Source organism: Leptodactylus fuscus, chromosome 6 (genome assembly GCF_031893055.1).
Source record: "Leptodactylus fuscus isolate aLepFus1 chromosome 6, aLepFus1.hap2, whole genome shotgun sequence".
NCBI classification, from domain to species: domain Eukaryota; kingdom Metazoa; phylum Chordata; class Amphibia; order Anura; family Leptodactylidae; genus Leptodactylus; species Leptodactylus fuscus.
The window spans coordinates 122,758,815-122,885,250 of NC_134270.1; the positions used below are offsets into that span (position 1 = coordinate 122,758,815).

Consider the following 126,436-nt stretch of genomic DNA (forward strand, 5'->3'; position numbering starts at 1 on the left):
GTAATTCACCCCCATTGTTTTAGCCATCTTGACTAAGGAGGCCGACTAAACTATTACAGCTAATATCAAGTGTGACTAGACTGAATTTCTCCAACATCCATTAACACCCACTCATAAAGAGAACGCTAATCCGGACTTGGAATCCTACAATTCTTCAGTTTCTTAAGCTTCACTGTTCTACCTCACCCAGCTTGTGCCAGCTAACCATGAGAACGTCTGTTAGGGCCAGTAGAGAGTAGACGTGCCCAGACAGGACATGAATCTCGCTCAGTTTATGCACACCCCTGGGTGGAAGAGGCTTCGAAATATGCTGAATACTTCACTAAGTGATATAGTGGCAGCTCTATTCATCTGCATTTACTTCTAGAGGAAAACACATCTTGTTTGCTTAAGGTAGCATGGGGAAAAAAAATGGTGCCACATTGGTTTATGTGGTAGTTTTCCCCACTTAAAGGGAGTGTGGAGGTGTTTCTACAGTTTCCAGATATACCTCCGTTCAGCTTTGGCGCCCCATTTTCATGTAAATTATGCTTTTTATAGTAAAAATGCAAATGAGGGGAAAGTGCTTTGCTCAGGAATCTAGAGCGGAGACTGAAGCCCAGGTCAGCTAAGACATACCCAAAACACACTTCCCTTCTTTGACTAAAATGGGCACAAGCTGAAGTACCCAACAGTCCATCTTTTAATGTGGATTTTTTTTTTTTCTTTAAGAAAATAAAGGTCATCTGTTTTTCATGCGTGTGAACATTGGCAGACGACTGATGTGCCTAAAATTCCACTGGTCCACTATTTCAGCTACATGGAAATATTACCCAAAAGCCATTTGTAGATTTCTAAGATGTCACCAACATCTTTACAGCAGTAGTTTCCTGCCAAGCACTTGCCACTAATAGCTTCTGTCCTAGGGTCCTGTCAGTAGTCTGCAGCCTGGCTTTTACCTTAACTATGGCTGTTAGCTCTGTGAGCCAGGGATAAGTTCAGTGACCAGGGCCCCTGCAGTGTGATTGAGAAGTTGTGGGAAATATTGGGCTCTGGAAATACTGGTTGGCCTAACTCTGACCCTAGGCACCATCTCAAGCCCTATTCACATCTACATTTGGGTTTCCATTTGGGGAATCCACTTGGGGACCCCCAAATGAAAACCTATCCGCATAAAAAAAGCGGTTACCTAAGGAAACCCACGGATCCACACTAAACATGCAGAGAGAAAAGTGCTGCTTGTAGGAATTCTCTCCATATGTTTCATGCAGAAACCGAACGGAGTCCACACAGACCCCATTATAGTCTATAGGTTCCGCATGTTTCCTTAGGTAACCACTTTTTTTTTTATGCAGATAAGTTTCTGTCCAGGGGGGTCCCTGAATGGAAACCTGAACGTAGATGTGAATAGAGCCATAGTCACCCAGTCTACATTATATAAACATCTACTTAGTATATTGTACAGAAACATATCCAAGTTGATCTGCTGTACGATGAGCACACTGTACCATACCAAGGTGACCTGGAGGCCCGCCAGAATATTCATCTGCGGGAAAGACTGAACCTACATGCAAAAAATAGATCAACCTCTGACAGCAAATGAATGTCACATGCCCACAAGTATCTATTATCAGCCAGAATTCTGGGCTCATCTCACCTACAAGGCCTCTTAGTGTAAAGAGGGCCTTTCACCACCTCCACCAATTCCAACTCATTGCATCCTTCAATAGATGCTGCTCCACTGAGCTATCTCATGGGCAGTCCCTGCTTTTCTGCACCTGCCCAGAACTGCCCACCTGACAGTAGAGCATAAGTGTGCTGAAAATTATTGCTTGGAAACAGTGGGGGCTAGAGAAAAAAAAACTGCGCCAGAATCAGTGGATCAGCACTTATTGAAGTATGCAATGGATTTATTTTTCCCAGAGATTTACCAAGATCTTTAGGATAGGTCATCAATTGATGATCAGCAGGGGACCAACACACAGGACCTCGCAGATTAGCTTTTTGAAGCTGCTGTGAGACTCTAAGTTTCTTAAGTCATGTGACATTACATATAATCAGTCACATGGCCTGTTCACAGTTCAGTCCCATTCAAGTGAATGGGCTAGGATGAAATATCAAGCACAGCTGCTATACAAATATACACCTTGGTAAGTAATAAAGGGGCAACAACCTCTTTATCTTTATCGCCCACTGATTCTTGGTTGTTGAGCCCTCACTGATCTTAAACTGATGACCCATCTAAGGATAAGTCATTTGTTATTAAGCCTGTCCCAGACTAACCTCACATTCACATGACCAAGTTTCTGTGTGTGTTGGCTGGATTTACCAGTCTAAAAAATATGATGGGAAAGGGACTCCTAGCCACATAGATAACTATATAACAAGGAGTCCCTGCCTCTCAGTGACACACTTTCCTGTACTAATCACTATGGGCATTATGTTGCAGGGACTCCTGGCAGCATAGATAACTATACAGCTAGTTCCAGCATACTGTTCCAACACCCAGACTGAGTTTCACAGCCGAAACTCTGAAGTGTGAATGTGGGGTTACGTTCTTAAATGATTGTATTGACGTGGTATATAATATCCTCCATCCATGTACTGTATATTATTCTGATCCAATCTTATTTCCATAATTACGATAAACCTCAGGGAATAAGGTGGTGGGGTCCATGGGCACAATAATGTTTATACCACCTGCTGGCGATTTAGAGACCACACAAATTTTGAGAAACATTTCTACCCTAATTGTTTCTGTATGGATGTTTTTCGTCATCTGCATATTATAAAAATAAATGAAATACATTCCATATTTGACTAATTTTGGAAGCTTTATGCAGTTGGTCTTGTGCAGTCTGCTCACTATAATGAGAATGATGAACTTAGTCAATGTATTCCGACAGCAAGCATAGGGTTAACAATTGAATCCAGGCTGCCCCCAGGTATAGGGCAAAGGGTCTCAGAGCTGGAGAAGATAAAGAGCAGAGACCCTGGAATGTCTGGCCATAGATAGCGGCTGTACTTAGCAGTATAGGATGTGTGTGGGTAGCAGACAGCTGCAGGGAAGATTGATGGCTATCTCACCAGCTCTGCAGATAAAACCATATTACTAATACATTTTATCATTCTGAATAAATAAACAGCTCTATGGCATCATTTATCGGGCAGACAGATGTCAATGCCATACACACAAACAATACAGCACATTATAGAAATATTGTTACTGCAAGGTTGAGAAACAAAGCAGCGGCATCTGCCATCAGTCCAGAGAAGTAATGTGCAGAAGCCTCCATCACATCACCACCCATTCCCATTTGCAGGGTGTTCCTGTCTGGATCAATGAAGTGAGGGACACTCCTCATTCATCTCCTAGGATTGAGCATCTGAGAAGAACAGGACTCTCACTCAGGATATTGGTGAATGTAGGGGCGTGGGCAATGGTCAGCACCTCAGACAACACTTAGGGTGAATTCACACTGAGTAAACGCTAGCTTATTCTGAACGTAAAACACGTTCAGAATAAGCGGCGTCTAAAGCAGCTCCATTCATTTCTATGGGAGCGGGGATACGAGCGCTCCCCATAGAAATGAATGGGCTGCTTCTTTCACTCCGTGCAGTCCCATTGAAGTGAATGGGGAGTGCCGGCGTGTACGCTCCGGCATGAGCAGAGCTTGCCGTATACGCCGGCACTCCCCATTCACTTCAATGGGACTGCACGGAGTGAAAGAAGCAGCCCATTCATTTCTATGGGGAGCGCTCGTATCCCCGCTCCCATAGAAATGAATGGAGCTGCTTTAGACGCCGCTTATTCTGAACGTGTTTTACGTTCAGAATAAGCTAGCGTTTACTCAGTGTGAATTCACCCTTATGCCCTATCTTATAGATAAATGGCTACTGTCAGGCAACCCCTTCAAGGTGGCCATACATATTAGATCAATGTCAACTGAAATGATACATTTGGCGAAGGAGTGGAACCATTTATTTGCTGGTGGTGCAGTGACACTTTCTCCATAGACCTGTAATTGGGGTAGAATCAGCGCCGCACCTCTAATGAGGGGAGGGGGGCAGCAGCCCGGGCGATTTTTTTTTTTAAACTATTTTTTCTTTGAACCAGCGCAAGAGAGCTGCCGCTCTCCTTGCGCTGTTTCATACGTCATCTTGCCGCCTACGCTGATAAGTAGACATCTGACTGCTGAGAGAAGAGGATCGCGGAGGCAGCGGGAGCAGTAGAGAGATCAGTAAGTATAATAACTTTTTTTTGTTTTACCTGCTGGAGATACTCCAGCAGGTAGCGGCCTATTTACCAACCTCCCCGGACCTGCTCACTGCCACCCCCGCTTCCCCTTGTACTATAGGCCACGGAGGCTGGCAGTGAATAGGCCCGGGGCAGGCTGCGACCCCACTGCTGAAGGGTCCACTGTAGCCCCTGCAATCTCTATTATGCCCCACAGTCTATTGTGCTACTGTGGGGCATAATATAGTTGCAGGAGCCGCTGTGGAATATAAATATATGTAGGGGTTGGGTGCGTGGAGAAGAGAGGAGTCAAAGATGTCTATGTTTCAAGCTTTACAGAGTCAAGTCACAGCTGAAAGAAGTGGTCATTGTAGTCTAAAGGGAAGAGACGGGAAATGTGGGGAGACGTCTCCTCTGAGTATTACTGCTTTGTATTTATTATAATGTCCCCCCCCCTGCTGTCTGAGGCGTACAATCAAAAGATGAACAACCCCCCACTCCCTCCCCCCCGATGCAATCCGGGGTAGGGGTGCGTGTGTGTGGGGCATCTTTCGATCGTCCGCCTCAGGCAGCAGAGAGGTTAGGTTCACCACTGGATAGAATGGTCAGATATACTGTACTTCAACATGCTTGTTCTTACAGGAGATAGAGGTGTCTGGGGGTAGATTACACCCCTCTCCCTTTTGGTCATAGATCTTTCCACTTCCTTTCTTTACATCCCTCTGAACCATTTATCCATATTGACTTAGATACTTGTTGGGTGCTGAGGTCATGTAGTTTTAGTTATATTCTCAGATCCTATTGGTCCCATTTCTTCCCTATTGCTATGCCCATAATTTGGGGGGGAATTTTACATTCTTTCTACACCAGAAAAATGTCATAAATGGGAATAGTTGGTAAACTGGTGTGAGTTAAATTGTAAGGCACCAGCGAGTATGTTGGAAAATATAGATAATTATTAATTATGGATGACAGTTTATAGATCAGCCTTTATGTTCAGAGGATGCACCCGATGAGAGAGTGTTCTATAGGGAAATCTGGGTATGTAATTCACATCTCTCAGTCTCATTACATGAGGTCAGATTGGTCGCATATATGATTGTAAAATTACTCAATTTCTGGAATAATTTGTTTATCTATGGAAATAAGTTCCCCTCCACCCTAATAAAGGGTTAAAGCTGCTCAAGTTCTAGGACTGGGATACATTTGCAAAGCCATCAATTTCTTGTCAATTCCCTGTAGCCCAAGCAGAGAAACGCATGTAAAGTGAGTAATTCTGTCCCTTGACTTCCTGAATGAGTGGCTGAAAATCCATTAGGAACACAGGAGATACAATGACCTTGAGGCTCATTCCAGCAGATAATACTGAGCTAATCAGATGAAATCAATAAACTGACACTGCCCCCCCATTCTTCATGGGGAGGGGGACAGATTCTACTGTCTTGTGCACAAGTGGTCTGTGCTGCAGGGTCCCCTACAGTTACTAGAGGTAACAAGGTTCACTACAGGGTTAGAGACAAAGAGGCAGGTTTATCAAGGCTAGCCCCTTACCCCATACCGTCTTACAGAGTTTCTGGATGTCATAGAAGGGGCATTTCAACCTAATGGATCTTTCCTCTATGAATGATTATGTAGAGTTGTTACAGAGGGTCTCACTCTGATGGATCTGGTGTCCGCTAACACTAGCCAAAAACCAGTCTCCCCATTACCCAATCACACTCCGATTGAAATGTCAAGCAGAAGTATGGGAGGGGGAGGGAGGGGGAGGAAGAGGGAGAGGGAGGAAGGGGTGGGGTGGGGGTAAGGTCATTTATTTCCCCATCAAAAGCCTATTACTTCTATAACCCCAAGGAGTAGTTCAATGCTAGTATTCAGGCTTTGGTCAATAGCCCAACTTCCCATGTAACAGGAGAATACATTGAGCTTCTTATCAAAGTTCACAAATTCTGGATTAAGGGTGCATTCACACTACGGATACGGTGACTGATTCTGAACATTAAAATACGTTCAGAATCAGCGCGTATAAAGCAGATCCCATTCATTTCAATGGGAGCCGACATACGAGCGCTCCCCATTGAAATGAATGGGCTGCTTTTTTCTCTACGAGCGCTCCCATTGAAGTGAATGGGAAGCGCTCGCGTGTACGGCTCGCTCGGCTCATTCCGAGCCGTACACGCGAGCGCTTCCCATTCACTTCAATGGGAGCGCTCGTAGAGAAAAAAGCAGCCCATTCATTTCAATGGGGAGCACTCGTATGCCGGCTCCCATTGAAATTAATGGGATCTGCTTTATACATGCTGATTCTGAACGTCTTTTAACGTTCAGAATCAGTCACCGTATCCGTAGTGTGAATGCACCCTAAAGGAGTTTTTCCATGGAAGCAAGGTCTCCCCTATCCATAGTGTAGACCATGGATCCTCAAACTGTGGCCCACTGAGGACATTTATCTGGCCTGCCGCATGTGGCCAGCAAACTGTCACCTAGATCACTCACTAACGGAGAATCTGATTCCCTGATAATGAGCAGATTGCTGCTTTCAGTTGTATGTGCAATTGCACATACAACCGAAAGCTATCAGTGTAGGCCGCATAACCACGGCCTACACTGACTGCAGTGAGTAACCTCTGCCACGACGCAGGGGCGATGACATCATCGCGCCTGCAGTCTGAAGGAGGAGGACGTGCGGCGGCTCTTCATGGGTAAGCATAATAGAGTGTGTGATTGTGTGTGTGTTGTACTGAGGAGCATATAATACAGTGGGGGGGCTACTGAGGAGCATATAATACAATGGGTGCAGATAATACTGTGTGTGGGGAAGCATACTGAGGAGCAGATAATACTGCGTGTGTGAGGGGGGCATACTCTGGAGCAGATAATACTGTGTGTGGGGGGAGGCGTACTGTGGAGCATATTATACCGTGGGGGGGTACTGTGGAGCATATTATACTGTGTGTGGGGGGGGGCGTACTGTCAAGCATATTATACTGTGTGTGGGGGGGGCGTACTGTCGAGCATATTATACTGTGGGGGGGGCGTACTGTCGAGCATTTTATACTGTGTGTGTGTGTGTGGGGGGGTCCTGCTGTGGAGCATATAATCTTAATTTTTTTTTTAAACTATATTTTGGCCCTCCAGTGATTTGAGGGACAGTGAACTGGCCCCCTGTTTGAAAAGTTTGAGGACCCCTGGTGTAGAAGATAACTTGTAGATCAGTGTGTGTGAATGGGCCCATGGTCGGGCAGCATACTTACCACTTTTGTGTTAATAAGAATAGTCCAACAATGGAAAACCATCTGAGCCACTTGGTGAGTAAAAGGAGATACAACATGGTAACCAGTGATGACAATCACTTCTTCCTGAGAAAATTGAGAGGTGATCTGATGGACTTCTACAGGCTAGTCAATGAGTATTCTCAGCTTTTCCCTTGCTGACAAATTTTGTTTGTTCCACTTGACTCTACCTTCTTCAGACCCATGATGATACTACCTGGAAAGCTTCTGAAAACAATCCAATAGGTATAAATTGATCAGTCTCCAAGTACCTAAAACACACAATAGGCTCCTAAAAGCCTGTGTGATATAGGAGATTAATTTTCTCCCTTGAATTATCTTGGTGAGGGGGTTGTAGGATCACACATAGTCATGCCATCGCTAAATATGACAGTCTTTCGAGTGTAGACACTTCATGGTTTTATTACACATGTCTAGGGAATGCAGTTGGGCCGCGTTTGTTTTTGTAATAAGAGAAGGTGGATCCCTATACACAGCCATGTGCAAAAACTGAGCACCATTTATACCTGGAGAAAAAACAAACAAGACATACTGTACATTGTCTATGTGAAGAATAATCTACTTACTATGGTAAGTCAGTGTTTGATAGTATATTTACACAGCAGTACAAGTAGAAGATATTCTATAGTAAGAACTGAATGTAGCAACTTCAATTGTCTAAAACTTCATTGACATACAATGCTATCAGATCAGCAAGATTTCAAGATGTCTGCACAGCATGTCCTCTCCAGCCACAGACAAATCGCCAAGCCTACTGATTTTGATGGGCCCAGTGGATACTAACGTATATAATATGGTTTGCATCTCAACCCTCCCCTACATTTGATGTAGATGCAACGGCAAGGCTGAATTTTTAGGCCTGATCCTTTTCTTCTCAGGGGAGATAAGCCACCAAAGGTATCCGGCAGCAGTTTTCTCCACTTATGCCACTGAACATTCACACATGCTCAGCTGAGCCAAGCAGGTATAGAGAAGTTTGTAAGAATGCCGGTCGACTGACCAAGATTTTGACCAGCAGCTACTGAAGGTGTAAGAGCACCATGACCAAGGAACAAAGACATTTAGGACATGTCAACACTGGTACACCACCTGGACAAGAAGGAATCCCGAAATTGAAATCAAAACAGAGCCCCCCCCCCCATTACGGTTCTGCAATTTGCCACAAAAGGGCCTAGCATTTGTTTTCACCTCTACAATTTTTTCATGCTCTTGGACCAATTCCTTGCTGGTACTTACAGCTCCTTTCTAGAGAGGAGTCCCATACAGCTTCTTGTCACCCAGTAGCAATGGAAATTGGACCATTAGGATTAAGTGCCTTCTTACTGAAGGACCTTAAAGCAGGAACATGGCCTGACGATTTAGTCTGCTAGGCCATACTGGTCTGTCAGAACCTCTAGCAAGGACCCCCACTGTTACCCAAGAATGGGAGTAAGATTATCTCTCACTAGCTCATCATTTAATAGGCATTATTCCAGCACATACAGAGTTTTTCCACCTTTCCTGAAAAATTGGTACGGTTGAGCTTTCAGCCACTTCACTGGCAACAGGCAGCAGAGATACCCTCTTTTTCAGGACCACCAAAAACCCCACAGATCATACCTCAATCTCTAAAACATACATGACTGAACATGCCATTGTACAGTAAATGATTTGTATGCCTGAGCTTTTCAGTATTCCTCTAGAACATGGCTCTCTAGACAATGACTTCAGCTTAGTTACATTGTGTATAGTTAGTTTACAGTAGCCTGAACTAAACCTCCTGCATCTCAATACATTTGTACTTAAAGGGATTCTACCACTAAAACACTTTTTTTTCTAGTTACCACGTCGGAATAGCCTTTAAAAAGGCTATTCATCTCTTACCTGTGGAAGTGCTCTCCGCCACGCCGTTCGTTCAAAATACCGGTTTGTACCGGTATGCTAATGAGTTCTCTCGCAGCGATGGGGGCGTCCCCATCGCAGGAGCAGCGATGGGGGCGTCCCCATTGCAGCTCGAAAACTCACCGCAGCGCCGCCTCTCCGGTCTTCGGTGTCCTCCCCTTGCCTCTTCAGCGTCTGTCGGACGCCTGCGCAGTATGCTCTCTGTTCGGCGAAGATTGCCGAACGTACTGCCCATGCGCGAAAGTGCGGTGCCCGCAGTATGTTCGGCAATCTTCGTCGAACAGAGCGTACTGCGCAGGCGTCCGACAGTACGCTGAAGAAGCAAGGGGAGGACACCGAAGACCGGAGAGGCGGCGCTGCGGTGAGTTTTCGAGCTGCAATGGGGACGCCCCCATCGCTGCTCCTGCGATGGGGACGCCCCCATCGCTGCGAGAGAACTCATTAGCATACCGGTACAAACCGGTATTTTGAACGAACGGCGCGGCGGAGAGCACTTCCACAGGTAAGAGACGAATAGCCTTTTTAAAGGCTATTCCGACGTGGTAACTAGAAAAAAAAAGTGTTTTAGTGGTAGAATCCCTTTAAAGGGGTTGTTCCATCACAAGGATCCTATCTATACTGCTTGTTAATGTGGATGTAAGACTTTTCCTAAATACATTGCTTCAGCAAAACTGCTTTGTTTGTCCACTATCTTACTTTATTCAATTCATTGTTGACACAGCCCTGACTTAGCTGCTCAAAAGTCAAGTGATGTATCTGCTGCTCTCAGGGGGGAGGGAGGAGGGGCTAAGTGCACGGGAGCGAGACTGTGTATCTAGCTATTCCTGTGTCTACACCACGTGACCTAGCTCCCTGCACTCAGATACAGATAGAGGAGCTGCTTTCATTTCTGAACTCGTCTTCTGTTCTCCCAGTTATCAGGCTAGCTAATTCAGTTGTGTTCATTATGGCAGAGACAGGCAGTCTCTGTATGTAACACAGAATGGAGCTGTTCCTGCCTGTACTTCATAGTCCAATATTGTGCATATAGTGTTTAAGGACCTTTGATGACATCACAGGCCCTTTAGCCGCCCCATAGGATCACGCTATGAGGTGGGCGGAGCTACATGCTAATTTGGGGGCGGAGGTAAACGGCAGGTTGCCTGTGAAACCCCACCCACCAAATGACGCAAGAAACCAGGAAGAAAAAAAGATTTTACAGCACTGAAGACTGGTAAGTATGCGACGTGGGAATACCCCTTTAAGTTTTGCTTATTCAAGGTTGTGTACTTCACAGGGAAGTATAAGTCCCATTTTCTACTCATCATCGTGAACTCATTGCAATGTGTTGCTGAGACGGTGGTAAGAGCCACTGCCTTGGAACCATTTTACATCCCTTTAACGCGGTATACGGCTTACATGATGCATTGTCTCTTAATGAAGAGATCCCCTAACATTACACTGTCAGAAGCCATTGGAATAGGGGGAGGGGGTTACGTTTTAGGTTTGATACCAGGTTGACAATCAGCACTGTATCAACAAGTCGAAGGAGGATCTTCGACTACTGATGCATATGCAATGAGATACATAAGCTAGTCTGACATTATGGTGGCCAAGGGGGATAATACATAAGAGGAACAAGCCAATATTACTCTGTATATAGGACACAAAATATTAGTGTCTAGACTGAAGAGCGGCTTAAATCTGTGGCTTCTCTCTCTCTCTCTCTATATATATATATATATATATATATATATATATATATATATATATATATATACACACACAGGCCCCATAGTAGCTGTAGGGCCTGCCTCTGGTAAATATTTGGTTAGATTTCTAATCCGTCATATCAGATTTTTCTGCAGATGCTATGTACAGCAAATATTTTCCTCCCAGTAAGGCAACCACCATCTGTATTATATGATAGTGTTTTCATTGGCAGCTCAAAAATATGTTAATATAACAAGTTGTATGAGGCAATTGTGCAATACTTAGGTAATGACAGTATCAAGATGGCAAGCCCGGCCTAGAAAAACAGCACAACGCAAAAGAAACTCGAAGTAGTTCCTTTATAGAGAATACAAAAATGTATTATGCTACATGTAAGAGCTCACTGTTATTGTATATGGTGCCACACTGGACAGGTGACTGATAACCCATACGACAACACAAGAGTTGATAAACTATGTTCATTGGTTATTGTAGTATAGACATTGTACTCAAATAGTATAGAAGTTACAATTTAAAAAACTTTTTTTTTTTTTTTTTTTAAACTGTTTACCTTAGGAACACCAAAAATAATGGCAGCCCACCCGTAGTATACAGTTAGATCCAGAAATATTTGGACAGTGACAAAAGTTGTTGTACACGATGGTCAAAAAGGTCAAGTGCCAAACTGCTGTTTTTTCACAGTTTTGCCTCTGATAAAAGTTTGAGTAAAAAGCGATCAAAGCAAAAGCAATTCCCCAAAATGGAGTAACTAAAAAGTACACCCGACCGCGCCCAAAGAAAAAAAAAAAGGAAGGTTCGGAAGAAGGAGTCAGACAAAAATCGAAATATGCTGTTGTCAGGAAGTGGTTAACGACCACGCCATAGCAGTTCATTCTGTTCCCATTTGGATGTTAATTCTGTAGTGTTAGATGTTTAGTTTGTTATTAGACTGTTCGTATTATAGGAATCCACAGCTTAGTAGACAAGCTGCCGCCATCTTGCTTGTGCATGTTATGTGGTGGTCGCACTTGCACGGCTGTCCACCCTTTGGGTTTCCGTCCTAACCCCTGGAAAAACTACATAGGAGACGACTTGCCGGTGGTCAGTTTAAAAACCCATATCTGAAGGATCCTAGTTCTTTTTACCTAAAGAGAAAAGGCAAATAAATGCTGTTGAAAAACAAAAGCGTCAAGTGTTGTGCTTTTCCTGTTATTCCTTGACTGTGAACCCACAACATGCTGTCAAATGAGCTCTCATGGAAGTAACAAAGACCATTAGCTAGGAAAAAAAGAAATAAAAAAATCCAGATAGCAGAAGCGTTAGGAGTGGTCCTCTATTTGCACAGTTATACATTTTCTAATATTAGTGGCTCATCATTAGAAGTCCTTAATATTAGATCTATGAGAGTGCAACACCTGGGACCCCTGAAAATCATCTGCTCCTGGACTGCCCAGATCATAGTAATGTTCAATGCAGAGATGCATTTGCAATTTACAAGGTACTGCAGTGCTGCCCCACTAAGGCCCTGAAGATTGGCCAACATCATCAGAAAGTGGACAACCCCTTTAAAGTAAGTTGCAAAATTCTGCTAAGTGGGGAGATGAATTTGAGTTATTTATCTTGGAAATAACTTTAAAGTATACCTCCAGTTATGAACAACTTTTCATAAATGAATAGTACAGATTAATATAGGAAACTTTGCAATCCATTTTAAAGAAATAGGTTCTTCACATTAGTCCATTAAGAGGGGAATGGGGATGCAATACCAAGGATTTGCAGAGGGTTTATTCTAACACTGCTAGTTTGTAGATGAGAAGCTACTAGTACATAGAATAAGACAATCCTACTCCACCCCTCCCTGCTCCTTAAAGTTGTATGTGTGAGGCCCAGTTCACTTCTGCGTTTCGTATTCCGTTTGGGGAATCTGCTTGGGGATTCCCCTGAACAAAACACTGAACGCATTAAAGAGTGGTTAGCCAAGAAGCCACATAGACCCCATAGACTATAATGGGATCCGTGTGGTTTCCACACAAATCGTGCAGAGAGAAAAGTACTGCAAGCAACACTTATCTCTGCATGATTCAGGCAGACACCAAGAGGAATCCACACAGGGAGGGGTTGAGTAGGGGTCAGTGTGGTTTCTTAGCCAGCTGCTTTTTAATGCATTCGGTATTCCGTTCGGGGGTTCCCAAGCAGACTCCCCAAACTGAATACCAAACGCAGATGTGAACCAGGCCTCAGGCTAAATATGGAGACTAGAGATGAGCGAACAGTGTTCTATCGAACTCATGTTCGATCGGATATTAGGCTGTTCGGCATGTTCGAATCGAATCGAACACCGCGTGGTAAAGTGCGCCATTACTCGATTCCCCTCCCACCTTCCCTGGCGCCTTTTTTGCTCCAATAACAGCGCAGGGTAGGTGGGACAGGAACTACGACACCGGTGACGTTGAAAAAAGTAGGCAAAACCCATTGGCTGCCGAAAACATGTGACCTCTAATTTAAAAGAACAGCGCCGCCCAGCTTCGCGTCATTCTGAGCTTGCAATTCACCGAGGACGGAGGTTTCCGTCCAGTTAGCTAGGGGTTAGATTCTGGGTAGGCAGGGACAGGCTAGGATAGGAAGGAGAAGACAACCAACAGCTCTTATAAGAGCTAAATTCCAGGGAGAAGCTTGTCAGTGTAACGTGGCACTGACGGGCTCAATCGCCGCAACCCAGCTTTCCCAGGATCCTGAATGGAATACACTGTCAGTGTATTCCCGTATACCCGATATATACCCCCGATACCCGTTCCAACGGTGTGCCCCCCCACCTTCACCCCAGAAATACCCTGCAAGTCCCCTAGCAATAGAATTGGGGCTATATACACCCACTATTTTTGCTACTGCCATATAGTGCCATTGTCTCACTGGGAATTCAAAGAATATATTGGGCTTACATATAACTTCAATTCCAGGGAGAAGCTTGTCAGTGTAACGTGGCACTGACGGGCTCAATCGCCGCAACCCAGCTTTCCCAGGATCCTGAATGGAACACACTGACAGTGTATTCCCGTATACCCCATATATACACCCCAAATCCCCGTTCCAACGGTGTGCCCCCCCACCTTCACCTCAGAAATACCCTGCAAGTCCCCTAGCAATAGAATTGGGGCTATATACACCCACAATTTTTGCTACTGGTATACAGTGCCATTGTCTCACTGGGAATTCAAAGAATATATGGGGGTTATGTGCACCCACAATTTTTAATACTGCTATACAGTGCCATTGTCTGACTGGGAATTCAAAGAATATATGGGGGTTATGTGCACCCACAATTTTTAATACTGGTATATAGTGCCATTGTCTGACTGGGAATTCAAAGAATATATGGGGGTTACGTGCACCCACAATTTTTAATACTGGTATACAGTGCCATTGTCTGACTGGGAATTCAAAGAATATATGGGGGTTATGTGCACCCACAATTTTTAATACTGGTATACAGTGCCATTGTCTGACTGGGAATTCAAAGAATATATTGGGGTGACGTGCACCCACAATTTTTGCTACTGCTATACAGTTCCATTGTCTCACTGGGAATTCAAAGAATATATGGGGGTTATGTGCACCCACAATTTTTAATACTGGTATACAGTGCCATTGTCTGACTGGGAATTCAAAGAATATATGGGGGTTATGTGCACCCACAATTTTTAATACTGGTATATAGTGCCATTGTCTGACTGGGAATTCAAAGAATATATGGGGGTTATGTGCACCCACAATTTTTAATACTGCTATACAGTTCCTTTGTCTCACTGGGAATTCAAAGAATATATGGGGGTTATGTGCACCCACAATTTTTACTACTGGTATACAGTGCCATTGTCTGACTGGGAATTCAAAGAATATATTGGGGTGACGTGCACCCACAATTTTTGCTACTGCTATACAGTTCCATTGTCTGACTGGGAATTCAAAGAATATATGGGGGTTACGTGCACCCACAATTTTTAATACTGGTATACAGTGCCATTGTCTGACTGGGAATTCAAAGAATATATGGGGGTTACGTGCACCCACAATTTTTAATACTGCTATACAGTTCCTTTGTCTCACTGGGAATTCAAAGAATATATGGGGGTTATGTGCACCCACAATTTTTAATACTGGTATACAGTGCCATTGTCTGACTGGGAATTCAAAGAATATATGGGGGTTACGTGCACCCACAATTTTTAATACTGCTATACAGTTCCTTTGTCTCACTGGGAATTCAAAGAATATATGGGGGTTATGTGCACCCACAATTTTTAATACTGGTATACAGTGCCATTGTCTGACTGGGAATTCAAAGAATATATGGGGGTTATGTGCACCCACAATTTTTAATACTGGTATACAGTGCCATTGTCTGACTGGGAATTCAAAGAATATATGGGGGTTATGTGCACCCACAATTTTTACTACTGGTATACAGTGCCATTGTCTAACTGGGAATTCAAAGAATATATTGGGGTGACGTGCACCCACAATTTTTGCTACTGCTATACAGTTCCATTGTCTCACTGGGAATTCAAAGAATATATGGGGGTTATGTGCACCCACAATTTTTAATACTGGTATACAGTGCCATTGTCTGACTGGGAATTCAAAGAATATATGGGGGTTATGTGCACCCACAATTTTTAATACTGGTATATAGTGCCATTGTCTGACTGGGAATTCAAAGAATATATGGGGGTTACATGCACCCACAATTTTTAATACTGCTATACAGTGCCATTGTCTGACTGGGAATTCAAAGAATATATGGGGGTTACGTGCACCCACAATTTTTAATACTGGTATACAGTGCCATTGTCTGACTGGGAATTCAAAGAATATATGGGGGTTATGTGCACCCACAATTTTTAATACTGGTATACAGTGCCATTGTTTGACTGGGAATTCAAAGAATATATGGGGGTTACGTGCACCCACAATTTTTAATACTGCTATACAGTTCCTTTGTCTCACTGGGAATTCAAAGAATATATGGGGGTTATGTGCACCCACAATTTTTAATACTGGTATACAGTGCCATTGTCTGACTGGGAATTCAAAGAATATATGGGGGTTACGTGCACCCACAATTTTTAATACTGCTATACAGTTCCTTTGTCTCACTGGGAATTCAAAGAATATATGGGGGTTATGTGCACCCACAATTTTTACTACTGGTATACAGTGCCATTGTCTGACTGGGAATTCAAAGAATATATTGGGGTGACGTGCACCCACAATTTTTGCTACTGCTATACAGTTCCATTGTCTGACTGGGAATTCAAAGAATATATGGGGGTTACGTGCACCCACAATTTTTAATACTGGTATACAGTGCCATTGTCTGACTGGGAATTCAAAGAATATATGGGGGTTACGTGCACCCACAATTTTTAATACTGCTATACAGTTCCTTTGTCTCACTGGGAATTCAAAGAATATATGGGGGTTATGTGCACCCACAATTTTTAATACTGGTATACAGTGCCATTGTCTGACTGGGAATTCAAAGAATATATGGGGGTTACGTGCACCCACAATTTTTAATACTGCTATACAGTTCCTTTGTCTCACTGGGAATTCAAAGAATATATGGGGGTTATGTGCACCCACAATTTTTAATACTGGTATACAGTGCCATTGTCTGACTGGGAATTCAAAGAATATATGGGGGTTACGTGCACCCACAATTTTTAATACTGCTATACAGTTCCTTTGTCTCACTGGGAATTCAAAGAATATATGGGGGTTATGTGCACCCACAATTTTTACTACTGGTATACAGTGCCATTGTCTGACTGGGAATTCAAAGAATATATTGGGGTGACGTGCACCCACAATTTTTGCTACTGCTATACAGTTCCATTGTCTGACTGGGAATACAAAGAATATATGGGGGTTACGTGCACCCACAATTTTTAATACTGGTATACAGTGCCATTGTCTGACTGGGAATTCAAAGAATATATGGGGGTTATGTGCACCCACAATTTTTAATACTGGTATACAGTGCCATTGTTTGACTGGGAATTCAAAGAATATATGGGGGTTACGTGCACCCACAATTTTTAATACTGCTATACAGTTCCTTTGTCTCACTGGGAATTCAAAGAATATATGGGGGTTATGTGCACCCACAATTTTTAATACTGGTATACAGTGCCATTGTCTGACTGGGAATTCAAAGAATATATGGGGGTTACGTGCACCCACAATTTTTAATACTGCTATACAGTTCCTTTGTCTCACTGGGAATTCAAAGAATATATGGGGGTTATGTGCACCCACAATTTTTACTACTGGTATACAGTGCCATTGTCTGACTGGGAATTCAAAGAATATATTGGGGTGACGTGCACCCACAATTTTTGCTACTGCTATACAGTTCCATTGTCTGACTGGGAATTCAAAGAATATATGGGGGTTACGTGCACCCACAATTTTTAATACTGGTATACAGTGCCATTGTCTGACTGGGAATTCAAAGAATATATGGGGGTTACGTGCACCCACAATTTTTAATACTGCTATACAGTTTCTTTGTCTCACTGGGAATTCAAAGAATATATGGGGGTTATGTGCACCCACAATTTTTAATACTGGTATACAGTGCCATTGTCTGACTGGGAATTCAAAGAATATATGGGGGTTACGTGCACCCACAATTTTTAATACTGCTATACAGTTCCTTTGTCTCACTGGGAATTCAAAGAATATATGGGGGTTATGTGCACCCACAATTTTTAATACTGGTATACAGTGCCATTGTCTGACTGGGAATTCAAAGAATATATGGGGGTTATGTGCACCCACAATTTTTAATACTGGTATACAGTGCCATTGTCTGACTGGGAATTCAAAGAATATATGGGGGTTATGTGCACCCACAATTTTTACTACTGGTATACAGTGCCATTGTCTAACTGGGAATTCAAAGAATATATTGGGGTGACGTGCACCCACAATTTTTGCTACTGCTATACAGTTCCATTGTCTCACTGGGAATTCAAAGAATATATGGGGGTTATGTGCACCCACAATTTTTAATACTGGTATACAGTGCCATTGTCTGACTGGGAATTCAAAGAATATATGGGGGTTATGTGCACCCACAATTTTTAATACTGGTATATAGTGCCATTGTCTGACTGGGAATTCAAAGAATATATGGGGGTTATGTGCACCCACAATTTTTAATACTGCTATACAGTGCCATTGTCTGACTGGGAATTCAAAGAATATATGGGGGTTACGTGCACCCACAATTTTTAATACTGGTATACAGTGCCATTGTCTGACTGGGAATTCAAAGAATATATGGGGGTTATGTGCACCCACAATTTTTAATACTGGTATACAGTGCCATTGTTTGACTGGGAATTCAAAGAATATATGGGGGTTACGTGCACCCACAATTTTTAATACTGCTATACAGTTCCTTTGTCTCACTGGGAATTCAAAGAATATATGGGGGTTATGTGCACCCACAATTTTTAATACTGGTATACAGTGCCATTGTCTGACTGGGAATTCAAAGAATATATGGGGGTTATGTGCACCCACAATTTTTAATACTGGTATATAGTGCCATTGTCTGACTGGGAATTCAAAGAATATATGGGGGTTACGTGCACCCACAATTTTTAATACTGCTATACAGTGCCATTGTCTGACTGGGAATTCAAAGAATATATGGGGGTTATGTGCACCCACAATTTTTAATACTGGTATACAGTGCCATTGTCTGACTGGGAATTCAAAGAATATATGGGGGTTATGTGCACCCACAATTTTTACTACTGGTATACAGTGCCATTGTCTAACTGGGAATTCAAAGAATATATTGGGGTGACGTGCACCCACAATTTTTGCTACTGCTATACAGTTCCATTGTCTCACTGGGAATTCAAAGAATATATGGGGGTTATGTGCACCCACAATTTTTAATACTGGTATACAGTGCCATTGTCTGACTGGGAATTCAAAGAATATATGGGGGTTATGTGCACCCACAATTTTTAATACTGGTATATAGTGCCATTGTCTGACTGGGAATTCAAAGAATATATGGGGGTTACGTGCACCCACAATTTTTAATACTGCTATACAGTGCCATTGTCTGACTGGGAATTCAAAGAATATATGGGGGTTACGTGCACCCACAATTTTTAATACTGGTATACAGTGCCATTGTCTGACTGGGAATTCAAAGAATATATGGGGGTTATGTGCACCCACAATTTTTAATACTGGTATACAGTGCCATTGTTTGACTGGGAATTCAAAGAATATATGGGGGTTACGTGCACCCACAATTTTTAATACTGCTATACAGTTCCTTTGTCTCACTGGGAATTCAAAGAATATATGGGGGTTATGTGCACCCACAATTTTTAATACTGGTATACAGTGCCATTGTCTGACTGGGAATTCAAAGAATATATGGGGGTTATGTGCACCCACAATTTTTAATACTGGTATACAGTGCCATTGTCTGACTGGGAATTCAAAGAATATATGGGGGTTACGTGCACCCACAATTTTTAATACTGCTATACAGTGCCATTGTCTGACTGGGAATTCAAAGAATATATGGGGGTTATGTGCACCCACAATTTTTAATACTGGTATACAGTGCCATTGTCTGACTGGGAATTCAAAGAATATATGGGGGTTACGTGCACCCACAATTTTTACTACTGGTATACAGTGCCATTGTCTGACTGGGAATTCAAAGAATATATGGGGGTTACGTGCACCCACAATTTTTAATACTGCTATACAGTGCCATTGTCTGACTGGGAATTCAAAGAATATATGGGGGTTATGTGCACCCACAATTTTTACTACTGGTATACAGTGCCATTGTCTGACTGGGAATTCAAAGAATATATTGGGGTGACGTGCACCCACAATTTTTGCTACTGCTATACAGTTCCATTGTCTGACTGGGAATTCAAAGAATATATGGGGGTTATGTGCACCCACAATTTTTAATACTGCTATACAGTGCCATTGTCTGACTGGGAATTCAAAGAATATATGGGGGTTATGTGCACCCACAATTTTTACTACTGGTATACAGTGCCATTGTCTGACTGGGAATTCAAAGAATATATTGGGGTGACGTGCACCCACAATTTTTGCTACTGCTATACAGTTCCATTGTCTGACTGGGAATTCAAAGAATATATGGGGGTTATGTGCACCCACAATTTTTAATACTGCTATACAGTGCCATTGTCTGACTGGGAATTCAAAGAATATATGGGGGTTATGTGCACCCACAATTTTTACTACTGGTATACAGTGCCATTGTCTGACTGGGAATTCAAAGAATATATGGGGGTTATGTGCACCCACAATTTTTAATACTGGTATACAGTGCCATTGTCTCACTGGGAATTCCACAAATAATTTGGGGATTCATTCACCCTACATCTCAGGCTCTTGCCATATTCACCCAGGTTGTCAGTGCTGCACCAGCTCGTTCCCAGACAGCTCGGCCCGAAAAACGCGTTACCTATATAGAGGATTTGGACAATGAAGACAACATGTTCTAAATCTAATGTCTGCACCTTCTCCAGAATTAAAATAAAGGCAGCGTTTAACTTTCAAATAGCACTGCACAAAGGAAGAGCTTATCAGCTTGTCTCATGACATGCTACTGAAAAGTTTCATTTGTGTATCTTAATGTAAATATAGTTGTATAAGCTTTTTGGGTTTTAGGCACTGCCAAGTTATTTATTACCACCCACTCCCTTATAATGATGATGACGCCAAAGTCACTGTGGGTGTTCAGAGCTCACAGCTTTGGGTGACATTTGTCTTGCTCTCTGTCGGTACCAGCTGTCTTTTTGGATACCGTAAAGTTATGTTGACTTTATTAACAGCTATAGAAGCTTTAGCCAGGTTGTGACGGTGTGTAACCCTAACAACACTAAGTGGGATACACATTAATAGTCAGTCTATGTACGCTAAACGTATCACTGAAGTAATTTTTTTTCCCTCTCCCCTAATATAAGAAAGGAACAGACATTAGACCTAGACCGGGGTTCGAGGCTTGAAAAAATCCAGTATTATTTGTTCTTCATGATGTGAAATATGTGTTGAAAAGCAACCCAAGATGAAGTCAGCCATGTGTGCCAGTGTGTTACTTGGCATGCCTTTGCTGGCCCCAACTGTAAGGGTCACTCTCCATTTCCTCCATTTTCCACTCCCCTTCACACCATTTGTGGTGAAGCAATGGGATGCACTGAAGTGCACCCTCTAGCCTCGTGTGGGATAGGGACATCAGATGCCACTCCAACCCCCTCGTCTTCCTCCGCCAGCCAACGGTGCGAAGATGAGAGGAGTGTGCTCTGAATGTTTTCTGCCTAGCAGAGGCTAGTTCTCACTTACGAAAATGGCCCCACTTTGACCTGTATATCAGGCACAATGGTGTAGGTTTCAAAGAAACATGGCACCAACAAGTTGGAAAACGTGGGCCATGCGTGGACCGTGTTTGAGTCTGGCAAGCTCCAGATCTGCTACCAGGTTCCAGCCATTATCACAGGCGCAAAAATGCCAGGCCCCAGGTGTAGCAGGGAAAAAAAAATGCCATCTCAGCCAGGATGGCATCCCTGACCTCGGAGGCACTGTGCTGTCTGTCCCCCAAGCTGATCAGTTTCAGCACGGCCTACTGACATCTCCCCATGCCAGTGTTACAGTGTTTTCCGCTAGTAGCTGGGGTGGAGGTTGCAGCTTCGTAGGGTTTCAGTCTACTCCTGCCATGAATTTTGGCCTGGGAGAGGAGATAGGCCACCCCAGTTTGCACCCGGGGAACAGACTCCACCACATTCACCCTGCCTGTCATTAAAGATAAGCACTGCAGCATCCCTGACCACAGGCGCTTGTCCATGTGTCGGTGGTCAAGTGGACCTTGCAGCAAAGCGCAGAGCTCTGGGCCCGACTGATGTTATGGGACACATGCAGGCGCAAGGCAGAGACAGCACACCAAGAGAAGTAGTAACGGCTAGGCCCAGCATAGGGAGGTGCCCCAGCTGCCATCTGCTGACGGAAGGCCTGGGTCTCCAGAAGCATAAACAAACACCAACATCTCCAGGGCCAGCAGTTTATCGATGAGGCTGTTACAGGCTTGGGCATGGGGGTGGGTTGTATTGTACTTCTGCCTGCAATGAAAAGCTTGGGAAATGTGGAGTGGCTGGGAAGAGGCGCATGATGGTGCAGGCCAAAAGGGCGCATGAGGGTGAACTCCCCAATGTGTCAGAGATAGGTGTGTAGGTGTCCTTGCATCATATACTTGCACCATATTTGGCTTTGGAAGTTAATTTTGTGCCAAAAAGTGGTTAAGACAGCGATCCCTCAGCTACTCCCGTTACACTGTCTATTGAAGTTACCATCTGTGGAAGTGGACCACCATTTCTAAGATCCCAAAGGAAGCAGGCAAGAGATGTGCAGTTCAGAAAAAAAGATGAGAAAATAAGTTTAGGCTGTAGAGCACAGAGGGATCGGAGAGGACAGAGCTGGTGTCGGCCAGGTATTCCCACAACATGCGCCTATACTTGTCCCTCCTGGTGACACTAGGCCCCTGAGTGGCAGTAATTTGTCCAGGGGGGCCATTAACGTGTTCCAGACCTAGGAATAAGTCTTCCAACAGGGTAGAGTTTTGCATGCCTTTGCTTCTACCCACTGTTTTTGCTGCTTAGCTTCCCTCCACATCTACTCTGCTTTCACCCCTAAACATCACCCCAGTTTATGCCTTTGCTTCTACCCAGGTTTTTTGTTGATTTAGCTTCCCTCTACATCTACACTGCTTTAGCCCCTAGACATCACCCCTGTCCATGTGGGGTCGGTGGCCTCGTCATCCACCAACTCCTCTTCCAATTGCGCACTGCCCCCTTACTGCAAACCGCACATGACCACAGCTTGCCTTGATGGCAACTGTGTCTCATGATCCCCACTTAGGTCCAGACAAGTCGGTGGCGGGTCCAAAACCCCAAAATTGGAAGGAAATGGCAGATGCTGCAGTATTTCTAACACCTGTTCCTGGTGCTCGGGCCTGGTCTGTGTTGTACCCTGCACCCTGCTTAACGCATCTGCCATATCCGAAGTTGTGCTGAGCGCATGCTAATGTTTCGTGTCCAGTGCAATGGATGGGATGGGATTTCACATAAGTCTGCCACCCATGGCCACTCATGGTTGAGCAACTGAGGGAGTTGACTTTGACGAACCCGAGGGTTTTGGAGTTGGAACTACATCAAAGGTCTGTGCTGCTCACACACTCTGCTCAACACATGATATGTTTAGTGCCAGCAGTGTGGAGACGTCGCACAACAGCCGTTGTTCCAGCAGGTACAGGCGTTGTAGGAGTGCATAGAGGCTAGCAGCGGCAACTATACACTTTAAAAACTATCCGCACAAGCGCCACACTTTCACCAGTAGCTCAGGAACATTGGGGTACCTTTTTCAAAAGATTAGCAGCAATGAGTTAAAAACGTGGCCCAGGCATGGAATATGTTGCAGGCTGCCAAGCTACAGAGCCAATCCCAGGTTACGGCCATTATCACACATGACAACATGCCTGGGCCCAGGTGCAGTGGCAAAAACCACATTGCCGTCTCATCGAGGATGGCATGACTCACTTTGTAGGCAGTGTGCTGTCTGGCCCCCAAGCTGATGAGCTTCAGCACGGCCCGCTGACGTCTCCCCACACCAGTGTTGCAGCGTTTCCAGCTCGTAGCTGGGGTCAATTTAACAGCGGAGGAGGGTGGTGTTTCAGCCCTCCTCCCAGGAATGTTGTGTGGGGAGACAAGTCAGGCCACCACATTTTGCGACCCGGTCCACGCCTCAACTACATTCAACCACTGTGCCCAAATTGAAAGGTAGCGTCCCTGTCCGCATGCACTTGTCCATTCGTAACTGGTCACATGGAACTTTAGGGCTAAGCGCTGAATTTAGGGACCGCCTCATGTTTGGGGGAAAGTGCTGGTGTGGACGGCACAGTGCGGTGGCGCAGTAGACACTCTGCCCAAAAAGGGCAGAGTGTCCCCCAGCCGGGATTCCAACATCTCCTGGGCCAGATTTCTTGAGATGAGGCCGTTGAAGCCTTGGGCATGTGGGTGGGTTGCGCTGTACTTTAGCATGAAATGAAAGGCTTGGGAGATGGGGAGTTGCTGGGAAGAGGCGCATGATGGCGCGGGCAAAAGGAGAAATGGCAGGAAAAGGTGAGGATAAGGGTGAACTCCCCAAAGTGTCAGAGGCAGATGTGGAGGTGTCCTGGCTCCTGGTCTGGACTGCAGCGCCAGCCCTGTCAACAGTGGAAGAGGCAGTGGCCGCCAGGCCAAACGACGATTATCCTGCGCTTGCTCTCACCCACTGAGCCCAGGGCTTGCCTTCCAAATGATGGCACCCGCAAGAGGTGGTGAGATTCCTCTCCGCAGATCTCCAAACCATCTTGGACTTGCAAATTGCACTAAATTTGTCATGTAACTGACATGTATATGATGAGTCTATCCATTGTCTGTTCATTTTGGTGAAAGTCAGCCTGTCAGCTGACAGACAGCTGTGCTTGTCAGTGATGATGTCACCGGCTGCTTGTACCCCCAGTTTTTGCTGCTTAGCTTGCCTCCACATCCACACTGCTTTTGCCCCTACACATCACCCCTATCCATGCCTGTGCCTCTAGCCATAAGTCTGCCACCCATGGAAACTCATGGTGCAGAAAGTGAGGGAGCTGACTCTGAGGAACCCTTGGGTTTTGTAGCTGGTACTCCATCAAAGGTCTCTGCTGCTCACACACCCTGCTGAACATACGGTATCTAGGGTTAGAGCGTGTGGTGACCTCGCACAACAGTAGGTGCTTCAGGCAGATGTAGGCCTTGCTGGAGTGTATTGCGGCTAGCTCCAGGTACTGTAGACTTGGGAAAGTGGGTGTCCAAGTGCCGCACTTTCACCCTTAGCTCAGCTAATTTGGGGTATGTTTTTAAAAATCATTGCACCACTACATTGAACATGTGGGCCAGGCATGGAACGTGTTGGAGGCTGGCAAGCTCCAGAGCCCTCCAACAAGCTAAAAAACCTGGCCCCAGGGGCAGCGGGGATAAACAAATTGCCATCTCATCCAGGATGGCATCCCTGACCTCAGAGGCAGTGTGCTGTCCGTCTCCCAAGCTGATGAGCTTCAGCCCAGCCTGCTGACGTCTCCCCACACCAGTGTTGCAGCGTTTTCAGCTCGTAGCTGGGGTAAATCTAACAGCGGAGGAGGAGGAGGGTGGTGTTTCAGCCCTCCTCCCAGGAATGTTTTGTGGGGAAACAAGTCAGGAAAATTCTTGAAACGGGAGAGTTTTGCATCTTTGCCCTTGCTGCCTATGGACATCCCTTTGCCTCTAGCCACCATTTTCCCTGCTTTGCTTGCCTCCAAATCCACACTGCTTTTGCCCCTAGACATCACCCCAGTCCATGCCTTAGCTTGTACCCCCAGTTTTTCCTGCTTAGCTTGCCTCCACATCCACACTGCTTTTGCCCCTAGACATCACCCCAGTCCATGCCTTAGCTTGTACCCCCAGTTTTTCCTGCTTAGCTTGCCTCCACATCCACACTGCTTTTGCCCCTAGACATCACCCCAGTCCATGCCTTAGCTTGTATCCCCAGTTTTTCCTGCTTAGCTTGCCTCCACATCCACACTGCTTTTGCCCCTAGACATCACCCCAGTCCATGCCTTAGCTTGTACCCCCAGTTTTTCCTGCTTAGCTTGCCTCCACATCCACACTGCTTTTGCCCCTAGACATCATCCCTATCCATGCCTCTTCCCCTAGCCATAACTCTGCCACCCCTGGAAACTCATGGTGCAGAAACTTTGGTTGCTGACTTTGAGGAACCCTTGGGTTTTGTAGATGGAACTCCATCAAAGGTCTGTGCAGCTCACACACCCTGCTCAAGATATGGTATTGTAGGGTTTCAGCGTGTGTGAATGACGGACAACAGCCTGTGTTTGGACAGATGTAGGCCTTGCTAGAGTGTTTTTAGGCTAGCAGCGACTCCTGTGCACTTGCAAAAGTGGGCGCACAAGCGCCGCATTTTCAACAGTAGCTTCGGTACATTTGGGTATGTTTTTAAAAAACTTTGCACCACTAGGTTAGACGTGGGCCAAACATGGAACGTGTTGGAGGCTGGCAAGCTCCAGAGCCGCTACCAGGTTCCAGCCATTATCACAGGCGTAAAAATGCCAGGCCCCAGGTGTAGCAGGGAAAAAAAAATGCCATCTCAGCCAGGATGGCATCCCTGACCTCGGAGGCACTGTGCTGTCTGTCCCCCAAGCTGATGAGCTTCAGCACCGCCTGCTGACGTCTCCCCACACCAGTGTTTTAGCGTTTGCCGCTAGTAGCTGTGGTGGAGGTTGCAGCGTCGTAGGGTTTCAGTCTACTCCTGCCATGAATTTTGGCCTGGGAGAGGAGATAGGCCACCCCAGTTTGCACCCGGGGAACAGACTCCACCACATTCACCCTGCCTGTCATTAAAGATAAGCACTGCAGCATCCCTGACCACAGGCGCTTGTCCAAGTGTCGGTGGTCAAGTGGACCTTGCAGCAAAGCGCGGAACTAAGGGCCCACCTGATGTTGAGTGACACGTGCTGGTGCAAGGCGGGGACGCCACACCGGGAGAAGTTGAGACGGCTAGGGACGGCATAGTGAGGTGCCACAGTTGCCATCAGCTCCGGGAAGGCGGGAGTTTCAACAAGCCGGAACGCCAACCTCTCCTGGGCCAGCAGTTTAGCGATGTTGGCGTTCTAGGCTTGCGTGGGTGGGTGGTTAGCGGTGTATTTCTGCCGGCGCTCCAATGTCTGAGAGATGGTGGGTTGTTGTAAAGAAGCGCCTGATGGTGCCTTTGATGGTGCAGGAGAAGGAGATAAGACAGAAACAGGGGAGGATGAGGGAGAAGTCAACAAAGTGGCGGAGGCAGATGAAGTGATGTCCTGGCTCGTCCTCTGGAGTGCATCGCCAGCACTGTGAGCAGAGGCAGTGGCATGAACGGCGGGCGACGTTTGTCCTGCCGTTGCTGCCTGCCACTGATTCCATTGCTTGGATTCCAAATGACGGTGCATTGAAGTGGTGGACAGGTTGCTCTTCTCAGGGCCCCTACTCGATTTCGAGAGGCAAATTGTGTAGACGACACTATCTGTCCTCGGCGCATTCCTTGAAAAAACTCTACACCTTCAAGAAACGTGCCCTCGATGGGGGAGTTTTTCTGGGCTGGGTACAAAAGGGAACATCTTCGGACATTCCGGGTCTGGCCTGGCTTCGGCAAAGCAGCTGACCTCTGCCTCTGGACATGTCTCTGCCTCTAGCTACCCTTTTTGGTGCTGCACCTGCCTCAACATCCACACTACTTTCCCAGCTTGACATCTGCCTTGTCCAGGTGGGGTCGGTGTCCTCGTCGTCCACCACCTCCTCTTCCAACTCCTGTCTCGCCTCCTCCTCCTGCACAATGCGCATGTCAACTGGCTGCCCTGACAGCAACTGCGTCTCATCGTCGTCGATGAGGGTGGGTTGATGGTCATCCGCCACCAAATCGACCGGAGATGGAATGGAGGAGACTCTAGTGTTTGAGCATCTGGACACAGATACTCGTCTGTTAGGTCCGTGGAATCGCGAAATGGAGGGGCAGGTTGCGGTACAGTCAAAGGAAGGGAGAACAGCTCTGGGGAGCAGGGACAGTTGGGGTTATTGTTCTGAGAAGATTGGGAATTTTGGGTGGAAGGAGGACAAGACTGTTGGGTAAGAGGAGGTAGAGGCTGACTGGCTGGTGGACAATGTGCTTTAAGCGTTATCCGACAGCCATTGCAAGACCTGTTCCTGGTTCTCGGGCCTACTAATCTTTGTACCATTCAGCCTAGTTAATGTGGAACTTTTGTGCAAAGCGCAGAACTTAGGGCCCGCCTGATGTTAAGGGACACACGCTGGTACAAGGCTCAACTCACCCTAAGTGCCAAAAACACTGCTGGTGCAAGGCTCTACTCATGCCAAGGGCCTCAATCTCTGCTGGTAGCTCAGCTTAAGGTCATGTAACTTTGTTTGGAAGGGCTCATGTTAAGGGCTAGAAAAGTGAATTTTGGAAGGTCTTACCACATCACACACACACACACACACACACACACACACACACACACACTCAAAATGACAGTTAAGGGTGAGGGCTTTTGGAATTCCCATTGCCTATTCCATTTGTGGTTGTCATGGGGAACGTGATTTAAAGGGGTGGTTGTTACTGTTTGTTGAGCTTAAATTGGGGTTTGTGTCCATCCATTTGGGGAGTAAAGAAGGTTTCCAGGTATTTTCCCACTTTGATAGAGGTTTTTTTGAATGTGGAAAGTGTGTAGTTGTTAGGCAGTGATGTTGGGGTAATAGAGGGTCTTTGGTGTGTTAGATGCCCCCAGGCATGCTTCCCCTGCTGTCCCAGTGTCATTCCAGAGGTGTTGGCATCATTTCCTGGGGTGTCATAGTGGACTTGGTGACCCTCCAGACACGGATTTGGGTTTCCCCCTTAACGAGTATCTGTTCCCCATAGACTATAATGGGGTTCGAAACCCGTTCGAACACACGAACATTGAGCGGCTGTTCGAATCGAATTTCGAACCTCGAACATTTTAGTGTTCGCTCATCTCTAATGGAGACTAATCTAAAGTAAACAAGCAGTCATATTAAAAGATAAACAGCGGGAGAACTGCTTAAGTGGAAACAAACTTCAAGTTTCTTATTTTCACCTGCACTATTCATTTCATTAACAAAAAACAAAACAAAAAAAAAAAAAAAAAAAAACACCCTCTCACCAAGTATTCTACCAACACTCATTTTGTATCCTCTTTGACCCTGACATGAACTCCAACCAGGGCTTATTACTGTGGACCAGCCAGCTCTGACTGTGTAAACCCTTTTTGACCCATTCCTAGTAAAAATATACTGTATTTGTAAACTTTTTGTATGGCATGTAACTACTTAAAACTTACATTTTGTTGTAAGGGTTTTAAGGGGCAATATTCCTTAGACCCTCACTACCATTGACCTGGATGATAGACATTCAGATAGTAGTTTTCTTCTTACAAAAGCCATTAAAAACCAAGACACACTCATGAATGTAGATCTCTTCTCTCCGCAAACACACAGCATGCCCATATAAAGTAAAAAGAAACAGATTTATAAATAGAATATTTTTGTGGTTAAAAAAACAAAACAAAAACCCACAACATGTGGATGAGCAAATGCTCTAAAAATAAATTATATGAAGAAAAATACTGAGCCTAGAAGAGGAGAGGTCACCTGCATTCAGCCATCTTCAATACTAGAAGAGATGTGCACTGTATACTTAAACCTCTCAAACAGCTGTTGGTATAGTAGGTTGCATCACAAGAGCGCAGCAAAGGGGCTCCATCTTGTTGTATTGGAAAGGTCAATCTTGTTAAACCTTGATGCTTCTTCCATTTCACTTTGTTTTAATAGACTTCTCAGCTTCTCTGTCTGAAACAAAGGCATATGGTCACACAAGTGACCGTAAGACATGCGCACTACTTATAAGATAAAATAAATATGCACTGACAAATACCTGCATCCTTCCCTTCAGTCAGTCGTTACCTCTGTTGCCCTGTCTGTATACAGAGTGGCTGCAGTGGTGATGTCAAGTTGATGATTCCGCTGCAACCAAATACCACTCACCTGTATACAGGACTCCAGTCCCAAACACCAGGATGGGACTTAGGTTGGTCTTACACGGTCGTAATGATTTTACGCTCCGCAAGTTGCTGATCAGCAACATAGACATCGCAGATACCCGTAAACTGCCGCACTCGCCCATAGAGTTCTATGGGCGAGTCCGTGCAGTGCTGCAATTCACAGCCATTACGGACATGTTGTATAAATTGCGGACCACGGTTGCGGCCCGGCCACACCACGGATAAAATATCCGGTGGTGTAAGAGGCTGCATTGAATATAATGTGTCCGCAATTGAAAACCCTCAATTGCAGACCATTTTACATTACGCCTGTGTAAGACCAGCCTTATGGAAACAGACAAGCCAAGCCGCTCTATGCCATTTCTGTAACTTCCCTACAGGGGAATAGTTAATTTGTGCAGTTTCAAGACTTCAAAGTTACAAAGACAGGACTACTAGAAGTACTAGACTGTTTACAGAGCTCCTGCTCACCTATATGGGGTTATGGAAAGGTCATAAGGGCCAGTACACATCTACGTTCAGTATTCCGTTGAGGGAGTCCGCTTGGGGACCCCCCGAATGGAATACTGAACGCATTAAAAAGTGGTTAGCTAAGAAAGCACATGGACCCCATAGACTATAATGGGTTCTGAGTGTTTTCCGCACAAATCATAAAGAGAAAAGTGGTTTTCTCTGCACCTGATTTGTGCAGACACAGTGTGGAAAACGGTGGGGTCCGTGTGCTTTCTTAGCCAAGCGCTTTTTAATGCTTTTGGGATACCATTTGGGGGATCCCCAGACTCCCCGAACAGAATACCGAACATAGATGTGAACCAGGCCAAAGACAGCATTGCTCACCTGTTTCTGTAAGGCCAACACTGGTGATCAGGACTTGTGAGCAGGCATCTCCATCTCAGCAGAAGATTACAGGGATGGTTAAGGACTCGTTCACACAGGGCAAGAGGGGGCAGATTTTGGTGCTGTATCCTCCTCAAAATCCGCCCCCTCACAATAGAGGTCTATGCAGAGCACTAGCATTCTTTTTTCTGCTAGCGGTTTGTTCCCACTAGCGGAAAAAAGCAGCGAGCTGCCCTTTCTTCAGGCGGATTCCACGGCCGATTCAACCCCCTCGCGGCATCCTCCGGAGTAGGCCCAAATGAATGGGTCTAGTCCGGAGTGGGAAGGCACGGCCAACAGAAGCTGCAGCAGGCGCCTTTTGATCCTATTCTGATGTGGCTTCCCGCGTCAAAATTAGGACCAAAATAAGCAGTCCCTAGCCCTGTGTGAACAGGTCCTAAAACCCATTAACGCTGAGGAAGCCAAATGTTAGAATAGCAGGTATGTTATTCCTAAGCCAGCAAAGCACTATTTTTCCTGTCTGCTATACTGAAGGGATGTTTTGGGCCCCACAGCATTTTTATTATTGATGACCAATCCAAAAGGATACGTCACCAGTATCTGATCAATGCAGAGTCGAGGTGCTGGACCCCCTACCAATAAGCTGATCTGGCTGCCAGAAGCTATAGCGACGGACAAAGCTAGAAGAAGCACTGATCCTATTCAAGTAATAGGCCCAGAACTTCACTTGTAGTATCAGGTCAGTGGTTATATGGTTGCACCACTGCAGCTGGTAACACACTGTACCCAACCAGTCCTCTCCCAAGCTGCCGCCAAACTGTGCAGGACACCAGAAGACACCCACCAGTAGTAAAGAAGCTGCATCCAGCACACATTATCTATAGCTTCCAATACTCAGAGGCAGTTAAGTCTCCTGATCAGAGTCAGACTACAGTGATTAGATACAGAAGACCTATTGTGTGGATAAGGTCATCAGTATGAAAACTGTGGGAGGTCCTGAACACACCTTTAGGTCAAGGATACCATTGGCTGCAGTAGCAGTGCAGAATCTGGTAATTAACCAAACCCTAACCACACACCTCATGTATCCCTAGCCTTAAGTATGTTTTGTGGACCATCCAATTCCAAGGTAAAGGAATTCTACCATATTAGGTTAGGTCACATGGGACACGAGTCCACACCAAAGAAAATCTGTAGTGTATACCGTATATCCCATACATACCCTTCTCTGTCATTAGGATATGGGACACATACGTATATTTTTTTTTAATACACAGATTTTTATTTTTTTAAAATGTATTTACCTGTAAAGCACCATCATATTCTGCAGCGCTTCACAGACAGTGTCAGTCACTGTCCCATATAGGGCTCACTCTTCATTCCCTATCAGTATGTCTTTGGAGTGTGGGAGGAAACCAGAGTACTCAGAGGAAACTCACACAGACACAGGGAGAACTTACTAACTCCTTGCAGATGTTGCCCATAATTAGATTTAAAGGGATTCTACCACTAAAACACATTTTTTTCTAGTTACCACGTCGGAATAGCCTTTAAAAAGGCTATTCCTCTCTTACCTGTGGAAGTGCTCTCCGCCGCACGGTTCGTTCAAAATACCGGTTTGTACCGGTATGCTAATGAGTTCTCTTGCAGCGATGGGGGCGTCCCCATCGCAGTAGCAGCGATGGGGGCGTCCCCATTGCAGCTCGAAAACCGACCGCAGCGCCGCCTCTCTGGTCTTCTGTATCCTCCCCTTGCTTCTTCAGCGTACTGTCGGACGCCTGCGCAGTACGCTCTGCCGCACTATGGCTGGGACCGCAATTTCGCACATGCGCAGTACGTTCTGCAACCTTCGCCGAACAGAGCGTACTGCGCAGGCGTCCGACAGTACGCTGAAGAGGCAAGGGGAGGATACAGAAGACCAGAGAGGCGGCGCTGCGGTCGGTTTTCGAGCTGCAATGGGGACGCCCCCATCGCTGCTACTGCGATGGGGACGCCCCCATCGCTGCGAGAGAACTCATTAGCATACCGGTACAAACCGGTATTTTGAACGAACCGTGCGGCGGAGAGCACTTCCACAGGTAAGAGATGAATAGCCTTTTTAAAGGCTATTCCGACGTGGTAACTAGAAAAAAAAAAATGTGTTTTAGTGGTAGAATCCCTTTAAACAAGACTGTGGCCCAGATTTTCTGTTGTGGTTGTAACCAGGGGTTGAGTTCAATCTTTTTAACAGGTTTTGTGGGGGTGGTGTGGGTGAAGGTTGTACAATTGTTGTAATATAGTTGTTCCGCAATAGTACATCTGCAGGTGTCCAACAGTCAGGCGCCCGCCCGCCCCCCCAGATCAGCTGTTTCAAGACAGTGGCCATGGGTTACATTAACATGCAGGGAGCCACATTGCTCACCCTATGTACAATAGGAACCGCTGTATTAGCTAACCCACCACGGCATGGCGGCTCCTAGCGCCTTAACATTTCAGATAACCATGTTGTCTGGGAACAGCTGAACTGCAGGGGTCCTGACTGTTGGACTCCTACTGATGTAATGTTGATCAATAATAGAAAGGAGAATAAACCCTTTAATATGCAATATAGTGGCCCCATCAGGATCTGTCCCTCATACAGTGGCCCCATAGTGTCACCTCAGTACTTACCTCTCCGCTCCGGGAACATTGCTTTGATATGTCATGTACGATTGCAGAATGGAGCATGCGGGGCTGGGGAACAGAGAGGTAAGTACCGCATTGAAACTTACCCCTTACACCCCATAGCAAGTCAGCAGCAGCTCTAGCAGTAACTGGAGCAGGTCAGGGCTCCTAATTTTACCAGATCAGCTGCAGCCCCCACCACCCCCAGTTAGGACAAGGCTCAGGTGTGTAAGTGTGCTAGCTTTTGCACATATGGTTGAGTTAAAGGCATGACCTGAAAGCACCAAGACTATTATAAAGTCATGGCCAACTAAAATGTGGTGTATAGGTAGCTGTGACGTAGCTTTAGACTGTCTAGTGTATACACATTACCAGCCATTGTGAGAAGTCTGGCGCATTGTCAGACCGCCTGTATAAGGTTACAGAGTGAACCTGGGCCAATGTCCTCCATGTGCAGGGCTCAGCCTGGCCGCTCTATGACTGGGCCTGTCTTATTAGCTGTCTGACTGGCTGGCCACATAATGACTAACCTCTGACTCACCAGCTCATTGCTCCTTACCTGCCCAGGTGAAACCATAACGTCACCCTAAGGCGGAGCCCACATAACAAGTATCTAGGCGGCCGAAGCCTCCTATAGGCTCAGCTTGATTTAAATGACATGAATGATAGCCAATCGGATTCTACCCTGTGAACTTATAACCAATCATAAGTCAGAAAAGAAGAAGAGCGTAAACGTCAACCAATGAGATCCAGTGTGGGCGGGCAGATCCTGGAAGGTGGTGGAATGATTGATGTATGTACCGTCCAATAACATAACAGGAAGGTGCGGTAGGTGGGCGGGGACAGAAGAGGGGCGGCTCCTCATTGGCTGGGAGGGGGTGTCGCTGTCAGCTAGCGCTGTGTTGGGGTTAGTTGTTGGAGCGCTCGGGCTTGGGTGAGTCCGGAGTACAGTGCGAGGACACAGGCGCTTCTTCCAGCGACTTTCAACGCAGGGTAATAACCGCAACCATTTTCTGTGTGCACTGCGGCTTGTTCCTTTGTGTGTTGCCCTTGGGGAGGGAGGTGACTGTGTGCATGTGCGTTACCTGTGCGGACGAGTCTGGGAGGACACTGGCCATTACACCCTGCACTAGGCTTCTGTAAGTGGCTTCTTCACCTATGGGCTGGAAATTGAGGTTTTCCAGCTGTTTTGGAGCACTACAACTCCCAGCATACCCTTACAACAGGTTAGAGTTATGGCATGCTGGGAGTTGTAGTTATCCCCGACCTGCACAGCCATTCTCAGGTTATTCTGGGTGTGTACAGGATGTATGTACAGTATATATGTAATGTGTGTGTGTGTATGTATATATATATATATATATATATATATCACACGATTATAATATCTCTTATGGATCTTATATTATTACATGGCCATATATTTTTTAATGAATGGGCGTGGTTACTATGCATATTTAATGCAGAATATGGCTATAATGTGTGTTTGTACTATAATTGTGGCAGACATGTATGGTGCTAGGATTCATGCCCTAACCTAAGAGTTGTTAGCCATGATCATTGACATAATGCATATCCTCCAGCCATGTATATTGTATATAGGTGACATGCAGATATAGCAGAGCTGACTTTGTTATTCCATTATATAAAGCTGTATTGTTAATGGGCTGTTTAGTTGTCCTTCCTTTCTATGTAAAGCTTTAGGATCTCTGTGTGCTGTGCTGCTCACCCCAAATCTTCTGTTCATCTGTTTATTCTTTTACAAGTGCCCTTTGCCCTCCCGTAACAATCTGTGACCTTCATTGTAAATGTCTGGAGCCTTATTAGTCTGTGTTTTGTGCACTTGTGTAAAATCATTATGGCAAGAGTGCAGCTTCTGACAAACTCGGCTCTGCTACCTCTGTAGTCTCCTCCTTGCTCTCCTACATTGTAGCATGTCTCATTTCTTTGTATGACCTCATTGTGGGCTGGCATTGCTTCCTTTGTGATCACTCTTTACCTGTGATCCCATAATTCCTGTATTATATGGTATTTGGGGGGTGTTGTATGTTTTGCTGTATGTATCATATGTTATTTCCGTATATATTGTATCCATGTGATGACAGGCAGCAGATCTATTATTTCCACTCCTGGCTGTCACAATATTGGTTTTCAGGCCCCATCCCGGAGGCTGTTCTGTCAATATAGGGTGTACACTGTACACCCCCTCCGCCGGCAGGAACACAGCGCATCCCCTTTTTGTGCTCTGAACTTTGCACATTGTGTTTGGGCAGGGCCTCCGCCCACATACCCACTGCCACTAATGGGAATATTCTGTAAAGTAACCAGCTTTTATTTGCTGATCGAGCAGGACAATGGCTGTTTGTGTGGGGGGGAGATTCTGCCTTTGTCATCAGTCGGAGCATGATCTAGGCTGCTGGATGGCTTGGGGCAGTGTTTTGTTTGTGTGTGATGGATATATGTGTTAGTATATGAGGGCAGGCATCAATTACCGACATAGTGGGTCTGTTCATTGAAGATTTGGAATAATAATGGAGTCTGAATTTGTTAAAGGGGTTGTTAAATGTGGCTAATCCCCATTCAGAAGAAGGGTGGTCCAGCAGATCCGCTGCAGAGACCCCCAGGTAGCCAGACATGTTCCCTTCCCATATGTTCCCATATGTGCCATTATATGTTGCTTGTTTAACTGAATAAGTAATCATATACTGTATGGCTATTACAAGTCCTCTGACTAATACACTGTCTACCAATAAGTATTTGGCACCTGTGGTCTGAGGGGCAATTACAGCCTCAACCCTCCGGGGCATGCTTTCCACAAGTCCTTGTATGACGGCTAGTGGTATTTTATTCCATTCGGCTTGGAGAACTTCTTTCACCGATTTTGGGCAGCTGCTGCTGCACCCCTTAGTTCGGTGATCCAACTCGTCCCAGAGGTACTCAATAGGGTTCAAGTCTGGCCAGTCCAGTCGGTTAACCTGATTGTCACTGTACCAAGCCATGGTAGACCTCGCTACATGACAGCTGGCATTGTCATCCTGGAAGTAACATTGGTCCAACCCATAGAACCGCCATAATGTAGGAAGCACACTGTTGTCTAAAATAGTGCAATAGGCGTCGCGTTCAGTTTACTATGCACAAGGGTCCATGCCAGGAGAAACACCCCTAGACCATAACTCCACCTCCACAGAACTTCACTTATTGGTAGACAGTATAGAAGAGAGTCCTAAGCAAAGAATCCCCCTCCCCCCATTCCAAATTATAGGAAACATTTTAAAAGAAAAACAAATACAGCTTTTATAGAATAAATCATCCAGTGGCAGTCTATTGGTTTTTGTTTTGTTTGTTTGTTTGTTTTTTACAGGAGTTCCCCTTTAAATGAACCTTGGTTTGCCAACTTCAGTAAGATTACCAAGTACAACCAGCACAGGGTACAGCAATAACCAATAGCAATAGGTTTGGTAGTAGCCTGTATTCTGCTAACAGATGTGTTGGCGTATTAGGCGAGCAAGTCTCTACCAAAGTGGTTGTTAGCAGGAAATTTTGTTTAAGAAAAGTGGCATAATGGGTTAAAAAGTAAAGAAGCATCACTCTGCTTTTTGGGCACCCTTCTGTTCTCTGCTCTGCTCCCATCCCTTTAGACACAGAGGAAATACTACTCAGTGGGGTGGGTGTTTTTTAGGGAAGCGGAGACCAGTGGGCGCCTGGTAAGTTTTGGAACCTACTTTGAGCTCTTTGCCAGAATGTTTTTTTTCTTGCTGGACAACTTCTTTTATTCTTAAATCTCTAAAGAGGTCACTGAAGGTGAACTTCCATTTTGGAAACTTGATAACAGAGTCTGCAGTACAGTCTGGACAAGCATCAATACATGGTAATGCGTTACATAGCTCCCTTTTTCATATAAAGATATATGGACATCATATGGGGACACCCATATGTGAATAAAGCTGCTTAGTAACAGAAGGTTCAACTTTGATGGACCCATCCTATATGGCCAGCCATAGCATTCCCTAGTTCATAATCAGTGGTTTTAGGGTCCATTCACACAGAGGAAAATGGTGAGGAATTTGGTGTGGAATTTCAGCAGTGAAAAAAAGCCTCCCATTGACTTCAGTGGGTTCCTTTTTCTGCTGAAGTCAATGGGAGGCTTTTTTTTCAGCACTGAAATTCCACACCTAATTCCTCACCATGTTCCTCCGTGTGAATGGACCCTTAAGATGCTGATACATCTTTGGTAGCTGTTTCCTCCAGCTCCCCCACACCCTATAAAAGCTTGGCTAAACCAAGTGTTGTTAGTGGGAGGAATATGGTGCACCTATGGAGGTGACTTATCTCCACCTTGAATTTCAGTACTAGGCCCTTTTATTTTGTGTTTGATCTTTCCTGCCTGTCTCATGTGTAGGCCCCCATACACATTAAATTTTGTTCAAATCTAATGAAATATAGGGTTGTTTAGAAGCCAAACTTGGATTACTGGCTTCATTTTCATGGTGATGGCCCCTGTAAGACATTTTGAGGAGTCCCTCCTCCCTTCCCAACTGATCACACTCTTGTATTTTGGGGGATCTTACTCTTTTAGGAATGTAAATTGTAGGACTAGGGTTCTGTATAATTGCTGAGCTCCTCATGGGGTCCTGCCTGAACTCCTCTGTGTACAGCTGTTCCTCTAGTGCTAGAACAGAGAACGCAGTGGTTGCTTACAAATAGGGAACACGTGTGGCGCTCGGTTAATGAGGTCATTAGATTTGCTTTTTATTTTTATTTCCTCCCCCCTCCGTAATGTCTCAAATATGGGACTTGTCACCACAACTTGTAGTGTTTTCCTTGATTCTAAATATGGCGCAGCAGGGGTTAACACTGCTGGGCTTTCCATATCTCATCCATGTGAGAAATTTCAGGGTTACTCCCTAGTTTAGTCATGGGAAGGTTTCTCACTACAAAGAGTAATCAGACAAGGGCAGGGTCTGGGGCGAGGCCGAGACGCTACCAGGTTATAGCAATGCTATAGGAAGCTGAAGGCAGCTGGGCGTTGCTGGCTTGAGGAAGGCTTGCCCTGGGTGACTAGCCCGTAATCTCGCTCACTGCCTTACCTGGAAGGAGAAGCTGAGTAAACACTTTGAGCAGAGTTTCTGTTGACGCTGAAGTCTGATTTGCTAGAAGCCAGATGTTTCCATCCTTCTCCTGCACGTTGACCTTGCACACCTTGCTTGGTCCAATGTAGTGAATCCCCTGATACTAGCCTAAAATATTTGAAGGTTTCCTCTGTGAATATAGATGAGTGTCCAATGATAATCTGAGTGATCCCTGTCACTGTGACTACCATTCAGAAAGTGAAGCATTACACCAAAGTGTACCATTTTGTGTCTGATAGTTCCTATTGTCTAGTCATAAGGTGTGTACTATAGGTAATGTTTTATGGCTGATAGCATCTGCACTCCAGGTGTGGAGAGTCCTCTCAGTAGTGTGTATGGAAAGGGGTTGTCCAGAGCAGACAGACTCTTTAAGAACTGAGCACTTGGAGAGATTTCCCTTATAATACCCCGGAGACTTGCTGTGCGGACACTGTGGCCTGTCGGTATTCCAGAGGATCACAGTGATATTTTGCAAACTAATATTTGTCGTAAAATCGCTCCATTACTGTAACCCACAGTATTTCGCTGTTAAGCTTGAAAGGATTAGAAGTGCGCCCTTTAATTCCTTTTGCCCTTTCATCTACTGCATGGATCGGTTGGGTAAAGGCATGCTAAGGACTATTCCGGTTACAAGAAGTTATCTGTATCCTGTTGATAGGGAATAGCTTGTCAATTGGTGGGGGATTGATCATTGGGACCCCCACCGATCACAGTGGGGTGTTTGGCACTCAAATTTAGTGACTAGTCTGAAATAGGCACGTTTCCAAGTTGCTGCTACATTCGAAACATCCCAGATCTAGTGATCGGTGAGGGTCCCCCTACCGATCAGTATGTTTTCACAGAATACATTAAACCCCAACTTCTGGCTGCAATCCTCTAGAAACATTGTCTTCCAGTCTGATAGACTGAGCTGCAATACCGTTGACAGCCTATATACCAGTGGGGTCATCATTACTGGAGGAAAACAGCCATGTCTGTCCCATAAACAGCATTTATATTGGCACAATGGTCACCCATGCACTTCAGGGGGCCCCTATTCCTATCGCTGGTCGGTGGAATTACAGTTTTATGGAAAAACCATATTACTGAAATCTGATTAAATTTCTATTCAGTGATTTTGATCAGTTACTGGCAGAAGTGGGTGACAACCAAAATGGCGCCTTTACATCTCCCACAGGCTTTTGGCTGGCAAGCCTCCCCCAGTCTTCTCACTTTTTATAGCTACGTAATTGTTATGTTGACGCCATAAAAGTTAGGTGACACTCCTTATGTAATGTCAGCCATATTGGTGCCACCCAGCTTTCCCATTAGCCATATGTTGGAGCAGCTACCGTGGCAGCATTGGAGACTCGTGTGTCATAAACCATATTGCCTCCCTATTGTTTTGCTGTTATTAGCCGGCCCATCCGTATACGCACAACCTCCAGTTTTGGCAGCCGCAGCCTCCCCAGGCAGTTGCAGTACATTTGCGCTGGCTATTTTTGGCACGGCCGTCCTGCCAGTTGGAATCTTTTTGTTTTGCTTTTCAAACAAATGGAAATTCTTTTCCTGGCAGCTTCTGCTGCGTCTGAAATCTGATTTCATTGTGTTCGGTGCGATGCACTTCCTCGGTTTTAACCCTTAGTGTATCCAAGCTCTCATTATGCTGTGATCACATACATTGCAAATGGGCAAAGTTATCACATTGGCATCTAAGCCACATTCAGGGCACCAGTAAACCTTATCGTGTCTATTATGCTGCTTTCTTGTGAAACAAGATGGATGGAAGAAGTTATAGCTCTCCTCCCCCACCTTGTATTTGTCTTGAGATTTATGGTAGTCAGGTTAAAAGGCTAGAATTCTTTTGCTAAGCTTCTGTCAGCAGTTCGACACAGTGGCCAGAAGAAGTTGCCAGTGGATATTTTCAGCCATAAGTGTGGGAATTTCCTAATTTCGGAGTCATTCTTGTATGGGTCCCCAAAAAGGCTTTATTGTGTAAGGCTGAGGCCCCATGTTGCGGAAACGCAGCTTTTTTGTTGCAGATTTAGTTGTTTTTTTGAGTAAAAGTCAAAAGTAGATTGAGCAAAAGGTAGAAGTATAAGCACTTTGGCTCAAAAAAGTGCAACAAAATCTGCAACAAGAAAAAGCTGCGTTTCCGCAACGTGAGGCCTTAGCCTAAAGGTCCTAATAATGCATTCACACGATGTATTTTGGCTCATAATCTGGCACGTCTACGCCGCGTGAGCTTTTGCAAGCCGTATACGCTCCCATTGATTTAAATGGGAGCCGGGATGGTATACGCGGTGCTATTTTGCGGCTGTGATTTTGTGGCTGCAAAATCACGGCTGCAAAGTAGCGCCGCGTACACGATCCCGGCTCAAGCCTCAGGTCTTCATACATGTACTAGTTCAATACTTTTTAGTTGAAAACGATGTAAAGTGTGACTGATATGACTTGAGTTGCATTATTGTCTCGCTTTGGATGTGACCAGAGCAGAGTACAAACTTGGGAGTAGTCTGTACTCTGTAGTTGGACATGTGAACACAACCGTGCCTCTGCGTGACTGTTTTCTGAGCGCTCATAATACAGCAGGATCACTTTAGCTATGGTTGTGAGTAGAGCGTCCAGCTCTCGTAGCATGCTGGGAGTTGTGGTTAGGTGATTGCCTGAGAGTCGCAGTATGAAGATCTATAGTTCAGATTCTGTTCTGCTGCTGGTCACCCTAAAATCTAAGGACGATGACATGAGCGCCGATTCCGTTGGCTTCTGATCTGGACAAGACAGGTTTGCCTTGCAAATTATATCAGGAACTAATCAAATGATGTCAGGTGCAGGTGTGTTTGTATAGGGCAGGCGGCAGCAGATGTCGTCCCTGGCGCTCTTACCCAGGATTCTCACCCACTCCTCCGATGGCACTCTTTGGTTAGTGACATAATATGGCATCCGTAGGAGTGAAACTTCACATGACAAAAGCAGTGATGTGTTCTCCAAGATGACATCACATGGTCACCATCGCTTTGAGCCACCTTACAGACTTCTGCTATTGTCCTAATCATCTGAATGGGCCTTCCCGAAATCTGTGTCCTTGCTGCAGGAATGGCGTCATTCAGATACATGGAACAGGTTTTCAGTTGCAGGAAATCTGCCCCATGTGAATTCTCCTTTAAAGGGAGCCCAGAATACTAAAGAGACCAGCAATGGTGAGGTAGACTGTGAAAAAAACTTTTAGGTTGAGACTCTCTAATTTTTTTTTCTTCAGATTTTGATAGAATTTTGTATTCTTTTTAGCCAAAGCCAGGAATGGATTTAACCGAAAGGTGCAGTGTTATGCTGAGTTCACACTGAGTTTCTTGGACTGGATTTTGACGTGGAAGCCGCCTCAGAATACTCCTCCAAAAAACGCCTCCCACTGCACCAGCATCCAGTCGCAGCATTACGCTCCGGATTAGGCGTCAAATTCCAGTCCAAAAAACTGAGTGTGAATTTAGCATTAGGATTTCCTTTTGAAAGCAGGTCTTGCTTTGGCTCAGAAAATCGTAGCAAGAAACATTAGGATGAGGCCACACATTGTGGAAACGCAGCCTTTTGGCCTTTGCAGAAGAAAAAACTGCTGCGGAAATACAGATTTATTATGCATAGTAGAATATTTTTATGCAAATCAGGATTTTGTGTTCCACCGTCACTACTTTCATGAATAGTGGGTGTGGTGAGGGGCAAGAAATGTGGTGTAAATGAGGCAGGAAATATATGGCAGCTCTGAGCAGGCGTACATTTTCCACCAGGTTCATGGCCCGGCAGAAGTTGTGCCTCAGGCGTGCGTCTTGTCCTAGAAGAGGCACACCCTCTGCTGAATCAGGTTATAAAGATTAACGCCAGTCTTCGTAAATTTGGCGCAATTTTTGAAAATGCAGTAGGTTAATTTTTCCCATAGGCTTGTGTGGGTGTGGGGGAAGCAAAAATACAAAATGCAGAGGAAAAGTCATGCAAAATGTAAACTTTTTTTTTTTTTTTCTCCTAGCTACAATTTCAATTTTTTTGTATTCCACATTATTAGCTGCTGTTCACTACTTAGACTTAATGGATTTCATAGAAAAGTACATAATATACCTGTAGGGGGGCAAACCTACAAAGGGACATCCAGATTATATTGAGTATATTGAGTCACATGCTGGTTACAGAGTAGATAGCAGAAAGGAGTTGTACATTCTTTGTGTGTGTTTGTGCTATTTCTGTCAAGTTTCCATTTTAGCAAAAACTCTAGAATGTTTCATTATTTGTCGTGATCTGTACCCAGTTGGGAGCCGTTGACCCGCTCTGTAGTCACCGCAGAACTTTAGCGCTGCAATTCTTGTATGTTTTTAGGCGTTTTTGCTGCTCGTAGCCCCTGTGGCTGTATAGTGACTGCACCCATTGCTCACATTGTTTTGCTTTCTTGTAAACTGGAGGGGGGTGGGAGGCAGAAGGCCCCCACATCAACCTGTTTTCAGACTGCATTCACATTCCTCACATTCTGACAACAGGGGCCCGGCCTCCCTTTACCCTGGAGTGTCAACAAGCAAAACTGCCCAGCCCAGCCTGGAGCTTGTATGTCCATGCTGATCTAGGTATGGGGTAATGGGCATGCTGTATTTGGTATTCACTGTTAAGGCGGCCAGGGATGGCAAAATGTGCCCGCAACCTGTTTTTCAGCTATTTTTCCACATTGTTGCATGTATGGAAAGATCTACATATCCATTACAGATTTTGTTGCTGTGTATCATTGCTTATGTAGCGGAGTATACAATATTTAACATGCTTTGCGTTGCAGTTCCTTGCCTTTTTCAAGATCTCTGCATATAGGCAGTGAACTGAATCGTCCCTAGATCCAAGTGAAACCAGTTCACATCCCATTATTGTATTATTACTGATACACTGTGACAAGTCCTGCACTTGAACTTTTCGTTACACAGTGCTTTAGCGAGTTGGGGGCACAATGGATGCGCTTCCTTGCTGTGGCCTGTGCCGCTTTTCCAGAAACTGCACCAGACTTGTCTTGGCTGTTTCTGGAATTATAGTATAGTCCCATTTCCTGAATGGCGTTTAACAACAATACCATACACTGGCCATAGATCGGAGTGGCGCTGTTTTTAGAAGCCTTTGACATGGCAATATTGGGTTAATGGGCAGCATTATTTTTCATGTGCCAAGTCCTGCATACTGCACTCGCAGCATTTGTTGTGACTTGTGCCATTGACCAGTTGGTACGCCGCTGCCCTCTACAGCTTTCAGCAGATGACCACAGCGCAGGCTGTATGGCAACCTTCTACTTTAATGCTATCAATACGTCTGTGACTGACAAATTGTCTTTTAAATTGCGCATATTGACCTGTGGATGTAATTGCCGTCAATACCTGGCAGCGGCTGATAGGAGTATATAGATTTTTGGGCTCTGCCGTCTCCACCTACTTGTGTTTTTAAGCTTCGAAAGTGACAATTAATAGATTCTGGGAGGTGGCGGTGTCTCCGTGAAAATGATGGGAAACTGCATATTCATCAGAATGCCTGTGTGTAAACGCGTCTAACCGGAGAGGTCACATTTTCAGGCTTGTTACTTCAAGTAAGTCTCAAGCTGGCAGCAAGTCAGACTATATAATATACATATAATATGCACTGTACTACATCTGCAGAAAATCCCTATTCTGTTTTTTTATGTAACCCCCACAAAAAGGTTTTAATGTATTTAACTATTTGTTTCGAGAAAAGCTAATCATTCTGTCCACTATGAGAGCATGTTCACACGGGGTTTTTTTTTCAGGCGGATTTTGACATGGAAATCGCCTCCCATTCATTTCAGTGGGAGTCTCATTTATCCGGGCCTAATCAGGAGTGGGATCCCGTTGTGGCTAGCCATGCGAAAAAGCCACACGGCGGAAACCTTTTCCGCCATGTGAACTTACTCTTAAAGGAGTTGCCCCATCACGATGCCTTCTAGGTTTTATGGACATCATGGAGGAGAACACCTCTAGCCAAACACTTTAATGCTAAAGATGTTGCCTAACAACTTTCCCAGACTACTGAATGGCAGCCCAGTGTGGTTATGTACAGATACTGTTTGGAAGCCCATGCTTGTAGTCGTATTATTGTTCTTTATTTATAGAGCACCATTAATTCTATAGCACTGTACATTTGAGTGTTACGTACAATACACAATGGGCTTACAATCTATGAGGAAAGGGGTATAGAGACATTAGGTGAGGGTAGAAGTTGCTCAGACGGTGGTGTGTTGACAATTGTAGGTTGTAGGCCTTCCTGAAGAGGTGAGTCTTCAAGGTCTTCTTGAAGATTGCGATAGTGGGTGATAGTCCTATGCATCGGAGAAGTCTTGGAGACAGTTGTGTGAAGAGTGGATAAGAGCAGGGAGGTTTTGAGAGGATTGGAGGTTACGTGTGGGCAGGTAGCGTCAGATTAAGCCAGAACTTTATGGAAGGGGCAGGTTATAGTGGATAGCTTTGTGTTTCGGCTTTAGCTAGTCAATGGTCGATAAGTACCTAGTGAAGGGATTGGCAGATGCTGCCAAAAACAGAAGGGGGATTAAGCAAATGGCAGAGTTTAGGGTAGACTGTAGGGGGCCAGAGCACTTGCTGGGAGGATATTTTTGGTGTAGGTATAAGTTATATGACGCACATACACATATATGGGCCCATAATGTATCTCTCTTATTCTCCCCCAGAAGCAATACTTCCAAGGGTAAAATATGGGCCATATGGCATCGCCAAGCTCCAGCTTTACAGAGTACAGTAGCGACTCTCTCTGCCATCATACAGGTTCCTTGCATTGAGCAGATCTGTGGAGAAACTCATTGCAGAATCGACTTCAGGTCTTATTGATGCAGATTTCAAATCCCTGATGGAAAAATCTGTAAATCGGCAATACAGACTGTATACTAAAATAAATAGGGCGTACTTCACTCCAATTTTTATGTGGGATATTCTAAAAAAAAAAAAGTGTGTGAATGTACACAACAGTGAATTGTTAAGGGCCTTCTTTTTCACATAGACAATTCCTATGTGAAACATGCATAGGGTTGTGCTATAGTGAATAATCTATTTTGGGATGTTGTCAATGACCACAAAATGACTTTGACATAGTAAAGTTTATGACAGCCTGTCATATATCCCACAGCTCAGCACCCCCAAGCTTATATTATTGCCTTGTAATGAATAATGTATACTTTGCCCAACACAAATGACTTATTAGGGCGCTTGACCCGCCGTGCAGTAGGAAGCTCTCGTGGCTGCTGCCCTCCGCTTAGTGCAGGCGCGGTGGCTGGTTCAGGGTTACATAATGCATTTACTAGCTGTATATAAGCAGTGGTTGTCAGATGCATTGTGTGCTAATGGATTAGGAATGGTAGAAAGGTCTAGTGAGGCTCTCCATCTCTATAAGAGCAGAAAGCAAAGCACCAGCGTCCAATTAAATAGTCGTCCTATGCTGAAGCCTGTAATTCTTCTGCGGATCCGAGGCCATTATCCAGATTTATGTACATTTCTCACCACGTACTTTGCTGCTGGGCGGAGTTGTTCTAGCGTGTCTGTGCTGAATACTTGCTTGATATTTTAGTGCTGAGCTAGTGCATGTCTGTATGGTCTCCATTTCTCTCCCTGACATATTCCAGACCGACTTGGTGAGAGAATGGCTCCTTGTATTGAAATCTCTTTATATAGCTCTTCTTAGGACAGCGGTGAGCTCTTGCAGCATTTTAAGACGGGGGTCCCAGCTCATGTTGGCGTCATCCAAGTCCATTGTCCCTCCATTCACCTCAAACAAATATTGACCAGCTAGAATTGTGGGAACCAGGTCGAGGGATGAAAAAGCGCAGGTCTTCGTGTTGGTTTGCCCACCTGTGATGGCCCTCTTTGTTGTTTGCCCCTTCCTTTTTTTCTGCTAATGTACACCCATTGCTGGCTTTAGATTTTAATGGGGCTCAGTATTTATGCAGCATAGATGACATATCATGATATTGACCCTTGGTTTTTACCTGTCTTATTTTTTTATCTCCATCTCACAATATGAAAGGGTTCGCAAACCCTAAAATTAATAATCTGCCCTTCTTGTCTAGTCTGTTGCAAAGTGTCAGCTTTTCATTTTTTGACATTTAAGCTCGAAGAATTTCAACCAGCTTACATGATACATCATTGCACCAAGCTGGTCGTCGGTTTTGCAGCAACTTCAATATAGATTGTGAGCCCCATATAGGGATCGCAATCTACATTTTTTTTCCCTATCAGTTTCTTTGTAGAATGGGAGGAAATCCACGCAAACACGGGGAGAACATACAAACTCCTTGCCGATGTTGTTCCTGGCGGGATTCAAACCCAGGACTCCAGTGCTGCAAGGCTCTAGCGCTAACCACTGAGCCAATGTGTTGCCCCCACTTCAAGTATTTTTGTCTGGTAATATGGGGTGTGCTATGTGAAGCTTTATCGGAGAGATTGGTTGTTAGGTTGTGTATCTCTAGCATCCACATTGTTAGGCATGGTTCAGATGTTTAGCTTAAATTTGGATTGGCACCTTGTAGGTGAAGAATAGGAAATAGCAGATTGTCAGCTGTCTAGTTATTCCACTTGTCCATATTCCTACGTTTGTATTATGGCAGCAATATCGCTGCAATTCTACTAAAACCAAACGCACTCTATGGAGATTCATGTTCTGTGGTCTGTGTCCTGTGGCCACTTCACACTTGTACTACAGGAAGTATTGCAGAATATTAGCATGATGTCACAACCATGAAGGGAGATTACTATATTGCCATGCAGAGTCTGCAGCGTAAAAATAAAATCATTATTCTTAACTAAATTATACAATTATTGATATTGTATAATAACACACACATATATATATATATATATATATATATATATATATATATATATTTGCATAGAAACTCAATCACTGACTTTTGCGTGAATTGGAGCAGCTTCTGTCGGGCCACCACTGTCAGTCCTTTTCCTAAATTCCCCCCTCCCCCCATCAGTATGTCTTTAGAGTGTGGGAGGAAACCCATGCAAACACGGGGAGAACATACAAACTCCTTGCAGATGTTGTCCTTGGCAAGATTTGATCTCAGGACTCCAGCTCTGCAACCCTGTGGTGCTAACCACTGAGCCACCCACCGTTCTGCCTTCTGTCAGCCATTTTTGAAAGAGTTGGAGTCAGGCTGCGAAAAAAATCAAAGTAAGTGTTTTGGCCTGCTAACTCTACAGCCTTGTTGCCATTGACCCCAAACGGTGGCTCTCCAGCTGTTATGAAACTCCATGTCCCTTCCTGTGGCGGTCAGGGAATATTGGAGTTTTACAATAGCTGAGAGCCACAGGTTAGGAAGCACTGCTCTAGATCTATCAATATATATTAAATATATATAGTTTTTTCTCCCCTCTACTGGTTGTCTTGGTATTGATTCAGTACATGGGTTTCTCCAGACCTGAAAACTTGAACACCGTTTTGATTGTCCTAGGGACACATTACAGCATGGCACGATTTGTTAACCTGTTCCCTCCCAAGGGGTCCATAAACAGATTAGAACCATCACTCTAATTAAAATATCTTGCAACCGCATGGGCACAATTTCCACTTGCTCTTGGTTTATACCCAAACATCTGCAGCTTAGCATCTGTTTTAGCCGCACTCCACTGCCTTAATCTCTTGCAGCAGGGAAGGAGGTGATTGTACTGTAATTGCTGTTCAGTGGGATGGAAGAATGGCTCGTGTGACCTTATGAGACCTGAACGTACACAGGACCTTATAGGAAAGCACCATAACCCCTATACAGATGGTAGATGATGGCTTATTTGATCAAATGGTATCTCAACTAATACAAAGTGCTTGCAGCAAATGGTCCAGAATGTTTGTCGTGATTGTTTTAGATATTTTTCACTAAGCTGTTGTTGACTTCAGCTTCGAATGGGCTTGCCTCCTCCAAAAATGTCACCGATTTCTGGACAACCATTTTAACCTGGTCATATACTCTGTGATCAGGATAAAGCAGTTGGTGTACCGAGCTGATCAATGGAGCAGTTAGTGTTGTCTTTTGGGTTGGTCCCTTGTTAGAGAGACTATCTCGTTGCGTTGTATCGGGTTAGATCAACAGCAGTTCTTCCAACAACCCCAATACGGGGAAGTACAAAAATACAGAGGTATGACCGGCTAGGCACCCCTTATTGGTAAAGGTTTGCCCAAGAAGAACACTGCGCTCGACTCGATGAATGATGGTTTGTTTCTTTATTGAAGACCCGTATAGACACTGGTTTGTTCCTTTATTGAGGACCCGTATTGACACTATATAGTGTCTATATGTGTCTTCAATAAAGGAACAAACCATCATTCATGGGGTTGAGCGCGGTGTTCTTTTTGAGCAAACCTTTACCAATAAGGGGCGCCTAGCCGGTCATACCTCTATATATTCTGTGATGGTCAGTTCTCCAGTAAAGGGCACCAGTAGCTCTTCCAGCTGGTTTAGATACTCTTGGCTACCATTTTTGGATGAATACCTATGGATCCCAGCAGAGACAAGTAAATCAAGCCCTGTTAGCCACTTCTTGTAGAGCTTATTGGTATGCGTTTATTAGAATAGATTCAGTCTGTTGGAGTTTCCCTTTAATCCTTTTATTACATGTTCGTTATAACCTGCGCAGTAGCCTAGATTGTTGGGTATAGTTTTAGTTTGACTTGACCTGGGCGGGTCAGCTCCCTTCTGTATCAGAGAGTCACAGGGCCTTTCCTATGTCGAATGATCACATTTACCCAGGAACGATCCATCATGCCATAATCTAATTCCTGTGGTGTTTCTCTTTAAGCCTGGTTGGCTGATCTGCATTTTATTCGTGGCTTCTCTGCCTTGAAATGAAACCTATCAAGAAGAATAAGTCGATTCCTAAAAGCCTGGAGGCAGCAAGCCGCCCCAATTCTTGCGAATTCACACCGAGCACTACAATACATTTGTAGAGTCAGTTCTCTGCTTCATGAAATGCCTTATCTTAAGGATACAGGGAATTTCTGTGCACATTCTGAGTCATCCTGTTCTTGCTTTGCTTTCCTTTATTGTCTAAGGACAAAAAAGCCCCAGAGCTTGCTCAGCCACATATACAATGGTAGCCCTGCACATTGACCCGTGTCTTCCCCACTGCTTTTTATAGCTAGCTAATTGCTATGAAATCTCAATGCTGACTTGTGGAAGATCGCATGTAAAGATAGCTTCAATGGACATGTCTTATTCCCCTGCCTCTCTATATAGAGCCTATTATCTACCTTCAAGTATCTCCAGTTGACCATATTCAGCATAAGCCCTTGTAACTTTTTTTTTTTTTTTACAAAGAATTTTATATAGGCAGAAAATGTCAAAAGGTTTAGTGACATAATTAAAACTAGTATGGTGATGTCACTTAAAGGGCGGGACCCATTGACTATATAGGGGTCTATCGTTTTGAAATTGGCAAAAGACTATGACTTTTTTCCTTTGGCGATTTTTTTCAGGCAGAGTCTCTGGTGCAAACGTGAACAAAGCCTTAGTGGTCACAGTCTTCTGTCTGGATTACTTACCAATAAATGTGACCGTGAACAGTCTGGGACTAGTTCGAAACCAAGCCATAGTTTCCTTAAAGGGATTCTACCACTAAAACACTTTTTTTTCTAGTTACCACGTCGGAATAGCCTTTAAAAAGGCTATTCGTCTCTTACCTGTGGAAGTGCTCTCTGCCGCGCCGTTCGTTCAAAATACCGGTTTGTACCGGTATGCTAATTAGTTCTCTCGCAGCGATGGGGGCGTCCCCATCGCAGGAGCAGCGATGGGGGCGTCCCCATTGCAGCTCGAAAACTCACCGCAGCGCCGCCTCTCCTGTCTTCGGTGTCCTCCACTTGCTTCTTCAGCGTACTGTCGGACGCCTGCGCAGTACGCTCTGTTCGACGAAGATTGCCGAACGTACTGCGCATGCGCGAAATTGCGATCCCAGCCATAGTGCGGGCACCGAACTTTCGCGCATGCGCAGTACGTTCGGCAATCTTCGCCGAACAGAGAGCATACTGCGCAGGCGTCCGACAGACGCTGAAGAAGCAAGGGGAGGATACAGAAGACCAGAGAGGCGGCGCTGCGGTGAGTTTTCGAGCTGCAATGGGGACGCCCCCATCGCTGCTCCTGCGATGGGGACGCCCCCATCGCTGCGAGAGAACTCATTAGCATACCGGTACAAACCGGTATTTTGAACGAACGGCGCGGCGGAGAGCACTTCCACAGGTAAGAGACGAATAGCCTTTTTAAAGGCTATTCCGACGTGGTAACTAGAAAAAAAAGTGTTTTAGTGGTAGAATCCCTTTAATGTGGACAGGCAGAGACTCTACATATGTGAGGAAATAACGTGGACAACAATTGTCACAAATAAGATGATTAGAGAAAATCTTCAGAACTGAAAATTTTTGAATTGTGTTAACATTTTTAACTTTCTACAAATTTAAATATGGTTATATTTATTGGAAATCACTTTAAGGAGACCCTCAGCCAATGGACTGTGAGTCTGTGAGGTATCACTGAGGTGGTAAGCATCCTCCTATAGGTTTCCTTAGATGATGTTCTTGCCTAACCACGGTGCCATCCCTGCCAGTATCTATGTTCTTCAATAGTTAATTCTGTTCTTCTTCACTGGGACTCAATTACATAGTGTAGTTCATGAATAGACAAAATGCTACAGACTGCTGGAGCCGGGCTAGATCTAGATTTGCTGACTATGACAAAGCTCAGAGTATTGGAACCAGGTAGTCGACGAATAAAGGGCTCTAAGATGTGCACGGTCCTGGGGTTTCGATTATGAATGCGTTTTCCAGAGTGAGTTCAATGGTTCCTTACGACTCTGCTGCTATTGCCTACAGCATGACGAGTCACCGGTATGCCAAAAATATGCCAGCTGGGGACATGTGAGCTACGTAAATATTTGTTTAACTTCCACAGCCTTTAATGTTCTAAACTATTGATGATGGTAATTAAATGTGGATACACGCCTCGTGGTCAACATGCAATTCCTGATGATGTCTGAGTTAGTGTGCATCCGTAAGAAGAGCTGCTGTTACACAGGGAAGTCCTAAGAATAGCAACAAAAGTGTTCCTTGTCCTGAAGGGCCTAGCATGTTCATGCATTTATTACATTTGAACTTCAGTGGGTAATACTACTTTTTTCTTGTGGGGGTGCTACAGGCAAATTGAACACTTGCTCTCAGATTCCACCATAGATAAGAGTTGTTCTCATTTCTAATAAAGCTTATCAAACTGGGAAAATCCTCCAGGGAGTCTTTATTGAATTTTGTATACTATCTATGGTGGGGAAGGTAGCTCGGTAGCAACAATGGTGCGCACCCAACTAGACAGAGACACAACATCTGTAGCAAACACGATTATTTAGAAAAACAACAAAATAAATAAACCTTCACATCAGACACAAAAATGAGTAAAAAAATAAAATACAGCCTTAACTCGAGGCAAAAGAACGTGAACCAAAACCCTGCTCGTCTGAACACTAACTTAAACAATATGAAGCTAACTATATGTGTGACTTACTTACCCAGGCGCCTCCTCACGCTCCCAGGATCTGCCCTGAAGTTCAGGCCCAGTAACTAGCCCAGGACCCACCCCTGGGGCTGGTGCCTATTCAAGACCCGTACTGGACCACACGTATGTCAGAAACCTGGGGCTGATATACCAGGATTCCAACACTGTCTGTCACCTTCTCACACTATTAAAAAAATAATAATTGCTCACCTTACAACAGACAGTGGTAGAGGTTTAAAATTTCTTTCCTGTCTGCTCCATCACCCGTATCTGAGGATTTCTGTCCAGTTGTTATCTGCACAATGGTAAGGTAATACCAATGTTTGGCATTGGCTTAGCCCTTGTTGACATTACTTGATGGGCGTGTGATTTCGGAAGTGATACCTTGCAGGAATTTACTCCCTCACATTGAGCTTGTATAAATGTGCCTTCCCTACTTCTGAAAAGCTAAAAGTTATGAAATGTTACTTGTTACCTCCACGCAACAATGTCAGACATTTTAGGTTTATAGCGCCTGGTCGTTGCAACCATTTTGTGGAAGTACATATTGCATTGTCTGTACTGTTGAAGGAGGTGAAACAAACCAGCAACAAGATAGATATCATCTAAGAATGTCCATTGGGTAGAATGAAGACCCAAACAAGACACACAATGTCCTGGAGAAACTCTGCTTACAGTTCTCATGTGGCCAGTGGGCTTAGCAAATAGATTGTTGTTCATTGCCTAGAAAGGAAACGGTCATGTCCTTTTTAGAAGAGGGATTACCCTCGTCCAAGAGGAGGATCTCCTAAGCTGCAGCATCTCATGGTACTTTGATCTTTCAGTGAATTTAAGGACTTAAAACCCCATAAAGTGAGTGAGTTAGCTTTTCATTGTAACCAAGTCTGTGCTGCCAAACAATGTCACTTCCTGCCTCTCTCAGGAAGGATCATTCTCATTTCCATCTGTCTCTCCACAGGAACTTTATCCTATTGTAGGCTGTTAACTCTTTAACCATCCCATAACCTCCCCTTGACCCACTAGCAAAATAAAGAACATTTCTGTCTCTGGTATAAGTAAGAGTGGGCTTACCATAGAGGACACCATGCCTCCATTATGGGGTCCATCGTCTTTGCTACTCTACTGATGTCTTGTAATGCTTGCAATGAAAGGGGTGAGGAATTGGCTCAAGGGTCATGGCAAATGTTGAGGGGGTTAACACGCCTCTCTGCCTTGGGCGGCAAACACCTTTATCCTAATGGATGGTCCATATTGATCTTTATTTTGGACCCCCCTCTAGTGTATGTGTGCCACTATATGAGGTCAGATACACTAGGTCATATGTTCCCTAAAAAAGATATCTTGGTTTTGATATTGGGCTTGACTATTGACCTTTAGACGTTGGTCAAACACCATTGTAGACATTAAAGGGACATTAAAGGGATTAAAGGGATTCTACCATTAAAACACATTTTTTTTCTCATTGACACGTAGGAATAGCCTTAAGAAAGGCTATTCTTCTCCTACCTTTAGATGTCTTCTCCACGCCGCCATTCCGTATAAATCCTGGTTTTCAACGGTATGCTAATTTGTTCTCTCGCAGCACTGTGGGCGTTCCCAATGCTACGAGAGAACTCTCCAGCGATGCCTCCATCTTCTTCAGGAATGTCCTCTTCACGCGTCTTCTTCCGGCGCAGGTGGAAGTAAGCGGCGATTTTCTTGTGGCCTGTGGGCATGCGCAGTCGGCTCTACCCGAGGCCTACAAGTTTGGTTAAAGAATCCCTTTAACCAAACAGGAGATATAGTGATTGTTAAAATATGTACAACTGAACGTAACCCTGATCTCCTTAGGGTGGGTCATCCTATGAAATTCTAGTGCCACAAAGTAGTAAACGTGTTTAAAAGGGATCTCTGCTACAAGAGCGTACATCCTATGGTCTTACCTTGTAGCCTTTTCAAATTTTTATCTAGAAGTCTTAAGAGCCATCATCCTTATCTATCACTTCTTAAAGTTGTTTTCATATCAAAACTCTAGTCCCCTATTGACAGGAGATGGTGCCGGTGATTCTTGTGATTGGCACGGTTTCTGTGGATGAATTCAGTCTTCCTGGAGTGGATACCCTAACATTGGGTAACATTCCTGTAGCTTGCACCTCTCACAGTGCCATATCTCCCCTACCACAGCATGACAGTTTAGACTATCTGCAGCCGCATCTCCCTCCTCTCTGTTTTCTACTTACTAGGCTTTTCCTGTGAACAGAAATAAAAGTTTTACAGCTACTGAATGACTCTGGCTGATGGAAACCCAATTCCCCAATGTATAAGACATGCATGTAGTACTTTCTGTTACTGGCTGAATCGACCGTCTTCTTGTCATATATGTCTGCCTTTATAATGTCACACTATCTTGAAAAGGCATGGAATATAGACTGATCATGCCGCATCTCTCCCCATGTAAAGCTTTGCTAATTGATGGACTTGACACTGGGAAGGATTCTGGAGGTTAAATTGCAGATTTTTCTTTTTTGAAAGACTATTTTGGTGGTTGTTAAAGAACATGTCCTGGATAATAGCATGTCTTCTCCCACCATGCCCTGCAGATAGGCTCATTCTGTTCCCATTAAGTAGATAATTGTAACAAGCAGCAGTGAGTAGCGGCAGTCGGGGCCTGTTAATCAGAATTAGCTTGACATCTTTGGGGTTTTCAGAATTACAGCTCATGTCTGGGCTGTCACATATTCGCACACTTACCGGAGCTGTCAGCGGTGCTGGGGGACTTGCTTCATTGCAGTGTTGGTAACTCATCAACTGCTCAAGTTGAGAAGACCAATTTGTCTTTTTAGCGAAGTGGAGGAGGGGCAGTGCAGACGAAGTGATGGAAGAATCTGGAACCCGGAGAGCCAAAGCTATGATTTTAATGACTAACCAAATAGTTTTTCTTTTTAAGTTGCCAGAATTATATAAAAATTACCTTGTTAGGGTATTTCTTGGGTTTCCTCTGGTGCCACTCTGCCAACCAGTGGGGTCTTAGAAATGGCCGAGTAGGGTTGTGATAAGGTGGTGGAATATGAAAAGTTGGTGAGGTCAGTCACTGCATATGTGTCCTGGCACCCAGGACCCCCACTGATCAGCCAAGGGATGAATAATGTGACTGCTTGGCTGAATACCAATCAAAGTGCTAGATTGTATGGGCTGTGCATCATATTGTAACTCACCCAGTTCACCTAAATGGGGCTGAGCTGCTGCTGTACCATGTGCCAATGAACATGACTTCATTGTTTAAGGAAGGAGGCTGCTGCAACCTCTTCAGCCGATTGGTGGGATTCCGGGTAACGGATACCCACTGATCACATATTGATAAGGTAACTCTCTGAAAACCCTTTTAAGCTAAAATGTACATATTTTAGGCAGTAAAACGTTTCTTTTTTTGCCGTCATCCCTTAAAACAGTTTATTGTCTTCTCTATTGGAATCAAAAGGCCTGAGGAGTTCTTCCCCCTGCCACGGTCCCCTAGGGTGCAACACTTCTCATAGATCTGTTTGTAGGAAGGCTGTGATCTAGAGGGAGTCATACCCTTTATTTATGCCAGTTTTCGGGCGTCAAAAAGCAGAAATCCACTAATTTTAAAACTCCATTTGCAATTAAAAAAAAAACAAAATTCAAATGTTTTTATCTCACCTTCACCTCTTTAACTGAAAGGAGGTGTCATAGGGGTGTGTCAAAAAGGGTGGTACACCGTGGGCCATAGGTTCTTTTGGTTTCCGCATTATAGATCCGTAATATGATTGGGTGTATGAACATGTAAGGTGGTAGGAGCTAGCACCTTCCAAAAAATGTCCTTAGACTGGTTGAGGTCATTATCCAGGATTGGCCTGTTTAACTGTTTGTGTATATTTACTTGTGCGTCTTATTGTGCGTATGCCGATGACTTATTGCACGATGTCGTCTTACACTGTCACTTTAATTGTGTATTTGCTGCATTGGAGTAAATTGCTGATACCTAGGTTTGGGACTTTCTAGAAAGAGGATAGCACAGATCCCTCAGATATGCGAAAACTAATAGTACCCATTGGATGTGCAGCTGGCAGTGTCCCTTTTGTTGCGCTGTCTTTGTATGCTTGTCAAAGAATCTGTCTAGGTCTAAAGCAAAATTATAGGGAGGTGGTTTGGGTCCATTGTTGGTGGGGGCCTTGGTCTATAAAATGTCACTTTCATGACTAAATTCTTTTTCTGCGCTTCTTTATCCTCTTTCAAGTCGCCGTCCTTGTCTGTAAACAGTCATCTATGTGTCTCTCACTTGGTACCGGCTGAGATGAGTGCAATGTAACGCGTCCTCTCCAGGGAGTAGCGCCTCGTCTTGGCGATTTTCATTCACACCTATGATGAACAGAAAATGGGACTTTCCAGTTTACAGCTTCTCTATAGTGGTGGCGGCAATTATCTGAAATAGGATGGTGCCACTTGCAAGATGTGATGTTGGCAGATGTTGAGTAGGTTTACATGTTCATGTTGGAGCAGGGGACCTCGAAGCCCCACAGTCGTGGCCGTAGGGAGAGCTGTTGGCACATACAGATGACCTGAATGCAGATTTATAGGATTGTTTTTGAGGGCTGGACGTGTTGGATTCCGTGGGAGATGATAATCTACCAAAGGGATCTTTGGGATCAGTGAGATAGATACATTAGCCACAAAGATGACATTAAAAATAAACCCATAGACTTGTTTTGTTCTTCAGGCTGAAATGGACAAAAATACATAGAAATGTCCTATTTTTTTAGACATTATTCGCTGTCAGTTAAACAGATTTGTGTATATCCAGTGATTTCCACTGAAGTGTGACAGATGTTTAAAAAGAAATAAAAAGTCCATTATACAATATATTCGTCTTCTTTCCTCATTGAGAAAATGGCGGGTATATATATCCTACAAACATTTGGCCAGTCGCCATGTTTAGTGTATGGAGATGAGTTGCAGTGGCTTTCTCCTGGTTCTGGAACATATTCGTGCTTGGCCTAACTGAGGAATAAAGTATGGGGGATTTGGGCAAGGCGGCTACTGGCTGCAAGAACTTTCATCTATAATGTATGGCCGCCTCTAGTCTGCCTGTTCACCTATTGGAAACCTAGTAGTAAGAGGAGGAGGGGGGAACCTCATGGCCGCTAGACCTAAACTGAGCTTCGTGTGAAGAGGGGAGATGATTGGATGGCCCCTGGCATTTTCCGTATTTTCCTTTCTGTGTCCTAATGTCCCTTTACGTGTTGTGTCTCTGGCTCTTTTAACCCTTGCAGTAAGGCGTGGGAGGCATTGTGCATGCACCTTACAATTAATGTGAATTACTAATTGTGAATGTGACCTGACAGATGTCACTGTGGGTTAACAAATGGCTTCATAAAGTCACTCCCTCCCTGCCCCCATTCTCCTCCAGGAACATTCTTGTCAGCCCGGGGTGGATTACAGTGCGGTAACACATGTATGCAATACACAGGCAGTGTGGACGCCGGCCGCTAAATAATTGATGCTGCCATTTGGTTTTAATTTGGGGGATTCGCTGTACTTTAGTGTTTAGCTAGATTGATCACCCCTGACTGTCTTGGTCTCCCGCCTCAGATGGTAAGTGGATGTGTCACTTGGTTGCATTATTTAGCAGTATGGCGGAGCAGGGTTATGGGGAGTCATCGGAGGACAGGTCTCTATTAGCCGCATGGACTACTGTGACCAGCACAGGGCAGATACCAGCAGCCTGAGCCATGTGTGAATTTGTTATCTGTAAAGGAATGTCTGATTAATATGACATCTGTATGAACTTGTTATTGATGCCCCCACCAGTCCTGATAACACAGCATTCCTGGATTGCCTCATAGTTACTGTGTGGGGGAAGGTTGACAAATGGCAGAATCTTTTACCCTCTCCTTACATCATCAAAAGCGGTGTCTGTGTATATACTTGCAGGTCTCCAAGTAATGTAGTTGAGACATGAAGTTCCTATTTTTAAAGGTCTGTGAATAGAATGCAAGGAGAACAGTGTAGACTGACACACTCCTCTGTAAGGGCAAGATGGAACGAGGAGAGAAACCTATGTGTGACAATACAGATATATACGTTTTTACAGTGTCTTTGGAAAGTGAGTGAAAGAGGGGAAACCCTCTATAGTACTGTAATTGAGGTAACTAGGGATGGTCCCGAGCCCTCTGCACATCTTGTAGCTAATGTCCCCCAATGCAAGAGTTGCAAATTCGCCATAAAAGTGTACATTTTCTAATAGCAGTACCTTCTTACATGGCCCAGGTGAGACAGCTTCCTTTGTACCTCTGATCGAATAGAATAGACAGACCCTTGACTAGGACACAGCACGGGCATTATATTTCCAGATCATATTTTCAATGCATTATTAATGAAGCCGGTATAAAGGCTGAGACTTCCTGTCCCTTGTTCTGCCAGCTGTAATAGTCCAGGTGGCTCTCACGATTGCGGTACACAGATAAGTGCCCCTCCAATCCTGGCATCAAGTGCACTCCTTTTATTTCCCAGCATACTGGCAGCATGTCTGCATTTCCCAGTCTAACAAAACCTTGCAGCGGCTCATTGGAGTAACATTGTGTTGACACACTTCACATTGTGTGACTGATCAGTGCATTGAGTGGCCCTTTGTCCGCCTGTCCCATGGGGCGGCAGAGCGATAAGCCTGTGTCTAGAGAAAGCCCTGCAACTACATTCTCCATCTCATCCCTTCCCTGCCTTTCATTTTCTAGGTAAACCAGCTTGGCCGCTTCTCCCCCACCCTGTAACTCCAGAGGAAGCCCTGAGCAGGGACTATGTGACAGGCTGACATTCCAGATCGGGGTGTGCCGCCCTCCGACGAGCAGCTGGCTTTGTCTCTGCTTGTTTATTGTCTTCCTTATTTTTCTTTTTTTCCACACCCCCCATTTGGCACATAATTTTCTATCAAGGCGTCTTCCCTCCCCTTCTTTCGACTTCTTTCCTCTAGCCAAAGAATCTTTTGCGCTTCCGTGCTGTTTTTCTCTTGTTGAGTCTGGTCATTTGTCTGAAGACTATCTTCAAAGGATTAGGGTTGAAAGAGTTGTACCCCTTTTCAATATCTTTCCTTTTGTTTTTTGGGGTGTTGTGGGAATCGCTCAATTGGTTGTGTTGTCTTGGTCATGGTCCATTGGAAGGAGTCTTCAATGTGGCTCAACTGATTTAGATGTTCCTTCACCAGTGTCACATGTTGTACAGTCTCTGACCATGAAAGACTTTTGAGTTGTCTGATTAACTTTTGTAACCTCGAAAGTGAAATAACTGTTCAGCTTTGTATCAGTGGAATTGGTCAAATAGTTACCACAAGCCATTTTATCTAGTAATAGTTGGGTTCAAAGTGAGATTTTACCAAATGAGTACATTCCCCTCCAAGTATATAATATATTGTTGTCATCTACATCAGATTGTGACATGTTGTGTGCGTGGAGTCTTAGAGCTTCAGGCAGAGGTGGGCACTGCCCAACTTACAGTACAGAGCTTAAATAGCATATTGGGCACCAAAACAAACAGCACCTATTGCTCAGGAACGGAGGAGGTGATAGAGAAAAAAATTCCACCTGCCAAAAACAGTGGAGCAGCATCTATTAAATGATACAGAAAATTGGAATTGGTGAAGGTGGTGAAAGGTTCTTTAAGTTGGCAAAGCATGCGATATCTCACTAATACACATGGTCATCGAGGAGTCCTATTCTCCTACATTGAAGTCCTTCCCTTATGCCTGTTGGGACAGGGCCAAATAATTTCCTGGACTATGTTGTTAGGAAAGAGAACCCTTTGGTCATGAGAATCTCTTGATATTCTTCAATGAATGGGTAGAACATGAGTTGCTGTATGGCCACCATTCAGAACAACTTGTTTTCGGCCACCATACATCGCTTAGGAGCCTACCAAAACCTGAATCTCTTCTACACCGCTTCTGTGTTTATTGTAGGGGCGGATGGTTGCAAATTAATATACAATTTCTGTATGAAAGTACAAAACTATCTGCTGAGAAAATCAACTTTTTACTCTTTATGCAAATGAGCACCCATTCTTGTTAACAGCAAATGTCACTTCAATTTTGGTGGTGGCAGACTCTCTCACCATTGCCACAATTTATTACTTTCCAGCTGTAGCCAATTTTTAGGCGTCTTTGGCCCACCAAAAGCGGTTAGTTGTGACTCCTACTGTCTATGACCTTGTTAAACTGTCTAACCTGGAAATCTCGCATCCTAACTCGGCTTGACTGACAGCCAACTTCTCGCTTCTTTTACTGTTTTGGGCGTAGTAGTAATTTTGTTTTGTCAATTCTCTCTGAAGTCTTCTTGCCTTTTGCCATGGATGCTCACTAATAGAATTGATGGAAAGTTTTCTCCACCCAGCGAGGAGGATAAGGGGTGTGATAATGGGATTTTTGGCTTGCTAATTCCTTTAGAGCCCTGAGACTGCTCACTTCTTCCCAATTCCAAAACCCCCTTCAAAGATACGTTTTGCAGAGCATCTGCTGATATCAAACTGGGAATAATCTTCTCCGGCATCTGTTCTTTCGAGACCACTCTCGTCGTGAGTCGCAGCAACCCCACGGTCTACTTGGCCATTAGTGGCACCGCTTAATGACTATTTCTCATGGAGAAACTTCTGTAGCATGTAGTCTGTGTTCCTGCACTATGTGTGCGACATTATGTAGTATAGTATGTCCCTTTGGGTCTGTGAGGCCAAAACTGAACTACGTACAACCCCACTACATTGTACACTGTGATCTGAACGTCACTGCTGCTGCTTCCCATTCCATTACTATATGCCAGCTGTCTCCTGCATAAAACATTTTCGCCATGCACGCCAGCTGTAAATGTCTTGTGAGGTTTTTGTTTTTTTCCTCTCCAGAACAGCTGAATGTTTTACCAATGCCAGTTCTGCCCACACAAGGGGCAGCACATATTGCTTTAGCTTGTAGTACATACATAACTGTCCTTTTATTAATCTAGACTTTTTGGGGGGGATAAAGTCTTATATTGAGTGTATTGTGTTTCATACACGACCTATCCGTATGGATTCAGCTTTGTGTCTTATGATTATGTTCAGCTATTGGTTATTTTTGCAAACAGATGGCTTCCTGTGGACTTGGTGCGCTCTGTGTATTGCGGGTAAATTAATTGAGCAGACGTAACTGACTCTCGCTGTTTCCTTCTCTGCAGAAGTAGAATGGAGTTAATCGACGTAGCGGAGCGACCTATTAAGGTCACGGAGTGGCAGAAAACTTACACCTACGATTCCGGCATCAACTCTGGAGTGAACACCTCCGCACCATCGCTGAATGGGAAGACCATACTTCTGGAGGATGATGACATGGGCTATTCTAAACAGTACACAACCGTGAAGACCACCACGTACACACAGCAGCAAGCACCAGGTATGGTTTTTGGAAGTAAATTTTACTTTTCCCGGTGTAGTTTCCATACCACCACATGTGTCAACCATCTTAGGGGAACTTGTACATACTGATAGTGGTTTTCCTAGCGGTAGAATATTTTCTTGTTATAGTGCAGATCTTATTGGCAGGAGTGGAAGATCTTATTGGAAATCTTCTGCACACAAAGTTGAAGCAGGAATCAGGAGATTATTGATGCAATTTGGTCTACTTTATTAGATGTCGCCCATCATCAGTAGATACATAGCAATTGGCCAACATTTTGGGTGTTTTATCACTCTCTTCACGCAGGCATGTGGAGGGCGGTTATACCTGAAAACTTGCATGTTATTTGTCAAATCTCATAAAGTACCACAAATTTCATTAAAGATCCCTCAAATGTTGTCACAACTTCTCAACCACAACATTAAGGTGTTTGGTAAAGGTATGCAGTAGTAGATCTTTTGAGACTTGCTGTCCTTCAGCCTATTGGGAATGTTGTCCTTGAGAAGGCAACCTTAAGTCGAGATGGATTTAAAGTGCCACCCACTCCCCCTACCCGCCATAGAGGAGTGGGAGTCTGTTTTTCATTTTTTTTTGGCCTTCAAGTTGCAGGAGGGGTGTAGCATACCATACAAGGCTGTTGTTCGCCTGTTGTTCTTGCAGTATGTCTCATCCGTGTGAATTTCCAGGGGGAACTGTAACATTTCCTTTTATTGCAGCTGGCACGGCAGCCTTAGTGTGGCAGCGATTCTGACCTTGGGCAGCGGAATAAAGGCTTCATTGTTACTCTGCACTTGTCTGCAGCATATTTAAGCAACCTCTTTAGAAGCTGTTTGGGTCTTTATGGCAGCTTCTCATGATGACGACCTTGACTGCAGCCCTATACTAGTTAATAACTCCAGTATCACACTCGTCCTGGCCTTTGCCACATCCATTAAAGAGTATTGATTCATGAACTTAGAAGAGTTACCTTGACACAAGTTTTAGCTCCATTGTATTTACTGTACGGGAATTTAACCAACCTATAGTGTTCATGCTAAGCAGTCACGACTGTGCAAGGAGAATTTTAATGGACTGTTTTTCTGTAATGCATTGTATATTTGCCAAGTGCGTCTTGTTAGCCATTTTCTTTGTTGCTTTTAATTAACTCCCCAGTTCTCCCGTCTGTAACAGTTTTGGGTAATTAGACATCTACACTGTAAATGAGCTGCCGGGATGTGGTGAGGAATATCTGCTTGAGGTGCTTCTGCTTGTGAACTCTATTTAGGTGACAGACAATGTCTAGATCCTTGGTTGAATGACTTGTTTAGAAAGTCTTCTATTATTTGGTGGCTAAACTTTAGAATCTACAGTTTTTGCAATTAAGGCTACGGGTACATGGGAACTTTGGCTATCACACACGTTGCATTGCCAAAGGCTGCAGTGCTTGCCTTGCACCCCGCAACTTGCCACAACCACATCAGTCACCAGAAATCCAAACCTCTTTGAAAGAGGTCTCTGTAGGGGTCTCTTAGGTCAGGTTCACATCTGCATCCGGTCTCTGCTTTGCAGGTTTCTGTCTTCTGCCCGAGAAACTGGACAGGAGAAGGAAACCGGCAGGCAGTTTTCAAACTCATTCACTTGAATGGGTTTGCAAAGTGACCACCTGTGAGCGTCTTGTGCCTCTCCTTGGCGAAAGGTTTATTTTAACCGGACACAAAGTCGGATATGCATGACCCGAAGACGCTCACGAGCGGACACTGACTGCCGGGTTTCCGTCTCCTGTCCAGTTTCTTGGGCAGAAGATGGAAACCCACAAAGCGGAGACCGGGCACAGGTGTGAACCCGCCCTAAGAGTCAACCTGCACCAGATCGAGGGCTCCATTTGAGTTTTCTTTGGGTCTCCTCCAATATATTCTTGCATTACTTTTGGGGCTTTACAGGAAACTATTTTCAGGTCTTATGAGAAATTGGAGTTTTCTATCATTATTTTTGTCTGTCTTTTCCTAACCTGAACCCTTGAGGTAATTCTAAATAAACTATTCATGAATTAATAACCATCTCTCTCTGTCTTAATCCCTTTCTAAACATTATCTTTTGTCATATAGACATGGAGTCCCAGCTTGCCATGACACGGGCCCAGCGTGTTCGTGCAGCTATGTATCCAGAAACCGTGGAAGACTCTTCTTACCTTTTGACAACACAAATTGATGGACAACAGACCAATGTGCAGAAGCTTGCGGAGCCATCACAGATGCTGAAATCTGCTATTGTCCACCTCATCAACTACCAAGATGATGCTGAACTGGCCACCCGTGCTATTCCTGAGCTGACCAAACTCCTGAACGATGAGGATCCGGTAAGGTCACATTATATCTAGATAAGAAACAAGATTGACCGGACTTTGAGGAAATTGACCTTGAGGGACAAAAAGGGGCAGTTTAGTAACATGAAGGACCTAAATGTCATCATTTCTTCTATCAGGTGGTGGTGAACAAGGCCTCTATGATTGTGAACCAGCTCTCTAAAAAGGAAGCATCCCGCAGAGCACTGATGCAGTCCCCACAGATCGTTGCAGCCGTTGTGCGTACCATGCAGAACACAAGTGACATGGAGACGGCCCGCTGTACCACCAGTATTTTGCACAACCTCTCCCACCATCGAGAGGGGCTTCTCTCTATTTTCAAGTCTGGAGGAATCCCTGCTCTTGTTCGTATGCTTAGGTAATGCTTCACAAAATTATTGGTATTTCTATATATTAAAGTCTCATTTGTATTATTAATATAGTTGGTTTCCATAGGCAGGTGTCCATGTTGTAAACTTTATTTCTGTGTTTAGCTCTCCAGTGGAATCTGTGCTGTTTTATGCAATCACGACTCTACACAATCTCCTGCTGTACCAAGAAGGTGCCAAGATGGCCGTACGCTTAGCCGATGGACTGCAGAAAATGGTTCCCCTACTAAACAAGAATAACCCCAAATTTTTGGCCATTACAACAGACTGCCTGCAGCTCTTAGCATATGGAAATCAGGAGAGCAAGGTGAGCCAACATGACGTAATATAAGGTGCAATTCTTTAGCTCTAAGTTTAGTTTACAGTGTTTCTCATTGACATTTTTCATGTTAGAGCTAGTTTACTCTGTTATCTTGGAGATAAATGAACATGACTTCACCATGTTTTTAAAGATGGCTATGGATATTGCACAATATGAAATGCTTTTATCATGAAGCATTTTATACTTACAAAACACTAAAAGTATAAATGATCTCTATAAGTAAGCAAGAAAAGTAGTTTTTTAGAATGAGTATACAATGTAAGGCGCTGTGCTTCATTTTACCGCTCAGCCCTATTCACTTGAATGCGACTAAACCACACAAAGCATGTAACTCATGGATTTAACGTCGTATGGCCCTAGTGACATAAATAGGGCCTGTACAATCTGTGGGGTCTCTAGTACTGGACCCCTCCAGTCTGTTATTGCTCACTAATCTGAAGGATCATCCATTAGTATTTTAGTCCTGGAAAACCCTTTATGGTCGGGGGCCACAAGGTTTGGAAACGCTGTGGGAAGAATCGCGGCGTTTTACAGTAAGTGCAAAGTGGATGCGATTCTAGGAAATCCCTTGCCCACTTTGCGGTAAAAACCGCTTTGCGGACATGCCGCAATTTCCAAAGCCAGTGTGGTTTGGGAAATCGTGTCAATTAATTATATCTATGGAAACGCAGGTGGTTTCCCCATAGATATAATTGTAACAGAAAGTCTGCTGAGGAAAACTCCACAAACGTTCTGTTTAAAGCGCTATAGGAGGAACCGCGATGCGTTGCCGCCATGGTTTTTCCCGCAGCACTTTATTGCTGCAGGTCGTCCCCTGGGCCTTAGCCTTAAAGGGGAAAAAGTTGAGGAACCAGAATAGTGACCTTGTCCAATCTTTCTAAACCCAATTTATTGTAGACATTTTCTCTGTTTCTTTTTTTGTTTGCTTCTACAACTTAAGTAAGATGCCAGCGTGCTGATATCTCCGTGCATTTACTTTGTCCTTGATGGTAATAAACAGATTTGAGCTATGCCCGAGCCTATTGTAACAAGCGGCCATCCAAACCACATAATAAAGCATAAAAAGGTTTGAGATCTGTGTTTCGGGAAGCTCTGCAATGTCAAATGAATAACTATGGAAACAACATCCCCCCCCCCCCCCCCCCCCCGCCTCTTGCCCTAAAATGTTCATATTCAGAAATAGAATGGAGGTATCAAGGGCACTTTTAGATGCTTATGTGGATCAATTATCTATAAATACATATAAGCATAGACCTTTTCCTGTGTCTGTCTAGATAATGCAATCCCTGGTGTATTCGTACTCAACAAGACATCTCCTATTTTCCTGTTTGTCACTCATAAGCCACAGGTAGAAAGAGCGATGTTGCAGTAAATATGGCTTCAGCTTAAACTTTGGCGTTAAAGGGGGTTGTCTGTGCATGATACTGAAACTCTGCTGCATTTAACCTCTGCGGTGCATAGTTGTAATACTAGACACAACCTATAGACAAGTGTGGCACTCTTACCCGAAGAGAGCAGTCAGGTTTTTCTGATCTAATACAGCCCCCTTTAAAATATCTGGTCATTCAGTTTAAAGGGATTGCATGAGATTAGAACATTTTTTTAAAAAAACATTGCCTCTTGACTGTGGTTGTGTCCGGTATTAAGCTGAGCCCCAATAAAGTGATTGCAATACCAGGCAGAACCAGTGAACAATATTGGCGCTGTTTGAGAAAAAAAAAATCCTCACTACCCAAGGACTGCATTGTGTACACACAAGGCCTTGGGCTAATTTCTATATGGATTAGATAATTTAAGGATCTTTGTATCTAAGAAGAAGGAGAACCCAGAGTTGGAGTAACTTCTGACCTTTCGTTTGACCTCTTTAATCTCGTGTTACAAATTAGTAATAGTGAATGGTAACACGTATGAGAAGCAACCACAAAAATGTTTAATGCTACAGGTGTTGGATATCTATTATTGTGTTGCGTTTTCCAATAATATGTAGTTGTAACCTTCAGCAAAGGTCTACTTTAACTGAAACCCCACATCTCCACAGCTTATCATCTTGGCCAACGGAGGACCTCAAGGTCTTGTACAAATCATGAGGACCTATAACTACGAGAAGCTTTTGTGGACCACCAGCAGAGTGCTGAAAGTTTTGTCTGTGTGCCCAAGCAACAAGCCAGCCATAGTTGAAGCTGGTAAGTATATTGCGGCTACCCAGCTGGCATAGATGTCTCCTTTAGTGGCAGACCAACGTACCTTCCTCCTTTTTCCCTTTTCGTGTGGTTTTTGACTAGAAGCACATCAGTGAGGATAGTTGATCATCCCCGAGGAATTCATTGTAGATACAGCTGCAGATGTTACATTGTTTGCTTTCCAGACTGCAGCCGCAACATTTCCTCCCAATTTTTTTTTTAATTTTTTTTGTTTTTCCAGGCCTGTTTATAAGGTCACAGTTCTAATAGGATTGTTTCACTTACCCTTACAATATGGCTCATGTTCAGCACCACACCTGACCAGTGTGTGTGTTATTGCAGCTAAGACCTATGCACTTCATTGGAGCTGAGCTGCAATACTCAGCACATCCCATGGACAGGTTTGGTTTTTTTTATGGAAGAAGGCAGCCATGTTTTTCTAAAGTCTGTACGGTCATTATGGGATGGTGACATCCTCCTAGGGGTTCGGCTCTTTGTTTCTGGTGATGTATGGCTGAAACTCCTGCGTTCTTGTGGAGGAGGAGGAGGAGGCGAGCTTTCCTTTAATCTTTTATTATATTGTGTGACTTTTTTTTCCCTGTTTCTTCCCGTAATCCTTCCACCACTAATTCTGCTGGTTTCCACTCAGTGAGTCAGCTGCTGGTCCGTCTGTTCAGAGCCATCAGACATCTCTTTGTGATGTGCTCTGGCATGGCTTGAAGGCACCAAGCGTACAAAAGCTGCTCCATAACCTGTGACACATGTCTGCGTGCAGTGCTGGCTCACAAGGGAACCTCAGCCATGTACTCCGATCCCCAAGAGTAAAGATCCTAGTATTCATGTGTTATGGTGTGAAAGTAATTGCCCTCCTCAGTTGCTGCTATAGTACGGGTCAACAGAGTTCAGCTTTCCACATCTGTATCATTTCTTGTCATTTTTAGGACCCATATTGATGACTGCACATTGAGGTTGCAGTGGCATACTCTAATATCATCTTTCTGCTGTTAGCCTATTGATCTGATCACTTTTCTATAGTATAGAACCCTATTGGATATCCCTGAAATCTTGTGCAGCCATATACTGAGCTTAAGTTCTCTCTTAGAGTAATTTTAGATCTCTTTGGGAGATTATACGTGTGCTAAGACAATAAAAAGCTGTCCAAGGATCCTCATGATCAAAGGTGAGAGTGAATATTATCACTCAGGAATGTTAATAGCAGAAGGTTCTTGTTTGAAGCCTGAAGGGTCCTATTATGTTGTAGGCTGTAGACACTGGGACCATGTACATGTCATGGCTTGTGGCTTATGGTTGCCTTGGGTCTTGCAGTCTTTTTATTCAATTTAATCATTCCTTGTCCAGGTAGCTCTTTTAATTGTCATCTTTGCTTTTAGGAGGAATGCAAGCTCTGGGGAAACATCTCACCAGCTCCAGCCCTAGGCTTGTTCAGAACTGCTTGTGGACTCTAAGAAACCTGTCTGATGTGGCCACTAAGCAGGTGAGAAACCTATCATTGGAAAAGTCTGTTCCGTACTCTAAAAATGGTTTGTGGATGATTGACGGGTATCCTTGGTGTACACTGTATACTTGTTGCTATGTTTTGTTCGTCTGTATATTCTAGTCTTCAAAAGATACCAACACTTACTTTGAAGCAAGTTATGTTTCTAACCAATCATTTGTCAGGAAGTCTGAGAATGTCTGTACATGACAGATTCTCTTCTACTTACTGTGACAACATTGCAGCGAGTCTCCACCCACCAGCTCACGGAGAATTGAAAATTAGAGTCTGCAGAGGGGACAACTGCTAAAACATGCACCTCTTATAATGACCATAAATGCTAGGTTAGGAGGCCTTAAACATGTCATGTCTTCAGAGAAATAACTGGTTTCTTACAAAAGGGAAGTGTATTGCACAGAAATTCTGGCTTGTTCTAAATGAAGCAATATTGCATACAAGGAAGTAAGTGGTCAATGATTAAACTAGGTGCTATATACAAGTGTTATAAACACTGACATCTTTTCACCCAGTTTCATGTACTGACCATGTGAGATACGGATTTGTCCTGGTAAAATGTAATGTACAGATTATGTCTAGGTTATTACACTGAACGGCAGTGAACTACATACACATTTTACCACTACAGAGTCCTTTCTGAACTGTAGTTGCAAAAATTTCACCACATGTCCCCCCCTTCTAAAACTTGGAACCACATATCACTAAGACATAGCTGGGATTAAAATGATCTGTCCCTGTCCCACTGTTTTCCTATCCCAATTCCAACATGCATATTTGCATTTTTATTGGGCAGTAGGGTATATTTCCAGTGGAAACAAAGGGTCGGACATGTTATTGTCCAACAAGCCCAATCCTACTTTCACTAACCATCAGCCGTCGGGGAGAAGTGAGATGCACTCGCACACATTGGATAGACGGGGTCCCACCTAAATAGGTGGGTTTGGCCAATATTCTCCTCACATGTATGGGTACCTTTATGGTATGTCCACGTAGTGAAAACTTTAATTGTGGATCTTGCATTAAATTGATGCTGATGCCACATCTAAACCTGCATGTGTTATGGTACATTTATGCGGTAGATTGTGCTGATGTTTAAGTTTAGATTTTACCTTTTGGATTGAAAGGGTGAAATCCGCAAGTTAAAATTTGAGTCCATACATACATGGTATATCCAAAATATACTGACATATCCGTGTTACGCTCTTCACCAGTGACTACAGACGTGGTTAATCCCATAAAAACTGGCGTTTATTGAGCCGGCCTCATTTCACTGCTATGACAAGCTGAAGAACAATATTATAGGCAGCAATTAAACCAAACATGGGTGTGCACCCCTGTGAGAGACTGCACACACCTTGCATGTAAGCCTGCAGAGGTTTGTGGTTTATGAGCGGACCACACCTCAGCGTGTGTTGGAATATTCGGCTCTCCCACTTGTCACCACTTACACCTTGTTTGTTACTATGTAATCTGGAAGGGCTGATGCATATATTGTATTATATTGTATGTATCATTGGCATAATTTGTTATTAAAAAGATCGAGAAATCTTGGCTTTTCAGTAGTTGTCCTTAAAGGTAGATCTTATTATTGTAAGACAAGTTATGGTTGTATTACACTGAAGTTCTCTCCTGGATTAGTTTTGATCTTTTTATTGAAAAAATAGAATGTATCTTTCAATTCAAGTTTCGTTTGGTGCCAATAAAAAATAAAAAATTCTGGAAACCATCAGCAAGCAGCTATTGCCAGATCTGATTAATATTTTTTTATATACTGTTTATGTAAATGCTTATGTAGCCTTCAACATTCTTAGTCATGTATGAATAATATATTACCTGCCTCAGGTATTGCTCTATTTGGGTGTTAACCGGGTTATACCACCAAACCTATTTATCCTTTATACGTAGGATAGGGGATGAATTGCTGATGGGTGGGGGTCTGACCCTCCATGGCAGATGTTGGAAAGCGATAAGAGTCAGGCTGTTGGATTTAAGCTGACCGTTCCTTTTGTTCTCTGGGAGTCCGGCAGCTGCTTCCACCTCTTCCTATTCAGTACACATGCACGGCACTGAGCGTACACGTATATGGGAGGATTGGGTGAAAGGTTTCCAGGTCTCCTAAACCTGAAAGTACTTCTAGTGGTATTTACTGTGGTAGAGATCTAAACCTCTGGCTTTGCAGGTTGAACTGCCACAGTATAACATGTGGATTAACCCCCATTCAATGCAAATAATCCACGTGTGTTTGCCGGCTGAGGTGTATTTGGGTAGAACATTTAGCTCAGAATCTTTATGTTGAGCGTGCCCTTAGCAGACCCCTGAAATGACACCGATGGGGGGCATCTGTATGCCTATGTGATTTTAACACGTTACTGTTGAGATTTATAGTCTGGCATTACTAGAAATGATGGTATGTCACAGGGTGTGAGAGCCGGAGGAATGATACTAAATTCCACATAGTCTTACAGATTTTCCCTGCCTAGTTTGGTCTGTGATTACTATATGGCTCAATAGTAAATGTGTAAATAAGGCTCTTGATATTGATCATAGGGCAGAGTTCACATTTGCTCAGTCTGTATTCCTAGTTACAATAATTGTTTGTCACTTTTACAGGAGGGCCTGGACAATGTGCTGAAGATCCTGGTCAACCAGCTGAGCTCAGATGATGTCAATGTCCTGACTTGTGCAACTGGTACCCTGTCCAATCTGACCTGCAACAACAGCCGCAACAAAACTCTGGTGACCCAAAGCAACGGGGTGGAATCCCTGATCCACACCATTCTCCGAGCAAGTGACAAGGACGACATTGCTGAGCCTGCAGTCTGTGCTCTACGGCATCTTACCAGCCGTCACCCTGATGCAGAGGTGGCTCAGAATTCAGTGCGACTTCACTATGGCATCCCAGCCATTGTCAAACTGATTAGCCAACCTTTCCAGTGGCCGCTGGTCAAGGTAAGAGAGTTCTACTTCTGGGCATGTAATTTATCAAGTATTATTTTTAATATTAGCAATTTATAAGTGACATTTGTTGATTTAACAGGCAACCATTGGCTTGATCAGAAATCTGGCGCTTTGTCCTGCCAATCATGCCCCACTTCATGATGCAGGGGTCATTCCCCGTCTGGTCCAGTTGCTGGTTAAAGCCCATCAGGATGCACAGAGACACGCAGCTTCAGGAACCCAGCAACCGTACACGGTGAGTATAGATGAGAAATCCAGCATGAGCGGTATTATTTAAAAGTCTTAATTCAGTGATACTGACATTGAGCACATAGGTATTGGTTATAGGAAAGCTATTGTATAGCTATCCACAGTTGAGCATGCGCACTGCCACTCCATTCAAGGTCTATGAGAGTAAAGATATCACTGGTGTCATAGAGTGCACATAATGGCCACGCTATTCAAACAGGTTGGCCATAGGTAATAAGGTAATAAGTTTGTATTATGTCAATTCATTTTTTTTTTTTTATTGATATTGAATCACATTGCAGTTGTTTACGGACGTCCCTAAACCATGTCAGATCCGTAATGCCACAACTGGGTAGGATGTCAAATGGCAATAGTCTCCATCTAGTCGCCTCTTAGTGGTCCTCCTCCACAGAATAGCTTTTTGGTTATACTTCTGATCCTCTTACTATATAGTGTATGCAGCTGGAATCGTGCGCTGTGTAGTGGTTGGGTGCCATTACTGCAGTTTTGCTCCCATTGACATCCACAGACAGTGCCACGCTGTTCCATGGGTTAAATCTGATATTGAAATGCCAGACAGAACCTGTGGACAGGTGTGGTGCCATTTGTAGGAGGGGAAAAAAAGCAGCCATATTTTAGCAAGCTAATACAAGGGTCCAGTGTGAAAGTGTAGCATGCTGTACCTTCTGGGTCTGCAGCTATTGACAATCCACACATTACCTGCCCTTGCTGCCAGACATACATTTACATGGTCGGACTCATTTGTTTCTAAATGTTTTATTCAGGGGACAGGCAGAAGCAAAATCCCTATCACGTCCTCAAGTTGAATCATCCCAAATGTTGTCACAGTCCAATATATCTGACAACATGAATTTTTCATGCCCAGCCATTCCCTTGGTTCTGGCTGCTCTATATTTTTTGAGTACGTGATTCTCTGTGCTAAGTAGAGTGGAAAATGGGCCGGTTAGTCCTCATCTGCTGTCACATACTATTTCCCCAGGATGGTGTCAGAATGGAGGAGATTGTGGAAGGCTGCACCGGTGCCCTGCACATCCTGGCCCGAGAGCCCATGAATCGCATGGAAATCTACAGGCTCAACACCATTCCCTTGTTTGTACAGGTAAGGCTAATTTACACCCAAATCTACATGCGGGTAGGATGACTGGTGTCATATGGTCCGCTATGTGCGGAGCCTTAAGAGTCTTTGGGTGCTTGCTTCCGTTATGAGATCACATATATGAAATAGTTTCACAAAGAGAACTCTTCTCCATATTTGCTGTTAGCGTATACCAATTGTCATATGGGTGGGGCCCCCATTAACCATTGTCATTTATGCCAGAAAACCATAACTGCTGCCTGAAATCTACACGAACTGTTGGCTGGCATAGATATCTATGCAGATGCATGGCCTGGAGGAGGTTGCGCCCGGTTTATGAGTTGGCATGTGCCATCTTCAGATATCAGGTGCAACCTCCACCAGCACAGGAGATATGAAGACCACACATGAAAATGCCAACCTTCATAAATCTCCCAAACTGAGCCTGCACGAGTCGATCGGCCAAAAGTGACTGGTCACGGCAAACATTAATATTTTTGGCCAAATGAAATATATTAAACACAAGAAAACTTATGGCAGATTAAAGTCTGTGGTTGGTCACTGACAAAAATCTAATGTGTATGGCCAGCTCGAGTCAGCTGAGAGGCTGGAAGGCAAGGTTGTGGAGAATAAGATCTGAGGCCTTCCTTATAATTATCTGGAAGGAGTTCTACTTGTAATAAAGCAGTTTGTCTATGTAGCAGTAAGGTGTATGTCATATTATTGAGGGTGTGACCACATGGGAGGCGGCCGTTCACTCGTAAAAAGATGATGTCTTTCTCCGGTGTTGATTTATTATTCTAAGATAGAAACTCCATTAACATGAGGCGTCCACACATTCCAGCAGCTTGTGTAACATGCTATCTAGGCGCTGAATCCTTCTTTGTATTAGTCGTGCCCTCTCCCTGACCTTGGCCATTAGGCCGTCATGATGGTTGCTGGAAGCCTCGATGTAGGTAATAAATGCTGACAAATGTGGCAGCCGCTGTGCAGAGAAAGTGTTGTGCGGCCGCGGTCCCTGGATATTCCAGAGCTCGCCGCTGCACCCCATCATTGATTAGCATGGACGTCCTGCGCTGGGAGCTCGCCACCTCATTAATTAGTCATTTGTGCATCTAATTGCTCCATTAACTTCATCCATATTTCCGGGATGCTGATGGGCAAGGGTTACTGTTAAAGGATGGATGGAGGATCAATACATGCTTATAGAGTCCTTTAGCGTATAGTATATAACCCTTTATGGTTCCCCTGCAACCAAGACAGCAGGGGAAGGGGCACTGAATATACAAAAAGCGATGGATGGCTTTAGTAACAAAATAGCTTGCCTGTTCTGGTACATCCTATATACATATGTGTGTATATGTATATATGGAATATTATGGAATATTGAGGCATTCCCACCACTATATTGCAATAATAGACTCGAGAAGATTCAAGTCATTAGATGAAAGATGGCAGGACCAGCCAACAATTTAGAATTTATCCCCCTTCCATCAAAACAAACTTGCATGCTCAGCTAAGCTAGACTCCACTATTAATATGCATGCTCAAAAGAATGGCTGAACGTCTAAAACATATAGATGTCTTTAGAAAGTGCGGAATGTAGGTCTAGGGGACCCTTGGGAAAAATATTTATTTCCTCATTTTGGAAAGGGTGAAGAAATCAAGAGCTTAAAGCTTTATGATGCCAAGAGAATAATGCAGTGGAGTGCCCTAATAATACCGCCACACAATATTGCAGTGGCCAGGTTTACAAGTGAGGCCTCAAAGTAACTCCTGCTATAGCTCAACCTCAGTGGTACGGGGCAAGCCATTGGATATTTGTCCCTTCTGCCACCTCTAAATTCCAGCTCTGTCCTAGACTACAGGAAAACCTCCTAACATGGATTTCCTGATCCAGACTACTAGCATCAAATGTAATTCCGCAAACATCTAAGGGTTAAGAATTCTTCTCTGAAAAAACATTCTGTATGTGATAACCGTTCATTAAATCTGACATGGTTTGTGATCCCCCTGCAGCTCCTGTACTCTCCAGTGGAGAACATTCAGAGAGTGGCGGCTGGAGTGCTGTGCGAATTGGCACAAGACAAAGAGGCAGCGGAGACCATTGATGCTGAGGGAGCCTCTGCTCCACTGATGGAGCTCCTGCATTCCCGTAATGAGGGCACAGGTAAGATTAGCTGGATTTGGGTTGGAGGGGGTGGCTGTATTCCTGTGGATATAGTTAACCCCAGTCTGTCCTGTCTTATTAACCAGCCACCTATGCTGCCGCTGTCCTGTTCCGTATCTCCGAGGACAAGAACGCTGATTACAGGAAGAGAGTGTCTGTGGAGCTTACTAATGCAATGTTCCGCCAGGACCCCGCAGCCTGGGAGGCGGTAAGTAATCACCGCACCACTAAATTGGCCATAATAACTTGCTATTTATGTGCAGGCTATTAGGATTTCTGTGCACATTCCATAACTGCATAGATCATTACATCAGTCGTGTATGGTTTAAACTGACTCCTCTCTGTTTTGTAGGCTCAAAGCATGATCCCCATTGGAGATCCTTACCCAGATGGTAAGTTGTAGAACCTAATGTTTACAGCTGATGACGTGCTGGTAGAGTTTCTCATTTGACTTAGCGTTAAAAGGGGTTTTACCTGCTCTCTTGCCTTTTCTTCCCTGCACTTCCTGGTTTCAATGGCAGGTTGGAGGGCAGACCTACCCGGTGCGATCTACAGCTCAGGCCAGTGCTCCCAAGACAAAACTGCACACTGTTCTTTCTAGATTTACATGTAGCTATAAGACAATGACCAAGCTCACTGTGCTAGCCCTTATAAGGGCCACACATCTAAATTCATAGCTGGCACAACACACCATCAGCCAGCAATCACGGTGAAGAGAGAAGAATAGAGGTGGCTGGGAACAGGGACTGATGTCCCCATCCTAGCCACTGCAGCTAGATAGCAGAAGTGGCCAGAAACCTAGTCAATGAGCGGTAAATACTGATGAGACATAATAGTCTGGATCTGACACAGAGCAAGATGGATAAAGTAATATAGTGGGTAAAACACTTCAGTTAGCTTAAACTACTTTAAATTATACTTGCCAATTTTCCTGGAGATTTTGGGAGGCTAATAAAGGGGTGACTTCCCAGAAGAGAGGAGAAATCGCCCAAGGCCTGGCAGAACGGTCCCTGTCATTTTACACATTGTGGGCACTTTTATATGTTGATCAAGTCCCTATAAAAGGCTTGGAAGAGGGGCAGGATACATACAAAGGGTATGTCATTACCTGTAGGGGGTTAGGACACGCTAAAAGAGGCACTCACAACACTCTTCACGTGCTGGTCTTCTTTAAGGCTGGCACCTTAATGGTGGCAAGTGAGCTTTAAATATACACTGGAGATGGGAATACCCTTTTAAAGCAGCTACAGGGAAATTGAGTGTATGCTGACAAGTTCCTTTGAAACATTGGTTGTGGTGCCATCTGTATATTACACCGATGCAGTCCTAGTTTGGTACTGCTGTCCCCCGAACCATACTGGAAAGATGGTGAGCGTGCAGATTTCCATAAATGAGTGCAGGCTGAGGCAGGCGTTGCATGTCCATAATTTGGAGTTTAGTTGGTGGGGGATGGGGGGGGTATATGTACAGGTTTTAATTTATGAAGAGGTTTTGGATACAGACACTTTAATAATACAGAAATTCTGAATTCTTATGATACTGAGGACCTCTGCTGGTCCACTTGTGGTAATGCTGCAGTGAAATGACTTGTATTTTTTCCATCAGTTCTATAAACTTTTAGCTGCCTTTAGGTAATTTGTTTGGTTTTTGTCTACAAGATTCTGCAGTATACATAGCATTACATGACAATTCTCTTGTTGCAGAACTGGAGAATTACCGTGCCATGTATGCAGAGGACATGCCGCCAGACCACATGGGAGATCTGGAGCCAGAATATGGAATGGATGGCTACAGTGACCATGGAGGAAGGATGGCATACAATGATAACATTATGTCCTGAATCCACACGTTCAAGGTATGTAGCTAAGGTGGCAAGCTAAATAGTTTAAAAATTGATCTCCATACCTGTATATGTGAGGTTCGTAGCTTGGGGTGGGGCACATGATGCCCCTAGTATGTGTAGTGTTCAAAGCTTATAGATTCATGCAGAAAGGAACTCTGTGCATGAACATTGACCTAGGAAAACCCAGAGCATTGAATGGTGTCCTCTGAAGATGGGAAGAAAGTATTCCCGGGGTATCGAGTATTCCCCATATTTTCTCAAATCTAGTTTTTGCGTATGCTGTATGCCAACCTCCATTTTACTCACCATCACATGACCATGGACTGATTTTTATCCATTGGGATTAAAAACAATGAATGACAGCAAGCAGAGATCTAGAAAGTCATGAGGAACTGATACAGAAAGGATATTGGAAAAAAAAACCAATAACATTTCTCTTAATACTGGAGAACCCCTTTAAGCACAGTATGAAATAAGTTGCCATCTCTTTCCATATGCTACGCTGATGACAATTTTTTTTTCCATGTAATTTAATCCGGTTTTCTTATTTTTCTCTTTCAGTTCCTCACTGTGGAAGAATACAATCCAGACAGAAGTGCCTAAGACCCTGTCCCTGCACCTCCTCTCACCCCGACGTCTCCCTTTTAAACAGAAGCTTTTATTTGATAGACTTTTGCATGGGGTCATTATTCTTTATTCTTTTTATATCTTTTTAAGCATACGGGATCTTGCTTTTAGGATGCAGTGTATTAACCCTTTGTCTCTTGGGCCTTCAGGATAATACACTGCTCTGCTCCATGCTACTTTAATTCTTTAATGTTTGCATTGGCCTAATAAGTTTTTTTGTTTTTTTTTCTAGAGATTTATAAATATATAATTATTTTTTTTATAATTTTAATATGCAAAAAGCTTCTACACTCAGCTTTATTTTTGCAATATATCTCCCACTGTTTAGGAGCTGTATTAAAAGGTTGTTTAGTTTGCCTATTTACCATCTTCTGTGGTGCTTTGTGCCCTGAGTAGCGGCACATAAGACGTGGCACATGGTTTGATTAGTTTTTCTCTTGTCTGTTCACGGCCATACAATGTCACTAAAATGAGTGAGGATTTTTTTTTTTATTACTTAGTGGTAATCGGCTTATTTGAATAAATCCTATTAACGCTAATTTGCTGGTTTTATGTTGGTTTATTTTCTGTTTATTTTTAAGTTTATACAGCCCATGTGAACATATTTTGGTAAAAAAAAAAAAATTAAAAATCCATTTTTATGAATATTTGTGACTCAATGAACATCTACCTGCTCAGTTGTAGGTCATGGGTACTATAATTGAGAATTAGCTCAAACATGAACGCCCCTTTTGTTCATTGAAGGTTTAGAGGCCAACCCTAAAAAAATATATAACCTTCTGGGGCTATAGGTCAATTACTTCCTATTATGCGGACGGGAACTTTTTTTTTTTTTTTTACTAGAATAACTTCCATTGACAGTTTTAATCTGGGCTCCTTACATTAGATGCCAAGTATTTCACACATTAAATGGCCTCTGTAATACCATTATATCCATATATTTTTTTAATATTTTTTTCTTTGTGCAAGTGCTACTGCTTATATTACCATGTTGGAGACTTTAGAATATTCAGATTATTTTTTACTTTGTTTCTCCCTTTAAAAAAATAAATAAATAAAAATCTTGATAGTAGTGGAAGATTATGTATAGTATATTAACACAAAATTAAAATATTAACATTTAAATGTGCAAGTAATATAAACGTAATATTTTTATTTTTTACATTTTTGTCCTGTCCTGTGAAGCCTAACACCCTGCACTTTTGACAAAAAGTTGAGTACCAAGGTGGTTGTCTTCGTGTGGGCAAGGTGCACTTTAAAGCCGCCTCTTTTTTTTCTTTTTTCTTTTTTTTATAAGAAATACCTGGACTTTTAAAGTATTGCAGTTTATTCTGTCCACAAACATTGGTGTTTATTGGAGTCCACATGGCAAAAAAAAAAAAAAAATGCACATTATAATAGTAATCTGTGGAAATGTTTTTGACAATGTATATACATTCCCCTATTCAGTTTCATATGAATCTGTTATGGCAATAAATCTAATCTGCTGCTTTGTGTTTGGACTTTTTTATGTTTAGGGATGAACGAAACTTGGAAAAATGCTTACTTTATACTGTAATATTTGTATAGACTCAAAGCAGCTAATAAAACAAATTTCAAAAAATGATGTTGGTCTTATTTAATAGTAGCAGTTACCCGCAACTTCGTCTGCAGGTTGGCGGTGGCGCCGAACCGCTTATATTTCTTGTACTCCTATCGGTGCCCCCAGTATCTTGTCCCCCCATCTCTGCCCCTACGCACACACTATTATGTCCCTCAGTGGCCCCTACACACAGTATTATGTCCCTTAGTGGCCCCTGCACACAGTATTATCCCCCATAGTGGCTCCTGCACACAGTATTATGTCCCTTAGTGGAAGTCTGACTGAAGTCTATGCAGTCAGTGTGCAGAGAGAGGAGCGGAGGAGACCAAGGTGAGTGTTACTACACGGGGTTGGCTGTAGGGGGGAAACTGAAGCTGGGGATCCCCCCCTTCCTCCCTGCCCAGGACACCCCCTCCCCCCGCTGCACAGACCTGTATCTGATGGGTCGGGTGCAGCAGCCTCCTCCTCCTCGGCGATGTGTGTGGCAGCCTGCCATAGGTGCAGCTCCGGGACCCTGTGGGCGGCCGCCATGTTGCTCTCTATGTGACTGCTGAATCGGCACGCCCACATGGAGGCCTCAACCTATGGTGCAGCAGCCCTGGCTCTATAGCCCGCCCACAGCTGCCATGCACCAATAGGAGGAACGTGGACAGAGCAGCACTGGCAGAATGCTAGCTTCTATAGCTGAGGCTGCAGGGGTGTTTGGAAGTTGACTGTGGCGATTTGGGGTGAGTGACCCACTTTTAAAGTAGCCACATCCAAACCCACAAACATCCAAACACACAAACATTCACCTTTATAATATTAGTAGGATTCAAAATATATTTTTTAATATATTAATATTACTTGGGTTATTTGAATTTAAATGGGAGAACCAGACAAGCCAACCACTAAGGGATCTTATGTTGGGCGCAGATATTGTATCACCCCCTCTTATCATGCTAAAGACATCGTATTGCGAGCTAGTGACGCTAGGTTTACACCTGCGTTCAGCTGTCCGTTCTGTGGTTTCCGTCTTCTGTATGCCAGAAGATGGAAACCACAGACCGGGTCCGGCCGTGTGCGTCGGTGAGCGTTTTATGCTCTCTGCCGCGAAACAGTTTTTTTTAATCCGGACACAGAGTACTGCATGTCCGACTCTGTGTTCGGATTATAAAACCCGGTTTCGCGGCAGAGAGCATAAAACGCTCACCGCCGCTCACGGCCGGACATCTTTCTCACCCATTCAAATGAATGGGTGAGAGAGTCCAGCAGGTTTCCGTCTCCTGCTCTGTTTTATGCAGGAAACGTAAACCTGAAGTACGGAGTGCCGGATGCAGATGTGAACGAGCCATGATTGTAGGTCACTGCAATAGCAATGTGGTATTAGATGGCGGTTAGTCAATGGAATAGCTGACTATGTCATACATAGCCATTCTGGGGCTGACAGAGTGAGAACTTTGTTAGCTCAAGACCATATCACCAACACCTCCTGCAATGCTACATAGAGATAGACACCATCCAAATAAGTTCTCCCCATTGGGCTCACAATCTAATACTCCTATCATGGAAGCATAAAGAATACCTTTATAGAAAGAGGCAATCTTTTGAAATGTATGTACAGAAATAAACTAAGTATGGAAACCAAAGCAAACATGAGAAGAACATAACTCCAGGCAGATGTTGCCCTTGGAGAGATCCAGATCCAGGACCTCTTTGCTACATTATTGCATATTAAAGGGGTGTTTTGATACTATGTTTATTAGCTTACTAGCAGCCTCTCCCTACTTCTTCGTTTCCAGTGACAGGAACTCCATTATTTTGTATACCGTTCTTCTGGCTGATGTCATCAGTGACATTTTTATTGAAGGAGACTGCTGCAGCCAATCACAGGTGGTGACCTCTTCAGAACTGACACATGACGGCTGTGATGTGCTGTTTATGAAAAAGTGACCACTGAGGTCTACGATTGGCTGCAATGGTCACCAGGCACAAATAGCCAGGAGACCTGTAACAATACAGTGCCCGCACAGAGAGTTACTTTAGGCTGGTACCTTCTGTACTGTAAAGTACCTACTGGTATTTCAGGCCACTTCTACCTTTATGTGATGCCCCATTTTACATCCTGATGCTGAATAGTACCAAAATGTAATGTCCGGAACATAAGCAGGCCTAAGCAGAGGTGGCTGTGGACAAGAGTGTGTATAGCTAAGTGAAAATTGGAGTAAAGTGGAGTGTCCCTAAGGTCACAGATTCCATAGCATTTGCTTTAGTAAGAGTTATGACCCTGCTTAAGCTTCATCTTAGCCTTGGTTCACATCTGCATGGGGACCCCCAAATGGACTACCGAACACATTTGCAAGCGGTGTGCAGTGAAAGCACACGGATCCCCATAGACTATAATGGGTTCTGTGTGCTTGTCGTGAGATCTCCGCACAAGTCATGCAGACAGGAAAGTAGATTGTCAACTACTTTCTTGTCTGCATGTTCCCTGCAGAGATCTCGCGGCAAGCACCTGGACTCCATTATAGTCTATGAGGTCCATGTGCTTTCACTGCACACCGCTTGCAAATGCGTTTGGGGGTCCCCATGCTGACTTCCCCGAACGGAATACCAACACAGATATGAACGAGGCCTTAGGGACCCTGCATGATAAAAGACAGTAGAAAGCTGCTATTATAGCGGTTGCCTTGTAGCAATTGTTCACCTGTGTGTCTATCACATGACTGGTATTTATCCACTGGAAGTAAACTTATATACTTACTTATATAGTAAACTTATATATTGACAGCAAGCAGAGATCTAGAAAACAGTGAGGTACTGATACAGAAAGGTATATTTTAACATTTGTATAACTTTTCATTATACGTAGAATAGCATTCCTTTACTGAAAGTGGACAACCCCTTTAAAGTGATGGACCTAGTAGGTCAGAGGACCTATGTGCAGCCGCACCTCTTACATACTGGGAGGAATTTGATAGAAGTTGATATAAATCTGATGTCCACAGGAATACCTACAAACAGAAAAGTCTGAAATTCTGTCTTCACGTGAAACAAAGCTTTGGTAGTTCTATGCAGTGCTGGCCATACATATTAGATTTTAGTCAGCATACAGTCATTTTATAATAAAAACAAAATGCCAAGAAGAACCATTGTTATGGCTGGCAGAAAACCTTTGTCTGCTAATATAATTTACAGTGTTAGAAATTTTTGGCTGTTGGTCAACTGAAAATAAGTGTTAGACAAGACAAGACCGTAAGCATCATCACTGCAACAACGTGCCCGCAGGGAGGACTACACATTTGCCCAACATCACTCTGGTTACCTGGCTAAGCCCCCAGGCTCTGGACCACATTACTGCACAAGTACATTGATATACAATGGCTGTACTCACATATCTGTTATTTTGATGGGCAAAATATAAATCAATGCACCCATTTTAATGGGTGTAAAAACAGATGATGTCCAAGTTACGTCTGTTAAACATAGGTCAGTGTGCTGGGTTAAAAAAAAAAGACCAATCAAATGAATCTGTTTTCTAATGATCTGTTAATGCGTTGATGATATAGGATAAGAATATTCTTCCTAAGTAGTGGGTACTTGCCACATTTGGACAAGCATCATCGTCCATGGGGACGGCACACACTCAGAAGCCGAGCGGGTGCCTTCAGAAGCAGTTATCAGCTGTATAATGCCGCAATCAATCTGCAGCCCAAGACTTTTTCCATCGCCCCAGCTAGGCCATCTCCTATTTAGCCCTCTCAATCCTGCCTCTAGCCAGGCCTCCTAGCATATCCATATGAAAGGCCATTTTAGCACAGTGGTGGACCCCACCACACTTAAACATTCATCCTGACTTTTAGAAGATACAAAGAGTGACAAATTCACCAAATGAATATTGTGTTATGGCATGCCGCTAATCCTGAATGTGCCCCCTATTCCTCTCTCAATCCAAAGTGCTCCAACACAGTAATAATACTCTTCTTTATTCAACTTAGTGATGATGATTTCTCTTTAGTGGCCACTACACAGTATAGTGTCCCATCCTATCCTACTAATATTATAAATCCTACTAATATTAAAAATGTGAAAGTTTGCATGTTTGTTCCTCAATCACGCAAAAACGGCTGAACGGATTTGAATGAAAAAAGGCACATAGTTTGTAACCTCGATTAACACATTGGCTACTTTTTATCCCGGTAAATAATATGGCTTCACGACTGTTATGAATTTAGGTTCACATACTATACTACACTGCTCTTGGCAGAACGGCGCCGTCCACAGTTGGGATGATACTGACTTGGCAAAACCCTGCATCATTGCAATAAAGGCTTGTTGGAAAGTCGGGCATGATGTTCAAGGGAGCTTCCCATAGAGGGCAGCATTCAGAGGTAGTGTTTCCCTATTTACATCCTGAGAAACATATTTGTATATTCTTCCCACTGCTCTTGGCAGCAGCTTATCTCAGGTTCTGATAAAGCCAGGTCTGTTATCTCTTTATGTAAACACTCAGCTAACCTTCAGTCCATTCTGTACATGCATTTGCATATTATCTGATCAACTCCAGACAACATGCTGACACACTGGATGGGAAAACACCTTAATCCAAATTGGCAGTTTGCTACTTTTAAACATGCCGGGGGAAAAAGAAAATCTAATTTGTTGCAAAATTCTAAAACAACGATAGCTAAGAAGGTAGCCAGAAGTCAACAGAGTTCTTCTCAAGCAGAGCTGAGGGGGATCATCGGCGCCAACAAAGTCAGCTCGCGTATTATTAGTGGCGTAATAAAGGGACTTGGGCTTGTTAGATGCCCCGAGACATGCTTCCCCTGATGTCCCAGTTGCATTCCAGAGGTGTTGTCCTCATTTGCTGATGTGTCATAGTGGACTTGGTGACTCTCCTGAGTTGAAGAGTGGTTTCCCCTGAAACAAAGCTTTTTTCCCCATAGACTATAATGAGGTTCGATATTTGTTCAAATATTGAGGGGCTATTCGAAACGAATATTGAATATTTTACTGTTCGCTCATCTCTAAAGCTGACATATATATTAATCACTAATCCGATCCTAAAATGTGAAAGTTTAGATATTTGTTCCTCGATCACGCAAAAACGACTGAACAGATTTGGATGAAATTTGGCACATAGATAGTTTGTAACCTCGATTAACACATAGGCTACTTTTTATCCTAGTAAATGACATGGTTTCACGACAGTTATGAATTTATGTTCATATACTATATTAAACTGCTCTTGTTGACAGCAGTATCTCAGCTAATTGGAGGTTGCTGATAAGGCCAGGTCTGTTATCTCTCTATGTAAACACACAGATAACATTGAGTCCATTGTGTACAAGCTTTTGCATATTATCTGATCGGTTCCAGTGCTGAGACACTGACATGGGAAAACACCTTTAAGCCAAATTGGCAGTTTACCAATTTTAAAAATGCTGGGAAAAAAAGAAAATCTAATTTGTCGCAAAATTCTAAAACAATGAGAGCTCTGAAGGTAGCCAGAAGTTAACAGAGTTCTCCTCAAGCAGAGCTCAGGGAGATTGAGCAAGCTAGGCTTCAAGGGGGTCTTAGAGTAGCCAAAACGCCAGAGCAGGCAGATCATCGACACCAAGAACACTCTCATTATATGGCATCCCAGACAACTGCTGAAATGCTGGAACAATCAGAGGCACGGCGCGAGGAACAAGTTTGGCAGCAGGACAGCTTGAGAGCTGCCGAAACGCCAGAGCAGGCAAACCATCAACGGCAGCAATTTGATGAATATAGGCGGATCATCGATGCCAACAACACGCAGACGAAGGCGCAGGCAGAGGCTAGTGTAGTCTAAAGTAAGTAACCAAAGCTAAATACCATGAGCCTGGGGTTGAAAATTAAGACGAATCTGGTGCAGATGTCCACCTTAAATTCCTCTTTACTTTCCAATGTCTGAACAGGTTGTATCTACTTGTATGGAATGATCTGTACTACAGTCCACTCCAGTAGATCTGCCTTAGCAAAAAAAACACCCAATTTCGGCTAGGAGAGCTGACTTTATGCAGTGCCACCAGCTGATCATGACATATCAGGCACTGAAATAGTACCGTATTTTACGGACTATAAGGCGCACTGGACTATAAGCCGCATTGCCCATGAGCGCCTTATAGTCCGTCTCGGTTCCTATATAAGGCGCACCGGACTATAAGCCGCAGTCCGGTGCGCATTATATCTTATTGAAAGCGGCGGCAGGCAGACTTTGCCAGCGGCCGCTTAACCCCCCGCGTGCCAGCCGCTTCTATTGGAAGCGCTCGGCAGGCGAGGAGGGGCTCTATCAGCAAAATCATGCTGATAGAGCCCAACCGTAAACGTTAGGTTAAACTACCCCCCCCCCCCCCGTTTTAAAATAAAAGCCTGAAACAGAATGTGAAACTTACCGAGCGGTGTAGGGTGGGCTGGCATTCAGGCCTCCTCTTCCTCCGATGTTCCGTTCTCCTCCGGCGCTCGCAAGCTGATAATGGCCAGGGCACATGCGCAGTAGAAGCATTATGATATTGCGCATGCGCCCCGGCCATTATCAGCGAGCGCCGGAGGAGAAGGACGGAACATTGGAGGCAGAGGAGGCCTGAATGCCCGCCCGCCCGCCCTGCACCGCTGGGTAAGTTTCACGTTCTGTTTCAGGCCGGCGTGACAGCAGGGCTGCCGGACACTTCCTATTCATTTCTATGGGAGCCGACATGCGAGCGCTCCCCATAGAAATGAATGGACTGCTTTTTTCCATTCATTTCTATAGGGAGCGCTCGCATGCCGGCTCCCATAGAAATGAATGGGAAGTGTCTGTCCATTCATTTCTATGGGGAGCGCTCGCATGCCTGCTCCCATAGAAATGAATAGGAAGTGTCCGGCAGCCCTGCTGTAACGCCGGCGTGTACGGCTGTGTTACACGCCGGCGTAGTGTGAATGCACCCTTACGGTGCCTTTTATGTATGTATGGAAGCGGCACGCAGTCTTTGCCGCCGCTTCCATCCATATATAAGCCGCACCGGACTATAAGCCGCACTTACGATTTCTGAGGAAATCGTAGGTTTTTATGTGCGGCTTATAGTCCGGAAAATACGGTATATATCTGGGAAAATCTGCTGTGCATTTCTTTTTGGAAACAATCTCTGGGGTCAAAATGATCACTATATCCATTGATAAATTTTTTTGAGGGGTGCAGTTTCCAAAATGAGTTAACTTCTTGGCATTTTCCACTGTACGGGTACCTTAGGGGCTCTGCAAATGTGCCATGGCAACTGGAAATGATTCTGCCGTCCAAAAACTTAATGGTGCTCCTCACCTTCTGTGGCCTGCTGTGTGCCCAAACTGCAGTTTTCATCTACGTATGGGGCATTTCCTTACTCAGGAAAAATTGTGTATCAGATTGTGGTGTGCATTTTCTCCTTCAACCCCTTGAGAAAAAATGAAGAGTATTGTTTAATTGGAAAAGAGTAATTTGTCATTTTAATATTGCAATGCTAAAACCTGTGAAATAACAGAGGTGTGAAAATGATGTAGATTTTTAGTTATTATTTTTATATTCTGAAACACTTTTAAAAAATGTTTTTTTTTAACCCTGGAGGACTCGAACTATAGACTGCAATACAACAGTTTATTCAGTGGCGTAAGTACTGGGGAAGCAGCGGAGGCAGCTGCCACAGGGCCCGGCGACAGCCGCTGCATTTTGTTTTTTTTAATAGGCCGTTAGCAGCTGGAGTTACTTCAGCCGGTAACGGCCCTACTTACTTACATCGCGGGCCCCGCAAACATCATTATTATACTCAGGGGTCTTTTCAGACCCCTGAGTATAATGATTGGAGGCCCGGGAGAAGTAAGTGAAAATAACAAACAGTATTACTTACCTCTCCACGCTCTGCGAAGGCTTCGGGGCCTACTTGTGTGACGTCTCAGACGTCACAAGACCGGGGCCTGCGTCCTTATGCATCGTGACGCAGGCCCCCGGTCACATGACGTCCCTGACATAATTGAAGATAGCCGACAGCAGGTAGCGCAGGGATAGGTAAGTAACAGTGTTTATGTTTGTATCCCCCCTTGGTCTCCAATTATTATACTCTAGGGTCTGATAAGACCCCAGAGCATAATAATTGTTAATGAGTGTCCACAATGGAGCACAATACTGGGTGATGGGGCACTATGGGGCATAATACTGGGTGATGGGGCCACTATGGGGCATGCTGTGTTCAGGGGCAACTATGGGGCATAATAGTGGAATTCGTGTGTGGGGGGGGGGGTTGGGCGGGATGGCTGGGGTCTTCGGCGTCCGGGGGGGCCCCATGTCAGAGGTTCGCCACGGGGCCCCGCCATTCCTAGTTACGCCACTGAGTTTATTACAATTACAACTTTATTGCAGTGTATGGGAGATTTGTTACATACAATGCATCTCAATATTTATAGTAATTCAATTGAAGAAGTGAACCCCATATATTATATTGAGTCATTACAGAGTGAACTTTTTCAAGTGTTTATTTCTGTTAATGTTGATGATTATGGCTTACACCCGAGGAAAACCCAAAAGTCATTATCTCAGAAAATAAGAATAATTAACCCAAAACAACTGCAAAGGCTTCCTAAAGGTCCCTTAGCCTGGATCAGTATGCACCACAATCATGGGGAATTCTGCTGACTTGACAGATGTCCAGAAGGCAGTCATTGACACACTCCACAAGGATGGTAAGCCACAAAAGGTCAAGCAGCACTTTTCTCTCCGCATGATTCATGCGGACACCGCGCAGAAAACACATGGGCCCCATTATACCATTATAGTCTATGGGGTCCGTGTGGTTACTTTGCTAATCGCTTTGTATTCTACTCGGGGGGTCCCCAAGCAGACTTCCTGAACAGAATACCGAACGTTGATGTGAACTGGGCCTTACCAAGTTTCCACCCAATTTCAGATTTATTTTTTATATAAATAAATGCAAAAAATATTGATCAGAGTTTACTACTTACATTTAAAGTTTCTGAAAGCTATTGCCATATAAAGTGACGCGTCAGTTTTGAAAAATGGGGCCTGGTCCTTAAATGGTCAGTAACTTTACAGACAACTTAGTCTCATTTCATAGAGCATGTGATGCTGGTCCAACGTATAATGCACTTTAGCTAAAAATGTTGCTACTTTTTGCCTGAGAAACCTCTCTAGTTCCTGCCACTAGGTGTCTCCCTTCTAGCTGATTTACAGTAGAATACTTTGTTATAAGGAAATATGTCCCTAGCAGCGAGACAGAGAGACAGTACAGTGAGGGGGGAACGGTTTTTCTCTCCTCACACAGTGAATGTAGATGGGAGCCTGGGAGGGGTTGATTCTCCTCACAGCTTTACACAAACTGCAAGGACTGAACATTCTGCACAGAAAAGTCTTATATATACCTGTATCTACTTCTGGCTGCTTGTGTGATTACAGATGGGATATTATTCACACACAGCAAACCACTTTACTGACTGTGTCATATATTAATCTTTCCTGTGTCATGCCTGTAGTGGGTGTCTGTACATATCTTTACTATATTTGCAGTTCAGTGTTCCTGGATCTCATATATTATGCTCACTTATTCTCTTGAAAGGACCATACATTGGATTTATATACATTGTGAGACCAATATGAACACAGCTCTGTAAGAGCAAGAGGTATCATTGGAGTCCATGTCCTTGTCAATGCAATCTGCCAGCGAGGTGCCCAACAATCACAATTGTGACCCTAGGAAAAGTTTGGGAACTGGGTCACAAAAAGGGATGACTTAATGTCAACTTCACACCAATTTCTGGTGTTTCCAGGGTCTTTAATGTTCAGATTTTGGCCCGTGAAATGTCAAAAGGTATGGCCAGGTTTAGCAATTTGAGGAAAAATGGAAAGGAGAGTCATGCTGCAAAGGAAGAATGAGATGGGTAGGCAAACTAGAATCCAGGAGGGGTACCATGCTGAGGACTAGGAATGAGAGGGGAACCATGTTAAGAACCACAATATGAAGGTATATGATATTGGGGACTAGTAATGCGAACAGAATGATGCTGAGGACCACAATTAAAAGGCATACAGTCTTAGGGACTAGTAAAAAGAGGATAACCATGCTGAGAACCTGCCAGGGACCAAGAAAGAGAGGTATAGTCGGAACAAAGGCTATGCTTGCCAAGTCCGCTGAAAATTGGAGAAGTTCTGAATGGAGGACTTTTTCATCTTCTACTTTAAGTTTAAAAACAACAGACACCTGCTGGACCCCATTATAGTCGAGGAGGTCTGCTGGGCTCTGTATGTAACCATTGTTTTAACTCTTTGCCTGTATTTTTTTTGTGGGACTCAAACAATGGAAATGCACTGCTAGTGTGAACCTAGCGTAGTAAGGATGGACCCATACTGAAGTAGGAAATGTGTAGTATGCTGGGGCATTAAATACATGATTTGTATCATCAATTTATGCTTGAGAGGACAACTCACCCGTGTAAAAGGGTGCAAATATGTGTGGTTGGTACTAAGACTGCTCACTGTATCCTGGAAGGATATTGATAGGAGAAAATGTTTGGGGGTCTACACCCCTGAGTTGTGTCAATGAATTGAGTCAGTGAAACAATTTTTTTTATATTTGGGAATATTTTTAAAGATTTATATGAAATATACCTTTAAGTATGAATTGTTTTTTGAACCTTGAACTTGTGTCACATGGTCTGTGAGTTTTTGTAAAAAATGTATATGTAAATGTAAAATGTAGTCTATGAATGAGTACAGTCAGGAAGGAGGGGGGTGTTCCTAACAGCTTAGCATCATGGCTGGGCAGTAAGGAACGTCCCCTCTGACTGTATAGCGCTAATCAACAGTGTTGTTAGGAGGGACGTTCCTAGCTAGACTGTCAGGAACGCCCTTCTGACAGTGAAGAGCTATCAGTAACTGCACCAATATCTCTTTCCTGGGGCACATAATGGGAAAGCTGACAGTGCGCTGAATTCAGTTCACTGTTGGCTTTCTAACAGTATATAAAACTGCAGGTGCCCAAGGACTTGAAAGGTCCCCTTTAAGTTACCTGAATAGAGCTCCGAGGTGCTGGGGAAATGGTAAATGTGATTTGATTTATTGTATCTGGTATGTACTGAAGACATAGCATATGATGGATTGGATTTACATATAAGTAATGATATTTAAAAAAAAAAAAAAAAAAGTCTATATTCAGACATAAAAATTCCTATATACAGGGGTTTTTTGTTGTTGTTTTCTTTTGTTCAATTGCGTGTTTTCTCAAAACATATATGCCCTAGATATGTTGTTTTATCTGGTGTTCTTCCTATAGGTCTCTATAAGGACTTGAAAATCTCCCAAAAATCCCAAGTCAAATATAACAGAATAAAAAATGCCACCAAATGTAACTGAAAGTCATGATGTTTTGTTTTTCCAATCGTTTACAATGGTAACAATGGTGTGCCAGGGATAGTTTTTGCAATTCTATTTCTGTCCACTAAGGGGCAGGCTTGTCACACATTTTGACAGATAATTGCTAGCCCATAGTACAGTTGTTGAAGCATTTCCCAGTCACTTGGCTGTGGACAAGCTAGGGCACCCTGGAGGTGATCTGCCTACTCCATGGCTCCTCACTTTGGCTAAAAGTGGGATGACTGGCAATTGTATTATACAATTAGCTCCAATTTTCTAATACACTTCCTATTTTTTACTGTTTTCAAGGTCTCTGTTTGCTGTCAGTGAAAGACACCATTATTTTTCACACCACGCAGCGACTGCATTCTAACAAAGCAGCAGTCCCATACAGATGAACTTCCACCCCATGTGTCCGTAAGTAACGATGCGCAAAAGAAACTAAAAACACATGCAAAACACAGTTTTACAGTGTTTCTTTTAGTGTCATTTTTTAGCTGCGTTTCACTACATGTGGACCTAGACTGGGTTCACTTGGTCTTTTTTGCTGAATAACTGCACGTGGATATTATTGCCGTAAATAAGGGGGGGGGGGGGTCACACAGAGGAGTTTGATGCTGCATTTATTAGGCAGAAAATTTGTGTTTCAGGAAATTGAAGCTGTTTTTGGTGCAGATTCTGAAAATCTCCCTCTCGTTCTTTCCAATGAGAGTTTCAAAATTTAGCTAGCAGAAAAAAAATATGCCTCCCATTGAAGTGTATGGGTCCATTTACACAGAGTTTTTTGGCGCTGATTCTGGCACGGAATCCATGTCAGAATCAGCGTGGAAAAAATGGGTTCCACGTCAAAAAACTCAGTGTGAATGGACCCTATGAGAGGCAAATTTCAGTCAGTAAATGAACAGCGTGAGAGAAAAAGCTGCAAAAAAAGCAATTAAAAAATGCGGAAAAGGACGTGATGTATTTCCAACGCGTTTCTTTTTTTGCTTTTCGCCACGTGGGGCCTTAGCCTTAACATCAGTTCCAATTTACTTCGAGTGAACCACTTGTTACTATGTGTAATTTCCATTAAACTGCCAATCTCTGGTCTACAAGTCAGATGTATAGCGTACCTCTCTACAGTCCCAGATTCCAGGTTGTGTCCCACAGTCCCAGCCAGCAGGAGGTATGCCCCGGATATAACTCATCTGCATCTGGAGAGGATGCGGATGAGCTGAATACAGTGCTAAATCAGGAGCAAACAGCCCCAGCCTCACCACTGTGCCCCCTATAGGCTCTGGGAGCTGTAGATGCGATGTGATGACGTCTCCCAGGACAAGAGACTGCAGACGGCGCAGCAGGGGAGTAAAGAGAGGTGAGTACCAGTGTTTTCTATGTTAAACTTTTGCAGCTCGAGACTGATATTACGCTGTGGGGGGAGATGGAAGGGGGACTATATACTGGGAGGGGGGTGGGGTATACAGTATAGTCTGACCTGTTGGACCCTCAGAGATCTACAAATTATTCCCTTTCCAGTGGATAGGGGATAACATACTTTAGTGGTAAAACCCCTTTAAAGCTTACAGAGGATAAGCTAGACTGGGTAGAAATATAGAAAATGATTAGCTATGAAAAGTAGGTGACAAGTAACAGACTGAAGGCTCTGAAAGCAACCATTACTATTCACTAACAGCAAGTAGAGAATTCCACTGAAAATACTTTAGGATATCCTAGCCCATTGGGCCAAATAACAAACTCGGCCCTGGCACACCTGTACATAGAACTCACATCCTTCCATAAGACAACAGGAACAGGAGATGACGGGAACAGTGACTTCTGCGTAGAAGAAAAGTTATTTCTCGGAAGGAAACAGATGAAAAAATAGAGTCAATATCTCAAAGTCCAAGAAGGAAAAAGAAAGAATAATAGATGTAGCCTTTCCAAATAGTAAGTGGCCTGACATCCTGGGCATTCACATTGTGTAATATATTATGATGACGTCTAAGAGATTCACTATTCACTGACAGCAAGCGCACAGTTTGAATCCTCAGAGTCACTTTTATGGGGCTGTAGAAGAAGGTTCCCTTTTTAGTATAGCAGCTATCTTGCCTATCTTGGCTTTCTTCATTTCAATTGAAAGCCAATAAGAGTATTGCGTTGCAATACAAAGCATAGTAAACATGCAGGGTATTGTTTCTGGTAAAAAGAAGCCCTTCTCGAAATTTGCACTGTATTATGTCCATGAATTACACACCACGCGATGGCACATAGAGTGCTTAAAGTCTGTAATATGCCTCCTTAGAAGTCTTGACTTTGCCTCATCTCTCCATTGAAATAAATATAAATTTGGAGTGGCCACCCAGCTTTCCTACAACCCAGAGTGACAAGTTTGCCTAGATATGCTGGGATGCTGAAGAGATTCTGTATAACTAGCCCAACTGTGGCAATATTGGACTATAACCTATGTTGGTACAGTGACTGAAGCCATATCGGTTGTCAGGAAGAAACCCATTGATATTCCTAGTCACCGTCACCCTGAGCATTGTGTGTTTAGTTTATCCAACCCTGTCCAGCCATTCCCAAGATATATAGACTTTTAGTGTTGAGAAGCCACAGTGTTACCGCCCACTTGACTAGTAGACACTAAAAGGGTTTATACCTTTGGAATGGCTGAACAGATTTGGATAAACAAAACACCAATATGCTCAAGGCGGTGGCGCACAGATGTTGTAGGTGACTGGGGGCTTTTCCGACTAGTGTTACCGCCCACTTGACTAGTAGACACTAAAAGGGTTTATACCTTTGGAATGGCTGAACAGATTTGGATAAACAAAACACCAATATGCTCAAGGCGGTGGCGCACAGATGTTGTAGGTGACTGGGGGCTTTTCCGACTAGTGTTACCGCCCACTTGACTAGTAGACACTAAAAGGGCTTATACCTTTGGAATAGCTGACCAGATTTGGATAAACAAAACACCAATATGCTCACGGCGGTGGCGCACAGATGTTGTAGGTCACTGGAGGCTTTTCTGACTAGGTGACAGGTACTCTTTAAGGGTATGTTCACTGGAGCTCTTGTCAGGGAGATATAATCTGTTTCAGGTTTTGGAAGCGGATTTTCCAAATACATTTTTAATGTTTTATTATTAAGTGGTTTTTGAACACGTTTTTTGAGTCCCCCCCCCCAGCATGAACGGTGTTCATAACAGCACCCACGTATAATCTCTCACCTGGTTTTAGCTCCAAAAACTGCATCAAGAAACTGAGCATGTGTCTTAACCCTTACTAGGGATTTTTCCTTTATCTTAAGGGGAAGGCTAGAAACCCAGGGCACAGTGTCAGTCAGCGGCAGCCGTCACACCTTCCATCTAGACAAACTCCTTTCCCTATTAGGAGGTACAGGACATTCCTGCAGCAGGAGCGACCTTTGGGAGTCGTAGTCCTCACTCTGCACTTCCTCTCTTCCCCTATGGCTAGATGACTACATTTCCCAGCATGCACTGGCTAAGCTCCACACCTGCCTGGAAGTTAGGACTGTTTAATGATTGTCTAAGGTTCCTCTTAGTAGTAAAGTAGAAGGAGATGACCTGGGGCTCAGACTGACACTGACACACTCGTAGAGGTGAGTACAGTCATCAGCCTTTGTAAGATAGGTCACCGGTGACAACAATGCTTGGGGACTACAACTCCCAGCAGTCATGACAGCAAAAGCTGTATGCTGGAATTAGTAGTACTCTAGCAAGTACAGTCACAGGCTAGACTACTGCCAGGGTGTTATGTCTTCAGGTACGCTTTGCTTTGTTTTTACTTCCTGCATATTAGCCATGCTTGTTACTATTGGTAACTACTAAGATATAAGCAGATTGCGCCCCTTATGATGGCGCCAAGCATGGTGAGCATTTTACCTACTGAGTAGCTTGGTTACACTAGGTTCACACTAGCGTTTGGCTTTCTGTTCCTTGGGTCCGCTTGGGGAAACCTAATCTGCTTAAAAAGTGGTTATCCACAGAAATCTCATAGACTATAATGGAGTCCTTGCAGGAGTTTTCTCGCTTCTGTTTTTTTTCAAGCAGATTCAGGGAAGGAAACCCCGAATGGAGTTTGAATGCTGCTGTGAATCCTTATGGCAGAATGAAGTTTTTGCCCATAGCAACCCAACAAATCCAGTTTTCGTTTTTTGAACACTTTGCAAATGACAGAAGAAATTTGATTGGTTGCTGTGCAGCTGAGTGTTGCGCTGGATTGGTGGTTGTGTCTATAAGTTGATCTGTCAATGATGACCTTCATATTGTGACTATACAAAGACTTAGTAGCATGACGCTAGCCATACATACAGGGGCAGATAGACCATTGGTGCAACCCTTACAGCACCTCAAAGGGGTTGTCCGGCCCCAAATCAGATTTTCATGTTAATGACCTATCCATAGAATAGGTCATATGTATTTGGTTTGTCAGGTTCCAACTCCTAGTCCCTTACAGATAATCTGTTCTAGCAGCTCCCAGGTACCAGAAGCAGCTAGTGGACACCATTTATTCAAGTAATAAGGAGTGGTGGCGCAGCCCCGTCCACGGCGTAATGGTGGTTCACTCCATGTTACTCAACCACTACCATCCACCGGTACCCAGAGACTGCTGGAACAGATGATCTGTGTCAGGTCTTGGTGTTTTGGAATATGAGAGGATAGGTCATCAGTATGAAAATTCGATTGGGGCCGGACAAGCCCTTTAACAGCAGCGTTCTTGCGAGGAACTTCATGGCCAACTATTACTGGTGGAGAGACTGAATGGGGGCAGCCTGTGCTGAGATATAAAAAAAAAACCAAAACAATTCTGATATGTAAGTGCAACTTTCATACAAGGCTTTATGAATGTGTTCTAACCATGTTTTGCGTGGAGTATAAATTGAGTTACTTGTTCCAGAAACTTTTTGAAACTGGATCCGGGGCCTCTAGGCTGGTTCCGACCCTGGGGCAGGTGACTGGAACAAACCCCTTGTCCCCTAGGTTGCTCTGCCACCTCCTCCCTCCTCTTTCATTTTCACAGGTTACCTACATTATGGAGGTTAACTTTAATCTAGTCTACCTGTCCCCAAAAGCATTGCCCTTGTGTTTTGGTGGAATTTTGAGAGAATTTGTCAAATTGTTTTTGCAAAGTAATTTGTTTCTTTATACCATAGTAGGTTATTGAGGTGGTCCTATAATTGTATCCCAGCTTTAAAGCACAGCATACTGCCGTGAACGTCTAACCTAAGAAAGGGTTAAAGGGGTCAAGTCATGCATTTGTTGCATTGCAAAGATCAGTGGGGGGGAGTTTATTATGACTTACTTCATTCTCCCACTGGTGCAAGAAGGTCCTGAATTATGAAGAGTCTCCGAGCTCTTAAGAATCATTGCAAAATCTCATGCGTCAAAATTGAAATCTATGCCAATCCAGTTTCTGCCCCAGCCCGATTTTATCTGTTCCCTGCTCCTCCTACTTTTCTAAAAAGTGGTGAGTGGGTCATAAAATGTTGACAGTGACACATCTTTGCTGTAAATGACTGCACACCAAAAATTGTTCCGCTGCCCATATTGTGTGATCGTAAAGTTTCTATTCACATTGGACAAATTAAAAAATTGCTGAACAGTCTCCATTGACTTATGAAAGGGTTAATTGGGGTTACACTGCAATTTCTGTTGTTTTGATAGCAAAACTAGGGCTGCATACTGTGTTGTTCTTGCTGTTTAAAGTGACAGAATGGCCAAAGGAGGCTCTGGATAGCAGTGTGAACAGAGCCTAAAGCTGCTCATATACATAAGATCGGACTGTTTGTATGAGGACTTCCACCTGTCATCCTATCACAGCCATGTATACGAAAGATGGACATGCATGCATTTATACTGAAGTCTATGAGGTTAAGGAAACCAATGTAGTAGAAGATCTCTCATACTTGCATGTAAAGCCAGTAGCCTCTTCTCAATCTCTGTCAGCAGGGTAAGATCACTGAACTGCCCCCATTGGACACCTGTGAGTGGTGGGTGTCTGAGAGATGAGCAGCGCATAGGGTAGCCATATAAATAGTGACTTGAAGAAATCTACCGGCCATGACTTCTCCGTGGTGCACCTTTGGCTCCTCACTTTTATAACACGCCTCTCTCTTCTCTGATAAAACCAGTTCACCATCCTGCTGTCTGCAGTAGTGTCATGCCACTTTAGGTACCCACAATAACATGGTATGTTGTTCATATTTACATACCTCACAACTTTCGAAGGACAAGAAGAGGGACAAAATGTGTGGCAAATTTTGCTCCCTCACTTCTACTTTGACTTCGCCCATTCTCACAAATTTTCTTTGTTCCCCCACACAGTATAATGCTCCTACAGTCACCTTAACATTATATGACCCCACGTTATAATGTTCCCCTTAATTGCTCCACAGTATAACGTGCCCCTTTTCGTGCCCCAGTTTAAACGGGGAGCAAATAGAGGGGGACATTAAACTGGGGGCAACTAGTGGTAGACTTGTCCCCCTGCAGTTACCCCCATGGTTTAATGTCCTCCTCCAGTTGCCCTCAGTGTAATGTCACCCTGCAATCTGCCCACAATTTAATGGGCCCTGCCATCTGTCTCCAGTTTAATGTCTCCCCTTCATCTGCACTAGCTTAATGCCCCCTCCATCCACCTCACTTTAATGCTTGCCTTACATCTGCCCCAGTTTAATGCCCCCCTTCATCTGCTCCAGTTTGATTGCCATCCTACATCTGCCTCCAGTTTAGTATCCCCCTTCTTCTGCCATCAGTTTATTTGCTCCCCTTCATCTGCCACCAGTTTACTTTATCTCCCCACAGTTTAACATAATAACATCACTGATACTCACCTCTCCTCGCTCCCCGCTGTCTCTTCTCTCTGTGCAGCTCCCGGGGCCGAACCATAGGGAGAGGAATAGTGGTGAGGCGGGAGCTGTCCGCTCCTGCTTCACCACTGTAGTCCATTCCTCTGTGTCCTCTCCGGACTCAGATGAGTTGTATCCGGGACATGCCTCCTTCCAAACGAGACCGTGGACATCGCGACTGTCCCGCGGAATCTAGAATGGTTTATATAGTAATGCCATAACATCCTAAAAATTATAGTGACAATCGCACATCGTCCCTCTTAATATTGCCAAATGCATAGCACCATATTTTGGTGATGTAGGTTCCCCTTGTGTCATCCTTATCATTCTATAAAGTAAACTCTGCTTAGATGATGTAATGATGCAAATACGAGGCCTATGATTTGCCTGGGATATGAGGTAGTTTATGAGCACCATGTGATATGAGAGGATATTGCAGGGCGCTCATAAACATCATATTCTCTATTGGCTTTCATTATACTGGAATTGCAGCACGTTGCGCCAAATTATGGAGGCCACAGGGATAAAGTCACCTCTCCAGATTTCCTTCTATTTAAACTACTGAGTCACGGTGACGATCGCTGTCATAGTTGTCTCTGTGTTTTACAAGGCAAGCAGCCGGTACATGTGAACCTTTTATACAGTAGTATAAGGGAAAGGGAGCCCTGATGTGTCGGTATCAGCTGCTGTACACACCTGACTTAACCTTTTCCATCCTGGCAACAGATTTGTTAAGGCAGTGATCTGTAACCTGTGGCTTTCCAGCATTGGCAAAACTACAATTCCCATTGTACCCTGACAGTCATTGTGTGAATTTTGGACTGCAGTCACTAACATTTACAAAACCATCATACAGCGTATTCATAAAGCATTCCTTACACTGGCAGGGAGGGTAACAAAGGTTGTAACGGATAAAATTTAGAGGGCGTCAGGATTGACACACAATTTGTTGCTGTATCATCTAACAAAAATGGATTGTCTCTTGGTTACAAAGGGCTAGTTCACACAGGGCAAAATAGTCAGGATTTTGACGCGGAGTCAGTGTCAAAATCCTGCCGCCTCCCACTGAAATCAATTGGAGCCGTTCATTTCCTTTTTCCGTGAGCGGTTTGTTCCTGCTCATAGAAAGAAGAAGCGAGCTGCCCTTTCTTCAGGCGGATTTCACGGCTGATTCAGCCACGGCATCCACCTCGTGACACCACCCTCCGGACTAGGTCCATTCATTTGGGCCTAATCCGGAGTTGAAAGCCGCGACGGGATGCCAGTGCACTGTACCGGCATCCTGTCGTGGCAGCCACGACCGAATTTGTTTACGCGGAACCCCGTGTGAACTAGCCCTAAAGTGTTGCCATACTCTCTCTGTCTGTGAGATGCAGCACCAAGGAGTTTCAATGTATGAAATCTTCAAACTGTACATTTTGTATGTTGTTTTCTGATCCGGAATAAAGGATCAGAACTGGATGCGCTTACATTTATTCACAAGGACTGCTTAAAAAATACTTAGAGGACCTTTCACCATTTTGCCCACAGGCAGTTTTATATACTGCCGGAAAGCTGACTCCCGCGTTTCTGACTGTTAAGCCAGAGACGTCCTTCTTCACAGCACAGCCAATCGCGCTATGCTGTGAGAGCCGGGAGGAACTCCCCCTACCTCTGCTCGCAGTACTCGTCCATAGACGAGCATTATCAGGGAGGGAGAGGGGAGTTCCTCCCGGCTCTCACAGCATAGCGCGATTGGCTGTGCTGTGAAGAAGGACGTCTCTGGCTAACTGTCAGAAACTCCCTTCTGACCATAGAAGAGCTACGGTACCGGACCGTAAGCTCTTCACACCGGGCACAGATCAGGGAAGCCGACAGTGAGCTGAACTCAGCGCACTGTCAGCTTTCCGGCAGTATATAGAACTGCCTATGGGCAAAATGGTGAAAGGTCCTCTTTAAGTATCAAAGCGATTTATGATTCTGTGAGTATGGGGGTCCACTCTCCCCTACTCAAGTCATCTACACTCTCTTTTGCTCTTCTCTGCCCGCACACTCTCTTTTGCTCTTCTCTGCCTGCACTCTCTCTTTTGCTCTCCTCTGCCCGCACACTCTTATTTGCTCTCCTCTGCCCGCATACTCTCTTTTGCTCTTCTCTGCCCGCACACTCTTTTGCTCTTCTCTGCCTGCACTCTCTTTTGCTCTCCTCTGCCCGCACACTCTCTTTTGCTCTTCTCTGCCCGCACACTCTTTTGCTCTTCTCTGTCTGCACGCTCTCTTTTGCTCTCCTCTGCCCGCACACTCTTTTGCTCTTCTCTGCCCGCACTCTCTCTTTTGCTCTCCTCTGCCCGCACTCTCTTTTGCTCTTCTCTGCCTGCACTCTCTATTTTGCTCTCCTCTGCCCGCACACTCTCTTTTGCTCTTCTCTGCCCGCACACTCTTTTGCTCTTCTCTGCCTGCACTCTCTCTTTTGCTCTCCTCTGCCCGCACACTCTCTTTTGCTTTCCTCTACACTGTCTCTCACACTCTCCTGTGATCATAATATACTCCTGCCTATCCTTGGTTTTCTGCACAGTTGGACTTTCAGCAATATCACTGTTATTGTTCATACGTTGTCTGTTGTCAGAAAGTTTCTATCTTTATTGGGAAGTGAATCCTAGAGTTGAGGCGTCAGCAGTCCTTACAATGAAGACATGAGTTATTCTTCAAGCTGCATCTTGTCTGTTTGCTTGGCAGCAGTGAAAGAGATTTCACATGCAATGGTATAATCCACATAAGAAGTCATTTTCTGCAGAAAACTGCTATAATAAAACTGGAATGTATTAGTTTCCATACAATTGACCATACAACTCTAGGTGTCCCCTATAGTTCTTCCATCAGAACTTGGACCTACCACACAAACTTTGATGCTATTCTTTAGAACTGTTTGCATAACCTAAGTATATTACACGTTACGCCATTCGCACTGATTTTCGCTGCCGTTCATGACACATGACTTTGTGCCCCTTGTAAAATGACTTGTAATATGGGTTGGCATGGCTCCTCAGGTTTAGTGGATGGGATAATGCCCAGAGCACTGTGTAGTGTTTCACAGGCAGAGGAGTCTTCTGCGGGTACCTGTGCTGATGTGCCATGGAAAAGCTGCTGTCATTAGCCAAAAATGGAGCCAAACTCTAAGTCATTGCACAGATATGGCAAGGAACCTGCTCTTGTGGGTTTCACTATAGATATATCTGCAAGGGAAACCCTGCACACAACATTGACCATAATACTTTATACCTCCAGTGGTTGCTAGCCTTTGGGCAGACATTGTATATGGCCATCTACAGTCATCCACTTGGGGTTGCCAAACTAAAGAGGTTAAACTTCACGTCTTAATATAACAAAGCTTTGCTGTAGAGTAAAAGAGAGACCCAACTTAGTTGTTGGACAGAGAGTAGACAGACTTGGTGATGGTGCCATGTAAAGCAGGAGCTTGTTGGTTGTACTATGGCAGCCGAGTGACAAGAGAGGTGTTATCTAGAGAGATTATAACCTTCATTCCGGCGGTAGCGAGTGTTACCCCATAACTCTCAGTGCAGAGGATTCCAGGGCGCTGGTGTCATATCTACTAACAAAAACAATGTACATAATGGTGCATCAAAGTAGTGTCTTCTGCTAATACTGGTGTTGTTGCCTTCAGCTGCCTGAGCTCGCAACATTACTCAATGAGGTTTTAAATAACCACACCCAACATCACAGTAGTGGGATCTGAAGGTATCTGAAACACGGGCAGATGGCAAGGCAGATCAAACGGAGTGGTGGTAATTGCTGGCACCAAATGGATAGATATATTTGGTGCTAGGTGTTAGCAACTCCTCTGCTATACATATAAGTGACCAAGAGACCATACCCCACAACTCAAAACAATGAGGATGAATCATTCTCCATGCAACATCTGATCGAAGCTGGTGTGCCACCCTATAGGGGTCTTCCTTTGTCCCAAACTGAACTGGTACGAAAGAGCTGAACTTTGGTTAGTGTAGACAAAAGGTTTCATTAATGTTAAGTAGGGCACAGATTTTTAAGTGGGATTTTTGAAGATTTTACAAATGTCTCCAGGAAATCTGCCAGACATTGCTTCATTATAAGATTAATAGGACGCTATGAAATGTACTCCTGGCATATACAACTAAGGGCCCTGGAGCTATTTGTCAGTAGTCTGATCTAGCCATGATAGAAGGTGCGGCACTGTACACCTTCCTGTGACTCATCAAAGTATCAGATGCCCATTTGCTGGGTGTCTGCTTGTATTACCGTGTCACATTTGCCGACTAATGTGTTTATACAACTTGAGATGCTCATAATTATGGTAATAATAAAATGTCTGTAGTGTTATACATATCTCTGGAGGACTATAAGTTACAGCAAGTTCTGTATTTGCATTAAAGCAGTAATTTTACTATACTCTTTTAGGCGTCATGCACATGACCAAGTGTTGTCCAAGTGTGCAGGTCAAGGCTCTATCCATGTGGGGGTTCGAAGCTCTGAGGATTTTTGATGATTATAGAGCATGTTTTATTAATCTCGTAAGGCGCTCGGATATCACCCAAGTGCAGTCCTCTAAATAATCTCAGTTTTGTGCATACAGTCTTAAGATATACTACAATGTGACTGGGAGCTTCAAGTTATATTTCCATAAGGCTTGCTTGTTTAGGTTACTATAGCCCATTTATTCTAAATGGGGAGAATTTATTGTCCCATCTACGGCAGTTTTCTGACATAAATGGTTGATAATATAGTTTCTTTGGCATAAGGTCCTTTCTTGCGCCAAATATGTGCCACGTTCCACGTTCCTTTCTGCAAAATTGGGTAGAAAATAGAGGGCTGGGGCAGGGACACATATATATTTTATATGGTTTGGTTTGTACAGGAAATCTAGACTTCCATTCTGGCACATGGGCGGGCACCTGACTTATTAAGAGGCTGGAGCTGATGGCACCAGTTGGGGTAGGAATCTCGTGTCTCAATAAATTCCCTTGCTATGTCTGATCGGCACAGGTCCAACCACTGGGACCTTTCCCTAGGTCCCAAGAACAATGGTGCATGATCACCTTCTCTATGAAGATATAGTGAGTGTGTTCCACTGTCTTTGTATCTCCCATACATTTATGAATAATGTGCTAATGTGGGATCTTCTCACTTGTTTGATTTCTTCTCTTTATTCCAGGTTCTTACAAGTGACTGTGAAAGTGAGTGGTGAAGCCTCAGCTGGGCGGTTGCATCCATACACTCAGGAGTTAATGTGCAGGGAGGCTGGGACTGAGGAAGTGTAGACTGTGCACTTGGAGACCAGTAGCGGGTGATCCAGTGTTTCTACAGGGACCTGTCGCAGAGCATTACACTGTTGCTCATACATACAGTAAGTCCACTCTGCCTTGCTTTATACTTGTCTGCTTACAGGAAGCAAACTCTGCAGATGTTTGATGACTTTCATATGCGAATATCCATCTGTATAGACATCCAATATACTGCCCGGGGCCTGCTTCATTCCCTAAATGTACAGCATTAATATTACCGCACCCTAACCTGCACTATCTATAAATAAATAGGTGTGTGCCATTCATTCTACATCAGTCCTAATGTATTCAGCACATACACCACTTCGCTGCAGTACCTTATTGTATAATGCTGCACTTCCAGGCAATCTGTGCTGCCCCTGTAGTAAACCTATATAATAATAGTAACGTAATAAACAGCTCATGTGCAGACTTATAGAGGGACAAAATGGCCAGGGCCTGTTTTAGGGGATCGGAAACGGGGACATTTCTACAGGCCCTCATTTTCTAGGGGACCTACACTCAAGCCGCCAAGTATACTGTATCTATCTATGGTGGTACTAGTCAGCTATGTCTGCTGGTATTATATGGGACGTGAATGGCAGTATTGTGAACTTCAGTACTGTACAAAAGTTTTAGGCAGGTTTGGAGAAAATGCTGCAAAGTAAGAATGTTGTCAGAAATAGAAGTGCTAATAGTTTATTTTTTGTCAATTAACAAAATTAAGTAAATAAAAAGGAAAAATCTAAATCGCATCAATATTTGGTATGAGCGCCCTTTGGAGGAGGAGGCCTGTAAGTGCTGATATGGCCCCCTGATCTCTGTATCATCCAGTCTGTCTGGGATTACATGCTTAGACCCGGTTAACATCTGCGCATGGGTTTCCATTCGGGAGTACACTTCCGGACCCTCCGAACGGAAACCTACGGTAATCTGCTTAAAAAAGCGGTTACCTTAGGAAACCGGTGGACCCCATAGACTATAACGGGGTCCGTGTGGTTTCCGCACGAAAAATGTGGAGAGAAAACTACTGCTTGCAGAGTACTGAGGCGAATTGGTGTTTTGAATGCAATACGTGGGGCATTTAAGGGAACATTTTTGAGATCCTTCATTTTATCTGGGCATTATATGGAAATATTATGTGAGTTGAAATTACAATAAACACTCTTTAAAATTGGTAAGGCTGGATTCACATCCTCGTCGATGTCACTGTTACAGACACCTTTGAAAATTGGCGGACAAAAACGTCCTGTGCAGAAAACTTTTTCTTCACAGCTTTCAGTTTCAAAACGACGGACTGCATTATACTTAGTGGGGTCTTCCAGGTTCCATGTGTAACCGCTGTTGTAGTCGTCCAGCTCTCCGCCATTCAAGCTTGGCACTAGTGTGAACCAAGGAAATAATATCTAAAGACCTAATAAAAAAAATAGCTTAAACTGCATATCTATGGTTTAAGCTATCTATACAGTTATATAAACCCATATTGGAAAATATATAATAACTTACAATTTTGTTATAGCAAGAAAGTTAAACATAACTGTATACCCAGTCCAGAGGGCAAAGAAGAGAGAAGATGGCAATAGGTCATAGACCCTACTATGGTGTTGGGATTTGCCACCTACAGCAGAGAGACCTGGGGCTGATTTCCCAGACTGTATGGTCAGTTCCATATAGAATTGTATAGCAAGATTCTTTAGGGTGCCATTCTGTCTGCCCAGTATCAGCACATGGCCCAGTTCTATATTGTATATATTCATCATGTTTGTGTTTTGTGTGTTACTGTAGCTCTTCATTCTCTTATTATTTAGTGCTGCTGTGCATATTCTATGTAACTTGGTGGTTTGTTTGACGCTTCTGTTTAAGGGTTAAGACGGCCATCCTCCATTTGGCCAGGACACTGCTCCTGGCATCTGAGTCCTGTCCCATAAGTTATGTGCATTCCTGTAAAGCACTCAGTTTAATAGGTTCAGACGTGCCCGGCATCCTTTTCCCATGATTACTGCAGGGAGAATAACACCAGCTAATAAAGGGGGGAGGAGACGTCTCCTATTATAATTTACCATGGTTCATTCCAATTACTTCTTGTTTATATGCCATGCTTTACAGGGGATTAGTCTGCAGGTCTGAGGGCTGTAAAACACACTTACTGTATGTATACAGGTGCAAACAACGGGGGCATGAGGGCATACTTTAGAATGGTGGTATGTAAATACTGGGTGTGCCAGCCCACTAGTAGTTTGCTTTGAGAAAGTTCAGTGGTGGATTGAACAATGAATGAACCATTGAACAATTTCTGCGGTCCATAGGAAAGAATTATATTGTATTGCATTGATGATGCAACTCAGTGTAACAGAGGAGGGTTGCACCGCATAGAACATAGGGATAGATCTATTACTCAGAGGTGTTGCAGTCTGTATTGACTGCGACATCTGAGGGGTTAAATTGCTGAGATTGTTGTCTCTGCCATTAGTTCAGGCGCTATCACTGTAGAATAATGGTACCGTGGGTGGTTGGCAAGAATAAAACTACAACTCCCAGCAGGTCCTGAGGATCTGGGGCTGTAGTTCTCCGAGGGTCAGGGAAGAGTAAGGGTATGTTCAGATGGCAGAAAATGAAGAGGAATCTGAGGTGGAATTCCACCTCAGGTGCCTCATCATTTTCTGGCTCTTCAGCTCCCTGCTGATCAGCCTTTTACTGACTCCCACACAGTATAGCACCCCCTTTTTCAGTCAGGGAGGGGTGACCTCTTCAGACCAAACCCAAAACTTTTGGAGATTGTCACCCACAAAACACTATTTTACTCTGGGATTTTCTCAGACCCCAGAATAAAGTAGGTGATGGTCCAGGGGAAGTGAGTTAAAATAGCACACTTATACTTACTTTCCTCACCTCTCCTAGACATCCTTGTGGCATCTGGTAGTCATCTGGTGTCCTCTTCAGGATTCTTCCAGCCCCTGGATGAAGTCATACACGCCAAGGGTCACTGCTGAGGCCTGTGACTGGGCCTTAGCAGTCACTTGGGGTGCACCAATGTCCTGTTTAGTGTTTTGTTTGTTCAAGTCTGTTCAGCCATTCCAAAGATATAAGCCTTATGGTGTTTATACAAATTAGGGTCTACTAGCCAAGTGGGCAATTAGACTGCGTGACATACAGCACAATGACTTTCCCATAGAAACGACAATATTAGCGCCCTCTCAACTGCTCTACTCTGATTTGCAGCTTTATAAGGGCTTATATCTTTGGAAAGGCTGAATGGATCTGGATAAATACAACATTAAAATACACACGGTGAGAGTGACCTATAACGTATTGCATGTCATTGAGCTTTTCAGACCTTCTCTGTAGTTTGTATATCTTGGCATCAAAAACTTTCTGCCCTCCCACGTTGTGCCTGCATTACTTTTCATTATGAGTTATACAGAGTCTCCAGGTATAAGAACCATAAAGCATTCTAATAATGGGTCCCCACCTCCATGTAGCTGGTTTTCTTAGGAATAGTAACTTTTATGCATTATGCAGAATTTGTGTAGTTTTATCTTCTTATTCCTTTGCGGTCAGTGCCCCGCTACCAGGAAGCAAGAGAACTGTGGCTTGATATCTGGGAACAGGTGTCTTCTCTGGATAAGAGATTTATGGCATTTCCTATCAGGTTGCATGTAGTCAAACTGCACGTATACTTATGCTGCACAGTGTACACAGTATGTTTATTTATAGGCATAACGTCATACCTGGACATTACATCTACAACATGGTGCCTTTCAACCTATTGTCCACTCATTTCATCAAGGCCAGCTTGGCATATGTCTGGGCCCTTGGGCTACAGCCTTACAACGGGTCTATGTCTACCCCATGCCTGGCTTGAGAAGAGTAGAATGTATTTACAGCCCAAAACCCAGTGGGTCCAGGTATCACTCACAATTGTCATTACACTTAGAATGGTTGACCATGGACTTTTCTGATGCCTCTTTCTCCTTGCTGCCCATTTGTAGAGGGGTGAAGGCCGACCCCTCCAGTCAACAACTTTAGGTGGGTGACCGTAGGTGGGCCATATACAGTGTCTATTAGGACATCCTCTGATGTCAAACCTCAGATTAATGGAAGTGTTAGAGTTGTGAATCATTATTCTGATATTTGACCCCAAGACAGGCAAGCAATCCTGCTTTGGGGTATGCATACTGTGATATACTTGTTATGTGCAGCATTGTGGTATTGTCATTGATAATACAATGATTGCTGTTTTCCTTAAAGTTGCAATTTTTAAGGCTGAACTGTAGTGGCACAAAGGAATTGTACCATGGGGTGAGTTGTTTTCAGACCCCAGGGGAGGTGAGGGAACATAAAAAACAATGTTACTTGCCGCTCTTTCGCTCCAGCAGTCTGCGGGCCTGTTTGGTGACATCGCAGATGTCACGTGGGCCAGGTCGGCGTCACTATGTGTCGCAACGCCGGCCTGGCTCAAGTAATATTTGGTCTAACATTGAATGGCCACTGTGGGGCATAATAGTGTATGCAGGGGCCACTATGGGGCATAATAGTGTGTGCAGGGGCCACTATGGGGCATAATAGTGTGTGCAGGGGCCACTATGGGGCATAATAGTGTGTGCAGGGGACACTATAGGGGCATAATAGTGTGTGCAGGAATGCGGTTTGTGCGGGAGGGGGTCAGGGGTTCCATGTCAAATATTCACCTTGGGGCCCAGCCATTCCTAGTCATGCCACTGCTTAGAACTGGAAGCCTAGTTCACAAGTGTGGGTAGGAGTGTCTCCTGTGGGAACAGGTAATGCTGCCATCCAACAGGAGTGATGCCTGTTGCCTTGTGGAAGCTTCAGGTGACTAAAATTGTTTGTGTCCGGTATGGTTTTGTATGCTAAACCTTACTCTGTAACGTCAGTCCAGAACCGTAAAATTTTGGCTTCAGTATAAGCGCGTCTGACACGACTACACTACACCACCTACTGTGTGAAGGGAGATCACTGGCTAGCCTTGGCATGCTTCAAGCTCATCTATTCTACCCTACAGTTGTCTATACTTGGGCTGTAGCTCTTTCTTACCCTTTACTGTAAATCTTTAGCATATGGGGACATGGGGCAAATATACTGCTTATTTTCTGCCACAGAATTGTGCCATGGTTTTACGGTAGGTTCTACCAAATCTAATCCACACACTGGGAAAAAAAAAATCAATGTCCAAATGACCCTGTGGACCCACACCATGTCAATTTATGTAGCAGATTTTTACAGTGGATTTTACCCTTTGAAGTGCATAGGCTAAAATCCATAGCCAATCTGGAACAGGCATTTACCAGTGTTACGTTCTGTGTGCCCTTACTGTTAACTTCTACATTTTAATCCAATATACAATTGTTGTTTGTAACGCAATAGTTAAAAGGATATTCCAATATTAGACGTAATGTAGTCAGAGGACAGTCTGTGGGCAAAGTTCAATGGCAGGCAGGGCCGTTGTGGAGGTGTACATGGAGAACGTGCGGTAAGAAACAGAGCCTGATCTCCATGGAGGCTGTTGTCTGATAACAGTCCTGTAGATTTACTAAAGAAAGTAATGTATCACTCTTGCTCTGAAGGTCATATATAGGCACAAAATCTCTTTATACCAAGATGTGAATCTCCAGCTTTTCCCAACGTCTGCACACAGATTCATTCTAGGCATAGGGTCCAGCTATATTAGGGGAAATTCACATAACTGAATTTGGAGCTGATTTTGAAGTGGATTCTGCCTCCGCTCCAAATTCAGGAATCGTCTGGACACTTTTTTTTTTTTTTTCAGGGTGCTCTAGATTCCTGGAGAACCCAAGGGATACTCTGCCAACTAGTCACTTTGTATCCAAGACAAATCAGGGAGTAAAGACGCTGTGAGATTTTATTTGATAGACCAACACAAAGTAGCAGATAATTGTGAATTGGAAGGAAAATGATACATGATTTACAAAATTTTAATCAAATAAAAATCTGGAAAGTGTGACGTGTAAAAGTATGCAGCCCCCTATATAAATACTTTATAGAATCACATTTTGATGCAATTACAGTTGCAAGTATTTTGGGCTATGTCTATACCAGCTTTGCACATCTAGAGATTTTTGCCCATTCTTCTTTGCAAAATATCTCAAGCTCAGCCAGATTGGATGGAGACGTCTATGAACAGCAATTTTCATGTCTTACCACAGATGCTCAATGTGGTTTAGATCTGGACCTTGACTGGGGCATTCTAACACATGAATATTCTTTGATCTAAACCATTCCACAGTAGCTCTGGATGTATGTTTAGGGTCGTTGTCTTGCTGTAAGGTGAATCTCCTTCCCAGTCTCAAGTCTTTTGCAGCCTCCAACAGGTTTTCTTTCAGGTTTGCCTTGGATCTCCCTCATCCATCATCCCATCACCTCTGACCAGCTTCCCTGTCCTGCTGAAGAAAAGCCTCCCCCAGCCTGATGCTGTCACCAGCTTGTTTCACAGAGAGCAGTGATGAGCAGTATTACTTTTCCACAATACATAGTGCTTTGCATTTAGGCCAAAAACTTCAACTTTGGTCCCATTTGACCAGAGCACCTTCTTCCACATGTTTGTTGTGTCCTCTGTATGGCTTGTGGCAAACTGCAAACGGCACTTCTTATGTCATTCAACAATGGTTTTCTTCTTGCCACTTGCCATAAAGGCCAGATCTGTGGAGTGCACAACTTCTAGTTCTCTTGTGGACAGATTCTACCACCTGAGCATTTCTGCAACTCCTTCAGAGTGACCATGGGCCTCCTGGCTTCTTCTCTGACCAGTGCTCTCTTTGCTCAATCTGTCAGATTAGTTGGATGGCCATGTCTTGGTAGGTTTGCAATAGTGGAATACTTTTTCCATTTTTGGGTGATAGATTTAACATTGCTCCTTGAGATGCTCAAAGCTTGGGAGATGTTTTATAACTTTACCTTGCTTTAAACTTGTCCACAACTTTATCTTTGACCTGTCTGATGAGTTCCTTGGTCTTCATGATGCTGTTTGTTCCACTAGTGTTCTCTAACAAACCACTGAGGCCTTTACAGAACAGGTGTATTTATACTAAGACTAAATTACACACAGCTGGACTCTATTAACTAAGTAAGGGGGCATTCACACTTGCGCTCCTGTGCGCCCCGTGTCAGTCCGCCAGGTTTCCAGCATACAGACACAGGCGGTTTACTTTTAAAACCCATTCAAATGAAAGGGTTTTAAAACTGACCACCAGGAAGCTGTCCCCTGTGCAGTTTCTCTGGAGAATAGGACAGAATCCTGGTGGACTGATACAGGGTGCAATTGTGAACGCCCCCTAAATCACTTCTGAAGGCAATTGTGCGCACTGGATTTTATTTAGGGGTATCAGAGTACAGGGGGATGAATACTTGATTAAGATCTTGAAAACCATGTATAATTTTCCTTCCACTTCACAAGTACCTGCTACTTTGTGTTGGTCTATCACTTAAAATCTCAATTAAATTCATATAAGTTAGTGGTTATAAGGTGACAAAATGTGAAAAAGTTCAAGGGGTATGAATTACTTTTGTAAGCCACTGTATGTTGCAAAATGTCTAACATGAGCAACTCTCCTTTAAATACCATTTTTATAACAGTAAATAGACCCAAAATTCTCTTTTATCTACAACGAACAAGAAACAGCAGCTGTAGACCGGACAAAACTAGAAGGAACTGTAATATGAAGGGGAATGTATGTGAGTGAGCAGTGGTGCTGTAATTTTGATGCTGTTATGTTGTGATTGTTATTGCTTTATGTAGTCATAGTTTTAGAAGAAGAGGCTGATATGTTCACTCATGGACCTCCTCAGATGAGACAGAGAAAGTATAAAACATTGGCAGCCGGCCTTAGAGAAGTCACGTCTCAAGGACTATGTCACTGTATTATTCTTCTTTATCGCCAGTGTTTACTGATTATAAGCCAGAAAGTCTATATAGGGCAAGGGGTGGAAGAGATAATGACGGCATTACATCATGGCTACAATGCTGAAATGGGCAATCGGATTAGCATACTTACAATGGATGTACACAGAGTTCCCCAGGTCCTGTAGCCACCTTCCCTTCAACAAGGGTAATATTATTTTTAATGAAACTTAATATCTATATTAAACGGGTTGGAACTCCGTTTTAATCCGTTGTTTCACTTTGCTGAGTCATAAAAGCATAAACCGTTTTCTAGCTGTAGCCATCACTAGTGAATGGGGGCTTGTTGTATATTGATATTTATACCGCTTTAGTGGTGAACACTCCTTTAGTGATGGCTGGAGGACAACGGGGTCTGCATATCACAACGCATAGCTGCCAACTGACAATCCCAGAAAAATGTTATGGCACAAAAAGGGACATTGCTTACAAAAATCCTGCTCAAGTGAGCATCTCCATTCGTTTCTGGGGGGGTCCATGGGTGATTTGGAGACAGATCTCAAAGATCCCTATTTTATCACATGCACTATTTGTGTAAAGGTATTGAGACACCAAGTATGGTTGAGGTCAAGGCTCTTTGCCAACCAGTGAAGTACTTCCACACCTTACTCACCCAAGGATGCTTTTATGACCTTGCTTTCTGCACTGGGGCACAGTCGTACTTTCGCCAAACCGTTCCTACAAACTTGGAAGCATTCTTCAAAAAGCCTTAGTATGCTGAAGCATTAAAGGGGCTCTATCATTGGGAAAAGTCATTTTTAGCTAAGCATATACTTGCACAGCCTTTAGAAAAGCTATTCCACACCTACCTTTTGTATGTAAATTGCCTCAATAGTTTTTGAAAAATTCAGTTTTATTGATATGCTAATTAGCCTTCTCCGTGCACTTCTCTGCTATTCTCTGTATGTGAGAGCAGATAGGCTGCTGCTGACTCCTCTCCCTGCTCTCACACATAGAGAATAGCATACAGTGATCACAGACACTTCCGGAGTGCTCGCTGGAGGCTAATTAGCATACCAGTAAAAATGGACATACATACAAAAGGTAGGTGTGGAATATCCTTTCTAAAGGCTATGCAAGTATGTGCTTAGCTAAAAATGACTTTTCCCAATGATAGAGCCCCTTTAAGATTTCCCTATACTGACCATTAGGGCTGGCTTTAGACAAAGCCTACATACATCTTATGTAGAAGGTATCAATAATATCAGTTCATACCAGTTTAAATCCCACTTGTCTGAACCATGACAAGGGGCTGTCCCTATAAATAAAGGGCCTCTATCAGCAAAATTATGCTGTATGAGCCCCACATTTGCGTGAATAGCCTTTAAAAAGGCCATTCAGGCACCGCTAATCTAATTTTAAACCCCCTGCCCGTTTTATTTTAAAACTATAAAAACATATATGTAAATGATACCCTAACGTGCACGTTGGGCGGTCGTGCACGATCCGACGTCATCTTCGGTCCCTTTTTCCTCTTCTTTCTTCTTCCAGCGACGTCCTCCCCTTCTGGATCTTCTCCGCCTTCATCTTCTGTTTTTCCGGCGGGTTGTGTTCAAATCCCACGCGCTACCGCCATTTTTGTTGTAGTTCTAAGTATCCTTAGAACTACGCGAGCATGCGCAGAACGCTCACGAACATCTTCATATCCAGAAGAAAAGAAGATGAAGGTGGAGAAGAGCCAGGACAGGAGGACGTCGCTGGAAGAAGCAAGAAGAGGAAGGAGGGACCGAAGATGACATCGGATTGTGCATGACTGCCCAGCGTGCACGTTCAGGTACCATTCACATATATGTTTTTATAGTTTTATTTTAAAACAGGTAGGGGGTTTAAAATTAGATTACCGGTGCCTGAATATCCTTTTTAAAGGCTATTCACGCATACGTGGGGCTCTATCAGCATAATTTTGCTGATCGAGCCCCTTTAAAGACCATCTATGTAACAGTGTGTGATGTATGAAAATCCATTTGTTTGTGGTATTACATTTCAAGTGATCACTTGCAATAAATAGTGAATTATTTTGGACAAATGACCCCAATACCCTGGAAGTCTTGGTTATCACCTGCTTGTGTACACACAAAATGCTGCAGATTGGATTTTCAGAGGGTAAAGTCCTTATTAAACCAGAACCAGGGGTTATAAACCTCTCCAAGCCGTGGCACAATGGGGCTCATTATTCTTGGCTAATCCCTCCTTTGTTCCCCGGTCTGCAGGGGCTCCCCTCTTTCCTCTATAACTAAGGCTGAGGCTTTCACTTGGCCCTCAATGATCTTTTATGCTCTGATGAAAGAATGATAGGCCAGAGAATCTTCTACAAAAAAGATGCCTCATCTGAGGAACTAAAGGTGGAGTAATAAGGGAGGGGGTGGGGGAGGCAAAATAAGCAATCTCCAAAGAGTGAATGAAAAGCGAGTTGGTTATGTCTAATGTAATGGAGTCTTATGATCTATTAACCCATGATGAGTACAAGCTGACATCATGTATAAGAAGATAGACATTTTCTCTGTGTGTCAGTCTTCACCATAGGTCTAGCATTCTATTCATGAAGTTCAGTATCTACTTAATAATAAAGAAAAAAGTCCTCAGTCAGTGTTATTATCTATTAATCTCATAGTTCGCAAGGCCTTCGATACTCTCTAGTGTCTGACTTTGACACTAAGTAGTCTCTGTGGTCATAAAAAGATGGCAGGATGTATGGCGGTCTGTATGATGGAGGAGTTTTCCTTCGCATCGTCATTCATTGTACAACCAATATAAATGTGTATGCCCTAAGCAAGTACTAAGGATATTCCATAATCTGCCACCTATGAGGGGCTGTTAAAGGGATTTTCTGAGGACCACCAGGCACCCCCAACACTACTAGATGATAGCAGCAGCCACAGGACTGTAGTCACCAGAACTGCACAGTGTAAGGAGCCACAAGCAGACAGCTCTGTACACAGCATAGTGGCCACGTCAGGGTATTGCAGATCAGGTTGTACTTTCTTGAAGGATAAAGATAGGTCATCAACATCTTGATACAGAAACCTCCTATAGAAAATACTTATGGTATGGGCTGCAGGACACCTTGTGGGGTGCCATATCTTGGATCACTAGGCCTCATTCATTAAAATCCAGTAGCTGATAAACTAATCATTTACATAAGTGTTATATAGACTCTTCAGTGCCATAAAGTCTCAGAGATCGTGTAACAATCTATAACATTTTAAGCATCCACGGGCTCTGAAAAAAATGAAGGTTGAGCTATTATTGGTTACTATAGGCAACAAATGTAAACCAGACCAACAGCTGGCTACTGTGCAGCTGACCTGTTTAATTACTGCCCTGTCCCTAGTTAAAACTCAGCGTCAGGATATTGACCAAAGCCCGCTTCAGCCCTTGAGCACATGCGCACTGCGTATGGTGAAGTCAATACAACTTGCCTCACTTCACATGCGCCTGATTTGTGAGTTATGCTGCCCTCATATTCATCGGGCACAATGTGTGTATGTAACTTCATTTTCTCCGTATACCTGAGATGGGTAGCCGTAATCTACACATCTTTGGGACCCTAAACGGTTGTTGTATAACAACCTGCTTCCTTTTTTTGGCCCCAAAACACCAGTCAGGTTCCCTTTTTAAGGCTTGGCTATAAACAGGCATCAAATGTCCACTCCTATAACAAGCGACTAACCCCCACTCCTCTCAATAAAGTACTGTCACATATAATATACATGAATTAGAAAGCAAACATTAGCTTCCCTTTACAGTGCTGAAGGGCTGACTCACAGCTGCCCTCCCATTTATAGTGTAATTGAACTTTTTTTTTTCCATAAACTCATAACTCAGGTGAAGATAAACTTTGTAATATATTTTATATAATAAAAGTGCCTGTTTCTTCCTTATTTGCCTCTTTCTGTCACTGATCAAATTTGTAGAATAGAACTCTATGGGGATGAAAAGGAGAGGTATCTGCACTATAGAATTTTGGGGGGTATTTTTAACACCACAGCTGGGTTATCTAGAATTACTGCCCATATTGCCAGACCTCTTTCCAATAGATAGCAGCCCAGGAGAGGTGACTGAAAATAATAAATACATCTATTCACCTCTCCTGGGCTCAGTGTTCTCTCCAACACTCTTCCGTTGTGTGACTGAGTCCTGTGATTAGGCCCCAGCAGTCACATGAAGCGCGGCGGTGTGATGACGTCCATGCGCCCCATGTGACCGCTGAGGCCCAATCACAGGCCTCAGCAGTGACATCTGAAGAGGGCCAAAGACGTTGAAGACAGCAGGATGGAGCGAGGATGCCTAGGAAAGGTGAGGCAAGGTAACTATGAGTGTTTATTTTTAGTCACCTTCCCTGGGCCTCCCATTATTGTACTCTGGGGTCTGAGGAGACCTCAGAGTATAATAATGGCACTGACGCGGAGTGGGTCTGTTGGAAGCATATAATACTATTTGGGGGCCACTGTGGAGCATATAATACTTGGTGAGGGCCCACTGTAGAGCATATTATACTGTGTGTGCTGCCACTGTGGGGAGCATATTATACTGTGTGGCGGAGGTGCTGAGAAGCATATAATGCTGTATGGGGGCCACTGTGGAGCATATAATGCTGTGTGGGTCCACTGTCGAGCATATAATATTATCTGGGGGCCACTGTTTAGCATATTATACTGTGTGGGGCCCTGTAATCGTCACTATTGAGAATTTGCTGTGGGGAAGGTGGTGGTGGGGGACACACAAGCTTGCACTGGGGCTCAAAAGACTTCAGTTATGCCATTGATTACATGCCCTACACCCTCATGTCTGCTGGATAGCTCCTTCTGCAATACAAAATACTGAAGGCAGGGTGTAGATGTGCTTGGTTGTTTGCAGTCTGTATCTAGGCTGTTTTCCTACGGGGGGTCATGACAGTGAGAGTGGCAGGCCTGGGTTATTTATAGCCGTGGCACCACATTAACCGGGATATAACAATGTAGAATAAATTAATACAAAGGGGTTTTATCCCCTCTTTCAGCCTGTCTGGTGCATATAACATACGTGTGAGACAGCACGGAGACAGCCTGCTCTGGGCAACCAGAGGTCCTTCAGAGGGAAGGAGAAAAGGGAGGGCAGAGCTTCCACTCATTGGCTTCATAGCAACACAAAAGCCACAAGGCACAGTTTCCATCTATGTGTTTACTGTTCAAACATCACATAGAGGATGGTTTTCTGCTAGTGACAGCTACTGTGGCACGTTGTCAATGTCTAGCGCCCTGTTATTGTGTGATGTAATTCCCGAATGGCATCCAGGCACAGGTGTGAACCAGGCCTTAGTGGATCTTCATCTCTTGGTGGTGGCTCTTGCTTTCTACAGCATTGGTAGGTCACTATCTACAGAGCTAGCAGATATCACTCAGTATAGTCTTAGGGCATCTCACTGTCCAGCATTGCTTTCTCCACTGTCTTCAGTTCCTCTTGTACTGTGAATCGCCATTACCCCGGGGTCACACGTACTTGATACTTTTACCCCCAATGTGTCCTTTCTCAATGGCAGTGTAACAAGAGCACACAATAGACAATCCTGGGCAGTATGTCGGCAATATAATCTTGGAAATATTACAAGTTAAGGAAGAAAGCTTTTATTCTTGAGGCCAAGGAGTCCTGTGTGCTTGTGATGTTGGTATATTACCAGGAGATGACTGAGATGTGAGGAGAATGTCCTTCATTGCTGTATGCTGCTGTGTAACACAAAGTCATCATGTTTGCTGTGGTGATGTGCAGGGGACCTTATATCTGTATATAAGAGGTAGCAAAAAAACTATAAAGTTGTCAATAGATAACCGATTAAAACCAACCATTTATCAAAAGAACAACTAGAGACACTAACTATAAAAATATGTAAATAATTTTATTAATACTAAATTAAAAATATACACACATATACACACAATAGCGGTATAATACCGTACCCTCCCTCTGGTCGAAACTATAGCACTACCCCAAATAATAAAGACATATTTTAAATAGGAAAGAATGCCTAGTAGATATGTCATATACTAGCAGGTATATATATCACACAAGTCCAGAATAGGTATACATAAGTCCTCTATCACCACACAATCTAAGGTGGAATGTTGCTAAATCCTGTAACCTAATGAACCATGAAGAAACGGTCACTATGATAACAGCAGAGTAAAAAAGTGTCCCTTAAGGGATCTCATATACATACCCATGGCAAGCGACATTAATTCCAAAATTCAATTACAATAAATAGCAAAGGGGGGAGACGCCTAGTACATCACCAGTGGATCAGTCACAAAACGGGTCCTGGTACCTATGTATTAGGAGAAAGTGTGCAGAAGATAAAGAGAAAGGGTCCTGGCAGCAGAGATTAAGGGTCCTTACACTAGTACATTTGTCAGCGAGGAGATGTTCTGCCACTTGTAGGATGGGAGAAGCAGAGATCCTCATACCTCTGTATAAGTAGCAAGTGACTGGTAGTGCAGGTAGGTACATGTGTATTAGTATAGATAGATAGATAGATAGATAGATAGATAGATAGATAGATAGATAGATAGATAGATCTTCTGGTATCCCACCTGTGTAATATTAAAAGGGGTGAATTAGAGGTCCTGGTACTCTTGTATTAATAAGATGGAAGTATTAAAAGGGTTGTTCATTTTTGGACAAATGTTATTTTTTGTAATAATGTATTCAGTTTTCTAATATTCTTTCTATATGAATTCCTCGTGGTTTTCTAGATGTCTTTCTTGTCATTCATTGTTTACTTCCAGTGGATAAAAGTCAGTCCATGGTCATGTGATGTACAGTCTATGGTCGTGTGATATACAGTCCATGGTCATGTGATGGACACACAGGTGCACAGTTCGTTATAGTCAAAGCACAATAATTAGACATCTTCCTGGTAACGAGCTGTGCATCTGTGTGTCCGTCACATGACCAGGAACTGTATATCACATTGATCATGGACTGATTTTTTTATTCACTGTAAGTAAACATTGAATGACAGTAAGTAGAGATCTAGAAATCCATGAGGAATTGATATAGGAAATCAATTGGAAAATAGTAGAACTTTTCATTATGGAAACAATACCATCTGTTTGAAACTGGACAAGCCCTTAAAAGTTCTTTGTACTTGTGTAGGATGAATAGAATGGGGGTCTTGATGTACCCTTACTTGTGGATATCCTGGAACCTGTTTTAGTAGGTGATGAGAATTTGGGTTCCTCATACCTGTGGATAACTAAATGTCCAAGTACACAACCTATGTATTTAGTAGGATTGGTGGAGTATAGGTCTTGGTTTCTGTGTATTAGTTGAAGAGTTTGAGTAGGGGTCCTAGTTTTTATGTATTTGTAGGTTAAGAAGAATTAGGGTTCTGGTACTGGTGTATAACTAGAGATCCAGATAACCAAACCATGTATTAGTAGGACAAGCCCAGTATGGGTTCTGGTATCTGTGTGTTAATAGGATAGTCGGTGTAGGGGTCCTAGTGTATTTCTATATTAGTCAGTGTGTTGGTAAGATACATTGTCTTGAATAGTGTCCTACACTAGAGCAGACCTTCGTGTCTACAGACAGTGTTGACAGTGTCTTGGTTGGATGTAGGATATGTTGAGTCCCATTGTGTGCTCAGTCTCCTCCTCCACATGTTAGGTTTTATATAGCAGCCGGCTCTTTACCCTTCAGTTACTCTGGCTCAGCCTGCAGTCTCCAGGTGCTGGGTGTTCCAGCTCCAAAGCCAAGATGTGAAGGTCAAATCTAGCTGCCTTCTTGGGGTATCTGCAGCAGAAGCAACCTCCTGGCGCAAACATGCATTACAAGTATATGAGGTTAGTGACATGCACTACAAGTTTATGAGGTTCGTGGGAATTCTGTATTATTATAGTTGTGGTTTTGTAGTTCTTGTCCCTATTGATGGAACATAGTTGTGTTATAAGCTGGAAAGACATCAGCAGAACCCATGCTGGTACTATTGTCTCTATTACTGATGGACCTTCCTGGGATTTTTCCTATTATTCTGTATTGTAGACAGTGCATTGCTATACTTGTGTGTGGTGTGGAGGAGGAATAGGGGAGATCCAGTGATCTTGGCACCTACATTGTAAATTTCATTAGTGTGCCTCTTTACTTAGCTTGCTATAATTTTCCATAGTAATTCCCTTCAGGTTGTGCCACCGTGGTTTCTACCTCTGTGGAGTTCACATCAATGGAAAGTATTACCAGACCAGAAGTCTCAACACAAGGCCAGTACTGCAAAAGTGCCTCCCACCTGCAGAGGGCGACTCTAAAGTTTAGTTTATCATACTTGAATCTAGTAGCTAGACAATCATGTCATCTTACAGGCTTTGTGTGTTTTTCTTATGGAAAATAGTTTTTTTTTTTTTAATTGTAAGGTCATTGAACTATTGCAATAAATTGTCTGGATGGGCAGACTAGTTGCGAGATGTGTGTGTGTGTGTGGGGGAGCACAGCCCCTCTTATCCCTCTATTACATAGGGGTACAAAGTCCATATTTGCCAGCTAAGCTTTTTATCTAGGGAAGCAGCTAATGTGACCCTATACTAAGTGGTAGATAATGAGTTAATGATTAGACCTCTATTAACTCCTGGTGGTCCTCAGTGCCCCATAGCTTAGGCTACATGACAAGTATAAATGTGCAGCAGCAAGTGGACGTGTGCGATTTATCAGTGACTTTGTGTTATGTGACCATTTTCGAGCTGAGATGTAACTATAAGGCTAGAGTTATATGGCCGCATTAGCTACAAATTATGTTGTGCAGCCAAAGATCATCGCAAGTAGTAAAAATGAATGTGGCCATGTTGTATATCTGGTAACCATCATGTGGTAGACTGTATAGTGACTGCAGAGCCTCACTGGGGTCCTCTCCAGCTACAACTAAATACGGTAGCAGACAGGTTGCAGGCAAGTCGCTATCGCGTGTGACCTGATTTGTGATCTAGGATGGCAAAGTTACTGTGATGGCAATGTTACTAAAAATCCTAATGATAGGTCATCAGTATTTTATTGATGGGAGTCCTGGGTCCCACAGGTCAGCTGTTTGGAGAAGCAGCGATGCTCGGGTGGCTGCTGCTTCCACTTCACAGGCCAGCAGTGTCACATTAATTTGTTTTGTGGTCTGTTTGCAACTCTAGTCAGTAGGCCTGCGTTGCAATACTTTGCCCTCTTCAGTTGCTACACTGTCTGGCTTTGCTCTGAAAGTGCCTGTACACGTTATTTTTGTGCATGTGCGGTTTTTCAGGCTTATATGGGTAAGAAACAATCATCAATAAATGTTATTATTTGCCAAGTGTGGATGGCATGGTTGGGTGAGAGAGCTGCCAGTTATGTTCTTTTTATGGCCAGACTAAAGGCCTGGAGATGGCTCAGATATAAGCTAGGGACAACCAACTTTTTCTTGGCAAGGCTACCAGATGTGTAACCATTTATATCAGTACAGGTATTGTGCATTGTTTCGTGACGCAGATACCACTAATGTAATGCCTACACATCCGGTGATGGTTCTGACATAGTCAACTATGGTACCTCCAAACTAATGGAGACCAAAGGCTTTGTACACATGTCATAACTGGATTGCTGAATTGGCCACTACTGGGTCATCCAACACTCTATGGTCTGTAGGTCTTTAATTTCACACTGGTCAGGGAAAACACCATGTTACAGAAGACAATATAAAGAGGAAATGCGACAGACTATCAGAATCGTTGGATCTGCTTTGTATGTTATATTTAGAGACCCTCTAATAAGAAACTCTTTCCCAATATAACTTTGGGAATCATGAAATGTAAGTGCAGGTTGGGTGATGCAGTTGACAATGTGCAAAATCCTAGAAGGATACCCCGGGATTCGTACCTTTGCCTTGGCAGCTGTACTGCAATAGCCTGTACTAGTATCTGTAAAAATGGGAATACATATGATTATATAGTATTTATATGTACTATGCTTCTGAAGAACCACAAGAATCTTCCCACTGCTAGTAGGTATTGAGGATCTTTGGGATCACTTTACATTTGTTTACATAGCCAGTGCCTGGGTCCTTTTAGTTGTCACCTGATTTCACGGTTTGGAAAAAGTAATTACTGATATAATACACAGTTATTGAGTGACCAGACATTGTCCTACTGGATTATGTCACCTAGATGATGATCACTTTCCCAGGGACTTGCGTTTTCCTGCCATTAGGCTGAGGCCACACGTTGTGGAATGCGGTGGGAAAAAATACAGCATTTTACAGTCTCATTAAAGTGAATGCAATTTTATTTACAGGGTACCTGAGTTTTCATGAAGAGGTGAAATATTTGCAGGGTGTAGCTTGGCAGTCTGTTCTATAACTGTACAAGCCTTGATACATAATGTCTAGTGTTGAGCGAATAGTATTCGTCGAATAACTCGCGGCATAGGAATGTGTGTAATCGGCCGGACACCAAGGGGTTAAACGCTTCGAAGATTCTATGCGTTTAACCCCTTGGTGTTCAGCCGACTACACGCATTTCTATGCCGGCGAGGTATTCGACGAATACTATAAATGCCCTATCAGTTTATTTCCTGCTAATAATCACATTATAGTTGTAGCACATTTCACATTTGTCTCTCAGGCTGTGGGCATGTACAATAAGGAGCAGCTTACATTTCCTTCCCCATCCATTGCCACTAGTAATGTTTTAGGTACATGTCATTCTGCCAGGAGTAATTGTAAAATAGTAAACAAATAGCTGAGAAAAGCCCAAGTGACCATGATATAGGAGAGCCAGGTACACTGAACTGCAAGTATAGGGCAATAACATTCACTATGTGAAGACCGAACCGACCTTCCCCCTCCACTCACTGCAAAGCCATCTTGCTTTTTTAATGGTATCTATGGCTGGAACGTCCATTGTAACAGGACATGAACAGTATATTGGCTAGATGGGAGATACCTTGCAGGACTTTTCTCTCTGTGATTTTTGGCAGTTTGTGACAGTCTTCAATGGAGACAATCCCTTTAATAGAAGCTGGGCACCAGAAAAAGGTATGGAGATTTAGGACCCTAAACCTGGTGACTTGGTCCATCTGTGGCTCTGTTTGACATTTAATGAAATTTTTTATCTGCTGGGTCATGGTATTGTCTGGCAGATGATGTTAAGAAGCGTGCACCGCCTTCACTGCGCCTTTCAGGGAAATTATTGGAAACCAGTATTTATAGAAATGCCAATTCTGCCTTGCCGAATTGTTCTTGTCAACCAATGAGTAGGTGCTTGTTGCTTAGCTCATTGAATCTTTTATACAGGACTAGCAGGAGGACCCGGGTATATTTCATTTTGGTTTGTGTAGTGGCCCCATAAGAATTGCCCAGTTTAGCACTGGTGTATTTTGCATGTCGTTTGTGTGTGTGTCCATAAGCAATAGTGTATTTAATTTTGGATATCAGTGAAAATCCTGTGATCGGTTGTTATGGATAACTGTGTGCAGAGGTGCGTATCTACTCCTCCGGCGTGTGGAACTGTGTGCAGACGCACAAATCTAATCCTGCAGTGTGTGGAACAGTGTGAAAACGTGCATATCTAATCCTGTGGTATGTGGAACTGTGTGCAGACACGCATATCTAATCCTGACGTGTGATACTGTGTACAGAGGTTTGTATCTAATCCTCTGCAGTGTGGTATTTTCTGCAATCCTCAGATGTGTACAACTGTGTGCAGACACGCGTATTTAATCCTCCAGCGTGTGGAACTGTGTGCTGATGTGCATATCTAATCCTCTGGTGTGTGGAACTGGGTGCAGACGCGTGTATCTAATCCTCCGCCGTGTAGTACTGTGTCCTGACTCATGTATCTAATCCTTCGACGTGTGGTACTGTGGGCAGACATGCGTATCTAATCCTCTGGCGTGTGGTATTTTGTGCAGAGGCGTGTATCTAATCCTCAGATGTGTAGAACTGTATGAAGACACGTATCTAATCCTCTGGCGTGTTGTACTGTGTGCAGATGCACGTATCTAATCCTCCTGCTTGTGGTATTGTGTGCAGATGCATGTGTCTAATCCTCCGACGTGTAGAACTGTGTACAGAGGATTGTATCTAATCCTCTGCCGTGTGGTATTTTCTGCATACACGTGTATCTAATCTTCAGATGTATAAAACTGTGTGCAGATGTGCGTATCTAATCCTCTGGCGTGTGGTATTGTGTCCTGATGCATGTATGTAATCCTTCGACGTGTGGTACTGTGTGCAGACGCGCGTATCTAATCCTCCGGCATGTGCTATTGTGTTCTGATGCATGTATCTAATCCTTCGACGTGTGGTACTGTGTGCACATGCGCGTATCTAATCCTCCGTCGTGTGGAAATGTGTGCAGATGCGTTTATCTAATCCTCTGACGTGTGGAACTGTGTAGTGAGCCGTGTATCTAATTCTCTGGTGAGTGTCTCTCAGTTTGGGTATCCGTGTTGGATTGTACATGTGGGGTGACTCTGTGTATTGCAGTTGGAATATGAGTGAAAGACTTGCAGGCTTGTTTTGGCTAATGGGGGGTCAGGGTTTTTACGGTCCCGGGACCGATAGCGCTTTACACCGGGCACAGATCGGGAAAGCCGACAGTGCGCTGAATTCAGCGCACTGTCAGCTTTCCAGCAGTATATAGAACTGCCTGTGCCCAATCTGATGAAAGGTCCTCTTTAAACCTTCCCGGACACCTGAAGTATTTGTGTGCCAAATTTGGTGAAGATTAGTCTAGTCGTTTGGTCGCGCATAAAGAACAGACAGACAGACAGGAATTCATTTTTATAATATAGAGATATAAGAAATAAAATATGCAGATTATCACCAGCACACTATGTAAACATGGATGTGGTGCCAATATTCAATACAGCCAAGAGGACCTGTCATAGTAGTGACTATTCCTCGCACATTCACTTTACATTACACTGTGTAATTGGACTAATGCACACGAGTCTTATGATTGGTCAGTGTAATGGGGTGCTTAGGTGCAGATGTTCAAAAATGTGGGTCCTCAACATGGGTCAGTGATGTTTTTTAGCTTGACAGTAAATGTATCACACATGGTGGAGCCATCAGAAAGCTTTGAAGGCTCTAGGCCTTTCATGTGAGGATTACTTGGATAAACAATCTAGTACATCCTGTGGGGACAATAGTTTTAAGTTGTTGAGCTGAAGCCTCCTTTTGTTTGTCCTGGTGTTTATGCACCAGATAAATATTAACTTTAGCACAGCAGTAAACAGCGGGTGGGGGACGGGTCAGGAACGTCCTCCTTTGTGATGAAGGCTTCTAGTGCTCTCTGACCTCACTCCTACAGGACACATCCCCCTTATGTCTGCAGATTTGTAAGCAAGAATTAATATTTATTCATTAGTTGAGCCATAAGTGAAATATTTGGTCTAATTTGTTTCTGCAAATAACTTAACAAATGGTACAGTATCATGGAGGTCAGAATTCAAGCCAGTGTCGTGTCTGGTACTTCATTGGTTTATCTAGTATGCCCAGTAGTTTGTGATGGATGGATGGATGGATGGATGGATGGATGGATGGATAGATAGATAGATAGATAGATAGATAGATAGATAGATAGATAGATAGATAGATAGATAGATAGATAGATAGATAGATATGCCAAAAGTTTTGGTCGATGTCCTAATCTTCATCAATGGCAGTCTAACGATGAGTGATACAGAGGAGAGAGTCATAGGTGGCTAAGACCAGGAAACACAGTATTATTCCTCTACTTTGACATCATTGTGCCAAGTATCTCTGTACTGTGACATCCCCGTAATGTGACATCACACACACTGATGTCACGGTATAGAGATAATAAACACTGTGATGTCACCATGTAGTGATAATAAACACAGCTATGTCACACTACAGGGTTTATTAATAAATAAAGCAATGTTAGAGTGCGGGCTTAACGTATACAGAAGATTTAACTATGTACACTGTGACATCAGAGAACTCAGATATAATGCACACATGACATCACAGAATAGGAATTATGCAAGGGATAATGCACACCGTAGTAGATAACTGTTAGATTTTCAGAGTAAGAGATAGAATGGGGCCACATTCAGTTCCTAACACGCCCCCCCCCCCCCCATCATCCATATTCATCACTGTTCACTAACTGCACCTTTTATATGTCAGTATTTAGCTGCCATGCCTGTTACCTTGGGAGTTACACCCATATCTGTGCCCCATATGGGAAAATGGTCAGCACCCTGAGCTCCTAGTTATGTCTATTAACCTCCATGTTGTGTGTGACCGTGGGCATTTGATCTAGGCTGTTATACTTTATGGAGTTGTGCCAAGGGTTATATCAATAGGAGTCTGACCAAATGAACCACTAGCGAACAAGAAAAAGGAAACCTAAAAGTTGAGTGTGCGTGACCAGAACTCCATTTATTTCCATGAGTGTGTCTCTGTCCATGAGATCTCTGTCCTGGTAGCTTCATAGAAGTGAGTGATGTGCCCGCCATGCATGTGCACCACTCACTTGGAATATCAAGGGTATTTTCAGGTCAGGTATTTTGGGGGTCTCAATGGTTGGGCCTCCAGCATTCTGATTCTTGCACCCTGACATTTATACTGTGGATATGTGATCTAAGTATCATTTTTGTCACAACTTGTATATTTTTCCATATATTATGTCATATATTTAGTGGGTTGATGGGGGGCGGAGGAACTTTGGAACAGACTACAGGTGAGTTTGGGCCCCTTATTTACCCCTGGCCATGGTATCACCTGTACTGTGCCACTCTGTGCCACCTGCCGCTGTGCCACTCTTGTCCATGACTGTCCGCTTGTGGCTCTAACCGCATTTCACTTGAATTGTGCAATACCATACAAAGTGCATGAACGCGGATGGCCCCACTTCCAGGAGTACAGTATTGTTCTAATCTCCTACCACCATTGCCTGTTCCTATATGACTGTGATGTTTTGCAGCCCTCTGCTGGTAGAGTATTGTTACTGTAAGATTTGGCAAGGAAACAGATATTGCACTCACATATCTGGGAAAACCAGGTTTCTGTTCAGTTTTTGCAAAACTACATACAGGGAAATTCAGCATTGTAAAGATCTGTAAATTCAGGTGTTTATATCTGCGTCCTACCTGCAGCCCCACCATAGCTTTAGCCTTTGCATTGCACAGAATTTACAGATGACTAACTTTCAGCGATTTTTGCCCATTGTGCCCAGTCAGACTACTAGGCAGGTCATTGTTTAGGACTCTTTAGTAACATGTCTAATGGTAGATGTTCAAATGGACATGTTGGTTGTCACCTACTGTTCCCGGGCTAGATATTATGATGAAATGTCTGCATGCGAAGTTTAAAACCCCTCAAAGAGTTATGATGTTGTGCAATGCAATGCTCTCTGTTATCAGTTTCTCTGCAGTCCTGAGCATGTCTTTTTGTCTTCACACAGGGCTATCTCCATTCACCTGGCACAGCAGAGGACTGGTTACCTATTTTGCCTACCAGAGCAGGCGTTATTCCAGTCTTCATTACATGGCGACTTGCATTACCCACTGACTCCTGCCAAGCTGGACCCCTCCGAATACTGTGAGGAGGCTGCCAGATACCCCCAAGCATGTGCCAGTGATATCCAAGTGCCTGACAGCAAACCCACAGCCAAGGACAATGACAACCACACAGCATCAGAAGAGTGCAGCCGCCATGTTAAAGATGCCTCTACAATCACAGGTGAGGGGGTATATGGTCACCAGGCACCACCACTCACCAAACAGAAGCCAAAACAGTGTCTTTTCTACCTTAGTTTGACCAATAGTTGTTGCAGCTGCTGTATTAAAGGGATTCTATCACTTAAAGGGATAAACGACCAGAATTCGGGAATAACACTGCGCTGTTACACCAGACGCGCTGATACACAGGCAAAGTTCCTTCAGAGAGGTGATCTTATCTCCTTGTAAGGATACTGGTGTATTGTTTTGGTACACTTGATAAAGGGGTAATCCCCGAAACGCTGGTGAAGGCATTGTGTGTTTGAAATCCAATAAAGTGCGTTGTTTGAATTAAACACGTTTGGAGTCATCGCAGTGTTATTCCCGAATTCTGGTCATTTATCCCTGTTATACCACCCGGTGTGGGTGTTGGGTTTCCTGCTGCTCATCAGTGCTCCAGTTCATTACTGTCAATACCTCCAAAAGGACTGTTGGAGCGGACAGAATTTGGTTGCTCGGTACAATTGTTTGTTCCATGTTTCTATCACTTAAAGGGGGCATGATTTTGCTGATAGAGCCCCTTTAAAATATGCGTTTTTAAATAAACCCATGTTGGAATAGATTTTAGATTTTACCTTTTCTGTTCTTCTCCTGGGAGCCATTTTTTAATTATATAGTTTATGTAG

General features: G+C 43.8%; 2 protein-coding genes across 2 annotated transcripts in view; both read left to right on the forward strand.

The window, feature by feature from the left end:
- Positions 1 to 34,190: 34,190 nt before the first annotated feature.
- JUP (junction plakoglobin) lies at positions 34,191 to 77,579 on the forward strand. Its single transcript, XM_075278277.1, has 15 exons — positions 34,191 to 34,306; positions 61,177 to 61,391; positions 63,479 to 63,729; positions 63,855 to 64,093; positions 64,209 to 64,410; positions 66,464 to 66,608; positions 67,997 to 68,100; positions 70,729 to 71,067; positions 71,156 to 71,311; positions 72,305 to 72,424; positions 74,420 to 74,570; positions 74,657 to 74,778; positions 74,923 to 74,962; positions 76,274 to 76,425; positions 76,975 to 77,579. Exons 2-14 carry the CDS (start codon positions 61,184 to 61,186, stop codon positions 76,408 to 76,410), a joined length of 2,214 nt encoding a protein of 737 aa, XP_075134378.1. The 5' UTR covers positions 34,191 to 34,306; positions 61,177 to 61,183; the 3' UTR covers positions 76,411 to 76,425; positions 76,975 to 77,579.
- A 40,245-nt stretch (positions 77,580 to 117,824) lies between these two features.
- Positions 117,825 to 126,436, forward strand: part of HAP1 (huntingtin associated protein 1) — a 45,585-nt gene continuing 36,973 nt past the window's right edge. The window contains exons 1-2 of the mRNA XM_075278269.1: positions 117,825 to 117,895; positions 125,495 to 125,772. Coding sequence (XP_075134370.1) covers positions 117,876 to 117,895; positions 125,495 to 125,772 — 298 coding nt within the window. The 5' untranslated portion in view covers positions 117,825 to 117,875. The remainder of the gene's footprint in view (positions 117,896 to 125,494; positions 125,773 to 126,436) is intronic.

Bases quoted from the DNA above. Each gene is read 5' to 3' on its own strand.
- JUP (XM_075278277.1), top strand. From the start codon at position 61,184: ATGGAGTTAATCGACGTAGCGGAGCGACCTATTAAGGTCACGGAGTGG. The intron at 71,312-72,304 runs GTGAGTATAGAT...CTATTTCCCCAG, and splicing joins GAACCCAGCAACCGTACACG to GATGGTGTCAGAATGGAGGA. The intron at 74,571-74,656 runs GTAAGATTAGCT...CTTATTAACCAG, and splicing joins TTCCCGTAATGAGGGCACAG to CCACCTATGCTGCCGCTGTC.